Below are 144179 nucleotides of genomic sequence, written 5' to 3'. Positions count from 1 at the left end.
AGAATAACTCATTCTCAGCTCTACTAAACTTTAGCTTACTGGTGTACTCGATTGTTGTCATTCTTCCTTAGTTGAGCCTTAGTTACACCTTTCAAGTGCACAAGCTTGTGTACCCTTCAACTTTCAACAAAACCCAATGCTCTTGATCCCTTCAGCCCTTCTCTCTGTGTATTGGCAGTGTTGTCTACTACTCTCTACACTGCCATCATGATGGCATTGCTACCATTACTGCTGTGGACCAAAATTGTGAACTTCTTTCCTCATAAGAAACTCTTTCTATAGTCCTTTCTTTGCGTCAACAAGACTCGTTACATGAGCAAGCCTCCTCCTTGAGGTTTACACAACCATCAATATGGCTGTAATGAGCTTCCAAGTGAATGCCTCTCTTTGCCTCATCCATTTAACCTCCCTCTTGAGGTTTACATAGCCATTATCTCATGACTACCTTGAGCTCCCAAATGAACTCAGTAACCTTGCATGCTCCCTCTTTGCATGTTGAACCTTCAAGACTGCTTCTTCACAAGTTTCTCTCATCAAGAAACCAAGGTGCAAAATCAATTATGAAAGCCTTCAATGGCCTCCACTTAACTTCACCCATCTCCCATGAGTAAAAGACCAAGCTCCACCTCTTTCGGTGAGCTCTATGGACTACATTCTCAACCCATAACCACTTGTCCACCTCTTTGGTGAGCTCTATGGACTACATTCTCAACACATAACCACTTGTCCACCACTTGAACAAGTATGTGCACCTTCACATGTTCTTTGTCCATTTGCAAAGTACCATGAGATCCTCTCATCCCATACAACAACCCTTCTTTACATTGAGCATTCTCTCATGCTGAAACCAAAAACTTTGAGGCAAAATTGTAAACCAACTTTATCTTGAGACACCATTGTCTCCTTGTGGGCAGGTTCCTTGTTGATAATGTAGTCTCCAAAGGTCTTCATATTGTTGAAACTTCCATTTTCAGCTTTGTAGGCAGCTTCATGATCTCCCAATCACCAACAGCATAATCTCTCTCCAAATGCAATACTAATGATAATGAGTGTGCTTAAATTTTCTTGATAAAAGTGCTAAAACATACAATATGCTTAATCAAAAAACATAAACAAAAACATACATATTATACCATGATTAAGAGCCCAAGATAGCTCTAATACCATGTTAACACTAGTTCTGTAATTGGACACTAAAGTGTCCTGAGGACACTAAAGTGTCCTGAAAGTTAGCATTTTTCTTGAATTTTTGTGGGCAATCTATTAAGAGTTTTGAAATGCTTAACATCCACAAATGTTCCTCAAGACCCAAAAAAATTTTGAGATTTTTTAAATTACACTTTTCTTAGCTTTTGCAAGGCAATATTTTAATTTTCTTAGACACATGCTGATAAAACGTATGATTTTTGCTGTTTTCAAAATAGTAGTAATTTGTACATAACTTTTAGAAGGGACATAGTTTGATCATGAAACTTGGCTTGATGGAAAGCCCATGATGTAAACTAAATCTTGGAATCATCAAACGATAATTATTGGATAAATTTTTGACTCGCTAATATTGAAATGATGTTTTTTATACAGGTGGAGCATGAATTTTTCTCCTTCCATATGCAAGCTAATAATGTAAAACTTGAGGTGCACCCATGTTATATAGGGTAAATACTACTTTGTTTTGAATTTTCCAAAACTTTAGAGCCACTTTTTGGGCCTCTTCTCATACATGGCCTTTTGCGCAACCTGTTTTTAATATGTAAAATGTCTAATTATGAGCCTAATTTTGATTTTCATCAAAGGGAAAAGCTGTGTAAGTGCATTATTTGTTGTAACTATAGGTGTAGACTACTTGTGCAAGCATAGTTATGATTAGTTTTTGAAAAAAGATGATCAAATTTTGTATTTTTATTTTTTACAATTTTTTTAGAACTAGGCGATAAGAACCTACTTAAGTGGAGGCTAAGTTAGTGTCATACACATCAAATTATGGCTTATTTATCTCATCTCAAGCATGAAAACCAATAATCAACATTCTCATTGATAGGGCTACAATTTTTTTAGTGGCGTGATTGAGTTTTGATAATACGCGTTACTTTTGCTGATTTTATACAACTTTTTTGGAAAAAATTCTAGGAAAGAAAAATGATTTTTTTGGTGAACTTCTACCTCCTTGGACTGATGTATGCTATCAAAATATCTTGGGAAAAATGCTATTGATATCATTGGATTTTTTTTTTGAGAGAATAATGCTTGCATATTTGGAAAAATCTTGAAAAATCCTGAAAAATGTTCATTTTCAAGACATATGCTACTTTGTTGCTTATGTACTTCCAAATAAAAAGGCATTTTATATGTTTAGCATTTTTTACATAAGCATAGGGTTATGTTCTACATGCCCAATGAAGCATTTTGGTTTTTAAAGCCTACATTAGGAGTTTGATTTTTTTTCGCAACCCCCAAAAAAGGACACTCAAGTGTCCTGTTTTGGTACCAAACTAGTGTTAAGAATGTGCACTTGGGCTTAATCATGGTGATGTGGAAGAGATTAAGCATAATACTCAAGGTGGGTTAAACCACACTAAGAAAGTCATTGTTGGTAGAGAGAGAAAGAGAGAGTAGCACACTCAACAATACTCTATCACATATGCATGTCCATACAAATGAGGCTTCTATAATACATAGCTATTGACCCATCCAACTTTGCATGTGGCACTCTCTTTTCCACATGAGGGGCCACAACTCACACCACACAATTTCTAGCACTTTTAGAGGGCTTTCCTAGACACACATAAACTAAGTTTACATATTTTAACACCCCCTCTTAAGCGAGGTGTTCTCACTCACTCATACATTTAGCATTGCACGCATGCATTTAAATGCTATCTCATAACAAGGATAAGAACAAAGGAGTAGGCAGCATAACTGATATTACAAGTTATGTATATTGATGTGAAAACTATAATGGTGCATTTACTAAATAACAACAAGCCTAGTGAAATAACTCTCTCTTGCTTCTATCTCGTTGTCCCTCTTTAATGAGTAGAATTCAAAAATGCATGCGTTTCAAGAGGGAGGGAGGTCTCTCTTGCTCTTTCCTCCCCCTGCCCCCCCAAAATGAACATCTCGCTCTCTCATTTCCGACTGCCTATCAGAAAGACCTCTGTCCGACGATCAGAGAGAGACCTCTCTCTCGAGGATTGTGTCAATCTAAGAGGGTTTTTTCTTTCTGGTTCTAAAACACCCTATGGTGTCGAGTTGGATGGACGGGATCACAAGGGCATTAAGGCCCAGTAGGAGTGGATGGCAATCCAATCTTATTTTTTAAGGTTGGTGGACCTTAGCTCCGATTATTAATGCCACATCGATATGGCATTAATTAATACCACCTTTACAATACACCAAAGGAGAAATTTTGAGCTAACCTACTCAAATATGCTCCCATAGATGTTCACAATGCTAAAGATGTTTTAGTACAAATTTTTTTCCTTAGGATTTTTCCTTGTGAAATTTAAAAAATATTTACGGAGACACTTTTCTCATAGATGCAATAAATTGAGAGCTTTGAATTTTTAGAGGTAGAAGAGGCAAAGAATCAGGGTATAGCCTAGAATCGCCAGGCCCTTGGTTTTGAAGGGTAGACCTATTATTTCATTTGAAGGGCAAAAATTTGGCTAGCTTTTGAAGGGCAAATTTTTTGGTGCCCTTACCTCAAGGGTAAAAAGCCCTAAGAAGGGTTTCACGGTCTTCAAAACTATAGGCGAAATTATTATCGCCTTGCAAATGCTAAGAAGAACCATGATAGAGTCGCCTTGGTAATATGCTAAGACATAGATAATCTTACATAATAGGGACCTACAACCTTTATCCAAAGAAAAACAAATCTCTCTTTATAATTGAATATAGAGATTTAAATGGTTCTTTGAGATGAGGATGTGAAGACATGTGCATTCGATACATAAGCTCTAAATGTCTCAGAGGAGGATTGTTTGAGTCGCCTCTTAGTGAATAGCTCGCCTTAGATTGATGGCAATTAGATTTAGCTAGTGACTCTTACCTTACATATATAGTAAGAGTTTGAACTGGCTTGGATGGAAGAAATGGAATTACAGTTTTTAACCTTTCACCAACTAGTCATCATTTTCTTTTTTATTTTTTATTTTTTTGGGATCTTTGTGCTCGTGTACGTGTGTACTTTTTCATGCCGCATCAACAACCAACAGGTTTTGAACCCAGCACCTCATGCATGGGACTTCAACACCTTACCACTAGGTTATGTCTCCATTGGCACTAGTCATCATTTTAGTGGATTGTAAAAAGTGCAAAACAAGTTTTATTGTATAAACTTCATGGTTGGTTCTTGCCAATGAACCGACGTCCTTAAACTTTGACGTAATCACCATTGGACATGCCAATCTCAACCGACGTTCTTAAACTTTGACGTAATCACCATTGTGTCCAACGCTCCATTAAAAAATCAAGATTGAATCTTGAAGTGTGTTAAAAGAGCCTTGTGTTCAATTTATTATCAAAATTAACCGCAAAGACGCTCAAAGCCTTTTAAGATTTTGCAACCACTTTTTTCTCTTGTAGTGGGGGAAGGCCACCTCAGGCACCGTTTGCCATCACCAAATGCACCATTTGCCATTACCTAATGTGGGGAAGACTATCTTATCACAGGGTTGTCTTTGAAACAATTCATTCCTGCGTGGTTTATCATCCTTACGACTTGAAGAAGCAATGAGGGATCGCTTTACTCATTAACGATGGGGGGGACCAACTGACAACTGACTATGTGCCCAGCTTCTGCTCATGAAGAGCGTCCAATAGTTGAGAGTCGTGTGGATGGTTTGAGACCATCTCGTTGCACGCGGATGTTTGTGCACATGAACCCCGTGATCTCTCTTGTTCCGTTATGTGGATGGTTTGAAACCAACCTTGCGGGCGGATGTTTGTGCACATCAATCCCGTAAATGCGGTTCGGCTCTATCCATATCCACAAGCCAATTGATGTAAAACAAAGATTGAATAGGTTGTTCACTCTCCTGGTAATATCCCTCCCACTAGGTGAAAATTTGAGACTTGCTACTATTAACAAAAGTCATAGATTTTCCCTGGTAATATCCCTCCCACTAGGTGAAAGTTTGAGATTAAACCAACTAGCTATTAACACGTGTCATGAATTTTCCTTCACCATTCACTTTCAAGAATAATTTACATAATCAATGCACACACAAGAATCTCAAAATAACCAGCGAGTTCCAACTTTCCAATGGTAGGAGGGATACCTTGGGCCGACTCTAAGCCTCGCTACCGTTGCCGCGCCTGACTACACAAGCATAGGAAGGGGGTCAACATCAAGGTAGGGAGAAGATATACCTGTAATTTAACTTAATCAAGATAGCAATACAATTGTTTAACTAAATCATAGAATACAAGAAACCACATTATCTTCTCGAGAAAGTGACAACTTTACAAGAAATTTGGTAAATTCGAAACAAGAAAAAGTAGCACCCTCTTTCTTACTTAATTAATGCTAACATTAAAGATCAATCAAAAAACCTCTTTTTAAACAATTATCAAGCTAACTTGGCCATTAGCTCCATGTGGGACTCCCACCACGAGAAGAGCTTGGACTACGTCTGGGGTATTCCATCTAGGATTGTTGTTATGCATGCTTCTCGAGGTAGCATTTTGGCATCTTCGAGGAAGAGCCATACTATCCACCTTCTCATAGCTCGCGTCATTGCCGCGAACCCATAACACATCAATCGGATTGCGATTCAGAGTTCATTTGCTCACTTTATGAGCATAAAATTCACTCGTGAACCACCTCTAAGAGCCAAAGTGTGATTGCTTAAGTATCTTTACATGGGGGGCAAAAAGTAGAGTGTCCTTAAGCTGGGGGCTAAGCTGGGGGCAAGGCTGGAAGCTGAACCAAGGGGGGGAGAAGGAGAGTTCCCCCTTAAGCCTATTAACACGGGGGGAGAGCAGTGTAGGACACCTCCTCCACAAGAGAAGGGTTGGCTCTTGGAAGAAATTTTACAGAGCCTACTTGGAGATGGGCTGAAAAGGGCTTGCTGGGAGACAAGCTATAGAGAGCGATCGAGTACAGGTTGTCGAGTACACTCTCCGCTCAGAATGTCAGGTGTGCTGGCCATGGAGGGGGTACTGAGGGTTTATATAGGGGCTGGGTATGGGTACAAGTACATGGAAAGAGAGAGCAAAGCGAGGTGCAAAGAACAGTGTACAGTGAAAGTACAGCGATCTGAGGCTCCATGAGTCTGGGGAAAGAGGTGGTGCCTATACGCAAGCCAAAAGTGGGGTACACATGTACATTCCAGGCTAGTGGTTGCATGGATGTCCACGTGGCGGCCAGTGGGGACCATACGCTAGGGCGAACGGCCCTTTGGTCCTTACGCGGATGTTGTATGGGCACTCGAGTATGTGGACGGCATCTTTTTGGGGCGAAGACCCCTTTTTAAGACACCGGCCTTAATATGCGTGTCGGCACATCCGATGGCTGTGAAAAAAAAAATCGATGAAATTATCCGAGGTGTTTCCCTAGTCATAGGGGTGCAACTCAAAATTTTAAGATTCCAAGTGTAAATAGCTCAATTATTAAAATTGATGATTTTTACACTATAAAAAAGACCATAAAATTATCTATTAAATGAACATATATTATTATTGAAGATGACAATGTTACATAATCACAAAGTGTCTAGCCAACCACCTAGCCACCTAGCTGGGATATCTAGTCAGAACTTACCCACCCATAATTGAAATCACTTTTACTTCCACACACGTAGCCCACCACAATGCACACGCACACACCTTTTAAAGATAGACCTTTAAATTCAAACAATCAGGCTTTCAAAAAATCACTTATGATTACCATACCTTGGGAGCTTAATCCATGTCCAACCAATATATCATGGGCACTAAATCCACATTCAACCAATATATCCCAGGCACTTTATCCAAGTTCAACCTCTATATCATCGCGGCACTTCATCCAAGTTCAACCTCTATATCATCGCGGCACTTCATCCAAGTTCAAATTTTATATTATGGGCACTTCATCTTGAAGAACTCCCTTTCGATGACTACCAAGGGGGTTATGACCTCAATAGTAGGCAATTGCTATGGCCACCATTCTAGGTGCACATGTAATAGGACAATAAATCATTTTTACATTAAGTTTGTTCCAAAAAAAATGTGAAACATAAGGATAATATTTTTAATAGCTTATATGACTTCAAAATAACTCTGAGCAGTCCATGTAGGGGTTTGGACTATTTGGTGACTCTCGTTACAAACTTAGGTGTCTCTTCTACAATCTAATTGTCTTTTTGAGTTCCTATGGCAAGAAAGAAACTTTCTCTCTAAGTACTTTTCAAGTCATAACCCTCTCTCTCTAAGATGATTTTCTTTCACTAGGAATTTTAACTAGTAACAAAGGGTTTCAGTTATACCTATTGAGGGATCAGGGAGGGAGGAATCTTACACACATCGTTGGCAACATGGTTAGAACACGGCAGGTGATGTTACAACCAGGTCTCCAAGTGTGTGTCACATTATTGCTATATTTTGTGATGTGCTCCCTCTCCTTGATGGGATTGATGAGTAGAAGTATGGTGCTGGCACTTCTTTTGCACAGTTTGAGATCAAATTTCCCTTCATGTTGGATCCACCTAGACACTTGACGTGGCTATTCATTGGAGTTCTTTTAATGGCCCAGAATGTCTTATGAATATCTTGCTCTTGAACATATATATTGGATTTTCTGGGAGTTCAGCTTGCCCATTTGCATCTTCCTATGGAGTTGCCTTGGTCTCCCCTTTGGATGTCGATTTACATGGCCTGTATTATAATCTTGGTGGTGGCTAGCATCATCTTCCACTACATCCTTTTGAGTAGATTTTCTATTGCATCTCTTTGTTTCCTTGTCTCGGTCTAGTGTCCTTGATGCACAGAGCATAGGCATCCCTATTGTTGTTGATGCATTGTTTGCACCACTTTGCAAGGGTGAAGATGTCAGACATGCCATGACCCTCTTCATCAAGTTCTCCAAGGTTGAGCCCTTGAATCCATGTTTAGGATGTCTGTAGACAGAACAGCTCCACTCCACCCACACCATAATCGAATCCTTTGACTTTGGGTGAGTTCTTCTTTCTTACTTGTTACCTTCCTCCACTCCTCGCACTGCCTTGTGTGTTGCTTGGTCTTTTCTTGTAACATAATTTGTTATCCTATGATTGAGAATCTGTGCAAAGTGGAAATGATAAGAACACTCACTGTCCTAGCGTCTGCTTGCCACCATTGAACACTCATGAAACTTCATTCTAATTGGCTTGGGCCCTTCATCATCTGCCCATAAAGCCTTCAAAATCGACTACTCAAAACCCATTTCTCATTAGCACTTCATTGAGGAACTGCCATAATTTCACTTGTGTAGCTGCATCTTCAACTTTCATCTCACAAGTGGTAAAGGATCTCTTACAAGCTATGGCATGTACCAATGCAATGACCAATAGTTTGTTACATCTATGCACCAATGGTAATGACCAATGATTTACTACATCTATCTTACCTAAAGGTGGAGTATAGAGCTTGTTTTGCTATGTACCTGGTATTATTCAAATGGCAGGCCAATGTCACAAAATCTTTGACTCAATGAGTGTGGTCAAAATGAATCCATGGATGACAAAGGTCTTTACAATCACCTATGCGTCACATCCTATTAACAAGATCTACTCTAAAGGCGGGTCCCTTCATTGACATTTTTGAATATATAGCAAGTGTGTTTATCTGACCCCTACCCAAGAAAGAGGCATGCCATGGAAGAATTGATAAGTGTTATCTATTTAATATTAGGATCATATCCAAAAGAGGAGCTATTAGGTCCCTCATGTGAGCAAGAAACCATCCCAGATAGTCTGCACATGTAAAAGCCCAACAATTAAGCAATGGGTTTGAATCTATATCCAATTCTTAGGAAAGGGAGTCATGGCATCATTGCTAGTACCACATCCCATCCAAGGGATAGAAATCAAAATATGGATTAATGCATAAGGTCCATGAAAATGGGATAGTGTACATACCCTTTTCTTTGGATGAGGGGAAATATCTCCTCAAGGTAGTCCCCCAACTCCACCTCACCCCGACCATCTAGGTTTTCTAGCCTATGTGGAAGATCATGGAGTTCATCCAGTTCTGTGGTGGCAACCAACATGTGAACCTTTTTAGCAACATCATTCCTATCCACACCATGGCTATAGTAGTCCATTCTATCAACACCTTTGATGTGCTTGGCTACACCTCATGGTGGTGGATTCCAAGGTGAATCATTAGGCATATGACATCATGAGGCATAATATAGTAGATGTATGCCTAGGCTCGAGAAGATCTTTAGCATCGAAGTTTAGCTCTACGGATGACAGATCATCAGATTGGGCTTTTTCAATAAGATAAAACACTTATATATTCCTCTTTTTCACTTCTTTTAGTGGGGTCTTTATCCTCTACGGGATGCTAACTTGGCGTGACTCCAATTTCGGAGATGGACCATCATGGTCACTTCTTTTTTGCACAAAAAGACATAGTCAATTCCCCAATCATGGATCATTCTAAGTTGTCTTATAAATGGTCTTCTTAGGATCAAATCATATGTCATAGGCTTTTTAAAGTCCATGACAGCAAGACATGATCAAAGGTCAATCTACATAAGCCCAACTTGTTGATCCTAACCACACCCATGGGCAAGGCAAGATTTCCATTAGCTAGCTTGATTTTGAGGTTAGTGGAGGCAAGGGTTAGTGATCCCCAATTCTCCCACTATCTTTTCATACTATCTTGACTCCTACACCACTATCTAGGATAGATGTGGATGTTCATGTTCCTAATCTCGAATGGCAAGTAGCGTTGAGCTCTTCACTCTTAACATATTTGCCCAACTTATTTACATGCATGTCCTTAAAGACCTTCCTAAGATTATCTATTTCATTTCTCTCCTCAGATTCATTGTCAAGATTTGAAACAAACCTTGCATCCATCCATTCTCCTCATACCTAGCCAAAGACCATGGTATCTCGCTCTAGGAATTCTTCCAAGGTGAGTGTGCTTGCAGCCAAAAGAATAGCACTCATCCCTATTGTATTTAGGATGGCCAAAGATAGATGCTTTGATGGATTGAAGTGATTTCACCTTCTAATCCCAAATAGGAAGAAAGGGTTTTTTAAGTATTAGGTCCAGATTCTTGTGGTCTAATGGATGGCATAGAGCTATAGGTCTTGCCTAGGATAGTGAAGATGGTGTTCAATCAACTAATTTTTTGTATATCTAGGTTGAATGCTACAAAGTTTTACTAACCCTCATCTTTGAGAATATCTGGACTATGTTGGGATGATATTGAGTAATACGATTGGACAAGTTATCTAGCTTGCAATAGATAAGCTACCAAATTTTCTACTATAAATGCTTTCTTCTACTTTAGTGAAGCCATGCTATTGTTGATTTGTATGAAATGTGGCATTACTCTACTACTAGAATGTCTTTGTGGAGATATTGACTGAGGTAGTTGTGGAATAAGTGGTATTTCACTTTCCCCTATTGGGGGTTGCTCTTCTTATTTGAGAGAAGCCCAATAGGGCACATTGGTACTTCACTTTCCCCTATTGGGGGTTGCTCTTCTTATTTGAGAGAAGCCCAATAGGGCACATTGGTACTTCACTTTCCCCTATTAGGTTGCTCTTCTTCTTAAGAGAAGCCCGACAGGGCCCATTAGTACTTCACTCTACCCTATGGTATATGGGATGCTCTTGTTTTTGAGAGCTTTAGAACACACTAGTCTTCTACTAATGAGTTGCTCACAAGTTACACTGTGCATAGCATCTATTTCTTCCTTTATTACTCTATTATTCACACAGAATAGAGACTTTGTTCTTTCATGGATGTTATGGGCACTAGCAAAAAGGACTAAAGAGTGATTACAAGCATTTTTATTATGGGGGATGCATAGTCTTTAGTGCATTATAGTCACAAGAAATAATTTCCTAGAGTACACTGATGTTGCGAATGAGCCAATAATAGGCCTTTCATTGTTTCCACTAATGGCATACTATTACAACCAACATTGTCAAAGGTTTCTCTAGCATAGCATCCTTAGATCTAGGCATGAAAATTCAAACTTAGACAATTGAAGCTAGGTTTGAGGAGGGTTTTAGTTGCCAGAATTAATTGTTGGAAACATACTTATTAACATATACAACATATGTGGTTGCCTTAGGGATGCATGTGCAACACTTAATAATAAACTATGTGAGTGACATGGTTCCAGGAATGTGTTAATTAATGGCTACACTCAACATGGGTTGGGTAAGATAGCTCATTATCTCTTCTAGTAAATGCATCAAGAAAGCATGTAACCAAACTTGGTCATTGATTTCACATTGAAAGCTTGTTCTGGCATGATTGATAGAGAGTAGGGAATGTAAATTGACACTTAGTTTACTATTAATAGGTTGAAATAAATCCAATCAATAACAAAACCCTTCTTCATACATGAAACAAATTGACACTTAGTTTACTATTAATAGGTTGAAATAAATCCAATCAATAACAAAACCCTTCTTCATACATGAAACAAATGTGGGAGTCTTTAAAATACACATTTTTTGTTTGATGTGCACTATCCAAGTGCATTCTTGTAGCATAAAACAAATTGATTGTTGCAGAATATGCCTTGCATGAGTGTGGCCATGCAATACTTAAGTTATCCTAGCAATTACAATAAGATTTCATGGAGCTAGACCATAGGACTTTTGTTTGCATGTTTAAGCTTATTTGATATAAAGGAAGGCAAGCAATGCAATCTCACATTGTCAAAAGTGCCTGAGACATGGAAATATGTGTATCCTTATTAGCATGTGTAGAAATTAAGGAAGCATCAAGGATGTACACAAAGTGTTTAATGGCATGCAAGTGAGAGATGTGGTAACTTGGTGGTCTAGGTAACTTGGTGGTCTAGGTACCCCCTCAAAGCAAACATATGACACATGCCCAATCTTGGTATTTATTAGGGAAGAGAAATCTAATTAGGGAAGAAAAATATAATTAGCACTTTAGGTTTGCATAAAGGAGTTAATTCACCTAGTTAATATAGAAGAAGGAAAACTACTTCAATGAGTTTTTATTTCTCACTTTTATCATATATAGAGATTCTTGTAACATGACCATTAATTGTTAGCTTAGATGTGATGTTGAAGTATGTATAGGATTTCAAGCATTTATAAAATTGTAAAAGATTAACCTAGCATGATAGCAAGGCTATGAACCACAGCATCAACATTGATGTTTCAAAGATTGGAATACGAAAAAGTAAAGTGATACAATAAATGTTTAAGCCAAGCACGTTGTTGTAAGTTCAACATTCTCTGTTATGCAACCTAAAAAGAAGAAGAACCCATTAACTAAATGAGGAAATGTTATGCTCCCCTATGTTTATAAATTCAAGGGGATACTTGGGCCACTTCTCCACCATGTCTTTTCCTTTCTTTTTTCCATGCACATTAGAAAGAGAGCACATAACTTTTGTATGCTAATAATAGCTGATGCCGATTAGATAATATTCTTAACATGTAACTTATTTCCATGCAAGCATTAATCAACAACAATCTCCATCATTATTTTCATGCAATCATTCATCAATAAAAATCTCCATCATTATTTTCATGCAATCATTCATCAACAAAAATCTCCATCATTATTTGATTAGAGAATACAAATGTTTCCTGCATGGGCATCCCTTCATGAGAATGCATAAGTTTTTTCATAGGTGCAACTTTGAAGCGATATTCAATGAAATTTGTCAATTCCATGAATTAACTTAAGGGAATAAATTGTGCACAACACACTTATGAAGAAATCCACACATTTGTTTCATGGTGGTTGGATGATCGACATTGTAGTTATCCATTCGACCTAGGAGGATTAGCTAGTCAAATCACTGACATAGGCTTTCTTTATTCTCTATTTGATCTAGGCATTTTGAGAGCCATTTCTTTGGATTCTACATGGCTTGGATTTACATTTCTTCCATGCGGTTGGATTTACATTTCTTCCATGCGGTCGGATTTACATTTCTTCCATGCGATCGGATCTACATTTCTTCCATGCAATTGCAGTTGTATGGATTACCTCATCTTCGAGATGATATTCATAGCTTTTCCATTTGATCCAGGAGGACACATACTTAGCCTCACCTCTGATGATGATTTCTGACATTGGTGATACGCATTATATGGGCTTTTATGACTCCTATAATGGAAGATGTGCATTTTGGAATTTTCTGGATAGATTTGGAAGAGGCACTTTTTGGAGTCTTTTGGTGATCTCAATGAGCTCTAATGGTGACTATGATAGTATTTTATGATATGTAGATGCTTTGGCATCATGCACATGTCATTTGGGGCTCATTTTGAAGTATTTTCATGAGAGATTTGCAAGTGGTTTCAACATTGACACAAGCTGCATAACAATCCACTATGCTTCAAGAGCACTTCTTTCATGATTGGAGGGTCTAGTTCCACATTGCTCATGGATAAGGCTACTTTGACATTGACACAGGCTGCATAACAGTCCACTATGCTTCAAGAGCACTTCTTTCATGATTGGAGGGTCTAGTTCCACATTGCTCATGGATGAGGCTACTTGGAAATCTTTGGAGTATTATCAACAATATGGCATAATTGAGGAAGGTGTTGTTCACTCCGTGCTCTAAGTGGCCAATCATAGTTCATTGCAACGATATCAGAGATTCTTATTGATCCAATTTTTCCCAAATTTAATCAAGGAAAGCTACAAAAATTTCCATCCCTTTGTGCTTCAAGGGAAACCCTAGTTTCATCATCTCTCTTTCTTGAATCACTTCATCTTTGTTAACCATAAATTAGGCAATAGTATGGGTGGATTATTGAGCACATTATGCACCTAATTTAGGGCGGCCATTTTCTACACCAAGGTGGAAATTTCACTAATTTGGACTCCATACAAGTGTTTCTACAAGCTTAAATGCTTTCTTATGCTTATCAATGGTGTCTTCTACAAGTTTCAACCATCCAAGAGCTTTATTTCATGAGGTATGAGGGCCATGGACTCTTCCAAAGACTTCAAACAAAGTCCCATGTTTTTCACCAAGGCAAGGGTATCTCTCCACCAACATTCAAGATTGAGGCTTCTTGGTAACATTTGAACAATTGCCAAGCATTTTCTTACATCAATTGGTTGATTCCTTGAGTTCTATCTTCTTCTCTTCTCTACAACCATATATCTTAAAGATAAGAGTACATACATAAAGGGAAAGTACTCTCCTCTAACAACATACAAAAATGGTTGGTCTATGGTGTGAAGTTGACTATATGAGATGGTGCTATAACTATGCCATAACTCTAGTACTCCAAAGTGGCTGTCACACAGCCAGTCATCCACTGGCGGCATATCGACCATAATCTCACCAACCATGCCAATGGCATAAGTGCGAAAGCTGTCACCTAGGCAGGTCATCAATGTCCACTGTAGCACTAGTTCAACTCGATATCTCAACACTCCCCCTTGAGCTCAACTCCATACAATGTACTCTAAGTAAGCTCCTAAACCTGTGGAGCTTCTCTGTGCCCAATGCCTTCATAAAGATGTCAGCCACTTGATCCTCTATGCTTACATATACCAGATCTACATCACCTACTACCTTCTCCCTCACAAAGTGATAGTGCACCTCAATGTTCTAACATGGTATACTAGGTTACTAGCCAACTGTATGCTACTCATGTTGTCACAATAAATGACAAATGCCCTACCACAAGCTCACTCATATAACCAAGGAGCTTTTGAAACCAAGCTACCTCACAAGCTGCCACCATAACAGCACCCCTGTACTCTACCTCTATACTCGACATAGAAACTGTTGGCTACTTCTTATTGCTCCAACTCACAAACAGCACTCCCAAATGAGAACATAAAACCACTAGTAGATCTCTTGTCTGTAACACTTCCAGCCCAATCAACATCTATGTACCCATGTAACTATATCTCTATTATACCAGCCTCATAGAAAAGTCCATAATCAACTGTGGACTTTATGTGCTCGAGAATCCATCTAGTTGCATCCAAGTGTGGTGTTATGTACACATTATTTGTGCATATACTAGGAGGCTAACCCACATTAGGCTTGTGAGCATGGGAGCATGGGATTAAGCTCTAGTGGAGCATGGGTTAGGACTAACCTTAAGGGTTAAGGTTAGGGTCAGGCATCCAAGGGTCACACATGGGAAATGGAGAGTCAAGAGTCACTTGAGGGCCCTCCTATATAATAGGGGCATGGGGCACACTCAAGGAAGGTTCTCTTGTGTAGAGGATTGTATCTACATTCTTGCCATTTCACTATAGAGCTGAGTGCTGCTGTATTGGAGTTATACCTCTTGGTGGTATGGGACACTAAGGTGAAGGTATGTGGTACTCCATTATATTTCATGTGTGCAACCCTTGGGCTCGGGGGTGGTTGGGTGGTAGAGTTTATGCCTGATTTATGCATGTTTATGCATGATAATTATCTAGAGAGATCTTAGGGTTTTAACAGTGGTATCAGAGCAATCTCTAGTTAATTGTTGTTGTTTCTACTTTCTTATTCCAATTTTTGGCATTTTTTTTAAAAGTAAATTTTTATATTTACTAAATAAAATGTTATTTTATTGGTTTGTTTTGGTGATTTTGCTCGTGGATCGTCGATATGGCGATTGGAATGCATGTTACTTCTACTCAATGGACGAATCGACGTTGCGGGGGAATCCCGTGAGTTTAATGCTATTTCTTTCCTATTTTTTATGGTTAAAATAAGCATTCATGGAAATTCTTACCAAACTTCACATATTTTATTGTGAATATTGTTGGTAGAATGGATTCCCTAAATTTCTAAAATTTTTAGGAAATTTTTTCTAATTTTTTAGAGATTTTTTGAGCATTTTTTTTGGTAAAAATGTATTTTTAATACATTTTGCGGGTTTTCCGCGGGCATGTTTTCAATTTTTTGCCAATTTTTCTTGCTGAAAAGCAATGTGGGGCAGTCAATTGATGCGTGAGTTCTCTACCGTGTGCGTAAAGATCTTCTCTTCCTCAAAATCTGGATTTTTTTACCTCCATTTCTCTCTCATATGTGGAATTTATTTTAAATAAGATAATTTAATTAAATATTAATCATAATTAAACACTAATTATGATTAAGAAGTAATTAAGCATCTCTCTAATCTCTAAACAGAGAAGAGAAGAGAAGAGATGGGTGGGTATGAAAAGAATAGAGAGAAGAGAAGAGAAGAGAGAGGAGAGGATTGCTTCCTCCTCTCTGCTATTTCCACGCACAAGCGCAGGGCGGGGGGCTGCGCAAAAATCGCCCCCCCCCCCCCCTTAAAAATTTTTTTTAAAGCTTTTAATTAAAAGCTTATAAGTTTTTTTTGAAAAAAAAATCTTTTTTTTAGAAAAAAGTATATTTTTTCAAGATACCTTCATTTGGAAAAGCTTGGAAAAAGAAAAAAATCCTGAAAAAATACATTATTTCTCTAAAAATTGTATTCTTTATTCTGGAATTTTTTTTCTCTTCATTGAACCTTTTGGCTTTCCGCATTCTCGGGAAACCTTTTTCTCTTCATTGAACCTTTTGGCTTTCCGCATTCTCGGGAAACCTTTTGGCTTTCCGAATTCCGGAAAAACTATTGACCTTCCGTATTCCGAAAACTTTTGACCTTTCACATTCCGATTTTTTTTCTCTTTTCATTTTCCCAAAACTTTTGGCTTTCCGTATTCCGGAAAAACCATTGGAATTCCGAAATTTTTTGACCGTTCGTATTCTAATGCGTTCGGGGTTGATTAAAAATTTCAAAAAATTCTTTAAAATTAGTGGAAAATGAGAGAAAGGTTATTTTAAATTTCGGAAAAAATGTGGGATTGCTGTTTGGCATGTGGTGTGTCCTTTCGGGCGCCTGTGACCATTCAAATTCCTTTAAAAATATATTTTTGACCCAAAAAATTAGAAAATCCATTAAAATTGTAAATTTTCATTGGATTTGAGAATTGTCGGGCGGAATTGGAAATTTCATGAACGATGGGATTCTCAGAAAAACTTAGGAAATTTCTAGAAATTATTTTTAGAAATCCTAGAAATTGGTATTTTTTTTAAAATATCAATGGTATTCTGGCAAATTTCTTTGCTAAAAATTTTCTGGAAAATTATAAGTTTGGAATGCCATAAGATGGATTTTGGTGGTTTTCAAAATTAACATATTTTGAGACCCTATGAAATTCGAAAAAATTAGAAAAAAATCATGGTAATTCTATTTTCTCGAGAATTTTTTATTTTTGAGGGATATTTGGTGTTATAGTACGTTTTTTATGTACTCACACTAAACAAATGCGGGTTATTCGTATTTTATTAATACGAGCATGCCTTGTATTAATATTTTAGTCGTTTGGATTGATTCTAGACGATGTTTTCATGATTTTTTAGCCAATGTCTAGCCACCAAATGCTAATTAAAGCATTTTTCTTATGTGCAGTTATCTCTAGTGAATTAATTTGCTAGAACTTTTGGTCAAGTGGGGTCAAGAAAAAGGTGAAGAAAAGTTTAACCCAGATTCAAAGAGAACTCATTTACCATGGCTCATATTGACTTCTCAGTCAATGATAATGTCGATGACATGAGTGATCATCCCAACCTTAGAAGGGAAGATCATAAGTTCCATGAAGAAGAAGAGGAGGCAGTAGCAAAGAGCGAATTTTTGGAGGTGACACAACGTCTCGAGGCTACTATGACAAAGTGCCATGATGAGATGGAATCACTTAAGGTGCAGATTTTAACTGTGCAGAAAGCTCTTCTGGCCACCTCACCTATAGCTACCAAAGCAGTTGCTCCGTCTTTTGCACCAAAGGTGTATGGCGGCGGAGAGAAGAAAGAAAAGACACAAGAATGTGTGGATGCCTGGCTTAACAGGTGGAATACACACTTTGCTTTTCACCCTTTCACTGATGTGCAGAAATTGCAAATGGCACAGGGTTTATTAAAGTGGAAGGATCTAAAAGAGGATTCTATTCCCACTACTTGGCTAGATTTTGAAGTTGCATTCAAAAAAGAATTTGTCCAACCAGAGGATGAATTCGAAGTTATTGCCAAGTTGGTTAAAAATAGCACAGCTAATCAGTCTTTTCATAACTATGTGCAAAAGTTTAGACAGTTGGCTGCTAAAGCCAAGTCTGATGATCATACTTTGTGTGGTATTTTCATCAATGGATTATCTCGTGATTATCAATACGAGGTAAAGAAGTGCAAAGTTAAAACGGCTGAAGATGCTATTCATGCTGCTCAGGTTTTTCATAAGACAATGGCTGGCGCCAATTCATCAAAACCAGCGTCAAATGAAAAGAAATCCACGTTCACTTATTCAAACAGTGGACAAAAAAGGAAACTGGTTTTCACACCAAAACCCAAAAATGGTGACAATGCCAGCAAAAAACCGAAGTTTGTGAGTAGGGAAAAACTCACATGCTTTAAATGCAAAGAGAAAGGGCATACAAAGAAATTTTGTCCTTTGAATGAAGCTACAACAACTTCGGCGCCTGTTCAAAAGGCAGCACCGAAAAAGTTTATTCCAAGGAAATCTGTTCACATTACAGAACTTCAAGGTAAATTCTCTGAAGTTAATGTTTCACATCTTGAAGGAACCCAATGTTCAGATTGTACTTTCAATAAAGACGTTTATGGTCCAAACGAATTATTTCGTGTTTATGGATCGGTAAAAGGACATCAGGTTCATATCTTGTTTGATCCTGGTGTAGTACTCACAATTTTATTGACAATATTGTGGTACAGAAGATGAAGCTGGAAACCATGCAGAATGATCACATGTACAAGGAGATGATCTTATTGATAGGTTGCATGGAGCTAAGTATTTTACTAAGCTTGACTTGCGAACAGGTTATCATGAGATCCGTATAGCAAAGGAAGATGTTCCTACAACTGCTTTTAGGACAAGATATGGCCATTATGAATTTTTAGTGTTACCCTTTGGTCTCACTAATGCACCAGCAACTTTCCAACAGATGATGAATGATATATTCCGAGATCTGTTAGGAAAATGTGTGGTGGTTTTCTTAGATGATATTTTGATATACAGCAAAACTTTGGATGAGCATGAGAGTCATCTTAAAGAGGTTCTAGGAAGGCTCAGGAAGAAAAAGCTGTATTGTAAATTATCTAAGTGTGATTTCTTTCAAAAGGAATTGTTATATTTAGGTCATAAGATCTCTCGAGATGGCTTAAGTATAGACTTGGATCGGATCCAAAAGGTTTTGGAATGGCCAGCTCCGCGTACGGTCAAACAGCTAAGATCTTTCTTAGGTTTTGTGGTATTTTTTCGAAAATCTGTTAAAGATTATTCGAAGTTGACTATACCTTTTACCAATCTTCTTAAAGGTAAAAATAAGCTACATGAGGCTTTTGAAATTTTGAAAAATAAAGTTCGAGATGCTCCTGTGTTAGCTTTGCCAGATCCTAGCAAACCTTACATTGTTGAGACTGATGCTAGTGATTTTGCGGTAGGCGCAGCTTTGTTCCAGGATGGGAAGCCTGTGGCCTTCGAGAGTAAGAAACTCAATGATGCACAGACTAGGTACCCAGTTCAGGAGAAAGAGTTGTATGCAATCATTTATGCTTTAAAGGCATGGAGACAGTATCTTTACGGGTCTCAGTTTATGGTCTTAACATATCATCAATCTTTACAGTATATTTGTGATCAACCGGACTTGAAGGGTAGAAAAGCAAGATGGGCTGAGTTGATGCAAGATTTCGATTTTATGATTAAATACAGAAAGGGTAGCTTAAATCGCATTGCTGATGCATTGAGTCGAATCGGTGAAGTTAATGAGCTTTGCTTCACTGAGATTACTTCTAACTTGTACGATTCACTCAGGGAAAAATGCAGCACAGATATTTTCTTTGGAAAATATTGGAATTTGGCAAAATCAGGGTCCAACTCTGAAGTAGATCAAAACCTGGTGAAAGGAAAAGCCAACCAATTTTTTCTTCGGAATGGTCTTTTATTCCGAAATGATAAGGTTTGCGTGCCGGATGTGCCGAAAATTAAGTTAAGGATCCTATTTGAGTGCCATGATACACCATCGGGCAGGACATCCTGGCATACAGGGTACCTTGGCTTTAGTTAGAAGGACATTTTATTGGCCAAAAATGAAAGATTTTATTTAGAGTTATGTGGTCCAATGTCATCAATGTCAAATAAACAAGGCTGAACGCCTTAAATCTGCTGGGTTATTACATCCTTTGGACATTCCGTCTAGAAAGTGGGAAAGTATTTCCATGGATTTCATCACGGGACTTCCACATACTAGCAGCAGTCACGATGCCATTTGGGTAGTCGTGGATAGATTGACAAAGATGGCTAGGTTTTTACCCACAAAAACAACAGTTAAAGCTTCGGAATTGGCGTACCAATTTGTCGAACAACTGTTTAGACTATATGGTCTACCTTCTGATATTGTGAGCGATCGGGACTCTAAGTTCACAGCTAATTTTTGGTAGGAAGTTTTCAAGAAATTGGAAACAACTTTAAGTATGAGTTCCTCTGATCATCCGCAGTCTGATGGGCAAACAGAGCGGGTGAATCAGGTTCTAGAGGATATGCTTCGTGCATATGTCTCTGGAAAACCATCAAATTGGGAAAAGTATCTTCCACTGATGGAATTTGCCTATAACAGTTCTAAACATACGGCTACAGGTTTTAGTCCGTTTATGCTTATGTATGGATATCAACCCAAAGCACCTATTGATGTTGGTCTTAAGGACATCGAGCTTGATGCATCGAGGGATTTCTTGCGTGATATGCAGGAAATGCTGATCGAAGCTCGGGATTCTATCAGGAGTGCTCAGGATAGAGCACGGTTTTATTCTGATAGAGGACGCTCATCTCGGTCTTTTGAACCAGGAGCGTTGGTTTATTTAAAAGTTCCTAAAGACTCTCAAACTTTATCAACGAGAAAATGCTCGAAATTATCTCCTAGATATTGTGGTCCATTTCGAGTTATTCGTCGAATTGGCACGGTTGCGTATGAGTTAAAACTGCCTCCACATGTTAGAGTTCATCCAGTCTTTCATGTCAATAGATTGAAAGAGAAGCTGGGAGATGAGGATAACATAGTTACTCCTCAAGAACTCGTTGAAGTCGAAGATTTATCTTATGTTCCACATGAACCTGAAAGGGTACTTGAATTCAGGGAAAGGAAACTTCGTAGTCGACTAATTCCTGAAGTTAAAATTTTGTGGAAAGATAGGGAAATAGAGGATTCGACTTGGGAGTCGGTTGAGAATATTCAGCGCAAATTTTCTTCTTTTCATTGCAAGAGTGCAATGTTTTGAGAGAGGGGAAGTATGTTATGTACACACTATTTGTGCATATACTAGGAGGCTAACCCACATTAGGCTTGTGAGCATGGGAGCATGGGAACAAGCTCTAGTGGAGCATGGGTTAGGACTAACCTTAAGGGTTAAGGTTAGGGTCAGGCATCCAAGGGTCACACATGGGAAATGGAGAGTCAAGAGTCACTTGAGGGCCCTCCTATATAATAGGGGCATGGGGCACACTCAAGGAAGGTTCTCTTGTGTAGAGGATTGTATCTACATTCTTGCCATTTCACTATAGAGCTGAGTGCTGCTGTATTGGAGTTATACCTCTTGGTGGTATGGGACACTAAGGTGAAGGTATGTGGTACTCCATTATATTTCATGTGTGCAACCCTTGGGCTCGGGGGTGGTTGGGTGGTAGAGTTTATGCCTGATTTATGCATGTTTATGCATGATAATTATCTAGAGAGATCTTAGGGTTTTAACATGTGGCTTCCTAGGAGCCTGCATAAACTAACTCACAAGTCCAACAGCATAACTCAAGTCTGGCCTAGTAATGGTCATGTAGATCAAGCTACCCACTATGTGCATGTATGTAGTGGATCCTTCAAAAGCTCACCTATATCTATGGAAAGCTTTGTGTTCTACTCCAATAGCACTAAAATAGACTTACAGTTTGTCATACCATACTTGGACAACATGTCTAAACCATATTTCCTCTGCAATAACAAAATGCCATGAGGTGATCTCACCACCTCTATGCCCAAGAAATACCGCAGCAGCTCAACCAAATCCTTCATCTTAAACGTTTGCTTCAAAAGCCTCCTGACATCATGTATATCAGCATCACTATCACTAGTGATAATCAAGTCATCCACATAGATAACTAATAGCATGATCCCTCTATCTACCTTTTTCACATAAAGTGAAAAATCTGAATTGGATATTTGAAATCCAATGGTAATAAGATACTCCCGATCTTGTTTGACCATGCTCTAGGTACTTGCTTCAAGCTATATAAGGCTTTGTGTAACCTGTACACAAAATATGGGTGTGCATCACTCTCATAACCTGTACACAAAATATGGGTGTGTATCACTCTCATAACCTGGTGTGAGGACTACATCATGTAAACTTCTTCTTGCAAATCACCATGCAAGAAGGCATTCTTTACATCCATCTAATGTAACCCTTTGTTGCAACAATAACAATGACAGCTCTCACAATTGCCATTCTTGTAACCGGGCTAAATATCTCTTAGACAAAGGCACTAACTCCCATGTTGCATTTGTATCCAATGCTACCATCTCCTCATTCATGGCATCTTCCCATTTCTTATTTCCAAGTGCCTGCTCAAAACAAGTGGACTCTAATTCCTATATTGCTTTAACCATGTAAGCATAATGTAGGCTATATATCCATCATATCTTAACCTGTCACAACAGGGTACCTAACCCTCATAGACTTGCGTACACTTGGATCACTACCAAGTGTCCTCAAAACAGCCCTTGTTCTCCTTACACCAGGAGTAACCAAAAATGGAATGCCAAGCTCCTCATCAAGGTTTTGCTCAGAGTTGCTAGAGTCACCATCCATATATGAGTGACCTGCTGACAAACATTGGAGCCACTACTAAAGGACTCTCCAAGTCCACTAAGCATCTATGATTGCTACTCTACATGTGGTGCAGCATTAGCACTTCTTACATTTGCATCTTCTATTACCTTCACTGTTGGTGCATACCAACTACTCATCTCATCAAAAACATCTCTGCTTACTCGCATCTTACGCGAGTGGTAGCGTTATAACATCTATAACCTTTCTGCTCCATAGCATAACCAATAAAGATGCATTTCTCTACCTTTGGATCCAACTTTGGTCTCACTTCATCAAGAACACACACATATGTAATACACCAAAACACTTCCAAGTGAGACACACCGGTCTTATGTCTATAAACTTCTATTCAGACATCATACTATGAACAGTTGCAGTGGGTGTCCTATTCATAATGTACACAATAATTGCTACTGCTTCTGTCCAAAAATAATGTGGCATATTCTTTTCAATCATCATCAAGGCATGTGCCACTTCTATAATGTGCATATTTTTTCTTTCTACAACACCATTCTATTGTGGAGTGTACCTACATGTAAACTCTCTTGATTCCCTACTTCCTCAAGAAATCGTTGAACTCATTAGAGAAATATTATTCCCCACCATCTGATCTCAGGCATTTTATTTACGTCCCTTTTTTCTTCTTAACCAAGGCTTTAAATCTCTAAAAGTTAGAAAACACCTCACTTTTCTCCTTCATGAAGGAAACCCACACTTTCCGAATGTGGTCATCAATGAAGGAAACCCACACTTTCCTAATGTGGTCATCAATGAATATAACATAATAACTGCAACCTGCAATTGTCCGATCCCCATACATCTAAATGTATCACATTTAATGGCCTTGCAGTGATATGTTTTTCATGTGGGAAAGTATGTTTAGCCTACTTACCAAGCTAGCGTGCTTCACATACTTTGCGCATACCATCAACCTTAAACTTTGGCAAACCCACAACAATATTTTGGGCCTACATAAACTTCAGTCTCGCTGCACATTCACATTACCAATGCGCTTGTGCCATATATCAATATCTACAATAATACCTGTTCCATGCGTAAGCATGGCTGCCTTTACTTCAAGCATGTTCACATCTAAGGTAAACATCCTACCATTTCTATTACCTTTTGCAACCAAGCAAAACTGATTTTTGAAGTCTTCCACCTCACTTGCAGACCCAGCTCAACCATATGTCCACAACATTTGTCCAACATTTGTGGAAGACTTCAAAAATTCTCAAGGTTCTTTGTAATATTTGGAACATGAAGTAAATTTGTCAAGTACTTCATTTTGCCATTCTACAAAGACAATGGCACTTTACCAACATGCGCAATGGGATACACAGTATCATCACCTATTTCTACATAACCTAGTTTTTTCAATTTCTACATGTCTCTAAACCACTTAGCATGACTGGTCATGTGGTTATTAGAGGCACTAGAATCCACATACCATATGTATCTTGAGATCCTGAAACATCTCATATTATGGAATTAAGCATGTGTTACATCACAAACAACTGCTCACTTCTGTCATCACCTCCCTGTTTACTAAACGATGCATGGTTGCCTTGCTGCATGCAACACACACACACACAAGAGAGTGCAAGACACAAGAGAGATGGATGGCCGAATTTTCTTCTATCTTCTTCTCTTCTCTACAACCATATATCTTAAAGATAAGAGTACATACATAAAGGGAAAGTACTCTCCTACAACAACATACAAAAATGGTCGGTCTATAATGTGAACTCAACTATATAAGCTGGCACTATAACTATGCCATAACTCTAGTACTCCAAAGTGGTTGTGTCATATAGCCTGTCATCCCCACTGGCAGCATATCGACCATAATCTCACCAACCATGCCAGTGGCATAAGTGCAGAAGTTGTCACCTAAGCGGATCATCAATGTCCGCCGCCGTAGCACTAGTTAAGCTCGAGATATCTCAATAAGATATAGGGCTATTTGATATGGTTTTGGGGTGTGATTGGCTATTAACTCTTGGAACCTTCTCTATGAATTTGCAAAACAAGGCTTTTTAAGGTTTATGCATGGGCCATTACATTGCATGGTTTTAGCACCTCAATGTTAACCTTGATCAATAGCACACAACTCAATAGGGAATTCAAAAAGAGTGGCTATATGTATGTTCTATAGCTTTGTAAAGATGAGGACGAATAAAAAGAGAGCAAAGTTACACATGTGGGCATGGAGAAGCTACTTAAAGAGTATGAAGATGTGTTCCATATGCCCAAGTGCTTGCCACACGATGAGGGAGGTAGATCATGCCATTGAGTTAGAGTCAAATGCAAGGCCAGTCAATAAACCTCCGTATAGATTATCAAAAGTGGAGAAAGACAAAGTGACACTGCAAGTTAAAGAGCTCATAGATATAGGGTGGGTGAAACTGAGTCAATCACCATTTGCATCGCATGTTTTATTGATGAAGAAGAAGGATGGGACTTTTAGAATGTGCATAGGTTACTGGGATGTGAATAAAATCACCATCAAGAATAGGTACCCAATCCCAAGAATTGATGATCTCTTAGATGAATTAAAGGGTGCCAAGTTTTTCACCAAGATTGACTTACAATCCGATTACCGCGCCCAAATAAGATTGAAAAGTGGGGATGAGCACAAGATGGCATTTTGTACCAAAAGAGGTCTCTATCATTGCATGGTACTGCCGTTTGGGGTATGTAATGCACCCGTCACTTTTCAAGCATTGACAAATAAAGTGCTACAACCATTCCTCTTTAAGTTTGTGTTAGTGTTTTTCGATAACATATTGGTGTATAGCTAGTGTGAAGAGGAGCACTTGGTTCATGTAAAGGAAGTATTTGATGCATTGAGAGCCAACCAATTGTATGCCAAAGAAACCAAGTGTATATTCATGGAAAAAGAGGTGGAATACTTTGGTCACATTATGAGTGTTGATGGCATAAAGGTGGATCGAAGGTGGAACGTGTGAAAAATTGGCTTACTCCCACCAATCTTACTCAAGTGGGGATTATTAGGTCTCTCATTATTTTATCGTCGGTTCATTGAGAAGTATGCACATATAACAGCTCCTTTGACGGATAAGTTGAAGAAGGAGGCATTACTTTGGGATGTAACGACACAAAAGAGTTTTGATGAGGTGAAAAGGATGCTTACTTTGGCACCTATCTTGGTATGCCCGTATTTCTCCAAGCCTTTCACTATTACAGCGGATGCATGTGGAAGAGACATTGGTGTCGTGTTATATCAAGACCATGGATGTTTATAAAAGCCGTAAACTTGATGACAAGGAGATAGAGATGCATGTGTATGACCAAGAGATGATTGCTATCTTGCATGCAAACAAGAAATGGCATCACTGTCTTTATGGAAGCAAGTTGTATGTGCAAAGTGACCATAGGGTTCTTCAATTCTTCCTATCACAATCTTTTCACCTAAGCAAAGAAGATGGTTGGCTACCCTTCAACAATATGATTTTGAGATCACATAATATGAAGGGAAAGGAAAATGTGGTGCCAAATTCACTTTCTAGAATGTCAGCATGTTCATTATTAGCCATCAGGGAAGTGCATAACAATAGAATTGAAGAGATTCTCAAGAGAAATACATGCTTGATGTGATGAGGCTTCACAAATAGTGCAAAAATTATAGCATGGTGTTTTTGATGATTGACCTCCTTTTTCCGGTTACAAAATGGTCTCCTCTATCACAAGGAAAGGGTGTATCTTGTACCCCACTCATCCTTCAGGAAAAAGGTCATGGATGAGATACATTCTACTCCCATGGTGGGAAATTTGGGTTTGTTCAAAACCTATGATGCCAAGGAAGAGCTTTCATTGGAAAGGACCCCACACACAAGCTCGATGGTTTGCTTCAGCCCTTACCTATTCCGGAGGATAAATGGACGCATATTGCTATGGATTTCCTTACTGGCTTGCCTTCTACCAAGACGGGATGGGATAACATCTATGTGGTGGTTAACCAATTAACAAAAGCTGCTCATTTCGTACCAACTATGGTGGCACACCTATTCATGGAAAATGTGTTCAAGTTGCATGGTATGCCGTAACAAATAGTGAGTGATCGAGATGTGAAGTTCATGGGCACATTTTGGCGTACATTGTTTGATAGCATGGGTACCAAGCTGACTCCTAGCACGGCCTATCACCCGGAAATCGATGAGAAAACCAAGTTGACTCCTAGCACGACCTATCACCCAAAAATCGATGGGCAAACCAAGTTGACTCCTAGCACAACCTATCACCTAGAAACCGATGGTCAAACCGAGAAGCTTCAGCCCTCACTTATTCCGAAGGATAAATGGACGCATATTGCTATGGATTTCCTTACTGGCTTGCCTTCTACCAAGACGGGATGGGATAACATCTATGTGGTGGTTAACCAATTAACAAAAGCTGCTCATTTCGTACCAACTATGGTGGCACACCTATTCATGGAAAATGTGTTCAAGTTGCATGGTATGTCGTAAACAAATAGTGAGTGATCGAGATGTGAAGTTCATGGGCACATTTTGGCGTACATTGTTTGATAGCATGGGTACCAAGTTGACTCCTAGCACGGCCTATCACCCGGAAATCGATGAGAAAACCAAAGTTGACTCCTAGCACCACGACCTATCACCCAGAAATCGATGGGCAAACCAAGTTGACTCCTAGCACAACCTATCACCTAGAAATCGATGGTCAAACCGAGAGGGTCAATAAGTGGCTTGAGACTTACTTGAGGTATTATTGCTATGAAACACAACATGCATGGGATGATTGGTTACATTTGGTAGAGTTCGCCTACAATAGCACCTATCATAGTAGCATTGGAATGTCACCTTTTTGAGGCTATGTATGACTACAAGGTGCATTATTGGAATGTTGCCTTTTGAGGCTATGTATGACTCTACAAGATGCATGTACTGATTGTAGCATTCAAGCAAGAAAATGCAAATCCACATGCGAGGGAGGAAGCGAAAAGAATACAAACTCTTTTGCAAACATGCAAAGAGAACATCAAGAAGTCTCAAGAGAAGATGAAGCATTATGAAGATGCACATTAAAGGCCATTGGAATTCAAAGGTAGTATCAACACAAAGCTTGCACACACCGTTATTATGGGCCATACAAAGTCTTTAGAAAGGGTTAGTGGCTAACCCACGGGACTGGATGGGGTTAGGCTGGACTGATGGATCCCTAAAATAAGACTCAATTCTGTTATGGTACGATAGATCCCGAGAAGGTGTTGGGAGAAAGAGAGTGGAATGGTTTACCTCAAGATGAAGCAACATGGCAGCCCGCCTCTATGTTGGAGGGGATGGAACACCTTTTTGTTACATCCAAGATGGATTTTTGAGTCAAAACAATGAAAAACAACTTGCTATAATTTATTGCTATGAGACATAAGAGAGGCTCAAACGGATGCAATTGACATATACACTTCTTAGCCACCATGATTAACAATGAGTTGGGGAGCATTACATGAAGTTTTGGAGGTCTCAAAGGCTCAAATCATGCACTCTTGGACAGCTTTGGCAAAGAAGTGTGAAGTGGTTCATTTTGATGCTTATGCAAACCATCCATACTATGGTTTTACTTTATGCATGTTTCGAGAACAAATATATTGGGTGGGGATGGTTTGTAATGAAGAGGTGCACACATGAGTTTGGACACAAATTGTACATAGGAGGCCAAGGGCGAAGCATAAGTTGGATTAGGCCAAGGGGCCAAGTGTAAGAGTGAGGGATGTAGGCTTACGGGCTGAAGGCCAAGTAGGGTGAACATTAATAAGTGTGTGTGAAAAGGGAGCCATGGTATATAGGCCAATGTGAATTACTAATCACAATTAACTCATACTAATCAAGAATTACAAGCTAACAAGATTTCATGGCAATCTTGCCCTTCTTCTTATATAAGAATATGGCACAGCGGAAAGAGAGATAGCAAGACAAAGCACAATAGACAATGCAATAGATACACAATGGAGAGAATTAAAAATTCTGATTATACCAAAGAGGTATAAGTGATGGTGCTATCCACTCGTGCGCTCTCAAAAGTAGAGCTTAAATGGCAATCTAGATAGACTCCGGATGGAGGATGTACTAAGTGTATAAGGGGGTGGATACTCAAGAGCATTGGATACCTTATCTCACAGCGACCATGTCCATATGTAGTATTGTAGGCGGTGTGGTAGACGTGTATACAATGAGGGTGGTTACACTACATAGACACGGTCATCGCCCGCGTATCAAGAACGCGGCCCACCGACCATCGCCCACTAATGATGGACATGGTATCTAAGGGAATACTCTTCATACAGTCACCTTGGGGGCGAGAGCCCCCAAGGCCCTAGCTAACACTCATACCCCTAACTATCTCCTAACCATCATCAATGGTCACAATAATGACCCCATCAGTGTCTAAGCCGGGGTTCCCACTAAAGACATATGCACCATGGCTACTCCTCATAATAGAGACCTAACAAATGTGCATTATACATCAAAGTGAGATACATGCTGAGAGGTAGGCATTGAGTGTATACTAACACCCCCTTCAATGTCCACCTGAAGATGAACTAGATTTTTGGCCCAACGCCAAGTCAATGAAGATGCTGAGTGAGCTGGTCCTTTCTAAGAGCCTTAGTAAAGATGTTGGCACAATTTTGCTCTGTAGAGCAATACTCCAGCTCTACTATCTCATCCTCTATCAGCTCCCGCACATAATGATACTAAATCTTAATGTGCTTTGTACGAGCATGAAACATAGGGTTCTTAGAGATAGCCATGCAACTCTGATTGTTGCACCGCAAGATTATAGCCTCCCTGATCTGAACTCTTATGTCAACTGAGATTCTCCTCAACCATACTACCTCACACACAATAAAGCAAGCTGCTTTGTACTCAATCTCTATGGAAGAAAGTGCCAATGTAGGTTGCTTATTTTTGGTCCAAGAGAAAGCACCGAAACCAAGCGAAAAATAATATCCAAAAATTAATTTCCTAGAATCACGATCTGCTACCGAATCTGAGTCACAATAACCTATTAGAGTGTCAACCATGCTGTAAGTGATGCCATACTCAAGAGTACCTCTGATGTACCTAAGTATCCTCATCCCTTCCTTCCCCAATGACTCTCTCATGGCTTGTTGGAAAACTTGCTCAACACACCAACTATGAAGCTATCAGGTCTAGTGTTAGTGACAAAAATTAAACTCCCCACCAACTTCCTGTACTTCTCGATGTCAACAAGTGATGAAGAATCCACTGTAGAAAGCTACACGTTCACTTCCATTGGCATAAACATAGGCTTCCAGTTTGTCATCCCGAATGCTTTAAGAATCTCCCAAGCATACTTTTGTTGTTGTGAAATGAAGATTTTACCTGACTCTTGCCAGACCTCAATCCCCAAACAGAAATGCATAAGACCCAAGTCTGTCTCAAACTCATGGCTCAACATATTCATTGTCTTTTTTGGATCATCTCGTCATTGTCACTTGAAATGTTTAAGTCATCTACTTACAAGACAACCAAAACAATCTTCCCATGCCTTTTTATTAGAACATACAAATTAGCATCAAAACCACTTCTTATAAACCCAATCTTTTTGAAAAATTGGTCTATCCTGTGATACCATGTCCTTGGGGCCTATTTCAGCCTGTACAATGCCTTCTTCAGCTGTAAACTTTGTTTTTTGACCCGAGCATTTCAAAACCTGGTGGTTAAGCTACATATACCTCCTCCTTGAGATGGCCGTTCAAAAATGTTGATTTGACATCCATGTGAAAGACTGTCCACTTTTTGTGAGCAGCAAAGGCAAGTACTGCCTTGATAATTGTCATACAAGCTGTGGGAGCAAAGGTTTCATCAAAGTCAAAACCCTCTACCTGTGCAACCAACCTAGCTTTGTATTTTTCAAGTGAGCCATCAATGTACTTAGCTTTCCAAACCCATTTGGTACCGATTACCTTTTTGTTTCGTGGTCGGTCAACTAGCTCCCAGGTGTTGTTCTTTATGATGTTGTCGTGCTTAGACTGCATCGCGGATGCTGTCCACTTTGTGCTGACTACTTTAGTCCAAAATATATTGGGCAAACCCTTTTCTTTCAACATCCATCGAGCCATCTCCATGACAGTTCGATAGCGGTGTTCTACAACATTTTGCTGAGGTGTGTAAGCAATGGTGAGTTAGCGCTTGACGCCCTTGCAGTAGTTGTCAAATTCCGTTTTGAAAGGAATTCTCCTCCTGATCTGTACAAAACTTTTGCACCTTCTTTCTTGTCTCGTTTTCCACAAGCTTATGCCACTATTTGAACTTGCCAAAAGCTTCAGCCTTATCTCGAAGGAAATAAACCCACATCTTCCTACTATAATCGTCGACTAACATCATAAAGTAAGAAGATATCCCTAATGCAATAATTGATATTTTACCACAAAATCAGCATGCACCAACTCTAGAGGAATCTTTGCCCGATTATTGCTTTCTTGTGAAAATGCCTTGTGTTGTTGCTTGCCCCTCATGCAAGCTTTACATGGTTCCTGCTATTCTAAAAATGCAGGCAAATTAGCTACCATACCCTTTTTTTGCATCTCCTTTAGCACTGCAAATCCAATGTGACCAAATTGCTTATGCCAAAGCTTGTTTGTGCTCTTATCTACAGACATTGTAAGGGCACTCAACTTGTAGAGATTGTTGCGCCTTACTTCTTTGTCGACTACCTTGCCAACAACATCTAGAATTTCTACTTCAATTTTATTGAAGGACCATTATTTTCATGTTTTGGACCTTAGCTTATGCTTCATTACAAAAGCTTAGCTTTCATCAAATTGGCACAAACTACTTTGTAACGTAGGATGAAAAAACTGCCATGAGCTGTTGGTGGAGAGAAAAGGACAATCTTGATAATTTTGATGAAGTTTGGGTGGTTTCAAAGCCTTCAATGTTTGCTATCCACATCCATGCCTCGTGATTAAGAATGAGAAAGATGGCTTTGAGATCTTGGGTGGTTTTGAGTAGACCACTTATGGTTTTCCACTCAATTTGGACCTTTGGGCACTATCCAATGGGTAAAATTACCTCTACTTCTCAAACCTTTGATTTTGCCTTAATTCTTAAACCTATATGAGGGTTTTAACTTTTTTTTTTCATTGTTTAAGTCCATAAATCTTGAGAAAGATGTTGTACTCTTTATGGATAGGTTTGTACGCTTTTGAAGGTTTTCTCAATTTTTACATCTTTAATGAGTTAAACCAACAAGAGTCGAGCATTTCAGGCTTACCTTGTTCTTTTTATTCTAACTTTTTTTTTATAAAGGAACTCAAGCTTTCAAGGACTTGTCCTCTTGTGGTTGGCCTATGCTCTAATACCACTAAGACATGAATCTTTTCTCCAAATACTTGCTTGAGCTTGCATTCAGATACATAAGAGTTGCACACCTTAAATCAACACACCACACCATAGCATTCTTTTTTTCTTACACAAATAGAGAATTGTGCCTTTGCAAAGCTGTGAGTTCTTCTAACAATAAGGATTTGTTACACTAAGTTTTTTACACCCTGAAATATTTCATCGTTAATCTAACCACGTTGATAACCTTGGAGATATGGATTTGCCAATGGTCACCCTTTAGAAATATTTCTCTTTTTTCTCATCATTGTAGCGAAGGTGGAGAGTATTGGCGATGGTGGGCAGGGTTGACAAAGAGATGGTGGTAGGACAGGAGGATGAGGTGGAGATGAGCGTAGTACAGGAGCTGGAAGGGCACAGCGACCGGGTGTGGAGCGTGGCGTGGAACCCAGCCAGCGGCTCTGCAGGCAGGCCTGCCATGCTGGCGTCCTGCAGCGGTGACAAGACTGTGAGGGTGTGGCAGCACGGTCCCTCACACGACCCCTGCTCGCCGTCCTGGTCCTGCGTGGTATTCGAAACTTGGCTCTGTCAGTCGGAATGTAGTTTGAGCTTTACCATGTGGGGATCTGTGTGCGTGTGTGTGAAAGTCCGTTAGTGAATATGCGCGTATGTTTGGCTCTAGGCGATTTTAGAGGAGATGCATAAGCGCACGGTCAGGTTTTGCGATTGGTCACCAGATGGGAGGCTGCTTGCCACTGCCAGTTTTGATGGCACGACAGCTGTTTGGGAAAATGTTGGAGGAGAATTCGAATGTGTTGCCTCCCTCGAGGTGAGTTTCAAAAATCATACTTGACTAGACATCGATGATGTTTTCGATTTCTCTCAGGGGTTTGCTTTGACGCCATTCTTTTTTCCAGGGTCATGAAAATGAAGTTAAAAGTGTATCTTGGAACTCGTCTGGAACCTTATTGGCCACATGCGGACGAGACAAATCTGTATGGATCTGGGAGTTACAGCCAGGGAACGAGTTTGAGTGTGCATCCGTGTTGCATGGCCATTCCCAGGATGTAAAGATGGTGTTGTGGCACCCATTTCAGGACATTTTGGTTTCTGCCAGTTATGATAATTGTTTAAAGGTCTGCTCTTAAACTTGGTTTGCAGTCTAAGATTTTTTATGCTTTTACATGAAGTTGTATGAGACAGGGTATATTGACAAACTTGTAGTTTGTATTTTTTCAATTCAAACAGTATCACAAGACGCTTAACAAGTTCGTTTGTGTAAAGCAATTATATGCACATCCTTGTGGACATTCCGCACTTGTAGTTTCTGCCATGTTGATGGTAGAAAATATGGTAGATCACTGCATTATTCATACTCTGATCTACTTTGAGGGTGCACTCTCAACTGCCGACTTTCTAGGCTATGCACATGCAAAAGCTCCCAACTTTACTGGCTCCTGGTCCTCCGCAGCAAAGTGGTGGGCCAAGCTCTCAACACATGTACTATACGGGGAGATCTTTATGTGACATGCGGAAGAACTGCCTGAATTAAGAACTGCACAAAAACGCAAAGATGAATGGAGAGAGGAGAGAGATACGTTGTTGAAACAGCATTTTCTGTAAGATGTACATAGATCCTAGCCAATCATGGCCTCCAAAAGGTAACATCTATGCCTATGACCTGTCTATCAAGGATCAGATGAAAACACAATGAACTGCACTTGTGTATTTATAGGCTCATGGAATTGCCCCTACCTTTACCCGGCTGCTGTTGGCCAGGTCCTTGGACAACAAAATGCCCAAAATCCCATACATAGACTGGTTAATGTAGGAATGTGCAGAAAGAACTGAGAGCAGAAAATGCAGAAGTGCAAGAGCGGAGAAGTGCTGTAAAACTCTGCTATATACACAGTAGATCCGGTACAAATGACTGGCTGCCCCTTGCCCATGTATATATTGCAAGGGGCAGCCAGTCGGCCTGTATAAACAGGGCCGACAGTCCCAATATGGGCCCACTAACTAGTGCTTCGGAAAAGACTCCCTATGCTGCTCCTACTAATGCAAGAACTTCAATGTCCCTGCCTACTGCCAACATTTGGTTCCAGAAAGCCCGCCGCAGTGTGTTCACATTCAAGTGGCCAAAACGAAAATGCCACAAATTACCGAGCTAAGTACTTGTAAGAGAAGAGAGTGCTGCGAGTTTGTAAATCCCATTCTCCACTCTGCCTTCCCACACAACCTAGCCCGTTGCTTTGTCTCGGATAGCAACTAAATGCTCATCAAACTCCACCCGCATGCCAGTCTTGCAAACCTCATGCATTGACAAGAGATGGGACATAAAGAATCAGGGAGGAATGCTTCCCCCCTCTGCCATTGGGAACGATCTCCAACCTGCCCTCACTGTGAATCGTGATAGTGGACTTGTCACCAATAAAGATGTGACCTGTTTGCCTCCGAAGCATAGTCACCAGGGAACGGGAACGGATATGGGAACGAGGGGCCAATCCGGAACGGAACGGGACCCCTTGCAATCCGGAACGACACGTTATCATATTTCAATACACATGAGTAGACAAATATACAATTAAAAGCAGGTAAAAAGAGACAAATATACAATTGAAAGTAGACAAAAAAAGACAAGAATTTGATAGCAAACTCAATGACCTTGTTCATATTTAGAAAACCAGAAGTACAATAGCTTGTACTTGGCTTTGAGAGAGAGATTGTACTTGGCTATGAGAGAGAGAAAGCTGTCTTGGTTCCCTTATGAGAGAGAGAGAGAGAGAGAGAGATTGTACAATGTACTTGGCTATGAATAATGAGAGAGAGAGATTGTACTTGGCTATGCACACTGTACTTGCAGCTGCACTCTGGAGTCTGCAGGTTTTTATAAGTTCTCAGAGAGGTACGTTTTTTTTTAAACGTTGATATTGACGTTTTTTTTTTGAACGTTGCAGGGCAGCCTGGCAGGTAGTCTTTCAACGTTAAAAAAAAACGTTGCATAATCTTTTTTTTTTTCCATGTTTTTTTTTTAGGGGTCGGCGGCGGCGCTACTTGCAGGTATCCGTTTTTTTTAAAAATACAAAGGGTGCCCAAAACGTTTTGGGCACCCTTTAAAAAAGGCCCAAAATTTGGGTCTTTTTTAAAGGGTGCCCAAAACGTTTTGGGCACCCGTAACCCTTCTACTCAAAAAAAAAAAAGAACGATACGCTATTACGCTGCCGGCGCCGGGCGGCCAGAACGTGGAAAAAAAAAACGTTAAGGGTGCCGTTTCGCGAATTCAGGGAAAAAAAAATAGAAAAAGCGTTCCTCCACGTTCCGCCGTTCCCAAGTTCCATTCCTCCACGTTCCCCCGTTCCACACCAATGGAACGGCGTTCCCATGTGACTATGCTCCGAAGGTCCTGTAACAGCTCTTGGGAAGGAGTTGTGTGCCTGGACGCACCACTTTCCAGAATCCACTCCCAAGTATCCCCAACGGTGAGACCAACCGCCTCCCTGCTCGAAGAAGATGAAGCGTCGGTGTCCATAATCTCCAAGTGTACAAAAGCTGGAGTCTTCGCGGCTGCAGCTGAGGAATCGGCACCTTTCTTGGTGCTTTGCTGAGGACATTTCCTCCGGTAGTGACCCTTTTGGCCACAATGGTTACAGGTCCGCTCGGCCTTCAAGGCATCACGATCCAAGTCGGGCTTCTTCTTAGAAGACTTCGATTGTGAAGAATTCTCTTTGCCCTTGTTGTTGTTGCGGCCTTTTGATCGCCCTCGGAACCTCCACCTTGTGGAGGGTTCAGAAACCACTCCTCTTGGTCCAAGATCATCGGCACAAGCTCCTCCCAAGTAATGGTGCGAAGCCTCTCGCTGGTGATCAAAGAGGAATAGAAAGCTAAGTACTGAGAGGACAGATGAGACAAGAGGGTGATGGGCATGTCCTCTGATGATATCTCCTTCCCAGCTTGAAGAACATCTTGCTGAAGAGCTTGGAGTTTGTTGATGTGCTCTCACATCGTCAAAAGACATTGCAGGATTCATCACTCGCATCTGCACTTCCAAGGAGACTCGTCATGGGTGATACCCGATTGTACAGAGAGGCCAAGTGCTGCCAAATCCCTCGAGCTAGCATCATGTGTTTGATATGATTGATCACTTGGGGTGTGCAGTTGTGGAAGATGAAAGAGCGCGCACAGGCATTGACATGATCCCACAACTGTGCCTGGGCCTCCCGGCAGTGAAATTTCCTCCTCCTTCGGATCTGGCCTTGGAACTCCAACCGTGATGAAGTTAGCCAAATCATAAGATTCCAAAATAGACTCCATCACCTTCCAAATGCCATTGTTGTTCCCGTCCAATTGTCGGTCCACCGGGAATGTCGGGAGAGTGGGGATCTTCACAGGTTTATTCTGCCATCTCGTGCAAATCTGCCATCTCGGGGGTTCACATGGTCTTGTGAAGGGAGGGTAGGTGGGAGAAGAGGCTGCACTTTCTTGCAAGGTGGCTGTCCAGCAGTGATGCCTGCCTTCTACCCGCTTCTCCATGTCCCGTACAGCCCGAACACTCTCCAATTAGCACGAAGCACAGCGGCCCTGCAAGCTCTCACTGTCTCCAAAGCTTCAAGCCACCTTTGGAATGTGCAGCAGAAATGAAATCAAGAACTGAGCAGAAAATGCAGAAGTGCAAGAGAGGGCAAGTGTTGTAAAACTCTGCTATATACACAGTAGATCTGGTACAAATGAGTTGGGGGGGGGGGGGGGGGGGGGGGGGGGGGGGCAAGTGCCCATATATATATATGGCAAGGGGCAGCCAGTCAGCCTGTATAAACAGGGCCGACAGCCTCAACATGGGCCCATTGACTAGGCATGGCTCGGTCGGCCAGCCCCTAGTCGGGGTCCTAGCCAGCCAACTCCCACAGGCTGACCAGAGAAAGCAATAAATAGCCCCCCACTACACGACTACAGAATTGGGAAAATTGGACAAAATCGGGGACTCCTCCCGCGGGCGGGCACACCCACATCACAGGCCCTCAGTCCCTACAGTATAGTATGGTATAGACAGGAGATGAATGCTAATAGTTAATGCCTAAAACAGGCTCCTAATTCATAGCCAAAATAGAGGGTTAAGTATGTCCACATCTGGGCATGTGACATTCCCTCCTGCTAAGCTTGATGACGGGAATCTAACTCATCTTGGATGACGGATATCATCCCTTTACTCCATGTGGACTCTATCCTTGGCATCTTGATTCCAAAACTTGAGGCACTCTTGACCACTTGGATCTTGTCTTGAAAACCTTCTGCTAGGACCTTGGATTGCTCCAATCTCTAATGCTTTGTTTTGCATTGAGAAGTGTGCAAATGTTCTTCTTGTCCCCTTCTTGGGCTGAAAACTTGTACCTTTCTTGGGCTAAGAGCTATATCCCTTCTTGGAAACCTGCAACCCCTTGTTCCACCCCTCATTCTTATAAGTTATACCATGGCTGCTTTACACATCCCTTATCAAGTTCGTACACACGCTCCCGAGTCCCCCCCCCCCCCTGGGGCGCCCGCTGCCTGTTCGCTTCTCTACCCCGTTTCAGCACAGTCTTCCCCCCTTTTCGCTCTTTTTCCGCTTCCCCCTCCTCGGTGCCCGCTCCCCCTTCCCCTCTCCTCACTGCACAGGGCCTCCCCCCGTCTACTGCCTCCCCCCCTCTCTCTTTTCTTTCCTTTCTCTCTTCGTTTCCTTGCCCCTGTCCTCTCTCCTCTCCCGTGCAGGTTGATGCTTCCAGGCTTCTGGGGTTTTCAGTTTTATTCGGCAAGCTTTTGTTGGATTATATATCATCTCTAGAGGGTCTATTGTATCATTTTCATGCCTATACTGGCCATTTATGAGGCCTTGCATGTGCATATTTATTTAGGTATTTTTTTCCTTTTTTTTAATGCTTTTATAGCATTTTTATGCTATTGTGGAGATGTCGGCCTGCTACAACTGGCCGACCAGCTCTCCTGGGGAGTATATAAGGGTTGCCCCCCTTTCCCCCATTTTATCTCATTCTCTTGCATCTTGTTGAAGTCATTAGCAATTGCTTCTGCTTCTTATCATTGTACAACTCCTACGGGCTTCCCTCGTGCTCAGTTTTCAGCAATAAACATCAGTTTCTAGCATTTACAGGTCTTGTACCTGGGCCTACATTTGTGTTTTCTATTTGCTTCACTTTCTTTCTTGCATAGCTTGAGAGGAGGATTTGCTGATTTTTTCAGCCCTTTTCTTAAGAGAAGGTTTCTTGTCAGAGGACATGGCTTCACGAGGTTTCTCTACTGCTGCTCCTTCTCCTGTTGATTCTCAAGCACCATCACATCCTGGATCCCTTGCTCCCGCTCCACAGGTGGTTCCTATTCCCAATCTTTCCTCTATGAGTTTCTCTCATCCAGGTCTTGCTCCCACCCCTTCCCATATACCATCCTACAATCCTCCCCAAGTCAGTGACTCCATGAAGCTTACAGCAACCAACTATCATGCTTGGTTCTGGATTAGTTTCTTGGAAGTCTCAAAAGTAGAGGACTGGTATTGCTTCTTCCATCGAGGCTGAGTATAAATCCTACCTTGTCTCCTCCACTGAGGCACTTTGGATTCATCAGATTCTGGAGCATTTGTGTTGTGCTGACACTTCCCTACTCACCATCTTCTCGGATTCTCAGAGTGCTATTGCTCTAGCTTAGAATCCTGTGATACGGGGACGATCCAAGCATATTGAAGTGCATTATCATTTTGTACGCAACTGGATTGAGTTGGGACTTCTTCGGCTGGCCTACTGTTCTATCAAGGACAATGTGGCTGATCTCTTTACCAAACCACTAGAGTTTGCCCTCGGCAGCAATCCAGGAGACCGCCTCCGGTGGTTTCTCCCCCGGTTCTCATGCTGACCCTCACTAGGGGGTAGAGAGAGGGGCAGGCCCTCAGGTAGCAGAGGACCAAGCCCCGACTTTGGGTGACCTTGCGGACGGTGAGTGGCGGACAGTTGGACCAAGCTCGGGCCTCCAACCGAGCGCCGTCGACGAGTGTGCCAGGGTGGCAAATCTCAAGAGTATTCGGTTCTATCAGAGAACCGTTACGAGCATTTATCTCAGTACTTTCCCATTGGTGACGCACCCTCTCCAGTCTTGGAGCGGGCCCTTCGGCCCCACCAGTAAGTCGGCCGATCCCTCGTCGAGTCCCCCCCCCCCGCCCCTCAGTGTTATGAGAGGCTAGCCGGCCTCTCTGAGCCCTCGGCGGGCCCCTCCCCTTAGCTTTCCTCTTTGATGGATCCTCCACAGTAGCACCCTTCCCCGACATCTCCACCCCTCCACCCTCTCTCGCCGCCGCCTCCCCCACCTCCTCTCCCAATTTTGCCACCGACTTTACCTGTCGTAGCGCACTCCGCCCCGCCTTTATCAGCCGAGCCCTTCCTCCCCCCTCCTTTCAATCTCTCCAGAGCACTCTCGTCGCCCCCCAGCAGCCCTTGACCCGGTGCAGATGCAGCTGATGGGATCAATCCGTTGCTTGATTCACGGATTCTCCAATCCGATAGAGATGACCATCGTTGCCTCGTCGATGAGGGCCATCTTGCCAGAGTCCCCAGGTGGAGCCCTGAGGATCCTGGGACAGTCTGTGGACTGCAGTTTCTTTCGGTGTCTGTCGACGGAAGGGACCGACATGATTGAGGAGACAATAGCCCCTGTTCGTGTATGTGTGGTTTTTCACCATTGTAGGCCCTCTACGCCAGATAATGGCGTGATGATCTTCTCTTTCCCCTTCAGTGTAGCCTCCTCGGGGGGACAGTGCGATCCTGAGTTAGTGGCAATTGCCATCGAGGATCAGGCAGTTGAGCTCTCCCACCATCTCCACAATCTCCGCATCATCGACATTCTCACCCATTTTTGGCCTTTGGCTAGGATGGAGCTTGGAGGTTCAACCCATCGAGGTCAAGACGGGGAGATGGTAGTCTCCAGTTTGGAGGTGCTGCTCTTTGTGTTCATGCATACCTCTGCTGCGGTACCTCTCCCCCCCTCTTACATATACCTCTACTGTGATTGATGGAGTCCGGAGCATGCATATGCGCGTGCTTGCATAGAGTGGTGCCACATGGAGGACAGGATTAGTGCCCACCTGGGGCGCTTTCCCCTCCGCACGGATTGTGATTATTCCCCATCTAAACCCTCGCCCAAGACTCTTCGAGTGGAGGGCAGTTCCGCTAGTGCCGCATCACACCGAGATTGATATGCAGATTGTTTCATGGAACATTCAAGGTTTAGGGGAGCCTCGGTGCTTTCATAGATGAGGTGTCCTAGGAGAGGCAAGCTTCAAAGGGCCACAGTGGGGGGACCCATAGACATTCTTTTCCTCTAGGAGCATCATCTCTCAGAGGGACGCACCCGTAGACACGGGAAGATTCTTCCAGGTAGGAGTCATACTTTTTGGTCCCCATCCTTCGGCGCCTTGGGGATGCAGGGAGGGGGGTGTATTTTTGTCAGTGAGCAGTTGTTGCAGGCAGTGACTGGTTGAGGAGTCATTGTCCTGGGGCAGATTGTCCTGGGGCAGGCACAGTGGATTACCATTACTATTGGAGAGGATAGCGTTGGCTTCCTCAACATCTATGCTCCGAACGCATTGCAGGTAGAGCCCTCTTTTGGAGCTCAGTATGGCAGGCCCTCTCTTAGGCTGACTTTTGGTGCTTGGGCGGTGACTCTAACATGATTGAGGGAGCAGAGGATAGGCTTGGAGGTGGCACGTCACAGTTTCAAGAGCAGAGTACTCAGCCTGGGAGGAGATGATTCTTGCAGTCAGGGGATAGGACCCTTGGCATCTTCCAGAGTGTGGGTGTAGCCCTGGGAGCCTTTGCTTCTCGAGATCGAATAGGAGCACCGGCCCCAACCTCTCTAGACTTGACAGGTTTTATGTTGATGAGTGGGCTTGCAGCCGAGGGGGTATGGTTGGTATTTTGGTAGGTACTCTCTCTCTCTCTCGCAGCATGTTGAGAGACAGCCCCGCCTCTGGCAGGACACCTCACAAAGAGTCATCACAGATTTCTTTGTGGTACACACATCCACATTAGAATCCACTGTCCACAACAGTTCCTCTACTACGACATCAGAGTCCACCACCTGTATCCAAAGTGAGATCTTTACAAAAGAACTCACACTTAGAGAGTTTAGCATAGAGCCGTTCCCGTCTCAAAATCCCCAAGACTACCCTAAGATGCTCAATATCCTCCTCCAGGATAAGACTATACACCAAAATATCATCTAAGAATACTACAACGAAATTTCCGAAATAATCTTGAAAGAGATCATTCCATCATTTGCTGAAAAGTAGTAGGAGCATTCACGAGCTGGAAAGGTAATACGAGAAACTCGTAATGGTCATATCATGCACGAAAACCTATCTTAAAGACATCTTCCTCGGATATCCCATATCTGGTGACAGCCAATACAAAGGTCAATCTTTGTAAAATAGGCAGCTCCTTGCATCCTATCTATCAAATCATCAGCTCTGGGAAGAGGATACCTATTCTTAATCGTCACTTTATTCAAATTTTTATACTTCACACATCCACCAAGTACTGTCCTTGTGCTTCAAAAGCACTAGGGATCCCCACGGAGATTTACTCATATGTATCTGCCCCATCTTAAGATATTCCAACAACTATCGGGCAATCTCATCCTCCTCCATTCGGCTCATCCTTTAAAGTGCAATACTCTCGGGCTAAGACCTCGGAAGCAAATCAATCTTATGATCTACCAAACTATGGGGTAATTCAACAGGAAGGACATTTGCGAATTCCAACTTGATGTCCCCTAAAGCATGTCTCCCCCAAGCATCTAACTTAAATGTACTTTAAAGTACAATTAACATCAGACGAAAGGGGATCAAGAACACACTGAAACACCTCATAATCTAAATTTTCAATTATATTATGAAGTTTTGCTGAATTTACAAGAGTAGAGGGTGGGACCACACAATCACCCTTAAGATAAACCGGGAAGACCCTCCATTACAAAGGACAAAGTATGATCTCTCCAATCAATATGAACATCATGGTTGAAAAACCATTCCTTTCCTAGAATAACATTTACCTTGTCTAGATTCATAATGAGAAAATCTGAGGGCTCTCTATAATCTTGGATAGAGATCGACCAGTTTTGCATTTACGAAGTTGTGAGTACTACCAGGGTCAAAAAGGATGTGTAGTGCAAAGTCTTCCCCAATACCAATCCATACATCCGTATAAGATCATTGGGACTTAAGACTGACATGTTGAAATGACATACCGTGCAAGAACTATGATCCAAAACTGTAGTATCAACGGAAGAAATTTTAGGGTTACCTTTTGCTACAACCACATGAGCTATCTTGGGCGCTTTCTTTACTCATGGGCAACTTTCCCTTCTTGCCACAACAAATGAAACACCCCCGTCACGAAAAGTCCGAAGGCCCTAGGTTTTTTTTTTCCGAGAAAAGATCCTTTCATTAGTTATAAAAAAAAAGCCCGCTGGGCTACAAAAAAAAAACTCTCGTGCTCATAAGAAGGCAGAGCAGAGATCCAATCAAGGCAGCTAGGGAGACTCTCCCTAGGTGCAAAAAGGTACAAAGATCAGTACAAATAACTGAGAGCTATATCATACAATAGGAGGGGGGAAAAGCCAAACAGGTGGCCTGTAATGCCAGCGGGGGGTACCCGCGTGTAGTGTATAGAAGGGGCCGCTGCGCCAAGTGGTGTGGAAGGCTTGGCGCCGCAAGATCGCCGCATCCGAGTCGCCCCGAATGCGGTCATACTTTCCTCGCAGGGGATCAACTCCTGCCAAATCCCCCGAACAGTCTCTGTCGGTGGCTCCAGTCTCCCCTCAAAGGCCCTGAAACACCGGGCTCTCCAGGTGAAGCAGATGGTGAGGCTGTTGAGGAGCTCCCATCGTAAATCCCTCTCCTGTGTCCAGACGGTGGACGAGAAATCCGGTGAAGGAACAAGGCGAGGCTGGCCCCTAATGAATCTGATGGCCTGGCTATCATGCTCCGTCTCGTATCCCAGAGCAGGCCTTGACGATGTCGACCAAGCAGCGGCAGCCCACGTATACATGCCCTTTGGAGAGAGGGGGCCAAAATACGCAGCATCCATAGCCAAATCTACTGCGCCTGTGGACAGTCCCATAGGCAGTGTCTCTGTGTCTCCAATGGGTGGCCGCATCGGACGCAGGCCGTCGGAAGACCACTATAGACAAGCCAGGTGCCAACTCCAGAGTCCCTCTGGGCAACCAGCCACTGAAAAGTCGAGATCCTGCGTGCCTGTCGACTAGCCTAGAGCCTGGCCCAAAAATCCTCCAGGAACTCCTGTGAGAGTCCCTGTAGCCGCCAATGCTCCAATGCGGCTGTGGAGAGACCATCCTCCTCGCAGTCAAAATATGCCTCCCCAACCGAACAGTGTACTGGAAAAAGGTAATCTCTGTGGCCTCGGGGGACACATAAAGATCACGCCACTCGTACTCGCCAGGGTTCCATTGGAGCCGGGCCAAGGGGCGCGCAGCATATGCCCAAATGCGCCAATCAGAGTCCTCATCTGCAGGGTCTGGATCAATATGCCACTTCCGGGAAGCGGCGGCCACTACCCGTATCCTCTGAAAGATGCACTCTGCAACCAAAGGCGACTCCGCCTCCACTCTCTGAAGTCTGCCCATCTCATAGTAGAGGCATTTACAATCCTCAGTGCAAGCTCTGACAGCAATCAGGATCTCCATCTGTGTAAAGGCTCCCATCCACCGTGGTGCCGCTGGCTCGAAAGGCGTGAACCACTCCTCAGTGAGTGCCTCCTAAATGTCATCCCTCATAATCAGCCCCCCTCTGAAGTGACTCAGCCTCTCCACTTAGACCTCCTTTGGGAGACTGCAGAAGGCCTGCCAGTCTCCAAAATTGCATGCTGGGCCTGCCGCCAATGGTCCCCAGGTTAGACGAGGTCGAGAACCCAGCATATGACCCTGCTTAGTGCGTACCGCGGGGCTCCAGATGAGCGGCTGTCTGGCCCGCTCCTCATCACAAGTAGGAGGTATCTGAGAAAGCCTCGGTCTCAGCAGCTCCCAAGCTCGCAGGATGCTCAAGGCAAATCTGTCCTCCCATCCTCTACTGAGGCCTGTCCTCCTCATCTCTATGAAGATCCATCGTATCTCTGGTGCCCAAGTGCCCCCTGTTGGAGAAGCCCTAGCCTGGAGTCGCTGAAAAAGAAGCTCCTTCCAAGGCTCAGCGCTTGGAAGCAGCCCCCGAACAATAAGCTTCCCCAATAAGGCTCTACTCTAGTCAACTGGATCTATAATGCCCAAGCCTTCCTGGGCCAGCGAAAGAGTAATAATTGCCCAAGCAACCTTAGCCCGGGCTGGCTGACCGTCCCGCCCAGACCAAAGAAAGTTCCTGATCAGCCTCTGTACCTGATTGATGCAAGAGCTCGAGAAGATCCAGCAAGATGTGATGTACCACATGGTCGCTAAAAGCACCTGATTTGTCACCACCACCCTCCGAGCCAAGGATGCCGAGCTGTACTCCAATACAAAAGCTTCTTTCGAATGCTCAGAATAAGCGGGGCAATCTGCTGCTCAGGTGACAAATCAAGTCCAATCTGGCATCCCAAATACCGCACTGCTGTGCCAGGAGGAATCCATCTAAAACCCGGGTTTGGGCTCCATGCCGGAGTGGGAGCGCTACTGATCCAAAAGGCCACTGTCTTGCGCCAATTGATCAATGCTCCCGAAGCTGCACCAAAAACCTGTAGCGACTGCTCTGCCCTTTGAAGATTGGCCTCCTAGCCATGCAAAAATAATCCCGTGTCATCAGCAAACTCAGAATCGAGCAGGTCCTCACCTCGGACTGGGAGCTGGAGTCCTCTCAAACCAACCTCCTCTGCTGTCAGATACATGCTCATAGCCTCAGCAAAGAAGAGAGAAAGAAATGGGTCGAGAGGGCACCCTTGACGGACTGATCTGGTTAACTCAAAACTCGGTCCCCGTCCTCCTGCCATCAGCACCTAGCTACGAGCTGTGGAATATATAGAGCCGCCACCCCTTGAATCCAAACTGGCTCAAAACCCAGGCGAAGCATAGTGCCCTTTAGGAAACCCCAATCGACTCTATCGTATGCCTTCTCAAAATCGAGAAGCATAACGACCAGGTCCGCCAAGACTCATGTGAAAGAGCCTCGTCTACAGAAGTGGGATCAGAAGGACCATTAATGATTGTAGACATAAGAGCATAATTAACAAACATGTTGCCCTCATGAATTTGTTTCCTTGTAACTCTGGAAGAACGCCGAAGAGAACCAGGCGGAGGAGCAGAGGGAAGCTCACGTAATCCAGAGTCACGAACTGTCTGATAATACCAATCAAGTACAGATCTGCTCGAACTCGCCGGAGGAGGAGCAGGGTCATCATCATCTGACTGAGTATCCTCAATAGAGGTGTAATAGTAACAACGGGAGCAGGAGGAGGAGGAGGTGCAGGAAGAAGAAGCTCACCACCCCCCTCTGAAGATGTAGGAGTCTCGTCGAATACCACATCACGGCTCACAACTACTTTACCGGCCTGAGGATCATAAAGACGATATGCCTTGGACACAGTGCTGTATCCGAGAAAAGTCATGCGCTGAGACTTCGAGTCCACCAACTTGGAGCGGTGCTCCTTAGGCATATGAACATACGCCGTACGTCCAAATATCCGGAAATGAACAACGGAGGGCTTCTCACCATGGAAAGCCTCATATGGAGTTTTGTCGGGAAGAGCAGCAGTAGGAGACCTATTCTGAATGTAGACAGCAGTGGAAGCCACCTCAGCCTAGAAACGTCGAGGTAATGAAGAATGGTCAAGCATAGCACGTGCCATCTCCATAATGGTCCTATTCTTCCTCTCGGCAACTCCATTCTGTGATGGAGTATATGCTGTAGTAAGCTGTCTCCGAATGCCATGTGTCTTGCAATATTACTGAAACTCCTGGGATGTGAACTCACCCCCTCCATAGGTCCTGAGAGCCTTGACCGAGTGACTGGTCTCTTTTTCCACCTCGGCTTTCCAATCACAGAAGTGATGAAAAGTCTCATCCTTGGTCTTCAGAAAGAAAACCCAAGTATATCTGGTAAAATCATCCACCATCACGAGCATGTACAACGCCTTACTCAAAGACGCGGTACTCATAGGACCACATAAGTCTGCATGAATGAGAGCAAGTGATGTCGAAGATCTGTGTGCTGCCTCCTTCGGAAAGGCGGCTCGGTGTTGCTTTCCCTGTAAACAAGAGGAACAAGCAGAAGACGGAGCCTTGATGGTCAGTAATCCATCAACCAACCCATCCTTCGAAGCTCGCTGTAGAAGTTGATAGCTCAAATGGCCAAACTGAGCATGCCAAGCAGAAGAAGCACCAGAAGAAAGCAGAGCGGTCAATTTGTAGAGGCCACTATTTTGGACTTCCTGAGCCATGATGCTACCAGTCGCCTTATCACGAATGGTAATCGCCTTATCACGAATGGTAATCTCATAACGAGAAAAGATCACCTCCGCACCCTAAGCTGTAAGAGCACTCACTGACAAAAGGTTAAAAGCCAAATCTGGAATATACAGAACGTCAGAGAAAACGGAAGATGGGGATAGTGCCATGACCATGCATTGGCACAGAAGAAGAATCACCCAGAGTGATCTCGCCTGATCTGGCAGTGAAGTCCTCGAACCAATCTCGATGTCAGATGAGCAGTAGCACCGCTATCAACAATCCAAGACCGTGACTGAGAAGTCACAAGAGCAAGTATATGCCGAGTACTTGCTAAGAGAAGAATTTGAACATCCTTCTTGGGTTGAGACACCGTCGTTGAGGAAGATTTCTTTGCTGCTTCATCACGCTTCTTCTTGTGACATTGGGGTGACTTGTGACCCTTCTTGCCACAATAATGACATTCAATGTCCTTATTCTTTGAAGATTTGTTGTCTTTATCCTTATCGGAATCCTTGGAGTTCTTGTCAGAACCCCCTTTTCCTTTCTTTTGTTGAGTCTTCCCTTTATCTCGTGCTGCCAAAGCTCCATCAGGGCCATTGGAGGTGCCAGTCCGCTCCTCAAAGCGAGACTCAATTTGCATAACGGAGGGGAGAACTTCCTCCCAAGTAACTGGAACAGGACGAGGAGAAGAAACCAGAGACTGAAAGTATGCATCAAACCTCTTTGGAAGTTTGGAGAGCAGCCGAATAGCCATATCCTCTGTGGAGATGTCCTTGCCACAAACAGCAAGCTCGTCCCGGAGATCTTTCATCTTCGAGATGAAAGCAGATAAAGATGGAAATGCAGAAACTGATAAGTTCTTCCAATGCCAAAATCCGACCCGGAGACTTAATCTCATAGAGATCTGCAAAAGCCTTCCAAACTTCATGTGTAGCATCTGCTGTACGCACATGAGAGAGAACAGCATCCTGACAGTTCAACATTAGGAAGGAGAAAACACGTTGATCATTCGACTGCCAAATATCAATCTGTGCCCGAGTCACACCACCGGAAGCAAGGGTGGGAGGGGTGGCATTGGCCAGTGTAACAAGCCAATCCCAGAGATCCACGCCACGCAAGGCCGATTTCACCTTCACCTTCCATAGGGTGTAGTTGGAACCATCCAACTTGGCAGACTCAACAAACATATGAAGAGAAGTGGGAGCAGCCATCACAAAAGCTTGGGCTCAATCTCAAGAAATGCACAAACTCTAAAGAAAAGGTGTCCTCCACAGGTACCAAGAGTGCCACCAAAGCTTGCAACACCACAAGCCCCCTCTGCAAAGGGAAAGGGCCACTGGAGAGGAAAACGCAGCAGTGAACAAGTGCTGTCCTGTAGAAAATAGGCTGCCTGCAGTCCACCAATCTCCAAGTGGGCAATGAAACGCTGATCAACAAGAGCCAGATGGCTGAATTGGTGAAGCCAATCTGAAGGAGATGCGACCAGCAGGGTGCTGTCCAGAAAACGCAGCAGCAAAAGCTATGAATCTGGAAGAAAACGCAGAGGAGTAGGTGCTGAAAACAGGGCTAAATCTGGGGCAGCAGAATGGTTGCTAAACCGGGAGCGATGATACCATGAAAAAGTGCACAGAGCGGAAGCAGAGTGGCACTAGAATGTGCTGAACAGAGAGTTCAAGAGAGAGAGAGAGAGAGATATGGAGCAAACTATGCTGAATATACTGAACCAAAACAGTCCCAAGCAAGAGACAGTGTTAGTCTCATAAGTGAGGGAGCAAAATATGTACAAGACTGAATTGAGAAATGAGAGGCCAGCACCCACTATTTATAGTGGGGAAGTGCTGGCCGACTGGAGCTCATAGACATGCCGATTGGAGCTGTTGGACATGGCCGATTGGAAAAATGCCAGAATGGCTGGGAAAAATCCTAGAAAAATAGTAAAAAAGGGGTGGCCAGCCCACAAGCAAGGGCCATACAAAAGGGGACCAAATGGGCACCGTAAAAGAACAGAAACTGGGGATGAAAGTGCTAACACTGTGGTGGCGTGGGCGAGGGCGAGGGCGAGGGCGAGGGGGTCTGGGGCGTCAAGCTCTGCATAACTCAATGGCTTTATCGAGTGTCACACCTCTCGGCCGAGCTCTTGCACTAGTTGCTAGCATGTGGTCCGGGTATGGTGGGTGGATCGGCCCTCGGAGTGCTGGTATGGAAGAAGTCGGTGAGAGCTCTCTGTGCTGGTTATCGAGCAAGTACAACTGATCTAGATCTCACCAAGGACTCCTTGTGTTTGCGGAGCTCTAGAAGAAAAAATCCCAGGCATCTCTAATCCGGGAAATCCATGATCCTAGAAAGTGGTCCGAACCCAGCGCGGAAGAGACAGTGGAACCTCCCTCGAATCTCATAGTATATAGGGGATCAACACATGTAATGATCCTTTGTCTTGGGCTCTGTGTGACAGAGTTGGCATATCCTGTCCTCTGGTGCGGCCGCCCTGGGCCCATATCTGGCAATATCCACTCTCAGATCTGGTGGGACCAAATGCGGATCTGGCCGATCGCACGTCTCACCCCAAAAGATAGGTGTGTGTCCATGTAGCGTGGGTGGATGATCCTCTGTTAGGCATAGGAGGTGATCTCTGTAGAAGGCCATCTTCATCCCCAGTGGACGACTAGCCGAACTCCATGTCCTCTGAATATCCAATATGACAATGTCCTTCCTGATAACCCTATTCCGCTTTGTGCGGCTGAGAGCAAATGACGGGGCCTTTATGCTGTACTGGAACGGGGGTGATAGAATGTGCAGCGGAAGAAGGGAAAGTGGAAACACAGGAGGGAGAGAGAGAGAGAGAAAGATGGAGAGGAAACACAGGTGAGAACCTGCTCTCAATATCATCATCAAAAGGAATACATGTCCCGAGCAAGAGGGGAGAACCTCGTAAGTGAGGGACTGCAGCTAGACATGCTAGGCAAGCAATGCAAGCAGTAAAATATGAGGGAGGCATGCCGGCTATATATACCTCTACATGAAGCAGCCGACTAGGGATAAATACCTCCACGACTGGGGAAAATCCCAAGACCATAAAATGGGGAATAAATATGGGTAAAATATGAGTGAGGGGTGACCAGCCCCTCTGACTAACATGGTCAGCCCTAGAGGCTAAAATAGGACACCAAATAGGAAGCTAGCAAGTAGGGGATGATGTCTAACACCCCCTCTCAGCACCGGATGCTGAGCAAACTCCAAGAAGCTAGAGACGCCGTCCTCGATCAAAGATGAAAGACTGTAGAAACAGGTACCAAGAAAGCTCCACAAGCAATCTCCTCAGCAACTCAGCTACAAAAGCAACAGAACAAGCTGCCAGGTACACCGTTTCTCTGGAAGAAAACAACCATATAGGCTACGACGTGCCACTCCAAATAATGGTTCCAAACCCAAGTGTAAGAACACTCCCGGAAGTCGAATGTCGTGTATCCAGCCTGGAGAAGGTATGAAAAACCTCAAAACCAACCAAGATCAGATCCTGTATATAACCAATCCTGGGAGAAGCAAACTGCTCCTCACTGGAACCCTCAAAAGAAATAGAGTCAATCTGCTCCAACTCTGTACCAAGAGTAGCCAAATGCTGTATAAAAGCATCCTTTGAAAAGGTCGGCATCGCAAGATGTAAAGACTCTGTAGAAAATATGGGGTCCATCTGCCCAAACTCCATAACATGAGTTGCCCAATGCTGTACATAAGTACACGCCACTGAGGTGGGCATCGCAAGATGAAAGGACTCCACATCCCCCTCTGAAAAACGATATCGTCGGACTGGTACAAGCCCAACCTAATTCTGATCCAAATCCAAAAAACTCTGGAAGTACCACTGTGCCCCAGGCACGGTTAGCAACCACAGATCCAAAGCATCCCACTGGGTCCAAAAAACCATCCTCCAAAACAACAAGCCATCAAAACTAGCAGGGGAAGGGGCATCCTCAGAAGCATCACAAAGAGAGGCAGAGGTAGACTCCTCACAATGAGAAGGGAAGCAGGAATATAAACTGCAGTGGCAACAAAGTCCTCAAAAGCATCACAGATAGCAGAAGACTGTTCCAGAAGTAGAACCAGATCCCAAGAATCAACAACAGATAAAAGATCCATGTGCAAGGATCACACCGCAAAAGGGCAAACCACAAAGGGCAAAACACCCTCCTTGTTCTGCAAATACTGCAAAGAACACAAGCTCGGACAAAATAAACTCTGCTAAGGATCTCTGAAAAGATCACTGCTCTCCTCCAAATAACTGTAAACTCCTGTCAAAGAAGAATGTCTCCACAGGTACAGCACAGCTCCAGAAACTGATCCTCAAGTGAAGTAGCTGGAGAAAGGCTCCCTCTGAGTGTAGAAAACTCCTATGGGAAGCAAAACGCAGCCAAAACACTGCTACCCAGCAAAAATAGCACTCCACCGCGAACAGAAGGCAAGGAACATGTAGAAACCGGGAAACCGTGTAGGCCAAGAACAAAACACAGGTATAGATGCTCCAAAATCAGCAAAACGCTGACTGAAATCTGAAATTCAGAATCCTCCTCAAGTACCAAACTGCCTCCAAAGCCACAATCCAATCAAGAAACCCCCTCTGCAAGTGATCTGTGTCCACTGGAGAAGAAAACGCAGCCAAACAAGGGCTACAAACCTGAAAATTCAGGCCAACCAGTGTCCACACCTCCTATGAGGAAAAACGCTGAAGAGAAGGTACCTTCGGGTCCAACAGATGAAGCCCAGTTGAAGGTAGAGCTACCAGCAAGATCGGTTCAAAAAAACACAGCAACCATAGCTGCATATCTGAAAAACGCAGAGGTATAAGGGGCTGTAGAACGGGCTGAATCTGGAAACGCAGAAGAAATAGGTACACCCAAGCCTCAGATTAGCAAATCAGCATCAGAAACCTGTAGAAGAAAAAAACGCAGCAAATATGCTGCTGTTGGCCTGTACAAAACAGGCGACCAGCACTACAGGGGGGGTATGAACGCTGAGAACTGCTGCAAACTGTTGTAGACAGCCACCTGAAGAAAAACGCAGCAACCTATGTGGTGCTGTCCTTGCTGAAAACGCAAAAACGCAGGTCTGTCCAGGGGCCAAAAAAAAAACGCAGATATGAAGAGGTATAGGAGGGAGCATCCAACGCTGAAAATCACCGGCGCTCTGATACCATGATAGAATGTGCAGCGGAAGAAGGGAAAGTGGAAACACAGGAGGGAGAGAGAGAGAGAGAAAGATGGAGAGGAAACACAGGTGAGAACCTGCTCTCAATATCATCATCAAAAGGAATACATGTCCCGAGCAAGAGGGGAGAACCTCGTAAGTGAGGGACTGCAGCTAGACATGCTAGGCAAGCAATGCAAGCAGTAAAATATGAGGGAGGCATGCCGGCTATATATACCTCTACATGAAGCAGCCGACTAGGGATAAATACCTCCACGACTGGGGAAAATCCCAAGACCATAAAATGGGGAATAAATATGGGTAAAATATGAGTGAGGGGTGACCAGCCCCTCTGACTAACATGGTCAGCCCTAGAGGCTAAAATAGGACACCAAATAGGAAGCTAGCAAGTAGGGGATGATGTCTAACAGGGGGGAGTGCCTCCATCTACATACCGTGCATGCCAAACCAAGTGCCTACTTCTTGTGCATACTAGCACTCTGTATCTCCCTCGAGTGTCAACTATCTCGAGGACTCCAGGGCTAGCCAGGGGTATCTATCTAGTGGAAGCTCCATAGCTTGTGCCAGCATGTCACTGTCTGGAATAGAGCCTTTGTCACTATCGGTGCAGCCTCCATCAGTGCCCGTACGATCTCACGTGGCATCGATGGCTTACTCCTAATCATGCGCGAGATCATTGCCACTAGGGGCCTCTCCATCGGCTTCCACCCATCATATACCTCCTCTGTATTTGTCTCGGCTGGCTCTCTCCTCTGTATTTGTCTCGGCTGGCTCTCTCCTCTGTGTCCTCTTGTGGTATAAGCTGGGACCCCAGATGGGGGCACCATACAATAGTGTAGGTGTAACTAGAGTATCAAATAGCCAAAGCTTTATCCTTGGTTCTTGAAACTGTATCTGTGAGCATTGCCTCTCTAGCGAGCCAAGGGTTGCATATCCCCTCATCAATCTAGCTTCGGCCGACTTCCGCATCGAGAACTAAGGTCCAACAAAAGTGATCCCAAGGTATACATATGAGGTAACATACTCCACAGGCTCTCCACTGTATGTAAACTGTATTGCAGATCTACTTATCCACTATGAGGAGGTGTTAAAGATCATGACCTTGGTCTTTCCAAGGTTCACAGTGAGGTCCCGGTCCTCGCAAAAGGCCCGTAATGCATCCAAATGCCTCTGCAGCCCCTCTGGTGAATTAGAAATAAGAACAATATCATCTGCATACAAGAGGATCGGTATTAGAACTCGTGCTAAATGTGCTTGGTCCTCCTTGTTTGTCTATGTAATCCGAGATCTCGTCAATGTATAGACCCAATAGAGTAGGAGACAAGGGGCAACCCTGCTTCACCCCGATAGTGCTGTGTATGATATATGAGTCACCTCCTGGAGCCTGTACTCTGCCTGTGATGACTGACTCATAGAGTGTAATGATTCCCCAAAGCATCACTGCTGGCACTCCCATATCTTGTAGTCTCCTCATCAGTCTGGCCTGTGGGACAGTATCAAAAGCTTTGCGGAAATCCACAAAGTAGCAATATATCCGATGCCCATCAGCTCTCCCGTCCTCAATGATCCCCCATAGTGTAAAGATATGATCTAGTGTGGAGCACCCTCTCCTGAAGCCTGCCTGCCCCGGTGCTCTGAGTCTACTCCTCGGACCATCTACTAAGCTCATGCTCCAAAATTGAACCATAAATCTTGGCCAAGGTGTGACCAATCATGATAGCCGTGTAGTTGTTGGGGTACATGGGGTCACCTGCTTTCAAGATAGGTACAATAGTATTCGATGACCAGCTGGCGGGGAAGCCCTCACATAGAGCCCTGTTAAACATGTGAACCAGTAAAGGGACTAGTGTGTCCCTAGCATGAGAGAAATGCTTGGTGAGGAGTCTATCATGATCCTGTGCTCTCCGAGTCTGCATCCTGTCATAGCATCTCTCACCATGCTCAAGTGAAAGAAGGAAGAGTGGGGGGACCAAGGTTCGGGTGGATGGGGGAGAGGTGGCTTCTCGGGGGCATGGTAGAGAGAGGTGGCATGTGTGCCAAGTGCCGGGTGAAGTAATCAGAGTCGGCAGGCGATGATCTTGGAAGATCCTCCAGGTCTCCTTACAGTCCCTCCCAAGAAATAGCATGTATAGCTCTTGCTCAAGCTTGGCTAGATAGGCTCTCTTCTTCCTCCATGTGAGACGTCGGAAGATCACTCTTACCTGCTAGTAAGTGATGGATCCTAGCGCCACCTCCCGCTGTAGATGGGCTTGGGTATCACGACATTCCTCGTCGTACCAGCTATTCTGTGGGACAGTCCCTCTTGGTGATGTAGGGGTGGCTGCGAGTTGTGTGGTAAGCTCATCAAGTGGGATGTGGCAGTTGAGGTTGGAGAGGATGTGGTAGACATGATCAGAATAGATGAAAGAGGTCTCTCTGGTGAAGTGGTATCTCGGGCGGTGATGGGGCAAAGCAGGTGGTTGGGTGGTGTATCGGCATGTGAGGGAGAAGGCTAGGTATGCATGGTCGGCTGCAACACCGATGGGGCGAGGCGAGATGAGAGAGAGAGAGAGAGAGAGAGAGAGAGAGAGAGAGAGAGATTATATTAACGTCTATAAAAGACCCAAATATGCTCTTATGTGTGTGTGTGTGTGTGTGGAGTGTGTGTGTGTGAAAGCATATCTTGACATGGAGTTCTACACCCACTATTGGGCACTGATGACGTTAGTGGGGACGTCGTAGTATCTAGTCCATACTATGCATAATGGAGTTGATAGTTATATAGTCTTGTGGGTTGACTACCATGAGTATATAACATGCACGTTCCTAAAAGGTGAATTTGGGCATGTTCCTGGATTCATCTAGGTATATATATATAAAAGACCCAAAGGTTCTATGAAACCAAAAGATGTTACATATTTTCCATGATTAAACTATTTGTCGAGAACATGAAGAATCGTCAAAAGAAAGACAAGGTCGACACACTACGCTAACCTTGTGTGTACAACAGAGTCTGCATAAAAAGCCTCATGTATTATCCTCTCCTATGATTGTGTAGAGGGACCAATGTCCAACCAGGATCATGCGTCTCATCCAATAATAGTACCATTCTCCTCCATAACGGAGGGGAGGATAGGGGTGCCTGGCTCATTGAAGGGATCGTGCTCTCTCTAGTGATTCCATGGGTGCGTGTGGCCAAAGGGTCCTGTGCTTGGGATGGCCTATGTGATCGCTTTGGCCTTGTGGGGCCTGAGTGGCATACTCTGTTGTAGGTGGAGGTGGTCTAAAGAAGTGTGTAATGGAGGTCTAAGGAGCATCTTACTAGCTTTGACTCTCTAACCTTCTGATGACGGTGAAGCTCTAGTACGTACATACTTGAGCATTTCCTATCCTCACATTGGGTAGGTCCATTGCGTACCACGATGCAGTACCAACAGAGATCATTTCCTGAGACTCACAGTAGATGGTTTCATCCAGAGACCAAGTTATCTCGATGCCTTCATGTCCTATGCCATGAGGATAGCCATTGGCCAGCTTAGGGTATCATCCCATAGACTGAGGATAGAGACCGGCAGAGCTGAGCCGATACCCAGAGAGGACAGGACATGTAGACTCTGTCAGACGAGGGTTGAGTTGGAGGAGCACTATGGTTGCCAGTGCCCAATCTACTATTAGATCAGAGGGAGATTTCACTTTCTATTCAGAGAGGGCTTTGGACCCTTATCCCGGATGATGGATCATGAAGTACCCAGATCAGAGAAGCCCTCCTCTCAACTTATCATCACCAGTTTTTTCCAGCCTAGAGGGGTCGATAGGGAGGCACCAGAGCCCACCACAGTGGATACGGGAGCCTATACCACACTGCCCCCTCACACCAGCCCCATGAGAGTCACATCAGATTGGGCATGCACTCTCTAGAGACCTAGACGCCCCTTGTCCCGTGAGACCCGGACCACCCCCAGCTCATCAGCCCCGGATTCAGGAGATACTGGCCCACCATCGAGCAGCCTCATCCTCACAGTGGACTATCGACATTTATAGCCTTCTTGTATCACCCATGATGGACATCCTTGATGGGCCCTTGCCTGACAAACAAGGTTGATTGACTGTTTTTATTCAGCTCTCCCATATCCCATCACTTATTGTACCCCGTATACTTGGCATAGTAGGATCTACATTTTTCATCTTGTATAATCTCAGAGGTTTGAGATCTTACCTTTGAGTTTTCAGTTTTAGTTTACTGCTGCTTTACCTTATTTCATCCATGATGAGATTTCATGGACACTATGTACACATCATTTTGGTCTCATACTCCCTTTGGGTCTTTATCATTTTGTTGTCATAGACTTTTGAAGACGTTAATAGAACTTTCTTTCTTTCTCTCTTTCTCTCTCTCTTTCCGGAGGTGGGGTGCTTAAGTATATTCTGTTGGTGGAGAGCACTCATTGATCTTCTAAATAGTTGTCCATCTAGTTGTAGTACACCAAAAAAGGTGTTTTGAAAGGGACATAACTCTGTTTTAGAAAGAATATGATTGCTTTTGAAGTTTAAGAGTGCTGATCATGTTGAGCTATGCATTTTGGGCTTTCTGTGCAGAAGCTTGCTTGTTCAAATTCACCACAATGTCTTTGTATATTATGAATCTTTGAATATGTAATGCAGGCTCTTGTTTTTTTTCTTAGCTGATAAGTTTTCGAACAATATGAACAAAAAATTTCAGGCTTGGGCTGAGGATAGAGATACTGAAGATTGGATTTGTGTTCAAACACTTGGCAATCCTGGTAGGTAGGATATCAACTGTGTCCCTTTCCTTTTCGTAGAAACTCCTTTTAAACCTTTTAAAGCACTTTTCTATGTTCATTTGTTTTTCACTCTTGCTTTTCTTGTATTTCAATGTCCCTTTCCTTTTCTCAAAAACTCCTTTTAAGCCTTTTAAAGCACGTTTCTATGTTCATTTGTTTTCCACTCTCGGTTTTCTTGTAATTTTAATGTTCCTTCAAAATTATAAAATTATTGTCAGGATATTGTTTTGCAGTTTTTCCTTTTTTGTTATAAATATCTGTTAATGTGGATGATTAACCTAATGAGGTCACATCTTGACATTTATGTCTTCAGGACAAAAAAAATTCAGCTGAGTATATGGGGCATATAATTCCTAAGTTGTGCATTTCATGGTTTATTTGTCAAAGTTTTTACCTGGATGAATTCATATATGTTAACAATCATGATTTCCATGGTATGGTTTCAATGCGAACTTTGACCTTGGGTTTAAAGCCTGACAAGAAAAGGAGATTTAAAAGTGGAAAAATCTAGTGTAACATGCAGCGGAAAGTATTCGTATTGGAGGATCCTGTCACACATGCTCACATCGTCTTCTGTATCCTGAGTTCCGCGAGTTTAGCAATCCACTTTAAGACTTCAAACTTTAGAGAGATATGAGAGAGAGAGATGAGAACTGTACACCGTATGGGGTCCCGAATTACCCACTGAAGGGCTCCCTATCCTGTTACCGAGATAGAATTTGCTTTTTTTAACTTTAAAGAGACTGACAGTGTGACTGACGATAAGCCAAACGCAAGACCTCTGAAGATCAAGTGTTGGGCTGAACTGTACACTGTTGTAGAAACACCAAAGATGTCCAATCTCGAGCCTATGCACTCTTCCCAATGGTATGAGGGAGGGATGCAAAGCTAAGGCTGAGAGATGGGCTGTTTGGGACTGTTCTAGACTGAGTATGAATGCTGTAAATGAATATAAATGCTGCGTTTTACCTTGACCAAGAGGCTGGAGCAAAACGATGATATGATGAATGCTGAAAACTGTATGGATGTAGAAAACGTAAGGTTTACTGATGGCTGAATGCTGAGAACCGCTGCATTTGCTGATGGAGGGCTGAATGCACAAGCGTTGATGCTCCTCTTGTTGTAGGATGACACGCTTCTCCAAAACGCATGGGACTGAAGTGGATGCAAGGCTGAATATGATGCGCCTGAATGCTCTTTGCTGAATATGAATGAATGAATGAATGATTATGCAAGGGCTCTTTTTATATGGGTTGTATGAGCCATTCGACTGGCTAACAGAGCTGGCTGATTGCTCATGTCCATAAATAATGCATAAATGATGTGAAAAATGTTGAAAATGATGGGAAAAATCCTAGAAAAATCCTATTAAATATCCTGATAAATACTGGATGATTCCTCCAATGGTCTAGATGCTATGCATGAATGATGTGCAATATGCAGGATGCTTTCTGATGCAAACCCTAAGGTTTCTACTGACTGTATATGCATGAATTTATCTCTTTAAGTGGGTTAAGGGACTTAGACTGATTGACTGACTTGCTATAGTTGAGAATGACCTACGTAGCTCATGCTTGACTTATCTTGGACTGAGGATTACAATGGGGTCACGGCGTACGACAAATATCATCCTAAATGGAACTAATATTGTACAAATGCTGCACTGCTAATGATGAGCTTGTTTGTCACCATGCACTACAGTGCAGAGTGCATGTGACATTTCCTCCTGCTTAGCTTGGCGGCAAGTTCATGGCTTCCAAGTAGTCCGCCAACAACTAGGGGTACTCTTGAAAGAATTCCTTGTCTAGCCATATGGCTTCGTGGGTGCCTCGATCTCGGAATTTCGTATGGAACTGATGTATCCGTCGATTGGAACCATGCTTCCAACAATGAAGAAGGATCTGCTTGGGCTCGATGACTTCTACTTCGTCTCTCACGTCTGGTTGCTGTTCATTTGAAACATCAAACACTTTTGGTGCAACATATGGTTTTAGCCAAGAAACATGGAAAACATCATGCATTGTCCAACTGGTAGGCATTTTTAATTTCATGGAGACATCACTTAACTTCTTAACCATTGGGAAAGGTCCAAAACTAGAGAATGAAAGCTTGGGACAACATTTGTCCACTTGTTTCAATCTTTATTTCATGATACGCAGATAGACCCAATCTCCTTTCTTGAAGTGGACATCTCGTCTAGACTTATTCGCCTGTCTGCTATATGCTTCCTGTGCTTTGGTCAAGCGGTCCTTGAGTGACTCAATGATCTCGGAAAATGCTTCCGTGGTTTTATTAGCCTCTAGAGATGGAGACACCAATCTTGTCAAAAGAGAAGAGAAATGGCGACCAAAGGCTGCTTTATACGGAGTTCGTCCGACACTGGATGAATGAGTGTCGTTCAAGATAGCTTGGACCAATGGAAGATAATGTTCCCATTTGGACTGCTGGTCATGAATATGACTTGAGAACATCAAAGTCCAACTGGTTATAAATTTCTGTTTGGCCATCTGTCTGCGGATGGAATGCACTAGACAACTGCAACTTAGCTCCGAAGTTTTCAAATAATGCCCTCCAGAAATGCAAGGTAAACTTGGAATCTCTATCGGATGTAATGGTGCTAGGCAAACCACAAATTGGGTACCAATGCTTGAGAAACAAACGGGCTACGTCCTCGGCTGTGGCCGTATGTTTGCATGGGATGAGCATGCAGAATTTACTAAAGTGATCCACAATGGTGAAACACTGAGTGTTACGGGATCCGGTGGATGCTAGTAGCGGCCCTACAAAGTCCATAGATATGCCAATGAAAGGTCCGTCGGGAATGGGCAAAGGTTGAAGTAAACCAGCCTTCTTTGTATGTGGAACCTTTACTTTTTGACAAATCTTACAGACTTGAACGTTGATCCTGCGTTGGGCTTCCTCATAGTCCTGTCTTTCTGCTTTTTCTTGTTGCTTTCGAGCTTCTGCTTCTGCTTTTTCTTCTCTCCTTCGGGCCTCGTCTTCTCTCCTTTGTTGTTCCATCTGAAAGAAGAGGGAGATGTAGTTGGGGACTGTTGGAGGCGGAGGAGGACATGCTGCTGCTGCTGCTGCTGCCTTCAAGAGTTGGAGACGCTCCATGAGCAGCTGGTTCTGAGCTCTAAGAAGAGCTATGGTGTCTGCTGTAGTCGGAAGAGCAAGGTCTCCTTCGGGGGAGACTTCTTTCGGCTGATGGGTACTCTCCTCTGTAGACATGATGTTGAAGTCGGTGGTTGTGTTGGAACGCAATCTAACCATCCAAGGATGCCCTCACGCTAGGATACGGTGTGTGGGGACAATCTGAATCTGATACCAATGTAACATGTAGCGGAAAGTATTCGTATTGGAGGATCCTGTCACACAAATGCTCACACCGTCTTTTGTATCCTGAGTTTCGTGAGTTTAGCAATCCACTTTAAGACTTGAAACTTTAGAGAGATATGAGAACTGTACACCGTATGGGGTCCCGAATTACCCACTGAAGGGCTCCCTATCCCGTTACCGAGATAGAATTTGCTTTATTATCTTTAAAGAGACTGACGATAAACCAAATGCAAGACCTCTGAAGACCAAGTGTTGGGCTGAATTGTACACTGCTATAGAAACACCAAAGATGTCCAATCTCGAGCCTATGCACTCTTCCCAATGGTATGAGGGAGGGATGCAAAGCTAGGGTTGAGAGATGGGCTGTTTGGGACTGTTCTAGACTGAGTATGAATGCTGTAAATGAATATGAATGCTGCGTTTTACCTTCACTAGTAGGCTGGAGCAAAACGATGATATGATGAATGCTGAAAACTATATGGATGCAGAAAACGCAAGGTTTATTGATGGCTGAATGCTGAGAACTGCTGCGTTTGCTGATGGAGGGCTGAATGCACAAGCGTTGATGCTCCTCTTGTTGTAGGATGACACGCTTCTCCAAAACGCATGGGACTGAAGTGGATGCAAGGCTGAATATGATGCACTTGAATGCTCTTTGTTGCTGAATATGAATGAATGAATGAATGATTATGCAAGGGCTCTATTTATATGGGTTGCATGAGCCAGTCGGCTGGCTACAGAGCTGGCCAACTGCTCATGTCCATAAATAATGCATAAATGATGTGAAAAATGCTGAAAATGATGGGAAAAATCCCAGAAAAATCCTAGTAAATATCTTGATAAATACTGGATGATATCTGGGGTTCTTGCAATGGTCTAGATGCTATGCATGAATGATGTGCAATATGCAGGATGCTTTCTGATGCAAACCCTAAGGTTTCTACTGACTGTATATGCATAAATGCGTCTCTTTAAGTGGGTTAAGGAACTTAGACCGACCGACTGACTTGCTATGGCTGAGAATGACCTACGTAGCTCGTGCCTGACTTATCTTGGATTGAGGATTACAATGGGGTCACGACGTACGACAAATATCATCCTAAATGGAACTAATACTGTACAAATGCTGCATTGTTGATGATGAGCCAGTTTGTCACCATGCACTACAGTGCAGAGTGCATGTGACATCTAGGCCCATGCCATTCATGTGTCCACTCAGTTGTCACATTGGAATGCTGAAGGTAGAGCTCTCTATGCCTAGATGCAGGCAAAAAGGGATGGTCCTTCGCCATAGTTCTCTCACAAAAGGCGGGAGATGAAGAGGAAGCTAAAATGTACAACCAATCTTATCTAGCAAGCATACATCAAACATGCAAGATTCAATAGCATACATGCAAGCAAGAAGAGGGAAGAGGAGAGCTCACAAGTATTCTATTGCATGGGAATGATTGTGTATTGCTTATTGTAAAAAATGACTTACATACACGTGATTATTTTTCGTACTCGGCCGGCCAAACTTAAAAATGGTTCAGACTCTATTACAATTTACTAGTCTTAAGCAAGCATGTACATGGAGTCGGTAGACTTTCCCTATTTGACATTAAGCACAAGGTAAGGCTGCTTTATATGTGCATTACAAAGGATAAGTTCTCGTCTGAGCAGGTAAGGTGTTGAGATATCGAGCTCAACTAGTGCTACGGTGGACATTGATGACCCGCCTCGGTGATAGCTTCTGCACTTATGTCACTGGCATGGTTGGTGCGATTATGCTTGATATGCTGCGAGTGGATGACAGGCTGTGTGACAGCCACTTTGGAGTACTAGAGTTATGACATAGTTATAGCGCCAGCTCATATAGTTGGGTTTACACTATAGACCGACTAGTTTGTATGTTGTTGTAGGAGAGTGCTTTTCCTTTATGTATGTTCTCTTATCTTTTAGTTATATGGTTTTAGAGAAGAGAAGAAGATAGAAGAAAATTCAGCTATCCATCTCTCTCTTGTGTCTTGCACTCTTTTGTGTGTGTGTGTGTGTGTGTGTGTGTTTACTTTCAAGAAACTCAAGCTCTCTCTCCCCCACATTCTGTTTATGGTATCAGAGCTCCGGTTCGTGTGAGAGCTAAGGAGGCAAGCAAGAGGCAAGAACAAGCAAGCAAGGAAGCGGTACACGGATAAGACCATCATCATTTCTTGTCCTTCTTGGTTTAGGTACAACACCCCGTTGGTAGCTCCAAGAGCTACACATCTCCAATTGAAGAGCTGTCTTCGCATGCTTGGAGGTGCTTGAAGGTCTTAATCTTTGCATCCTAAAAGACGCTTAAAGGTTTAGCTGTGTTTCCGTCGGCAAGCTTGACCATGAGGCTCGTGCCCATGGGTGTTGGGCTTTCCTAGGCCTCCCAGAAATCCTTTGTGATTTTGTTGACACTAGCACCACCATCCAACATTGCGGAGACCGTCGCTCCTTTATAAACGACAGGTAACATGACAATCATTTCATCGCTTTCGAAATAGAGTTCCAGCTTGTTCATGGACACTCTTGGCTGTCCTTTTGTCTTTTGTCTTGGGTATGGAAGGAGAGTGCCTTCAGGATCAAGTGTGTGAGCTCTTAGATTCCAAGTCATCCAGTCTGATAAGTCTCTCCAAAGTTGAGTATTTCCTTGTAAAAGAGATTTTATTGGGACTTGGACTTCCAAAGATAAGAAGGCTGTGAGGCTTGCTATGTCCCTTGTGCAATATTCACGCTCACTTGGCTTGTACTCACTCGGAGGTGGGCGTGGACTTGTCAATGTTGGGGATGTGCATTAATCTTTCCCTAGGGAGCGGTGCCTCTGGTTGGGACGAAATGAAGTCGTCACCTATCACATTAGAGAAATTATTATGGTGACTATGATGACCCATGGAAGTCCAACGTGGTGATGACACAGGGGGCATTTGCAAGATTGTTGAGCCACTATAATTTATGTGTTTGTAGAATTATCTTTCTCTCCAATGAGGAATTAAGGCTATTGGAGATAAAAGAAAAGAACATTAGGGTCAGGCTTAACCCTAGTGTTGCAGGATATTTGTGCTGGTTGCCTTTTCGGGGGACTTAAACATCATCTCTAACTTGAAGCGTGCTCTTTGAAGGAACTTGGGTACCCATCTTGCAAGAGCCATGGTTGGCTTTGGATCTTGACTACTACTTGAACTCTTGGGGAGTTGCCTTTTGTCATTACCGGTTGATGATGAGATGATAGCTTGAATGGCTTTCTGTTGGGAATTCAAGGTTGTCAATCAGAGCACTCCCTACTAAGTCTTTCACTGCATCTAGCAATGCGGAATCTGGTTGGATTGGTTCTAGAGAGAGAGAGGCTCTAGAACTGGCTCTTTTTGCAGCTTCTTGAGAATGGTCATGGGTCCAGCTATGACCTTTGGTATGCTCTGAGGTTACCTTATTGGTTCTATGATTGACTCTGGAATAGGGTTTGGGATACGCTCAGGTGGGGTCGGTGGTTCATACTCAACCTCTTACTCAAGTACTGGCTCTAGTTCAGCGTGCACCTTCCTTAGAAGCGCTTGGGCTTGTTTCATTTGCTCCTTCAACAGGAGGTTGGGGTACTCTTTGAGTTTCTTTGGAAGGTTTGCATAGTCAATGGGTTTCTTCTCTTTGGGAAGAGCTGGTTTATTGTCCCTTGTCTTTGTGCAAGAGAGGCAGCTTCGGAGCTATTGTCCAAACCACTTTCAATGGGCACGACATCGTTGCCCTTGACAATTGATCGTGCATTATGTTTCTGCGTGCTGTTTGAGGTTTTCTTCTTTTGGACATGTGATTCTGGTCCTTTAGCCTTTTCAGGGGCTGTTGTAGCCTTTGGGCTTGCACTTCAGGCTCTTTGGCTGTTGGCTTCGAGGTTGAAGCCTGAGCTTTCTGCTTCTAAGGTCTTGGCAACTGTCCTCGTCTTTGGGGCCTTGTGATGGCATTAAGAGCATGTTTGAATCTACACTTTTAACATGTGCCTTTGTATGAAATAACATTGGGGTTTGGTCATAGTCACAAGAAAACATTTCGTGTGTTTCGTTGTTTCAAAAGTTTTCGTCTCGTCTTTTCGGAAGAAATGGATAGGTTTTGAAGTGACACTTGTTATATAAGCATGTTGGTTATTGATACACGTCACATTTAAGTCTATAAAATAGAAAGCGAAGCATTTAGGACACATTGTTCACAAAATGTGCAATCGATATATTTTATGCTAGAAGTCCCATACTTGCTAATCCTCCCAAATGTCATGTAAATTAGGGGATTTGTGGGAAGCATGATGGAGGAGTTGGGATTTGTAATAGAGGGGAAAATTTTGGGAAAAGTAAGAAATTGGGCTCCTAGTGAAAGATTTCAATAATTGGGTGTGCATATATCTACATCTATGTGTATATATGTATGTGTATGCAAGCTCCAAAACTAAGGTTTGGAAAAAGAAAAACCTTTAATTTTTTTTTTCAATAATTGGGTGTGCAAATATCTACATCTATGTATATATATATGTATGTGTATGCAAGCTCCAAACCTAAGATTTGGGAGAAGAAAAACCTAAAAAACCCCCCCCTAAAAAATGACCTTTGGGTGAAACATCATTTCGACCAAGAGTTTGTGTTGTTTCAAAACGTTTTGTCTTGTTTTGAAGAGACAACGTTTTCATGTGACTATGGGTTTGGCACTGGCAATAAGCACAATACTATTGCTGTCCGGGCCTCAGCAATGGACACTCTGTGCTTGTATGGTTGCGGCAATAAATTGCACTCCACAGCATATCTCTCCGTGGAAATAAATGTGGGTGTGAAATGGTTGGGGTTGGTCTTGAGGTTGCTCTTGGGCTTGGCTTGCCATTTCCGGCCTAATCAGTTGAGCAGATTTTTTGCTAACTCGTCCATGCTCATGTCCTTGACTTGGACTCTAGCTGGTGTTGGTTGGGCTCCCTCGGCTGATGAGGCTTTGGATGATGTATACCCTATCTCTTGGTTTGGGTGGACGACTTCTACAAACTTGTATTGCAGATTGTCTACGAGGTCTATTGCAAGGTTGGATCAAAACGTACGTACGGATCCAATCCGTACCGTACATCCGTACCGTACGGGGATCCGTACGTACGGATTGATCCGTACGCCGTTTTTTTTTTTTTTTTTTTTTTTTTTTTTTTGGGGTTGCTTTGCTCTGCTTTGCTTGCCTGCAAGATAACCGTTCGCTTGCTATAAACTTTTTTTTTTTTGGGTTTCGCCTGCGATAGCGTCTGGACTCCGTACGGCGCACACCTTCCGGTAAGGGCCTCTACAGTCGCACTCTCTCTCTCTCTCTCTCTCTCTCTCTCTCTCTCTCTCTTCGCTACTGTTGCCTCTTTCCCGTCGCCGCCGCCTTCCTTTCGCTTCGCCTCTTTCCCGGTGCGTTCCCCACCCACCCTTGCTCAGGCCCCCAAGGCAGCAACATAACTCTCTCTCTCTCTCTCTCTCTCTCTCTCTCATAGCCTTAGCCCACCCTCTGTGGACCGTGCATAGAGCTCTCAGCCTCTCTCTCCTTCAAGTGTCTCTCTCTCTCTCTCTCTCTCTCTCTCTCTCTCTCTCTCTCAGAGCTGAGCTGCCCACTAAATATTATGCATTGCATGATTGCTGAATCTTGATTGAAATTGTATGGCATTGTGCATTGAATTTGTCAGAGTAATCATGCATTGACTTGTGATTCTAATTTCTCACTTTTGAATTAGTAGGTTTTTGACCTTGTTGTGTCTCTATTTCGAAAGTTTTATATGTCAATGTGGACATGGATTGAAATTTTATGTAGGTGGCTGAAATTTCTGAGATTTTATGTATTTTTACCAATGGTACGTATTTTTACGTACCTTAAAATTTTTTTCCGTACCAAACAACGTACAGTACGTACGGATCCGTACAGTACATAACGTTTGGAACCACCTTGGTCTATTGCCTTGTAGCAACACTCATTAGATGTAATGTCTAGATCTATAGAGATGGCCATGAAGTCTCTTGCTCTCGAGACCGATCATAAATCGATCAAGGAGCGATAAGTCATCTAGTCTCTTGTGAGGGCTGCATCCCATGTGGTGATACTTGGTTCTAGCAATATAGTCCCGCATTGTTTCACTGTCCTCTTGTTTAAGGTTATAGATTTGTGTGATGGGGTTCCATTTGGCTCCACTCGGTCAGAATCCTACAGTGAATGTGACCTCATAGGTGGCCTTTTTATGTGGGTTTAGAGACCTAAACCACAATGAATCTGTATCTCAATATCTCGTAGGTGGCCTTTTCATGCGGCTTTAGAAACCTAAACAAGTGGCCTTCTTTTCCTTCAAGGTAAAGTCCATATGAACAAATCTTGGTGGGATTATTAATCCTTCCCATGGCCTCGCAAATTTGATCAAACTTCTCTAGATATTGAATGGAAACATGCCATGAGGATTGCCACCAATCAGTTGAGAGTGTTGTCACGTCGCCTTTGGATTGAGAAGATAGGGAGAGCAGAGGACATCTCACAAGATCGATGGATATGCAAGCTATGTAGTGAATCTTTGAACAAACCATAAATAGGTGAATCTTGATAACGAAGCCTTCTTGGACCTAAAGCATGCAACTTCTAGAATCTAGGAGTTGCTATTTTTGACAGTGATGGAAATTCTGAGCGCGTCAAAACCTCCGGATTTTCACAAGGATCAAGGGTTACTAAAGCATCTTTGTCGAATTCTTTACAAGTTCAGATATTTTTAGCATAGAAGATTATGGAAGAATCACCTCTTAAATTAATACATGTGGCAACTAGAATGGGACATGTGGCATCTAGAATGAGACAAGTGTCCTTACACTTGTCATTTCACTTTACACTTGTCAAGTTAGCTTAACACTTGTCAATTAAAGTAGCCACTTGTCATTTGGAGCTTACTCTTTTCATTCTAGAGCGCCTCAAACCTATAAATTGTAGCACTCCCTCTTCATTTGGAGAACACACTTCTCATCTATTGTAAAGATTTAGGCACTTTGTGCCTGTGGCTTGATTCAATAAATTCCTGCTAAGGGGGAGGGGCCTGTTCCCCTCTTAGTGAGGTCTCGTTTCTCTTTTCTCCGAATCCTACTTTCTTTCATTATTTGTGATTGTTGAATAAGTGGTCTTTTCCAGACTATGAGAAGCTTCAAAGGTACAAAGAGCTCTAAGCAAATCTAGAGACTCTAAGCAAATCCAGAGATTCAAGATTTGATGGAGAGAAGAGCTAAAGCTAGAGCTGAAGCTAAAGTCTTTGAAGACTTTCTTACTGAGAAGGCTACTGCGATTGATGGTGTTGCTGCAGTGAAAGCCTACCTCAACATGAAAGGAGTCTGTACTTCAAAAAAGTCAAAGACCATGAAATTTACTTCACCCATCATCATCATTAGAGGTAGTCAAGCTGTAACCTCGAAGTCCCACCATACCCAAGCGGCCTCATCGTGTCCTGAAAATCTTCATAGGGACAAGGAGAAAGCCAAAGAACCACAAATGTCCATGGTGGCTGGTTCGCCTAAGGTTGTTATGGCGAAAGGAGTAGCTTTTAATGAAGTAAATTCACAAGAAGCTGCCAAGCGGGAGTTCAAGCTTGGAGAAAAGAGCGTCAAGCTTGATGCTTTTTAGGGTAAGAGAGATTCTCAAAAAGCTGTTTCTTTCATTAGGCAATTCGATGTTACTTTTGGTGGTGAAGATTATTTAGAAAAGTCCAAGATCAAGATGGCGAGAATGCACTTGAAGGATGCTGCCTTGAATTGGTGGCTCAAGATTGTCCATGAAGAGAAGAACCGAAGACATGGAAGGACTTCGAGGAGATGTTCAATAAGAAGTTTTTGCCTTCATCCTTTGAAGCTGATATGCAATAGGAATGGGATGAATTGAAGTAGAAGCAAGGGGAGAATGTTGAAACTTATATCAATAAGTTTGCTACAACCTCTCTCAAAGCAATGAAATTCCCTCAAATATGGAGATGAGGATGTTTATCCATGGCTTACATCCAACGCTTATCCAAAGTGTTCAGTAGGATAGACTTGAAGAGTGGCTATCATCAAATACGGATTGCTCCAGAGGATATGCACAAAACAATGTTTAGGACTACCTCTGGGCTATACGAGTTTCTTCTGTTACCCTTTGGCCTCACCAATGCCCCTTGCCACATTTTACAGGATGATGCTGTCCCACAGTCTCTTCTAGAAATCTGAAAGGAAATGTTGTGAGAGGCCCTGAGAATGCCAATGTGCTGTTGTTTTTGCTGGTGTGCCGTCTATCTCAGGCATCTGGATCTTGCGGCCTAGCCGCGCAGTATATGCAAAGAAGGGGGCATCCATAGTCTCCTCCCGATCCGCTGGATCATGCCAAGTCCACTCTCTCGGGTCCCACTGAAGGTGTGTGAGAGGTCGGCACTCTCATATCCATAGCCACCATAATCTCTCCCTGGCCACCTTGGCTGGTGCTGGATCAATGTGCCATTCTTATTCCCGTGCCCGAAAACCAATCATCCTCACCCTTTGCAAGGTGCAGCCACTAAAATCCTCCAAGGGACGCTCTGATCTCTCTAGTCTGCCATGGGATCCAATAGTGAAAGTGAGCATACCACTGTCCTCATTTGCTTTGTGGACCGCCACGAGGATATCGTGTTTCGTAAACACACTTAGCCACACTGGGGGAGTCGGGTCTTGGGGAGTCAGCCACTCTAGAGGGATTGCTCAGTCGATGTCGATGCTGAGCCTATCTCTACCCCGGATCCCTGCCAGGCCTCTCTCCTGCATCTCCGGGGATAACTATCTGTGGGCGATCCAATCTACAAGAGACTTGGTTGGTCTCATGCTCAAGGCGCCCCAAGAAACATGCGGTTGGCCCCCTAGTATGTGGCCACTAGGTAAACGGATCAGGGGTTCCAAACCAAAGGTTGCTGAAGCCGCTCGTCTGAGGCAACTGGAGCTATCTATCTGAGGGCAGGCCTAAGGTGTTCCCAAGCACGAAGTAAACTGGCTACAAATCTGTCCGCAAAAGCCAGGCTAAAACCACGTGCTCGCATCCCTGTGAAGATCCATCTGGTACTCTGCGGCCAAGGGCCCCCAAGACTTGGAGTGCGGGCTGAAATCTGGGCCAATAGGAAATCCTTCCAAGATCACCAATCACCATTGGGAAGGAGGCCTCTAACAATCAGCTTGCCAAACAGGGCACGTCTCTGAATAGCGAGGTCGATGAGGCATAGCCCCCCATTGCGATGTGGTTGAATAATCACTCTCCATGCCACCTTGGCCCTGGCTGGCCTCCCATCACTTCCGGCCCATAAGAAGTTCCGGATCAATCGCCGTACCTGGCCAATACATGCCCGAGAAAAAGTCCAGCACGAAGTGATGTACCACATGGTGGCAAGAAGTACCTGGTTCGCCACCACCACCTTGCTTGCTAGGGAGAGTCTTGCTGAGCTCCAATATAGAAGCTTCTTTCAAATACTCGAAGAAGTGGGGCAAGCTGCTGCCCGGGAGAGATATCAATGCCAACCTGGCAATCGAGATATCAAAGTTGAGTGCCCCTCTGGATCCACTGGAAATCCTCAATTGGTCGCCTAGTCGCGGTAGGTGCCGAGCCTACCCAAAAACCACACGACTTGTGCCAGTTGATCTATGCTCCTGATGCACGGCGTAAAACCTCGATCGCCTCTGCAAATCTCTGTAGATTCCCCACATCTCCTGCAAGGAAAGCTGCTATGTCATCCGCAAACTCTAAGTCCAACAGCTCCTCTTGCGTGCGGAGGTGAAGACACAATCCTTGAAGCCCGGTCTCGTAGGCAGAGATAACTTCTCATGGCCTAGGCAACGAATAGGAAGGGGTAAGGTGCCAAAGCCTCAAGGACAGCCCTGTCTAATCGAGTGGGAGAGGGGGAATCTGTCGCCACGGGCTCCTTGAATGAGAACCTGGCTGTGTGAGGCTGAGTAAAGTCTTGAGACTCCAGGAATCCACTCAATGGGGAATCCCATCCAGCTCATAGTGCTCTCCAGAAAGCTCCAATCCACCCTATCATAAGCTTTCTCAAAGTCTAGGAGCCGCATCCTGGCCGAAGTCGTCGCCTCCCAGAAGGTAAAGATGTTGTCCAGAATGCTCCGATCCTGAACAAAGGCGGTCTGAGTGTCGTGGATCAAGTTTGGGAGAAAAGGTTGAAGTCTCCTGCTGATGGACTTGGCCAAGATCTTATAGGCTGTCCCTAGAAGAGTGATGGGTCTCCACTGTCGGATCTCCAATCTATCACCACCCTCCTTGGTGATGAAGTGAATCAAGCCCTTTGAGAGCCTATCTGGCGTGGCACCTGTGATCATAATCTCATTGAAGGTAGCTCAAAGGCCACCTTCCATGAGGTCCCAATGGCGAAGAGAGAAGTAGACTGGAAGCTTGTCCGCTTCGCTCGTGTGAAGTGCCGTCAATGCCTCCGCCAACTCCCCAGCAGTAAATGGTGTCAGCATGAATTGTGATTTGTATATCTTTTGTGAGTAGCTAATTAAGCAAGAATGCTCATTTGTATTTACGGGTGGCCATTGGCCAGAATGCCCAAAGTTTTCAGCCGGACGGTCATAGACCAGATGCCGAGATGATTGGTTTAGCACTCGGGTGGTCAAATTGACTAGAATGCCTAGATGAGTGGTTTCGAAGGCAAAACGAGATGCTCAAATCATTTGAAGAAACCATGAATTGGTGAATCTTTACAACGAAGCCTTCTTGGACCTAAAGCATGCAACTCCTAGAATCTAGGAGAGTTGCTATTTTTGGTAGAGTCTGATGGAAGTTCTGTTCGCGTCAAAACCTGCGGATTTTGGCAAGGACCAAGAGTTACGAAAGCATCTTTGTCAAATTCTTTACAAGTTGAGATATTTTTAGCATAGAAGGTAATGTAAGAATCACCTCTTAAATTAAGACACGGGGCATCTAGAATGGGACGTGGCATCTAGAACGAGACAAGTGTCCTTACACTTGTCATTTCACCTTACACTTGCCAATTTAGCTTAACACTTGTCAATTTAAGTAGCCACTTGTCATTTGGAGCTTTTTTTTTCCATTCTAGAGTATTGAAGCCTCAAACCTATAAATTGGAGCACTCCCTCTTCATTTGGAGAACACACTTCTCATCTATTATAAAGATTCAAGCATTTTTTGCTTGTGGTTTGATTCAATAAATTCTTGCAAAGGGGGAGGGGCATGTTCCCCTCTTAGTGAGGTCTCATTTCTCTTTTTTTTTAATCCTACTTTCTTTCATTATTTGTGATTGTTGATTAAGTGGGTTTGTTACAAATAGTTCATCAATTTTGTCACTTTCACGTGCCCTGCGTTACACATTACAGAGATGAGAGATGTCTTAGACTATGTCTACTAGAGCTAAGACATGATAGAGACAGACTTATGCTTGTTAGACATCATCCCCTTCCTGCTGGCTTCCTATTTGGTGTCCTATTTTAGCCTCTAGGGCTGACCATGTTAGTCTGAGGAGCTGGTCACCAATCACATATATTTTCCCATATTTTTTCCCATTTTATGGAGTCCTGGGTATTTTCCCAGTCGTGTAGGTATTTTAGCTCCAGTCGGCTGCCTTCATGTAGAGGGATATATAGCCGGCATGCCTCCCTCATATTTCACTGCTTAGCGTTGCTTGTCTAGCTTGTCTAGCTGCAGTCCCTCACTTACGAGGTTCTCCCCTCTTGCTTGGGATATGTATTCCTTTTGGTGATGATATTGAGAGCAGGTTCTCACCTGTGTTTCCTCTCCATCTCTCTCTCTCACTCTCTCTCCTGTGTTTCCACTTTCCCTTCTTTCACTGCACATTCTATCATGGTGTTAGAGCGCCGGTGATTGTCAGCGTTGGATGCTCCCTCCTCTACCACTTCAGATCTGCGTTATTCTACCCATGGACAGATCTGCGTTTTTCTACCCATGGACAGATCTGCGTTTTTTCACCAAATGAAGCTTGCATTTCAGATTTTCAAGGGCTGATTCATCCCTCTTTCAGTGGGCTGCAGTTCCTCCTCTTCAGGGTGTTAGTCTTTAGCCTTTAGGCAGGCTGACAGGGGTGTTTTTTTTGGACAGCATACCTGTCCTTCTTGGCGGCACCTTCCAAGGTTCTCAGGCGTTTTTTTTTCAGGTCTGGACAGCAACATAGTTGTCCCAAACAGGCTGCGCTTTCCCTAGCCCTGATCTTGGAGCTCTCTGGGCTTCCTTTTGCCTGTCCCTTCTGGTTATCTTGTGCCATCCCTCCCTCCCTCCCTCCCCCCCCCCCTTGATTGTTCTCTGCAGCAGTTTTGGTACTTGAGGAGAATTCTGAATTTCAGATTTCAGTCAGTGTTTTGCTGATTTTGGAGCATCTGTACCTGTGTTTTTCCTGGCCTCGGTTTCTACATGTTCCTTGCCTTTGTGTTGGCAGTGGAATGATATTTTTGCTGGATAGCAGTGTTTTGGCTGTGTTTTTGCTTCCCATAGGAGTTTTCTACACTCAGAGGGGGCCTTTCTCCTGCTACTTCACTTGAGGATCAGTTTCGGGAGCTGTGTTGTATATGTGGAGACTTTCTTCCTCGACAGGAGTTTATAGTTATTTGGAGGAGAGCAGTGATCTTTTCAGAGATCCTGTGAGTTTGAGCAGATGGACCCCATCTTTTCTACAGAGTCTTTACATCTTGTGATGCCGACTTTTTCAGAGGATGCTTCTGTACAACATTTGGCTACTCTTTGTACAGAGTTGGAGCAGATTGACTCTTACTTTTAAGGGTTGCAGTGAGGAGCAGTTTGCTTCTCCCAGGATTGATTATATACAGGATCTGATCTTGGTTGGTTATGAGGTTTTTCATACCATCTCCAGGCTGGATACATGACATTCGACTTCGGGGAGTGTTCTTACACTTGGGTTTGGAACCATTATTTGAAGCAGCATGTCGTAGCCTACTTGGTTGTTTTCTTCCAGAGGAGCGGCGTACCTGGCAGCTTGTTCTGTTACTTTTGTAGCTAGGTTGCTGAGGAGATTGCTTGTGGAGCTTTCTTGGTACCTGTTTCTGCAGTCTTTCATCTTTGATCGAGGACGGCGTCTTTGGCTTCTTGGAGTTCGCTCAGCATCCGGTGCTGAGAGGGGGTGTTAGACATCATCCCCTTCTTGTTGGCTTCCTATTTGGTGTCCTATTTTAGCCTCTAGGGCTGACCATGTTAGTCTGAGAGACTGGTCACCCCTCACATATATTTTCCCATATTTTTTTCCATTTTATGGAGTCATGGGTATTTTCCCAGTTGTGTAGGTATTTTAGCTCTAGTCGGCTGCCTTCATGTAGCGGTATATATAGCCAGCATGCCTCCCTCATATTTCATTGCTTAGCATTGCTTGTCTAGCTTGTCTAGCTACAGTACCTCACTTATGGAGGTTCTCCCCTCTTGCTCGGGACATGTATTCCTTTTGGTGATGATATTGAGAGCAGGTTCTCACTTGTGTTTCCTCTCCATCTCTCTCTCTCACTCTCTCTCTTGTGTTTCCACTTTCCCTTCTTCCGTTGCACATTCTTACATTGCTAGCTAACACCCCTGTGCAAGACCCACCGGGATAGATAGCCCTAGATAGAGCCATGCGACCCCATTGAGTGAGCACACTGGCACCTCGCACTCACAAGGTACTTTGTGAGAGAGCACATGCACTCTGGCGATTGGATAGCTTCATATCTTGGATCTGCTTTAGCAACACAGAGAGGCACCACCGGAGGTGGTGGATATTGAGTCCAGGTACATGGTTCATGAGGAGGATGACACATTATGAGTCTTGTCACATGAGGTTCTTCTGCTGCCTACTTTATTGAATACAAAGTCTACGGAGTATGTTGGCCCTATTGTTAGAAGTCATCTCTTGTCTAGATTTATACAACAGGGCCTTTGTTGTTGGTGTGCCCGCCCTTATGAGGTGTTTTTCCCATTTTTCCCCACTCTCCGCATTTTTCCCCTATTTTTTTCCATTTTTCTGAGGCTTGGGAGGGTTGCCAGATGATGCCAGGAGCACCCCAGTGCTGGCCGACTGGATGTTCATCAGTCGTGGGCTTCAGGGCTGCTGGCCGACTGGTTTTCATCAGTCGTGGGCATCTGGATGCTGGCCGACTGCATTTATGCAGTCGGCCAGCATCTATGCATTTATGCAGTCGTGGGTTTTTTTTTTATTAGTCGTGGGCACTCTTACTGCTGGCCGACTGCCCTCCAGGGAGGTATATATAGGACCCCAGCCCCCATACCTTATTTGTATCATTTCTCGGGATCTTCTTGTGTATATCAGAGCAGAGTTACACACCTACATCTCTCTCTTTCTTGTGCTGTTTTTCTGCCTGCGTTTTTGCTCTTGTGTTCCCAGATCTGGTCATCATCTCCGCTGCGTATTCTGACATGGTATCAGAGCCTAGGCTCTAGATAGTTCTTGGGATTTGTGTGAGCAAGAGGGGGACTGTTTTGTGGCTGATTGGTGGACTGTTTTGGGCTGATCGGGAAGAGGAGAAGCAAGAGGAAGGCGGGCTGATTTGCTAGACAGCCACTTGCAGGTTTTAGTTCTTCTTTGTTCCCACCCACCCACCCTTTTCAGAGTACATCCCCGCTATGGCACATCTGTTTGAGATGGCCGAGAGACATGTGAAGATCCCTCCCCACGTTCCCGGTGGACCGTCAGTTGGACGGGAGGAACTACGGCATATGGAAGGTGATGATGGAATTTGTTCTGGAGTCTTACGATCTCGCTGATTTCGTCGTTGTTGGTGTTCCACGGCCGGAAGTAGAGGAAGGGGAGTTACCGTCAACCCGAAAGGACCGGGAGGCCCAGACACAGATGTGGGATCGTGTCAACGCCAGGGTCCGTTCGTTTATTTTCCTCAACTGCACACCACAGGTAATCAATCATATAAAGCATATGACGCTGGCCAGAGGTATTTGGCAGCATTTGGCCTCACTTTACAACAGGGTATCGCCCATGAAGAGGATTTCCTTGGAAGTACAGATGCGGGTTATGAGCCCTGTAAAGTCGTCGACGATGCGGGAGCATATTAACAACCTGCAGGCTCTTCAGCAGGAAGTTCTTCAGGCTGGAAAGGAGATATCGTCAGAGGACATGGCCATCACGTTGCTGTCACATTTGCCCTCTTCGTACTCAGCATTTTACTCCTCTTTGATTACCAGTGGCAGGCTCAGTACCATCACGTGGGAGGAGCTTGTGCCCATGGTCCTGGACCAGGAGGAACGATTCACGAACCCTCCTCAGGGTGGAGGTTCGGAGGCCTTAACTGGCCAACGGTCGAAAGGCCGTAACTTGGGCAAAGGGAAGGCTTCATCGGAGAAGTCTTCTGAGAAGAAGTCCGACGCTGACCGCGAGAAACTGGAGGCAGAGAGGACCTGTAATGATTGTGGCAAGAAAGGCCACTACTGGAGACAGTGTCCCAAGCGGAAGACCGAGAAGGGTGAAGACTCCTCAGCAGCAATCATGAAGACTTTGGCTTTTGTGCACCTGGAGGTGATGGATACCGATGCTTCATTTTCTTCAGGCAGGGAGGAGATTGGAGGACTCTCCGCAACGGATACTCGGGAGTGGATTCTCGATAGTGGTGCTTCTAGGCACATGACTCCTTCCCGTTCCGGTTTACAGGATCTCTGTAGGTGTTTTGGTCATATTCTTACTGGGGATACGTCCACGATCCCAGTTCACAGTGAGGGCAGGATGGAGATAGTTCCCGATGGCAGAGTGGGGAAGCATTCCTCCCAGGTGTTGTATGTTCCGGCACTTGGTGTTCATCTGTTGTCAGTGCATCAGGTTTGCAAGACTGGCGTACGGGTGGAGTTTGATGAGCATTTTGTTGCTCTCTGGGAAAAAGCAACATGCCAAGTGGTTTGGGAAGGCGGAGTGGAGAATGGAGTTTACAGGCTTTCAGCACTCTCTCTCCCAGGTCCTCAGGATTGTGATGAGTGGCAATCTGGTAATGGCTACTCAAGTGTGGATACGTTGCAGGTGCGGGCTTTCCGAGACCAGGTGGTGGATAGCTTGCCAGTAGATGGCAGCAGTTGGCAGGAACTTTCCAGTACTGATGTTGGTAGTTCTTGTGTTTGTGAGTCAGAGGAAGCTGAACAGGTCACTTATGCTCTGATGTCTCGTAGTGTTCGGGACGTAGAACTTCCAGTAGTTGAGGATGTTCTTTCCACGGGGACCTTTCGGAAAGCCATGCAGGTGACAGGTGCTTACTTGCAGAAGGAGGTGGTTTCTCCAGGCTTTGTGGTTCCGGATTCACAGGGGGTGGTTGACAGGTTTCATCAGGCTTCCAGGACTTGTTTGTGCACCGTAACAGGTGTTGATCCTTGTGAGCAGTGTGATGTCTCTGTGACTCAAAAGCTGTATGGTTCATTGATCTGGTTGATGGACACCGGATTGGACGGGAGCTTCCTGATGAGGCAGGTGAGCTCATGGTTGCAGATGTCTCTTTGGGAGACAGGATTGCGTTTCCTGTGGTTTCTGCGGCATGCGAAGGATGAGGGACTCTTGTACACAGGAGGGGGATTGTTGGATGGAGTCCGACTCCGCGGTTGGAGTGACTCAGTTTGGGGAGGAGATTCGGACACGAGGGGATCTACTTATGGCCCAGGAGCAGTTTTACGGAGCAGCAGGAGGCTACATTGCAGGTTTCGGCTTCCACTGGAGGAACCCATGGTCATCCAGAGGCACTTTGTTCGTGAACAGATCGTTGTTGATGACATCCTGCTAGAGTTCTGTTCGACGGAGGACAGTACTGTGGACCTCTCCACGAAGTCGCTCTCTCAGGATTTGCTCAGGCGGCACCCCAGCTCCCTGTGGTTGGTTACACAGCCAGGAGCTGAGAGGGGGTGTTAGAAGTCATCTCCTGTCTAGATTTATACACCAGGGCCTTTGTTGTGGGTGTGCCCGCCCTTATGAGGTGTTTTTCCCATTTTTCCCCACTCTCCGCATTTTCCCCCTATTTTTTCCCATTTTTTTGAGGCTTGGGAGGGTTGCCAGATGATGCCAGGAGCACCCCAGTGCTGGCCGACTGGATGTTCATCAGTCGTGGGCTTCAGGGCTGCTGGCCGACTGGTTTTCATCAGTCGTGGGCATCTGGATGCTGGCCGACTGCATGCAGTCGTGGGTTTTTTTTTAATCAGTCGTGGGCACTCTTACTGCTGGCCGACTGCCCTCCAGGGAGGTATATATAGGACCCCAGCCCCCATACCTTATTTGTATCATTTCTCGAGATCTTCTTGTGTATATCAGAGCAGAGTTACACGCCTACATCTCTCTCTCTCTTGTGCTGTTTTTCTGCCTGCGTTTTTGCTCTTGTGTTCCCAGATCTGGTCATCATCTCCGCTGCGTATTCTGACACCTGTCTATTCCCTTCAGCAGCTAGTTGTCTTACTTTTTTCATGTTGTCTCGACATCCTCTTTACTCATGGATCACATATAAGAGCTTTTTGGTCTCATAGACCCTTGGGGTCTTTCGTAGACGTTAATATCATCTTTTCTTTCTAGATTCTCAAGCTCTATGTGTGTGTGCGCGTGTGGGTGGGTACATGTCACATGCCCATTATCTTTCTTTCTCTCTCTCTCAAAAAAAAAAGAAACTCCAAACAACCCCTAAAACCATTAGAAACGTGAAAAAATAAAAAATGCGCCATGTTCTTTTTGTTGAAGAAACTTAAAAAAAAAGGTATTTTAATTTGACATTTTAAAATGTGTGACAATACTATGTCCTTCTGACCTGATCATCTAAAATTAGGGCTTTATAAAACTGCAAAAAATCTTTGTTGTAGACGTTAGCCTTATAAGAACATTCATTGCCACTCTTTTCTTTGTGCTTCTTTTTTGATGCACACTTGCTGAGCAATGTCTTGTTTCATTGGTGTTGGCATATTTGTCTCCTATTTGGTGTTTGCGTATTCATCTCAACTATCCATCAAGCTCCATTTTGGTGTTTTGAACTTATCAGAAGAGGTTTTATTGAGCAACTTTTGACGTCACTCACAGGCTGTGGCTGTGGCTTATTGATACGTCTAAAATTTTGGCTTCTTGACTAATAAAATTATTGAATGTTTTTTTTTTGGGGGGGGGAGGGGGGGTTGTTTTCTGGTAGGGGTCACACGTCAACTGTGTGGGCAATATCATTCAATTCTTCGGGTGATCGCCTTGTTTCATGCAGGTGCCAAATAAAGTTTTGAATTAGAACAAGCAAGTCATACTTTGCCAAAGTCTTGATGTTTCAGAGCAGTTCTTCGAATGGTTCTAACTTTCTTTTTTGGCCTTGTTGTTAATTATGTTAAACTAAGTGGCATTAGTCTAACATTTTGTATTCTTTGTACTTCGATTTTACAGTGATGATTTGACTTTGATGGTATGGGACACAAGTGGCCATCCCTTGGCAAGCGGTGACTCTTGGTATGCTGTTAGTTCAATCACACAATAGCTAAGGCAGTTTGATTCTAGTAAGAGCTATCTCACCATTAAGTGAATGCTATTTGACGGGGGAATCTGTCAGGAAAGCTGTAGGGCGGAGGAGCATTTGCGATCATTATCTTGCCAGTGGCAATATTTAACACAAAGAGCAACACTTGCTCTAAATATCAGCTTTGGAACCAAGGCTGTGAGACACCTCACCCTAGGTGGGCAGCCCCTGTCACAAACGGGCTGTCTAAGGTTGACACTGGGACATTGGGACACTCTTGGACATCCAATGTTGGGTTGAGAGAATTCAGCAGCATCGTAGGGAAAAGTGGTGCAACTGGGCCAGAAGGTGCTAGAAAAGTTCTTCCACTCTCCCATATGGTTGGGCTGAGATAGAGCCTAAAAAGGAGCTTAAGAGGGCGGCTTCTTTTTTTTTTCCCCCCAAGAAATAGATCCTTCTATTACTTATTGAGAAAAACAGCCATAATGGCTAAGTACAAACTCAGCTCCATAAAGAGGAGCGAGCATCAAGAAACTGTAAAGGAGGAGAATGCTTTTATTCTCAGGCTGGCTGCTCTGGGAGGAGAAGGCTAACTCATACAATGTGTATTTGGGGAGAGGGGGGGGGGTGTGGGGGACAACCACACCGGTGGTCTATAGTACCGAGTGGGCTCACCACCATTGTCAGTGAGAAAGGGACCATGATGCCAAATCCTCAAGAAGGCCTCGTGGTGCTTCCTCGTACGGCTAGAACCACCCTGAAGCTTCCCCGCGGGGGGTACGAATGATATCAAGCTAGATGCTCTAGATGGACTTTGCTGGTGGGGTGAGAGTGCCCAGTGCCCTCAATGCAGCAGTGGGCTCGCCAAATGTGCCACGTAGCAATACCGCTGCAAATCTCCCATCTCTAGCTGAAGCCGGGAGTCCAATGCTTGCTGGCTGGAGTTGGAACTGGCACTGCAAAAATACAACGATGAGAGACTTGTAGGACAGTCCCCCACTCTCCTCCTCATATGCCATGGCGCGGCCTCGGCCTCAGCGGCCCAAGGAACTCTGCCTCGAGTAACTGTGTGGGAGGGGGCCCGGTCCATTGTGAAAATGCAAAGAATTAGTTGCCAAACCTGCTGAGCCTTCAGGCAATTCCAACGGTAGTCCACTAGGACTCTTGAAGATGGCCACACCTCGAACAGCCAGCTGGCCTACCAGTGCCAAGCGCTAGGCTCCAATGCACCATGCCTAAGTGCTTTTTCCTTTAAAAAAACATTTGGCCCGTACGCTATAAAAGCCCCCCCCCCCCCCCCCCCCCACACGGCCCCCTTTTTGTGTTTTTATAAAAACAGTCCCATGCTTTTTTTAATAACAAAAATAGCATAGCTTTTTTTAAAAATGCCATCCTTTTATAGATGGCTTTAAGCGTGCTTTTTCAAACAGCCGCCGCCATCCTCTCTCTCTCTCTCTCTCTCTCTCTCTCTCTCTCTCATATGGGAGCTTAGATATCCCGATTGGCGCTGGAATCCTCAAGAGGAGTGGTGACACAGTGCTGGTACGCACAGGCAACTACTTGGCTTGGGCTACATGGGATACAGATGGATGCACTCCCTCCTTTGCAATACAGCATAGAGGTCCCCTCCTTTGACCTCAACTGCATAGAGCTGAATAAGGTCATTAGGAAGGATATTGTTAGACTAGTTACTCAGAGGACATGGAGCTCACCTACACAGCCTTTGGGGATGAAGATGGCTTTCTACAGAGATCATTCCCTCCGCTGGAACGGGGACGGATTTATCATATGCTTGAGGTATATGGATATATCATTCGGAGTCAATTGTGCCATTAGTCAGATTCTCACTTCCTCCCATGAGTTGAGGATTGAGACAACCAGATATGGCCAGTGAGGATACCCCAGAGGATCGCACTTGCCAGTTGTGCCACATAGAATCAGAGACAGAGGAGCATTACATATGTAGATGTCCATTATATTATGAAATGAGGGGGAGATTTCACAGCCTCTTTCGTGAGGGATTTGGGCCACTCTGTAGGATCATGGACTTCCCAGGCCAGAGATGTTTTGGGCTCTTTCTCTTGGAGCTACGCAAACACAGGGAGTCTCTACTACAGACCATTCAATAGCAGGAGTCAGTGGACCAGCACAGAGGCCACTCAGTGATTTCTTCCACATTAGAGCCTCGAGAGCTGACTACACACTTGGGCACCAGGCAGGAGCCAGGCTGAGAGTGTTGGTCATGTCCACTCCCGGCTAGTTCAAGTGTGAACCTAGCTTACTCACGGGCACTTTTTCCCTGTGACTGGACACAGGTTTTTTCCCCGTGTGAACACACTTATGTGTGTTGGGCACTTTGCCCTAGGCCTTTTAGTACTCACTTGTACTTTCATTTCATATCATTATTGAGTACATCTTTTCCAGCACTCTCACGTTTCTCTATGCTGCTTGAGGTCGTGTGTGTGTGTGCAGGCTAGCTTCCCTCCTACCCAACATTGGTATCAGAGCCTAGTTAGGGTTCGGGTTAGGGTTACACCATGTTGCTCCCAAACATTAGGGTTAGGGTTTGCCCCTTGCTGCAGCCTATTGCACACTTTAGACACCACACTCTCTCTCTCTAGATCTGCGTGTATTCTTTGCTCCGTATACAGGTGTGCCCACGACCGTACGCCCTCTACGTGCGCTGCCGCCGCCGCTCAGATCTGCGCCGCCTTGTGTGCGCCGCCGCTGCCGCCGCTCTGCACCGTCGTCGTCGACTATACGAGCGCCGCTCTGTGCCGCCTTGTGTGTGCCGTCGCCGTCAATTGTACAAGCGCCACCCGTCGCACTCGCTGCCGTCGACTGTACGAGCGCCGTCGCACTCGTTGCCGCCCGGCACTTGACTGTGTGCGTCGTCGACTGTCTGAGCGTCACCCGTCGCACTCGCTGCCCTGTGCCGCCTTGTACCAGAGCCGTCGCTGTCGACTGTACAAGCGCCGCCCGTCGATTGTACCAGTGCTGACCACTGACTTGCGTTGCGCGATCGTACAAGCGCCGCCGCCGTTGTACTGCGCTGCCTTGCCTCTGCCTTTTGTACCTATTGCCCGAGTGTAGCCACTTGACTGTACCTGCCCGACCTGTACCTACCCAACATTGGCTGTACATGCCCGATTTGTACCTACCCAACATCTCCACCCACCTGCACGCTACAAAATTCGGGGCATTTGAAGTTTTTCGAAAATTTCAGCCCACAGGTTTACAGATCTGCAAGGTTTGAGGGATTTACAAATTTTTGACTTGAATTTGCACATTTTACCTGTTGAAATTTGGGGCTTTTCACCATTGAGCCTGCAATTGCAACATTGGCACACATTGGCATTGATTTCAGCAGATTTGGTGCATAATTGCACTAGAGATTTGGGGATTTTGTAGAAATTGGCACTATTTTGGAGCAATTGACTCGATTTTGCAGAAATTGGCACTATTTGCAGGCAATTTTGGGTATTGCAGGCACATCTGGTTGGCATTGGGGCATTTCCCGCACATTTGGTTGGCATTGGGGCATTTTTCCCAATTTTTGGGCATTGCAGCACTTGGTACAGGAGACAATCGCATTAGCAGATTTACAGTATAGATCCGGTTCAGATGTGGTCTAATTGGTTGCCTAAAAATTAGGGCTTTTCTACATTGAGTCCATTTTTGGAGCATTCGACCAATTTACATTTGATTTGCCAGGATTTGAGCACTTGCAGCTTTATAGGTGTTAGCTGATTGTGTTTTTCACGGCACATGTATACATTTGTGGTTTGTTGCAGTATATGTATGCCATTGTGGACACTTTGACAGATTTGCATCATCGTGCAGTACACTTGCAGATTTGGGACATGCATATGTATTTCTCCTAGTGATGGAGTTCCCTTTCAGTCCATTGGTTATCCTGCTATTTATCTCCTGCATTCTTACGGTTTTGTTGGACATTACATACTCGTGGTGACTTGTGACAGATTTGCTGTCCTATCATGGCCAATAGTAATAATGACCTCTTTGGAATGCTATCTCAAGAGGACAAGCTCAATGGGGACAACTACCCTATGTGGGCTTATATGATGCGTCATGTTTTGGTTGCCAAAAATGTATGGTTGTATGTGGATGGCACTGAGGAGCGTCCTCTTACACCTGCGCCAGCGGAAGGTGAAGTGATTCCCGCTCATCCTTCTGCAGGTCCACCTCCTCGTCTTCCTCCTACTCAGCAGCAGCGTACTGGGGATGCTAGGGATGCTCAGGCCCATGCATTGATTGCTCTCTCGTGCCGTAGGCATATCATACCGCACATTCGATCTTGCACCACTGCAAAGGGTGCTTGGGATACCTTGGCGGCATTGTATTCAGGTCGCAATGAGGCTCGTGTAGCTTACCTTCGGGGCAAGCTTGAGACTGACCGCATGCTTGAAGGTGACTCTATCGATCAGTACCTTACGCATGTGAAGGACCTACGAGAGCAGCTCATTAACATTGATGAGGTTTTGACAGATAGCTATCTTGTTCAAACAGTTTTGCGCACTTGCCTGACTCTTGTCAGACATTTGGCACCACTTTGCGGTTGTTGGCTGGCAATGCACCTAATGCGGTCACTTTTGACAACCTTGTGACTCTCTTGCTCAGTGAAGAGCAATCTCGTTCCAACAGGAACAACATGATGTATGTTGAGTCAGCAATGGGTGCTTCTTTTCGTGGGAATAGATCTGGGCCTTAACCTAGCCCATCGAATCCTCCCAAGACAGAGAACAAACCTGAAAAGAAAAAGCGGTGTAACTATTGCAGGAAAACAGGGCACACCATAGAGGAATGTAGGAAGCGTATTGAGAGTGAAGAAAAGAAGAAGCTGGCACCTTCTTCCAAGGTGCAGATCAAGCCAATTTGGCTACACATGTCAGCCTTGACACTTACATCTTCATTGCTTGCAGAGATGTCTTCTGATGCGATGACTATGCTTTATAGTTTGTACTCCATGGTATGCATTGTCTGGCAGATGCATTTCAGGGGGGGATTCTACTTGCCCACATGCAGTTGGTGATGCCTCATGGTCGCTTATGCTTGTTGACCCCTATGCTAGTCTATGCTAGACGCTTTCTCTTATGTGATGTCTACTGGAGATGCCGTTTATGCTGTTTTCCCTTGCAGAGGGATTGTTTCTACAGTGTTGACATTGTCACTTTCTCACGTGTGATGTTTACTGGGAGTGCCTTTTACTCACTTGGCCAGTGTTGGCTTGCTCTCATGGTTTTGACATGTCACATGTATATTATTCATTGTGGGATTATGCATCTTTACATTTGCCATACATGCCACTGATCATGGCATCGCTGAGAGTTTACCTATCCTCTCATAGCATTGGCTGATGCCCGCCTCGAGCCCCCACTTTTTCTCCCCATTTTCAGCTTTTCCCATTGTTGATCTTTCCTCATCAGATCCTCCATTGATGAGTTTCACTTTTGCAGCTTACATTGCATGTCTCACAGGCATGACTTCTGGATCCTGTTGCCTTTACACATGCGTATATCTGCTACCTCTTCTTATGCTTATCAGTGGTGTAGTTACAGAGCATTGATGTGGATTACATGCAGTTCAGCTTGGCATTTGGTACTTGCCTTCAGGGGGTATTATGCGATGCCTCTTGATTCGATGCAGTTGATGTCCACATGATCTTTGCCATGCATTTCTGGTGATGCATTTATGTACTACTATGCTCTAGCATTAGTACTATGACATTGGGGATTCTCCTTTTTCCCGTCATATAGTGCTTGCTTTTTCCATTGGCACTGCAGTTCACTCTTACTGTGGAGCATAGTGCAGGGCAGCATTCACATTTTTATCACCCTGTTACTACTCGTTCACACCATTCACTTGAGGGGGGTTTGTTGGTCGTGCACTCCCGGCTAGTTGAGGTGTGAACCGAGCTTACACACGGGCACTTTTTCCCTGTGACTGGACATAGGTTTTTTCCTCGTGTGAACGCAACTTACGTGTGTTGGGCACTTTGTCTTAGGCCTTTTAGTACTCACTTGTACTTTCATTTCATATCATTATTGAGTACATCTTTTCCAGCATTCTCAGGCTTCTCTGTTCTTGAGGTCGTGTGTGTGTGTGTGTGCAGGCTAGCTTCCCTCCTACCCAACAGAGAGGAGTGACTCTAAAGCATAGTAACATAAAAACCCGTTTTGCCCTCTCGAAGCGGCACGAAAAGTTTCTGGCACAAAACGTTTCGAAACAAAATGAAACCTGCCCATCGATTTCGCCCAAATGTAAAGTGAGGTCAAAAAGACGGGCGGGAGGTTTTTTTTTGCAAATGCGATTTTTGCCGTCGTTTCCGTCTTTGTTTGCTGCCCATTTGCCACTTCACGCATCCGACGCTTCTTTTCGGCCGCAACTTGTTGCTCCGCCTCTTCTCCTCGTCCACTCCTCCTTTTCGCTCCTTCACTTCTTCTCCTCCACGCCTCCACGCCTCCACTACCTCTTCCCTTTCCCTCTTTCTCTCTTCTCCTCCACGGTCCACCCTCCTCTTCCCTCCTCCTTTTTCTCTCCTTTTCTTGTCTTCCAACTTTCTCTTCTTTTCTTCTCACCTCCTTCCCTTTTCTTCTCACCTCCCTCTTCCCTTCCAACTTGTTTCTTTCACCTCCCTCTTCCCTTCCAATTTGTTTCTTTCCTCCTCTCTTTCTCTCCTTTTCTTGCCCAAATTTCAAAAATACCAAAAAATCTACTCCCAAAATCATGAATTTCATACCCACTAGTCCCAAAAAATGCATCTTCATCTTTCTGTTAGCTATGTTTTAAATTTGGTGTGTGTATATAAGAAGTGTTATTTCGAAACCTTTGTGTTTCGTCCAAAACAGACGAAACAAAACGACGAAACGACGAAACGTTTCATGTTACTATGCTCTAAAGAGAGCCACCGAGCTTTGCAGGACCAGATGCCCTAGGCCATGAGGACCTCGACCACGCCCGCGCCATCATAGGAGGATCATTTCCCACCACTGACGGGCCTTACCACGCCAACTTAGTCTCACTACCATGACTTGCATGCTACAGTGCCCTGTGTGGTAGATTCAAGGATGAGGATGCTCCCCGCCCCCGCCCCCGCCCCCCCCCCCCCCCACAAGACCCCGCGGGCCTTGTATTAGCTTTACTTTGCTTTGCATTTGGATCAGGGCCCCCCTCTTTTATATGTATAATTGGATCAGCCCTGTACTGTATTGGAACTGCTCTAGCCTCAGCTAATAGATCATAGATCATGGATCATAGATCCTAGTTAGCTCTAGCCCTGCAATGTAATGCTTAGCTCCATGCTCAGTTCTTTTGGTCTCATAGGTCATTTTGGCCTTCTGCAGACGCATGGTTGTCACGGTACGAAAATACGATACCGTACGGGAATTTTTGGTACGATATGAAATTTTCGGATACCGTACGATAAAATACGGTTTTTATTTTTTACACTTACAACCTATGGAGCTTCAAGCTTGAATGTGAGGGAAGGTTGGGAGGGGAGGAGTCTACAGTGCTTGAGGAACCAGAACATGGATATGTGTCTCTCCCGGTTGGATCTCCCGATTGTCTCCAAAAAAGAACCTGGATGGGTAATGCAATACCAAAGGTCTCCCAGTGTAGCGTTTATGACTAAGGGACCGTCCTTGCACAAATACGAGGAGTGCATCAAGGGTGATAAGTTTAGGGACTCCTCTCTAGATCAAAATGGCCATGTCCAAATCTTCTCCCTCGTGCATAACTTGAGAATCTAATTGTCTAGCCTACCTATACCAGGGATCCCTAAGTGATGTAGCAAGATTCTCTCATCCTACCAATCAGGTGTACACTACCAGTCTACCTCGCCAGATTTTTTAGGTCTCTCAACAACCCCATATGGAATATTGAGTGGACACGAAAGTTGCGAAGTATTGCGAGTATTTGGCATCTTCGTAAAGCAGGGTTTCTATATTTTTTTTAGCATTTGGAATTTTTTTTTCCAAGGAAAAATTTTTTTGAAAAAAAAACCTCGTACCGTACGATATCGTACGGTATCGTACCGTACCGTAGAACCTGTAGTTGTTTCTCGTACGCGTACGAGAAACAACTATGTGCAGACGTTAATATAACTTTCTTTCTCCCTCCACTACTTCTGTGCCAGGCTGTCAGGCTGCCACTTGACCTGTATGGCCTATCCACGCACTGGCCTTACAGGGCTGCTCTTCTGGGCAACTTCTGGGCAACTTCTAGTTGCTTATACCAGCGCATCTCCTGTCTGCTGTTGGCACCCCAGTTCAGAGCACAACCAGCACTTAGACAGTGACTTGCCACACCTCATGGAAGCTGCACATGATCACCCTTCTACCACACCTGGCTGCAAGCATTATGGCCCATGATAGTGACCACATACACCTTGAAAAATAACTCAGACACAATCTGTAGTGTTGATCAAACAGAGAGAAGCTAGGGTTTTTCCTTCCAAACAAGGATTCCCAAGGAAATTTCACCCACAAACATGCATACCTTTCTCTCCCTTCTCTCAGAATCCTCAAAAATCCTTTCCTGCCAACAAAACCTAAAAAAGCACCTAGTTCTTGCAGATCAAAACACAAATATGGTGACCAAGAGATACCTACATGGCTTAGGCGACCTTGAAAAACATAAATGACACGCAAACCTTGCTTTTTTCCTCCTTAGTGATTAGGTTAGTTGATACCAAGTGTGACGGACTCCTCCCAAGGATCACCTAATACATAGGCATAAACAAGATTAGAGAAACCAAAATAAGGGGCGCAGGCAAGCTCACCACCCAACCGTAGGTTTGCGTTCGGACTCCGCAAACTTCCCCCAAGCGAGGGGCTAAGGTTCCACTCCGATGAGTCCATGCTAGTTAGCCTTGGCGTCCCATACCACCAGTGCCTGCCCATAGGGTCCCTTGGCAAGACTACCCGTGATTCGCAATGTTCCATGGTAGGAATAAGCCTCTTGGTCTAGGTCCAGTCCACGATGAATCAATAAAAACCCAAGACTCACTTACATAGTGCTTATTCAATAGAACCATCAGGCTTAACGTTTAATCTTATACAACCACTTAGTGCCAATAGCATGCTTGCTAGCAGGCAAGTCACATAACTCCCAAGTACCATTCTTTTCAATGCAGTCCAACTCCGAGCGCATGGTTGCAATTCAATGCTCTTCCTCCAAAGCATCAACATAATAAATAGTTTCCTCATTGCATGCAGTGGCAACAAGAGCAGCCTCAACAAAATGTGAAGATGTATGACAAGATGCAGCACGAGCATACTGTATGACCATGCATAAGAGTAGGTTGTTTGCTATCACACAAAGTGTCAAATCAGCCAACGAGGTACATTCCTGGTCTCACAAATAACTGCATGTTCATTGTCCAATGCCATCATCCAAGGTCTCCCGATCAACATGTGGGACATTAGGACCAATTTGAGTAGTGTTGGGTGGATGAATTTCAGCATGATGTGATGGTTGTAAACGAGCCAAAGAGGGCTCTACATCATCAGAATGTGATCCAAATAAAGGCAACAATGTATCAAAGACATCTTTTGGTTCAATTGATGGCTGTTTTTAACATGAAAGCAATGGCTGAGATGCAAACTCATCAAAGATAACATCGCGAGACACAATGATTTCGCATGTAGCGGGCACATAAAGTCTATACTCTTTGCTTTCAGTGCTGTAGCCTGTAATGATACATTTAATGGCCTTTGCGTCAAGTTTATGTCTTTGTTGTGCTGTTACATGCACATAAGCCAGACAACCAAAGACTCATATGAGTAATCACTGGGATTCTACCATTCCATGCCTCATAAGCTATCATAGATTTCAAGGCTTTAATGGGATAGTGGTTTAGCACATAGTTGGCACACATACTCGCAAGCCAGACAACCAAAGACTCTCATATGAGTAATCACTGGGATTCTACCATTCCAAGCCTCATGAGCTATCATAGATTTCAAGGCTTTAATGGGATAGTGGTTTAGCACATAGTTGGCACATAGTTGGCACACATGCTCGCCTCATGCTTTAATGGGATAGTGGTTTAGCACATAGTTGGCACACATGCTCGCCTCAAGCCAAAATGTGCCTGATAAATCCTTGCTTTTAAGCATACACCTCGCCATCTCCATTAGAGTACGATTACATCTCTCAACAACACCGTTTTGTTGAGGAGTATAAGGTGTAGTACATTGATGAGATATGCCACAAGACTGCATAAAAGCTATGAACTCATTGGATAAAATCCCCCCCCCCCCCCTCTCAATATGTACGCAAAGCAACAAGCTTATGGCCATAAGCTTTTTTCAGACAAGGGTAAAAAAGCACGGAAGGATGCAAATGCATCTGATTTGGCTTTCAAGCCATACACCCAAATGATCTAAGTGTAGTCATCAATGAAAGTGAAAAAATATAGATGTCCCCCAAGAGATGGAGCTTGCATCAGGCCACGAATATCACTATGTACATGGTGCAATGATCGAGTAGCTTGCACAGTGCCATCTTTGGGAAAATATTGTTGATGCATCTTCCCAAGTAAACAACCCTCGCATACATGCTTAATAGGGAGCTGCGAAGGAGGCAACTCATGAACCATGTCATGCTTTTGCAATCGCATAAGAGATGAGAAATTAAGGTGACCAAACAGAACATGCCACAACTCAATGTCATGTAAAACTGTAGGGGTAGAGACAACCATAGCATTAGTAGACTCTTGTATCCTGTCTTACATATCCACCTTGTACAAACCATTGCATGATGTACCGGACATGACAATAGAAGCTACATCTCAACGGTCATGAACTGAGCAATAGTGATTAGAAAACTGAACTTTAAACCCAGTTTTAGCAAGAGCAGATATAGAGATGAGATTCTTACAAATTCCAAGCACATGCAATGTGTCATGTAAAGTAAAAATGTCAGCGTTGCATGCTATCAAATCTACATTCCCAATGCCTTAAATGGCATACAATGCATTATCAGCACACAACACTGTATCACCTTTAGGTGCATCTTGCAAAGTAGCAAACAACTTCTTGCATGAAGTGATGTGCTTTGTAGCACTGCTATCAAAGTAACAATCAGCATCAAGAACTGACATACAAGAAGAAGGCATACACGGAGTACTACATGTGACAAGCTATGCATAACCATCATGAGCCAAGCTGGCCTCTGTCTTAGTTTAAACCTTGCTGCTTTTTCTTTTGCTCACTCGTAATACGCTTTCTGCATTCTTCAATGACATGTCTAGGTTTTTTGCAATAGTTACACCGCTTCTTTGTGTCCCAACCCTCTTTTGATGTAGAAGGATTTGAACAAGAAGGTGTCTTGTCCTTAGGCTTAGCACTAGAAGATGTCCCAGATTTTCCTTTGCCATGAAAAGAGGCTGCAAAGGCATGATTTGCAGCAATCATAGTATTCTGGTTGGACTAGGATTGCTCTTCTTGTACCAAGCGAGCTACCAAATCATCAAATGTGTACAAATCTGACTTTCTCTTCGTCAAGAGCTGAAGAGTGGTAGTAAATCCTTGATAGGACTTAGACAAACCATTGAGAACTATAGAAACAAGTGAACTATCAGGTATCACTTCATCAATATTGATTAATTGCTCTCGCAAATCCTTAACACGCGTGAGAAATCCATCCATAGAATCACCCTCATATACTCCGTGTCAAGCTTTTCTAGAGATAAGCTACACGAGCTTCATTGCGGATCTAATACAAAGAGGCAAGTATATCCTATGCACCCTTGGTATAGTACATGAACGGGTATGAGGAATGACTTGTTGTCTACGTGAGAGAACAATCAATTCATGAGCATGCGCATCTTTAGCATCCTGTCTAAGTTGTTCGTGTGTAGAAGGGATAGGTGCAGGCAGTCCACTTCCATTGGAACTAGAATCACTAGTTTCAACAATGGATCCACCAGAGGTGCTAGTTGCAAGTGCAGGACCAACAGGTCTTAACTCAGCACCAGATACACATACCCATAAATTCTTTGCAACCAGTACATGCTTCATTATATATGCCCACATGGGATAGCTAGTCCCGTCAAGCTTGTCCTTGGCAGAGAGCATCCCAAATACATCATTATTAGCCATGACTCCAAGCAAACTAACAATTTTCCGGAAGCAAATGTTGCTGCACAATGCATTGCAAACCCTCAATGTCCACTGAAAGGCAGCCTTCTGAGATGCCTAACAAGGACCTGGAAAGTGTATTGAGATGACAGAGTGTAGGGAAAGAAAAGTTATCTGAATAGAGGCTTGATGACCAAAAAAGACCCCAATCGATGGGTGTCATTTGTCGATGCTGAGTGCAAAAGAGAGCACGAGGAATGCCAGATTCAACGAAAGGCTCAATTCAGCTTTGTTTTTGAAAAAGCTGAAATTTTGCAAAAGGGTTTTGATAGCGTGATCAGGCTCCAATTTTGGAGTTCTACAGCTTGGGAGACTCCGAAAATGATGAGGAATACAAGTGTGCAAAAATATTGAAAAAATTTTCACTCTGAAAATCGGGCTCGACAATGGTGGCGCGGCCGTCTGCTCAGCTGGCGGAGGGGGTGCTGCTAGGGCGGTGGAGGTGGAATGCCCAAATCAAAAATTGATTTGGGGCTTCATTAATTAGTACCTGGGCGAGTCCTTTGGTGTAGGCGGTGCTACGGAATAGTGGGCGGAGCAGGCAGCAACGACAAAGGTTGGGTAGCGCAGGTGGCGGTGGCTGTAGGGCAGCAGGAGCTGCGTGGCGCTAGACAGCTAGTGCAGCTGGGCTATGTAGAGCAGCAACTGGAGCTGGGCGGCGTCGGACAACAGGTTGTGCTCGGTGATGCAAGGCAAGTGCTGGGCTGCATAGGACAACAGGTTCAGGTCACCACACCAACGTTGGGTAGTATGGGCAGCGCAAACGGAAAAATGATGAATCAACTAGGGGACGGAGTTGGCCGGTTGTCGCTTCTCCGGATCTGGCACAACCAGAGGGTGGTAGGAGTGCTTTGGAGAGGCAGGGAGGGTGGGGGATCTGGTACAGCTGGAGTAGAGGGAGCTGGAGGGGGGAGAGTCGAAAGGGACGGCGGGGGAGGGGGAGGGATGGGGGGAGAAGGGTTCTCTTGGGGGGGGAGGTGATGGCTGCGAGGCCGGGCCCACTGCAAGCACTAAATGGTCAGCGATCTCCAAGCTGAAAACATGGATGGGGTCCCGACCAGGTAACGATCTCCAAAAGGGGGGGCGGGTTCCTCCAGGGACTTGTGGGGGGCCCATCACCTCCAAGGAGTGCTGAAATAATTGCTCAAAACGGTTCTCAAACAAAACCGTATTCTCCTGGATCTTGCCAGCCTGTTGTGTCTGCTGATGCGCTTGGCTCTCGACGCAGCCAGTGGTCCCACCTTAGGCAACCAGTTTGCCACTCTTTTGTGTTGGCCTCAGTTGAGGCATGTGTAACTTGGTTGAACACAATGCTAATCAATACACTTAAATACACTAAGATTTGATGAACACTTGCTCAAATACAAGAAGTAAATTGCTGAATTGACAAGAGACACTGTCATGTGCACAGTGTGTATCTACCGTGTGCTACACGCACGCAAGACTAGCTTCGAGGTTTGGGGAAGCTTGGAGCTAGGCAGGCTGATTCACGAGTTGAGTTAGGGATAAACTAACGGGCGGGCACCCAAGTATGGACGAGCGGGCGCCCAAGTGTGGACGCCCGATGACCGGCCAAGAGCCTATAAAAGGGTGGCCAAGGTTAGTTATTGGGATATAGAGAGTCTCGCGAGTTTGTGAGAGCTCTATGGTCTTGGAGCGCGGATCTAGTGCAGACGTGCACCTGCTTTATGCAGCCGAGGCCGGCAGCAATCTCGAGGCCCACGAGGGTAGCTTCGTGGCGGTATGGGACGTCGCGAGGAGGAGATTGGTCGGTACGTCAACCTAGTTACCTCAGCTCGTGGCTCGGTGGGGACAACCAAGACTGTGGGCTTGCCCACGGCTGTCATGGTTGGGAGGTGAGTTAGGCCTACACCCCCTTTTTGTTTGTTTGTTTGTTTGCAGGATTCGAGTCTAGTACCAGGAACGATCATTTTCTGTGCATACCGTTGTTTTCAGAATAGTATGTGTTTTTTTTCATCAAACAAACCCATGTTGATGGGGAAGGTAGATGGTAGGGTCGTTTGCTTTGCAAAGAAGAGGAAAGATTCGTTTGTGCAGTCGCACGAACTGCTGAGAGAGAAAATAGAAAAAAAGCAGGTTTGCTTTTCGTTGAAGGAGCGAGAGAAAGAGAGCAAGCGTGTGAGAGGTGGGCACGCTGGCGGGTATTGGCGTTTGGCTATTCGAGGTTAGCAGCCGGCCAGGCCTCTGTAGGCGACCCTGCAGGCGGGCGCATAGGCTTGCGTAGCCAGGCGGGCGCATAGCCAAGCCTACGCGCTTATGCACAGACAGGCGCCGGCAGGACATCAAGCGCCGGCAGCAGTTGACGACAGCAACAACAGGCCGGCGATGTTAATCCAGGAGGAAGAGAAAAAAAAAAACCAAGGAAAGCACTCGCCAATTTGGGCCTGCTTTCGTTTTTTTTTAAAGATTATTTTTTTTAAAAAAGTTTAAAACTCCCCCCTTCAAGGTTAAAGCTGTTTTATTTTTTTTAAGAGGATAGAATGTATGTATGTATGTATATATATATATATATATATATATATACAAAAGCAAAAGCTAAAGATAGCTTTTGGGGATTTTTAGCTTTTGGGGAAACCTTAATAAACCCCTTAAGTGGGCTTCTTGCCACACATCTCTCAAGTTTTCAAGCTCTCAAGTTCGCTCGCACTTTTTTTGTGCAACGATCAAATTTTCTCTCCACTTGTCCTCTTCAGGATGTCGACCCAAGAATCAGAGTTGGAGCCCCTTGTTGAACGCGAAGGCTTGCCGGCTACGGAAGATACCGATGCCGATCTTTTTGACGATTATGTGTCAAAATCAGATTTCCAAGAGTTCAAAGTAGCTCTTGAAGCTTCTTCGTCGGAACGTCAGGCACAAATCGCAGCCCAGATGCAAGCTTTGCAAAACTCCATCGCTCTTTTGACCACTACCCTCTCTACTCTATCGGGTATGGATACCTTGGCTTCTGCTTTGGGTCCCAACATTACTCTGGAACCGTTCGGGGGCGAGCAAAAGCAGCGCACCAAGGAGATCGTGGACACTTGGCTACATAAGTGGCAAGTTCACTTTCAGTTTCATCCATATGATGATGGAAAAAAGATCTAGTTAGCAGCAGGTTTTCTGTCCGGCAAAGCTTTGCTTTGGTGGAAGGAACTCAACCCTAAGCCAACAAGTTGGGCACAATTCGAAGACGTCTTCAAGAAGGAATTCCTCAAGAAAGAGGATGATTATGATGTTGTTGCCCGGTTTTCAGCTTTGACCATGACCTCGCAGCACCTCACTTATGAGGTCTACCTCCAGAAGTTTAGGGACTTGCAGATGAAAGCTACAAAGATGGATCCCACTACTCTTTTGGGGTTTTTCGTAGCTAGTTTACCAGACTCATACCGTTTACAGGTTAAAAATAAGAAATGTAAAACATTGGACGAGGCCATTCATTCAGCTCATATCTATGATGATACAATGGTCTCTTCCAAGTCGAAACCCGTTACCGAGCAGGGGAACAAGCATAAACGAAAGTTCTCCGCACCTATGGCTAACACGATAGAAGGAAAGTCTTCAGACCAACCTTCGAAGAATTCAAGTTCGACACCAGCGAAGAAGAAACGACTCCTTAGGGCTTTAAAGCTCAAGAAGGAAGGACGTTGTTGTATCTGCGAAGAAAAAGGATACATGCGTAACGAGTGCCCAAAGCAAAAGGGTGCCAAGACAAACGCAAGACCCAAGCCAAAGGCAGCTAACCAGTTGTCTTTGACAGGTACGCCAATTACTGTACTTTCTCGCCCTAGTACTTGTTCTGATTGTCTGTTCAATTCTAAAGTATTTGGCCTGCATGATCTTCTTCGAGTTTATGGAGAAGTGAATGGCCATAAGATTCACATTTTTTTAGACCCTGGCAGCTCACACAACTTTGTTAACTACAAACTCGTGCAGAAATTGAGTCTTGATATGACACCCAGCGATCATACCTATGAGGTACGCCTACCTGCGGGAAGGCAAGTATGGGATCGAAAGGTGGAGATGTTTTCAATCCAGATTCTGCCAATGACTAGGTAATGCCAATCTGAAAGCCACTTCATTGATCTTCTCGATCACTCGAAAAGGCCCATAGTACCTGGTTGCAACCTTAGGATATGCACCCTCTTTGCCAGGCCTTTTTGCAAGTCTTGCTTTCTCAAATTTCAGCAATACCCAGTCATTCTCTTTAACATCCAATTGCCTTCTATGCTTGTCGGCAGCCTTTTTATGCTTGTCTTGTGACCTTGCAATGGCTGTCCGCACCTGAGCAAAAGCAATATCCAAGTCTCTTACATACTCATCAGTTGCAAATATCTCATCCTTTGTGCAAAGGATGGGTTGCAAAACCACCTTACCATAAACAATCTCAAACGGGGCCTTTCCCATAGATGCATGCACCGTGTTGTTGTATGCAAATTCCACAAGCGGTAAGTACTTCTCCCATGAAGACTTCTGATCCGCCACATAACATTTCAAGAGATCCAACACGGCTGAATTTGCAGCCTCACTTTGCCCATCCGTTTGAGGGTGATAAGTTGATGAGAAGTCCAATTTGGTGTGCATATTATTAAATAAGGCCCGCCAAAAGAGACTTGTAGTCTTGGGATCTCTATCTTCCACAATGGACTTCGGTATATTTTGATGTTTGAACATTTTAGCAAGCAAGCTCATTTCTTGTTGGCCTTTTGATGCCAATGTAACTTGGTTGAACACAATGCTAATCAATACACTTAAATACACTAAGATTTGATGGATACTTGCTCAAATACAAGAAGTAAATTGCTGAATTGACAAGAGACACACAATGAGCCGGAACGGCCGACCCCTCTCTCAAATAAATTATATTGATCTTGGGAGAATCAAGTACATAGTGTCGTGGGCATTTCTAACCAAATTTCCATACCAATGCATATGAATACGATATTGCAAACAAGTGGTTGTCGATGTAGACTTGCAATTCACACTACCCTCTCAAGTGCCTATGTTCCCTACCATCTGCTCTCTATTGTTCCACCAACACATGGTAGCAACAATCTGCAAGAGAGCACGTAGGACAAGAGAACACTACACAGGGTATGTGATCTTGTAATCCTGTTCCTCCCTCCTGCTACTTGCTTCCATATTTAAGCATTAAATCTTTTCAATTGCAAGTAGAGTCGATGACAGCGGAAGTCTTTGCAATGGAAGTCCTTGGAGTGAAGAGATCTTCGATTTGTCGCATTTCTTCGTGACAAAAGTCTTCAAGAGGATGAAGGGAACCTTGGGAAAGCTTCCCCTATGGTTCAACTTGAGAAAGGAGGGCTGAAATTAGGGTTTTCAGCAAAAAGAACAAAAATTACAGCAATAATGAGAGCTGTTTTGCTGAATTTCAATCATTGGGAGTGTCTAGGAGAGTGATTAGCATCCGGAAACACTCTTGGAAGCTTGAGAAACACCTTAGCAAGCTTGGAAATGGAGTTGGGAAGGAGTGTAGAAAATGCAGCCCAATAGCCCTCATGAAAAGAGAGAGAAAGGGGATAAGGTTTGGGCGGTGGACATTGGGTTATGTCCACCTCGGGACATCAGTGTGTGTGAACACTGGGCTGGTCATAATTTATAAGTGAGTTTTGGTCGCCCAAAACTTAATGAAGTGTGTACACACTCACTTATAAATTAGTGCTAACTCCTAAGGCTAGGTTTATGACCAATACTTACCACCTGTCACATGCCACATAACCATGTCAGCAGATAGTTTCACATGCACGGTTCGCGGGCGGGCGTCCCCTTACTCGGAACTACACATTGGTCAAGCAAGCATGAAAACAGCATGCAATTTCAATTGCAAGTAAGCACAGAAAGATGCTATGCAATGCAGCATCGGTATGGACAATCCCCGTTTATGAGACTATACCAAAATAGACGTGCTCCAGGCAAGTACACGAGGTACCAGACCCAATGGAACACCAATCCACCGAGCATTTCCGGGCATGTACACGGAGGCACAAGTCCCAACGGAAAAAGCCAAGTCCATAGTATCGCATGAGTGGCATCAATCTCCGGCATATACAACTGCCATGGACACCAGTCCAATGTACATACATGATGAGAAAGCACGGGTGGACCAATTGGGTGGCCAAATGGTGACAGCATGGTGTGCCGAGACACAGTGGGGACTTGTGTCATGCCCCCCCTTGTGGAGGGTCTGATTTGGGCCCCGGGGGGGGCAGTCTAGGGAGCGAAATGATGGGGAGGCGATGCAGATACGAAGGGATGGAATCCCAAACGTCCATGCAAGAACCGAAGTAGCGGTGTGCGGGGGGGATTCCATCACCCTCCCGATAGCACCACCTATCTCACCGGGATGAGAAGAAGGTATTCCTAGTCACATAGAAACGCATTTCTGGGCTGAGAAACTTTGAAATCCCGAAATGGCCGAAATGCGAGAAACATGTTTCAGAAACAGGGATTTCTTTTCGTTTCTTAAAAAAAAAACAAATTGTAACCGCTCCCTACAAGAGGCCTACAAATCGGAAGACAAAATAGACATTTTTAGATCACGTAATTAATACCAATAATGGACATTATTAGCAACATGAAAATTGAAAAAATGACCAAGAACACTTGACACCATCACTGGGGCCGGCCTCCCCCTCAATACAGTTCGTATTTCTTGGAGTATTTATATATACAAGTATTCACGGGCTGCATGCCAGATTACTCCATAACATGGAGTGAGAGCAACTGAAATACTATAAGATTTTGTCGATGAAGAATCAGCTGTCAGAGTAGACCAAATCACAGGCAGTCTCCCACCTTCACTAGGTGTACACCTGCCCTCACTGGTCTTCCGGGACCGTGCACCAATAGGCAACGCCTGGCAAGGTGAAGCACCGCAGAGGGAGATACTTGGTGCTCCCAAGTTAGCTTTGCTCCTTGTTTTTCCTCATACCCACATGACCTTCACTGGCTCCTCTAAAGGTGAGGGCGCAGTCAGGGCAATCATGGGAAAAATCACTATCCCAGTGGCCTTTCATGGTGAAGGCACCTGGGAGTGATGCTTGCCTACACAACATTTAACTTTAATTTTATCTGAATTTGAAAGAAAATATAGAAACAAATACCTGGCGAAGATTTTAATTCAAATCTCAGCAGAGAAGATCATTCCCTTTCTATTGTACTCCTATGGGTGCAAACAGCAGGTACAAGATAGGGCAGCCAAGCGGTACAAAGATGACAAATCAACAAGTACAGTCGTGGTAATTGGAGATAGTAATAATCATGTGTTGTAGGGCTGTAAACAGGTAATCAGCAGGCGGGTACAGGAGCTATAGACAGGTACAGATGCTGGCAGTCAGGTACAGGTGCTGGTAGGCAGGTACAGTGCTGGCAGTTAGGTGCAGTGCTGTAGTCAAGTAAAGGTGCTCGCAGCCGGGTACAGGTGCTAGCAGCCAGGTACTGATGCTGTAGCTAGGTACAAGAACAACAGGCGAGTACAAGGACAGCAGGCGGGTGTAAAAAACAACAGGCAAATCAACCCTTTTTCTCAGCCATCAAATCAGCATCCAAATGATATAAATCGCGCATGGCAGATAAGTCCCCATGAGAGGCCATTGAAACTGCAGTTGTATAAGGCTCTGCCTGAACAAAGCATCTGCCACCAAATTCTTCTTTCCCAGAGTGTGCACAATCTGAAAATGAAACATGGAAAGAAAGTTTGCCATTCTCATTGGCTTCTCCGAAAGCTTTGTTTGGGATAGAAAATATCTCAAGCTTTGGTTTTCTGTCTTGACTACAAATTCAGCCCCAAGGAGATAATGCTTCCATATTTTTAAGGCATGAATTACAGCCAAGAGCTCTTTTTCATAAATGTCCATATGGATCTCGGCATTATGCAATCGACAGCTTTCATAAGCAACTGCATGACCCTCTTGATTTTGGACAACTCCTATACAATTCCCACATGCATCACATTCCACCGTGAATGGCTTTTGCAAGTCAGGAACAATCAACACGGGCCCACAAATGATAGCATTTTTGAGTTGCAAGAAGGCATCTTGCTCATTCGAAGTCCATTTGAAGGTGGCTTTCTTCTTTGTAAGATCATGCAATGGCGAGGCAATCTTGGCAAAATGCTTGATGAATCGCCTATAGTGTGAACATAATCCAAGAAAGCTTACGCACTTGATGTATATTTTGCAACTCTGGCCAATTTCGAATGGTTTCAATTTTAGTACCAAAAAAGCTAACACCTTAGAGGCATCATACTCTCCATGAAAGGCATCAAATTTTTGTTCGTGACAAAATTGAACAAAGTAATGTGAATGTGGATGTATTGACTCAAGATAGGCTGAATTTTCTTAATGCATATAAAGATTGTTTTGCCGATGCATTGCCAGGAGAACTACCACCTTAGAGGCCCGAGGATCATCGCATAGATCTTGTGCCAGGTAGTTCACCACCTAACAAACCCGCATATCGTGTGAGAGCCGCACAACAAGAGGAGATTATGAAGTAGATTAATGATCTCTTGGAAAAGGTTTTGGGTCAACCAAGCTCCTCACCCTTTTATTCTCCCGTACTTCTTGTGCAAAAGAAGAATGGATCTTTCCACATGTCCGTGGATTATCGAGCTCTAAACAAGCTCAACATCAAGAACAGGTTCCCAATCCCACACATAGATGACATCTTGGATAAGCTTGATGGTTCGGCTTGTTTCAGCCATATAGATTTGAAGACTAGTTACCACCACATTCGTGTGGTACCGTAGGATGTCCATAAGACTGCATTCAGGACAGCTTTTGGAATGTATGAATTCTTGGTAATTCCTTTTGGCCTTACCAATGCCCCGACAACATTCAACCGTATGATGGACAAGATATTTCGACCCCATCGTAAGTTCACAGGTGTATTCTTTGATGATATCTTGGTTTTCTCCAAGAATGAGGAGGAGCATAAGACTCATTTGGCTACAGTGTTTGAAGAGTTGCGAAAGCATAAACTCTTCATAAATACTAAGAAAAGTGAGTTCTTCCTCTCAGAGATGCACAATTTGGGGCACATCGTATCCAAAGAGGGTGTAAGAATGGATCCTACTAGAGACAGCTACCCATTGATGGATCACTAAAAAGACCACCAAAGATCCCATTTGCACTTGGAAAGAGTTCAAGGACAGATTTTATGCACAATTTTTACCTCCTAATGCGGAGCAAACTCTCACCCAAAAGTGGGATAGACTTAAGCAAAAAGACAATGAAAGTGTGCAGCAGTATGTCAATAAGTTTTGGAAAGTGTTGCTTGAGGTAACTCCCTTTATGCAACTCTCCGAAGATGAAAGGAAGAGGAAGTTTCGCTCCGGAATGCAACCAGCTTATTGTTCGGGCATTGAATTGCACCCGAAACACACTCTTCAACAGCTCATAGCATCTGCTCTTGCTACGGAGCAATTGGTGATTAAAATTAAGCAGGATCATGGAGGTTCTAAGGGCAAAGAGAGGCTGTCCCAAACCTGCAAAAAGGTTCATGGGCTTCATGGGCAACCAAAGATGTTTCAAAAGACACGGTGGCATGTGCATTATGAATCTGTGGCCCAAATGCATGTGATCTCCCCAAATGATGCAATGTCTCACCACGAGACAACTCAATGGGCAGAGTCTTTCGGCTTGCATGCCGACCACTCTCTCCATGATATACATTCTTTCTATCCACAAGGCCATCATGTCGCCCACTAACTCCAACATGCACATACTTGTTGCCTCCTGTCCCATGAGGAGTAGATGCATGGCGAGAAGTGATTGATACCTCTTCCTTGTGTATAAAAGACCTCACCCATTGAGATGCTGGGTCTCCCTGCTTCAAACGAGGTGGATTCTTGAATACTAACTCTCCATCCTCTCCTTCCTTGAGATCACCCTTGCGGATTAGATAGGAGAGTGCCAACTCCCTTGGCTTCTTGCCCACTTCACGAGCCATGGACTCAAAGGTCATATCCACCATAGCATCAGCTTTCCTTGCTCCAATGACACTTTGTACATAAGGATTTTCATGCAAAAATTTCAGCTCTTGCTTCTTTGCATGCAAAAGCTTCTTCATGTGCTCCAATTCAGTCCTCAATGCATTGGGCTCATCCTCATGCATAGGCTTTTTTCCACGGAATGGCTGTCCCATGAATGCACTGTCATAACCTCTCTCAATTGGCTTGTGCCTTCCAAGCAATGCATCGGAATCGCGAGAAGCACTTGGTTGACCTCTTGAATTTGGCACCTCCAAAGGATTGCCTTGGTTGTCCATTGAGTCGAGTGTCTGTGTATGCTTCCAATCTCAAAACACTGTGTCTCCTCTTGAGAAAGAGAGACGACTGGGCTTTGATACCAATGTAATCGCTCCCTACAGGAGGCCTACAAATTAGAAGACAAAATACACATTTTTGGATCACTTAACCAATATCAACAATGTACATTATTAGCAACATTAAAACTGAAAAAATGACCAAGAACACTTGACACCATCACTGGGGCCGGAAAGGGCTGCCCCCCCCCCCCCCTCAATACTGTTGTATTTCTTGGAGTATTTAGATGTACGAGTGTTTAAACTTCACGGGCCTCATAGCCAGATTCCTCTATAACATGGAGTGAGAGCAATTGAAATACAATAAGATTTTGTCGATGAATAATCAGCTGTCGGAGTAGACCAAATCACAGGCAGTCTCCCACCTTCACTTGGTGAACACTTGCCCTCACTGGTCTTCCAGGACCGTGCACCAACAGGCATGCCCGTACTAATGCATGGCAAGGTGAAGCACCACGGAGGGAGAAATACGTGGTGCTCCCAAGTTAGCTTTGCTCCCTGTTTTTCCTTATACCCACATGACCTTCACTTGCTCCTCTAAAGGTGAGGGCGTGGTCAGGGCAATCATGGGAAAAATCACTATCCCGGTGGCCTTCCATGGTGAAGGCAACTGGGGGCGATGCTTGCCTACACAAAGCTTGTAAAAACAACATTTAACTTTAATTTTATCTGAATTTGAAAGAAAACATAGAAACAAATACTTAGCAAAGATTTTAATTCAAATCTCAGCAGAGAAGATGATTTTCTTTTTATTGTACTCCTAATGGGTGCAAACAAGTACAAACAGGGCAGCCAACCGGTACAAAGATGACAATCAACAGGTATAGTTGTGGTAATTGCAGATAGTAATAATCATGTGATGTAGGACTATAAACAGGTAATCAGCAGGCAGGTACAGGTGCTGTAGACAGGTACAGATGTTGGCAGTTGGGTACAGGTGCTAGCAGGCAGGTATAGTGCTGCAGCCAGATACAGTGTGCTGGTAGCCGGGTACAGTGCTGGCAGGTAGGTACAGTGCTGGTAGCCGGGTACAGGTGCTGGCAAGCAGGTATAGGTGCTGGTAGCCGGGTACAGGTGCTGCAGCCGGGTACAAGATTAGCAGGCAAGTACACGGACAATAGGCGGGTACAAAAAACAACCACCAAATCAACCCTTTTTCCTCAATTTGGTAGTCGCCTCCTTTTCATCAACCACTCTTCTCCTCCCCCCCCCACTTACCTTCCACGTGTGGGGAAAGAAAAGTTTCCCATGCAATACATGCTTTAAATATTATTAAATCTTATTCAAAGGTTAGCTCTTGGGCACCTACACTAGAAAGTGTCCGGTCATTATTTTAAATGTGTGTGAACATCCAACCCTATAAACATTAAAGTTTACATTACTTCATGGATTTTACGTTTGAAAAGGCCAAAAAGAGCAATCCTTACCACCTGTTCACACATCACAACTCCTCGTCAACAGACAGCACACCCACGGTACACTGGGGGCATCCCCGTCCAGTGTACTGGCACATCATAGTAGGCAAACACACGAAAACAAGTTTATGCATATAAACATAAATGCATGTGCACATGTAATGGACGAAATCTCCCTTTTATGAAACTTGTCCAAGGATTTCTTGTCGGGCACAAACCTAGGCAAAACACACATCCTGGCACAGAAATGTGAATTCCTGGTTTTTCTATGGAGTGACAGTCCCATAGGCAAAACACACATCCTGGCACGGCCCTTCCTATGGAGTGACAATCCCATAGACAAGGTCGGCACAAATATCAGTCCTACCATGGAGTGACAATCCCATGGATAAGACGCAATCCTGGTCATACACGGGTGGTAGCAAACAGGCCTCCCGTCCATATGGGACAATACTGGTCACACACGGGTGGCACAAAACTGGTTCTCGTCCATGTGACACAAGATAACTGACCCTTTCACATGGGGCACTGGCTTGGCCACATGTGAACATGGTACAAATTTGGTCGTTCTATGGAGTGACAATCCCATAGAAATGGCTCCAGAAATGGAGATGGACCAAATGGTGACACAAAGTGTTTTTTTTAAGTTTGTTGGACTCTCTCTCTCTCTCTCTCTCTCTCTCTCCACGTGCTCGACCTGCAGCCCAAACATCATCTCTCTCTCTCTCTCTCTCTCTCTCTCTCTTGCACGCGATCCGCAGTCACTTCTTCTTCTCCTCCTCCTCCTCCTCCTTCTCTCTCCCCCAATTTCTCACAAATTCCGCAATATTCCCAATTTGCTAAATTCTCGATTGCCCAATCTCTCATAAATCCCCAATTTCTCACAATTGCCCAATTTCTCACGAGTCACAATTCCATAACTCCCCAATTGCCCAATTGTGAGCACAATTGCCTAATCTTTTACCATATTTTAAGTGCCTAGCTAGCACTAGGTAGGCCTACAAATAATTCTACAAGCTACGAGTTCTAAACCATTTTATTGTATTTATATAGAAAAAACTACGAAACCTCTTTGTTTCTTAGTCGGAAGACAAAACATTTTGTCCCGAAACCTCAAAAACTCCGAAACGTTTCTGGTGACTATGGTCGCAAGCGAATCGAAATCAACCCGGTAGTAGCCACGCCTCAGAGGATGAATGTTTGTGATCTTTCCAGGCACACCAAGAAGGCTTGCGTGTAATATACCCCCGAACTGTCCGCGCGCCTGGGAGCTACTTACAATCTTGCATACCAAGGTGGAGGCCTCCAAAGATGCAATTGTCGAAGCGAGAAGCTCGAGATCGTCTTCGGAAAAAGAGAGGCAAGGGGCGGTGGCCTCGGTTGGGGATGACGGAGCGGCTGCCATGGAGTCCTTCAGGGGGTACAAGACCAAAGGATGCCAAAACTTGCCAAGCATAAAAAACCCCAAAAAATAAACACTTGAGGCGGAGGAAGGCAGGGAGGTGGCGCTAATTAGGACTCGGAAGGCGGTAGGCGGTAGGCGGAGGAAGGCTAGGCATCAACGCAAATAATGGCAGGGCAAAGGCAGAGGCAGAGGGGAGATGGAAGAGCGAGGGGGGGGGAGGCGAGAGAGAGAGAGAGAGAGAGAGAGAGAGAGAGAGAGAGAGAGAGCTGACCAGTTGGGGGGCGCACAACAAACGTGCACCAGGTGCATGGCAGACAGCGAGTAGGAAGGGGGGGAGGCGGAAGAGGGTTAGGCGATGCAAAGGCAGAGGTAGCCAAGAGGGGGAGGCGGCGAAGGAGGGGGAGGCAATTGGGAAGGATGCGATGAAGGAGGGGAGGTGGGAGACAATGGGGCAATAGGCGGGAAAGTAGGCAGGGGCCTGCACACAGTGGACAAGGGGGGCACTGGAGAGATGGTGACGGCAAGAGGCTAGGCATTGGGGACCTGCCAAGAGGGGGGGGGTGGTGACTGTAGGTGCACGAACATGGGGGAGCTCTAGCTTCACGCTCGATTCCGCACATTATATTTTGAGTTATAAGTTGGATTTACCACCTTCATGGGGAAATTCATCCGACTTTTTACATGTCATGGATTCTTTTGTTCCAGACATTTCAGATTATGTTCTAGAGATCGAAGATGAATATATGATTTTGATTTTTTAAAAAATTCTTGATGTTCGACAGGAAGAAACTTGTCAGAAAACTATTAGAGAATTCTTGGTACAATTGAAAGATTTGGATGATTCAGATTCAACTTGTGAAAGTGATGAAGATCTACAGTAGTACTTGAATTACTTCAAGTGTTCTTAAAAGTATTCTTAAACTCTCTTTTGCATTGTGGCAAAAAAAAAATCTCTTAACAGCGTGTACCCACGGTGCCTCTATGTCCCAACGTATGCAGAAGCATTACGTTCGTTTAACGAATTCCTTTCTGAGAGGGGCCACATCATGAGACCTGGTCGCTGTGATAAGACCCTTTTGAACAGATAGGACTGATATGCAGCCCTTCCGCATGGCTGTCCATGTAGATGCAAAGGCCTTGTTCAAGTGTTAGAACTTCCTTCCATTTGGCGAGCCTTGCTAATAGATACATGTGCCTTTGGCTACCTTGAGAGTGCATCTATAGCTATAATCTTTCTAGGTGTATGACAAATCTGAAAATTTGGACATGTATAAGAAATTTGCTTGTTTCTTGTGCTTATCTGGTAGCTTAGTTTGTGTACGAAAATATGGCAAACTTTGATTGTGTCTTTAATGTAAATTCAGTCCCTAAAAGACAACGTTTCATTATCTTAAGAGCATCATGTTTTCTAAGTGCCCAGAAAGAATACTTAATTTTATTTACTGATTACCCGTTGTTTAATGAAGGTCAGCATCCCATATACAATTTAACTGAAGTGCAATTTTTCAGGAAACATCTTTGTACAATCTCCGGTTATCATGACAGAACAATCTTTTCAGTTGATTGGTCCAAGTAAGTGCTGTGTGTGCTTATGTTTAACTTGGTAGCTCTTTTTTTGGTGTAGAATGTAATATTTTGACAAGACGCTGACACAAGCTTTGATGCTAGAGCTACCCCAGGTCTACAGGGATAATTGCTAGTGCATCTGGTGATGACTGCATTCGACTGTTTTCCGAAAATTTGTACGACGGACTAACACTAGTAAGTTCAATGCTTAAGGATTGAACTGCTAATTTTCAAGCTTAGCATGCTTTGTTTGTCCTGATAATAACTGCGGTCACTTTTAATTACAACAATTAATTTGCCTTTGCTTAGTTTGTGAATTTATTTGAAAATCTTTCGCATTATTTATTTAATTTACTTTTATGTAAGGAAGCGCCTTGCTTATCTAATCAAGAGTTTCAATGGAGTTCATTAAATGGCTCCTTGACGTTCTGTGAGCTGGTAGTACAATCATAGATGTCAAGAAATGGTTCTTGCAATCAAATAGGTGAGTAGATTATGCTTGTCAACGGCATCCATTGACACCACACACTTGCTTGTGTGTTTCCATCTGATAGCAGCATTAGCAAACTGTACAGGCGTGCTATCTGTTTTATCTAAGTGCATAAAAGCCACTATAAACAAAGGTCCTCATCATTCGAAGTAGCCATGCAAACATTCTTTCTGTTTGCATTTGTCTAAAATATGTAAAAATGTTTTCTTGTAATTGGAGTAGATGGATGCCTCATGCTTACCTCCGAGCTCTTTAGTAGCCTCCTAGTATAGCAATGCAAAGAGCAAAGCTTGTCCGGCAGCAACTAGGCATTGCATCAGCTACTTCCCTTGGAGAGAATCCTATTATTCAGGCAGTGAAGGTCACTGTATCTTGCATTGCAGACGAAGTCTGCATGCAGCCGGAGGCATTGCTTTTGGGAGATGATAATCGGAGAAATTTGGGCTAGATCTTCAAGAAGCATCATTTTTTTCCGTACCACCATAATAACTCCAACGTTCGGAACTGCAAGTACCCAATATCTATTTTAGTAAAGATGTGGACAGCCCAAGGATTATGTGCCATTTCTGCTTTCATACCTGCAAGTTCCTATAGGAGTTCTTCTCGATTTTTTTCAAAGATGTTTTAGATGTAAGTTCAAACTTCAGCTCAAATTTCAGAGCGTAGTGCTGCTGTGGATGAGAATACATCCCACATTGGGCTGCCGTACAGCACCCTGATGACATGGGAGCTATGTCAGATCCAGACACTGCCTGCAGCTTCCAAACAAATGACATGGCAGTTCTGCATACAGGCTGCATAGTCTGCTATGCTGCTGCCGTACAGTTTCTAACTTATGCTGCTGCTGTTATTGCTGCCTATACAGCCCACACAGGTGGTTCAGGTGCAGCTGTAGCTGTTCGTACACCTTACTACCGGTCGTGTAGTCAATGCAGCTCTTGGCCGTACAGTTAGTTCAGTTGCTGTGCAGCTACTCCTCTCCGCTCTGGGATCAGTGCAGGTTGATGAGGGATCTTGAAAGGACAGCACTTAACCTCATAAGGTTTTAGCCCACATAATAACCCGAATTTGCTTTTTCATAAAGGCCATGTTTGGTTTTCCCCAAGGTACTGCAGGCACCAAGTGAACACATCACTCAAAGTCTTGGTTTAAATCATGTGACAACAACTTCAGCAATCAGCCCGAAATTGATGGTAAATCCTTTGTAACTTTGCATATCCTGTAGTCACAAACAATGCCTCCCACTTGTAGCTCTAAGGACTTGACAAAGACCTTCGTAATCTCTCTTTCCTTGTAGCCCAAGGGTTGCCTCCTGCTCGCAACCCCAGGTACTAAGCTAAGGCCTTTCTGTTGGCAAAATCTGTTTTTTTTTTGCATGGAGGAGTCTGATAGCAGCCAATCCTGTCACGTATCTTTTTGAACAGCTCCCGGTACTATCAATGACATGGCAAATCCTCGAACGCATTTACAGATGAAATGCTGATGTGTCACCACCATGCAACTTGTGATGTGGCACTATTGTTGATGACTGTACATCAGCACCCCGATGACATGGTGGCCATGTCAGATGTTTGTTCAGGTGACATGACAGTTTTGCAGCAGGCCGTATAGTCTGCTCTGCTGCTGTCGTTCAGTTTTTACCTTCTGTTGTTTCTGTTATTGCTGCCTGTACAGCCCCACACATGTTGCTGCAGGCCGTACAGATGGTTCAGCTGCAGCAATAGCTGTTCATTTACCTTACTGCCGGTCGTACAGCCCATGCAGCTCCTGGCCGTATAGTTGTGCTCTGGGTGGTACAGTTGATTCAGAATGCTCACACTCACAGGATTATGAATCCTCTATGTTTCTACCCATATAGATACCGAGGTTTTCTTTTCCGTAAAAGACACATTGCTTTTCCAATGCTTTCCAAATATCTAGATATTTAGCTTCATGTGTAGTTGCATCTTTCAACTTGAGGAATGCATTCCTCTCTACATCAATCCATTTGAATATAGCCTTCTTCTTTGTTAAATCATGCAAAGGAGAAGCAATCCATGTAAAGTTGCAAATGAACCTACGGTAGTAAGAGCATAATCCAAGAAAACTATGGATCTCATGCACTAATTTCAATTTTGGCCGATTTTGAATTGCATCAATTTGCAGGATCCATCCGCACTTCATCTTTGGACACAATATGTCCAAGATAGTGTATCTTTGACAAGAAGAACTCACTTTTCTTTGCATTTATGAAGAGTTTATGTTCTTCAAAAACAATAGCCAAATGAGCTCTATGCTCTTCTTCGGTCTTCAAGAAGACTAAGATGTCATCAAATAAGACACCTATAAATTTTCTGTACCCACGGAACATGTGATTCATGGTTCTATTTAATGTAGCTGGGGCATTTGTAAGACAAAAGGCATAACAAGATACTCATAAAGCCCAAATGCTATCTGGAAAGCAGTTTTATGTACATCCTCAAGCACCACATGCACTTGATGATACCCACTCTTGAGATTAATTTGGCTAAAGCATGCCGATCCATCGAACTTGTCAAGGATGTCATCTATGCGTGGAATTGAAAACTGATTCTTGATGGTGAGTTTATTCAAAGGTCTATAATCCACACACATACGAAAAGATCTATTCTTCTTTTGAACCAAGAGGACGGGTGAACAATATGGGGAAGAGACCCTTCTCAAGAAGCTTATTTACCTGCTTCATGATCTCCTCTCTTTGGGGTGCACTGACACGATAGGCTACCTATTAGGTGGTGAGCTACGTGGCACAAGATCAATGCGATGATCTTCCGGTCGTATAGGTGGCAACTCATTTGGTAACCCATCAGCAAAACAATCATTGTACTGTTGCAAGAATTTCAACCTATCATCACTAAGAGTGTTTACATGCACATTAGTTTCTTCAACATGATCCCGTACAAAAATCAAGTACGCAAAAACACTCTTTTTCATCACTTTCTTAATTTGTACATGAGATACAAGAGGAATGGTATCACCCTCTTCACGAACATCAATGACATGCTCTTGGTCTTTATGCATGAAGGTGATCCTGTTAGTCTTGTAAGCCTTGCGTGGATCAATGCATATGTGCCAAGGCTTTCCAACCAATACATTACAATCATTTAAAGGTGCTACAAGAAAGTCCTCATGATCTACATAGCCTTGAATGTGTATGCGCAACTTGCCAATAATAGACATAACCTACACTTCTCTAGCAACAAAGGCAGTCCCTATGTCAATTTGAGGACCCATGTCCACGTTAATACCCAAAGTAGCTGCCATCTGTGTAGATATGAAGTTCTCAGTTAGTTGCACAGTCAAACATGAACAAAGCGGGCTGATCCTTAAGCTGTCCCCAAGCTTTACATACAACTGTCACCAATTGGCCGACCATTTGGTCCATTCCTAGCTTTTGCGTCTCGTTCACTTGAGGCCAGGCCAGTGTCTCATGTGAAGAGGCCAGTATTTTGCTGACATGGACGGGAGCCAGACTGGTTCCACCCGTGTGTTAGCAGGATGGTGTCGTATGGACGGGAGCCAGATCAGTGCCACCCGTGTATGACCTGGACTGTGTTCGATCCATGGGACTGTCACGCCATGGAAGAGCCAGTATTCGTGCCGTGTTTTACCTATGGGACTGTCACACCTAGGGAAACTCGTGCCTGGAACTGTGTCTTACCTATGGGACTGTCACTCCATAGGAAGACCAGGTTTTTATGTTTTTATGTCGTGCCAGTTTTGTGCCGACAGATATTTTGTACATGTTCCATGAACGGGAGATATGTCCATGTTACTTTTTGCACATGCATACATATTTTGCATGTTTGAAACTGTTTTCGCATGACATGTATTCGTGTGTTTGCCTGCTTGACGTGTTACTTACTGAGCGGGGACGCCTGCCAGTGAGTCGTGAAGTCTGCCCTGTATTCTGACAAGTTTCAGTGCATGTGAACAGGTGGTAAGTATATGGTACATGTCGTTTAATGTTATTAAATTCTAACCCTTTGATTTATAAGGTTAGGGGTTCACACTTATTTAAAAGTGGGCACCTCCTTTGGGCACCCACTTTGGGGCCAAGGTGGGGAGCCTCACTTTTAAGTGAGTGTGGGGGTGGGCATGGTCACCAACCCCCACTAGTCCCCTTTCATGCAAGCGTGGAAGTCTTGAGTTGTACCTTCACATTAATTTTATTAAAAAAGGGCCTTCCTTCAAGCGTGGGACATGATCGCTTCTTCCTGGCGTTGCTTCATCACCTTTCGTAACTTCCTGGCGGCTGGAGATTGCTACGCTTGCTGCTGTACGGCTGCTCATCCATGAGGCGACTGCCTGCCCTGCACAAAGACGGCAGCACCTACTATTCTGCCAGCTGCGCCTGCCCCTCTACAGGCGACTGAACCGGCTGTCTGCCATCTTTTCCCTGTACTGCTGCGCCTACTGCTCCTGTCCCCAGGCGGCTGGCTGCGAACTACACAGCAGGCGGCTACTCTTCCCAAGGGCTGCAACTACAGGCGGCTGCTCTTCTCCTTGCGCCTGTTTTCCTGCAGGCTGTGGTACCTTCCACACAGGCGGCTGCCCCCACTCCAGGTCGCATGCTGCTGCTCTTCACAGACGGCTGACTACCTTAAGGCGACTGCACTTCTGTACCCTCTGCTACGACTATACTCCCTGGCTGTACCTTCTTGTGGCAGGCTGTGCATTCTATAAGGTGGCTGTGGTTTTCTTTTACGGAGGTATCTGCTTTGGTGGTTCACCACGAGGCAACTGCTACTTCATCACCTGGAAGACTTCATCATTCCACAAGTCTTGGTCTTTTATCAACCAACTACAAGTAAGTGATTTTCAGATTTGAGTAAAGCATTTAATGTTTAAAATCTGGTAAAAGATTCGTCCCGCTCGGCCTACACCCGTTCGGTGCCGGGTTGTCCAAGCTATATGGGCGAACCTCGGTCCAAAGGTGCTGAGATCGGGAGAGCCAGGCGTTAGTACGAGAGCGCCTGTCTGTGCGTGGTCTCGGAACACCAGTGTGGTGCTCTCCGCGGAGTCCAGTGAAAGCACAGGACCGTAGCGATTGGACCACACTAGTGGTCAATCTGCTTCATCGAAATTCGAGCTATTTGTTTAGTACTGTTTTCATATGTACATGGACATTATCTGGTTCTCAGAACCCATGGAGCATTGTATTCTTTAAATACTCCCAATAAATATATCATATATTGAGGGGGGGGTCGGCCCGTTCCGGCCCCAGTGCTGGTGTCCATCTTTCCATTTCTGTTCATTTAAATTTCAAGTTGTTTTAAGTTGTCCATTTCATATTTGTGGTTTTAAAAGTTGTGCTATTAAACGTGTAGGTGTCCAACTGAGTCTTTCCCACTTGACGGGATCGGTTTCAACAACCCTGTCTTTGCTATCATGTGAAGTGTTGCCCTACACATCCGGAACCATATGCACATTGGGCTTTGATGTATTATCATTATCACGCTTTTTCTTATTTAGGCATGCATTTGCAATATGCTCTGTGCTACCACAAGTAAAGCATTTCCCCTCGCTCATATATTGCTTTTTTTGCTCTGGAGTGAAACCATAGTCTTTCGCTTGGAAAGAACGCTTCTTGGTAGACTTATTTTCAGCCTTTGGACCATTTTATCTTGGTTTTGGTCCTTTTTAGATGGCTGTCCATTATTTTGCAGGTTTTGGACAACCCTCTCTTTGCCTTGGAATGAGAGTTTAGCCTTATTGGATCGACTCAACTTGAGTTCCAATTGCTCAGTGGTAGTGGCGGCTGCGATTAGTTGGTGTATGGTGTGACCAGGATACATTTGTAGTCCCACTTTGTACACAAGTTGCAATCCCAATTGAAACCTTCTCTTCCTTTCCGCCTATGTGAGATGCATAAATGGAGACACCTCCAAAAGCTCTATCCAAAACTTTTGCACGTATGCATTCACCGTTTCCCTCTCATTCTGCTTCACCCACTCCCATTCCCATTTCATTGTTTTCTCATTCAATGCATTGGGAGGCAAGAATTGGGCATAGAACCTCTCCTTAAACTCTTCCCATGATCTAACAGGATTCAATGAGAGCTTCTCCGTGAGAGTCACCAATGAGCAGTAGTACCTTTCATAAACATGCTTGCATGCCGGATCATGGATTTCTAAGTGAAATCCTCATGACTAAAAGCAATATCAAACTGGGCAATAAAAGCAAGTGCCTTTGATGCATCATATTCTCCATGATATGCATTAAACTTCACAGATTTGTCTGCGGCTTTGAAGTCACAAGACTTGGATGCATTAACTGGCATTTCAACATGTTTTCCTGCATGTATGTCCATTGGGAAAGTCCTTGTGATTGGCATCATTTTAGGAACAAAAAGTGATACATTAGGCATGGATACATGTGCCTTGTAAGCATGAGGCAGGGCTGGCCTAACACATATTGGTGCATTTTCACCCATAGCTTCTCCCTCACGAGCACGCTCGAGGGCATGAGTAGCATGAGAAGCATGGGAGATACGCAAAATACCTGCACCAATAGAAAATTGCAGCCCATATTGCATGTATCGTGCATGCACATTTCAAGCCGACAATGGCATGTGACATACATTTTGACCACCACTGCCATAAACATTGCATCTTGCACGGGCTACATAAGGGACACCTGCTTGTGATTGGCGCGAAGTCGTCGATGGTTTCTCTCCAATAGCATTAGGATTCATCCTCTTAGATATATGTTCTTGTTCAAACATTTGTGGGGATACCGAGACATGTGGGATGGGTGTCTTTCCTGCATAGGCATCCTCAGTACAAGCCAAGTATACACATACTGCATGTGCAACTCTTGAGCAATCATTGCCATGGCATCATCCATAAAAGATTCAGCTTTCTTGGCCTTCAAACAACCATGTACCAATAGATCCTCGTGGTGGTAGAGCTTCAATTCTTCTTGTTGTGCATAAAGAAGAGTCTGCATGCGAGTAATGACAGCCCTTAAGGCTATGAACTCTTTTTTCTGCATTTTCTCTCTGTCAAGGGATGGTTGTCCCACATGTTCTTGTTCCCTAGTGTGCACCACATGAGTTTGCTCTTCCTGTAAAGTATTGGAAGCATGCCTTTCATTGTCCTCGCCCCTTGTGTTGGCATCTTCAACTTTCACTCTATGGCTGTCCATAGTGTTCTAAGTGTAGAGATAGCTAGTGTTCGCACTGATCGTCTTTCACAATAGAAGTGAAGGAGAACCCTATACTCTAATACCAATGTAACTTGGTTGAACACAATGCTAATCAATATACTGAAATATACCAACATTTAATGGACAACATGCTCAATGCAAGAAGTAATTTGCTGAATTGACAAGAGACGCACAATGAGCCGGAACGGCCGGCCCCTCCCTCAAATCATGTATATTGATCTCGGGAGAGTCAAGTATATAGTGTCATGGGCATTGCTGACAAGATTTCCGTATCAATGCATATGAATACAGTATTTCAAATAATATGGTTGTTGATGTAGATCTACAACTCACACTACTCTCTCAAGTGCCCATGTTTTCTACCATCTGCTCTATATTGGTCCATTAACACATGGTAGCAACAATCTGCAAGAGAACATGTAGGATAAGAGAACAAAACATAGGGTATGTGAACATAGAGTCCTGCTTCTCTCTCGTGCTACCAATTGCGATTAGAGTCGATGACAACAGAAGTCTTCGCATGGAAGCATTCGGAGTGTTGAAATCTTCAATCTGTCGCAATTCTTCGCGACAAAAATCTTCAAGAGGGTGAAGGGAAAGCTTCCCCTATGGTTCAACTTAAGAAAGGGAGGGTGAAATTAGGGTTCTTAGCAAAAAGACTAGTAATTATAGCAAATATAAGAGCTGTTTGGTTAAATTTCAGTCATTGGGAGTGTGGGAGACAGTGAACACCACCTAGAAACACTCTTGGAAGCTTGAAAAACACACTAGCAAGCTTGGATATGGAGTTGGGAAGGAGAAAGTGTAGAAAATATAGCCAAAGAGGCTCATGAAGAGGGGCACCTACTTCTAGAGAGAGAAGAAAGAGAGATGATGAGATGTTCACCCTAGGTGTCAGGTAGAGAGAACAAGTGACTTGTGGTGCAAGTTGGGAAGGACACATGGTTGGTTGCTCCCTTTGTACAAAGGGGATAAGGTTTCGGCGATGGACATTGAGCTTTGTCCGCCTCGGGACATCAGTGTGTGCGAACACAAGGCTGGTCATAATTTATAAGTGAGTTTTGGTTGCCCAAAACTTAATGAAGTGTGTACACACTCACTTATAAATTAATGCTAATTTCTAAGGCTAGGTTTTGACCATACTTACCACCTGTCACATGTCATATAACCATGTCAGAAGACAATTTCACATGTACGGTTCACGGGCGGGCGTTCCCTTACCCGAAACTACACATTGGTCAGGCAAGCATGAAAACAACATGCAAATTCAATTGCAAGCAAGTACATAAAGATGCTATGCAATGCAGCATTGGTATGGACAATCCATGTTCATGAGATTACACCAAAATAGATGTGCTCCAGGCAAATACACGAGGTACCAGACCCAATGGAACACCAATCCTCTAGGCATTTCCGAGCATGTAGTCACATGCACAAGTCCTAGTAGAAAGCCAAGTCCACAGTATCACATGAGTGGCATCAATCCTCGGCATATGCAACTGCCATGGACACCAGTCCAATGTACATACATAATGAGAAAGCACAGGTGGATCAATTGGGTGGCCAAATGGTGACACATACGCACAACAACTCTATCATGTACCCAACTCTTCACCCCTTGCCTCCCCACTTGAATCCCAACCCAACTGGTCAACCTTCTTCACTACTACTAATGTCACTACGGCCATACACAAGCTGCGAAATGGACATGCCCACGACCATGAGGGATTATTGGCAGAGCACATTGCACATGCAAATGACACCCTTGCCCCCCTCTTGGTACACATTTAATAGAGCTTTATGTCTTGGTTTCCCACCCTCCTAGACTACCAACACCATCACTTTCATCCTCAAAGCTGGGTACCCATCAGGTCTAGAAAACTACAAGACTATCATTATGCTACCCATCAGGTCCAGAAAACTACAAGACTATCATTATGCCAGTTGATATTGTGCTTATTCTTTCTACCTTTGGTGGTGCATTTGCCCTATCAACTACTTATTTGCTGAACTAATTCTTTCTATTTTCTACTTCCCTTAGTGCTAGGCTTCATTATGGCTGAGTCTGCCCTGCATTTCCGGAGGTTTGACAGAAGCTCAGTACGAAGGCCTTTGTGTGAATATATGCTCTTATGTGTGTGTGTGTGTGTGTGTGTTGGAGAGCATATCTTGATACAGAGTTCTACACCCACTATTGGGCACTGATGACGTTAGTGGGGATGTCGTAGTATCTAGTCCATACTATGCATAATGGAGTTGATAGTTATATAGTTTGTGGGTTGACTACCATGAGTATATAACATGCATGTTCCTAAAAGGTGAATTTGGGCATGCTCTTGGATTCATCTAGGTATATATACAAGATTATCATAATTGGCCACACATTGGCCAAGCTGTATGAACATGTGCTAGAGTCAGAGCTTCACATTTTGGCGGAGATATGTCACGTGCATACTGACAAGCTAGGTTTTTAGCTGGGCGGTGTGCAGGCCACAGATGTAAAGGCAGCCAGCATGGGCACTTTCACTCGCACCTTCACAAGTGACTGCATATCCACTGGCCAACGTGTACATAGGACAACATATACCCGCTGAAATGTAGCTAGAGGCACTTCTTTCGTTGCTAGCGCTTCATCTCTTTAACTCCCTAGAGTTGTGCCATCTATGAAGTTCCCAATGTTTTGGGTAGCACAACTATCATCTCCACTGTCCAGTTTCTTGTGTGCAGATTTTGCGGGTTATTTCCTTACCCAAATGCTTCTCCTCCTTCCATTTGGATACTGGTGCACTTACTAGGATGCCACGGGGACATTCTACTTGGTCAATACACTTAGGACACCGTTTTGATGGGCACTGTGCATGTTCATTGTTGTAAGCCCTTGTCTAGGGACATGTCACCAGGCACCATGTAGGACTAGGATCTGTTCAAGTCATGCAAAGTCAGATGTGACCCACTTGCAAGCTTTATAATGATGTACAGGTGGCCCAGCCACATATTAGACCCGTGGTCGGGTGCTGGAACACTGGTCAAATCAGTTAGGAACATTAGCATCTACCAGTGCGAAAGCCTTTTCCGTCCGAAGTCACTAGCAAACTAACAAGATGGCCAATTAGACTTAAATGGATCGTGGGCATTGCTGTGGTCAGCCCTTGGGGACTATCAAGTCCAGTGGGCAGTGCCCAAGCAGGAAAAGGGCGCCCATGTGAAAGAGGGAAAAACAATTAGTTGGTTTTTTTGTCCTCATTTCCTAGTCGGCCTGTACCTATTGGCCAACCAGTACATTAAGACCCTATATATGCTGCGATTTAGGCCGCCTGTGTCATTCAACACCCCCATTAGCAAAGGGACCCTCTCCTATGCAGTGTAGGAGCATAAATTCAAGGAAACAAGGGTGTAGAAGCAGCGTGTTTCCAGTCCTCAGTGAGGAGAGGAAAACACAGGTCATCTTCATCTCTACAGGGTGCCTATGTACAGGAGCTGTATTCCTCTGCCCGGGCACCCAATGCATCATCTAGAAGAGGGTTATCTCTATGGGAATTCCCTAAATGAGGTCAGTCTCAGTTGGGACAGCATTCAGCCTTTCCATTGTACTCATTATCTTGGAGCAATCAAAACAAATATTTTTATCAAAGTGGACCCCCTTTAGTGGGTGGTTGGGACCCCATCGGGTGTATTGTGTACTCTCCTCTCTCTCCTATCCACTTTTCCATAATAAGCAATTAACACTCACCTAACCATGATTAAGAAGACTTCTGCTGCACCGTATGTAACAAGATACATGGCCATAGGACAAGCAAGCTTCTGTCGTACCTACTCCACATTGGACCACATTTTCACATTGAGCTGTAATTGAGGAGGCCAGGATCTCCTAAGTCCAGTAAATGAACCTGATGGCTCTCCTTCCTTGCATTGAACTCCCCTAACAACAAAATGTCACCAACTTTGGAGTACCTTATGATGTCCTCATTGAGAGGCATGTACGGCGATTGCCCACTAGGCTGACCATGTGGACGGATCAGGTGGAAAGTAGCAAGGTGCAATGTGTACAAGCTTCTCTATTAGGACATCATGAGGTACTCCACACACACACACACACACACACACACACGCACACACAGTTTTCTAGACACATCTAATTGTTTTGGTCTTTTGACAGAGGCCCATAGCTGATGCTGTTTTTTTTTTTGGTCATTCATGGACACTGTTTTTGTATGCAGTGGTCAATGTGGTGCTAGAAATCTTCGATTATTTGTGGCTTTATGCCAGGGGCCTGTTGTGGATGCCTTGTTTTACGTTAATGGAAAAATAGCATTCCTGCTCTCAGACATTGTGCTTCTCTGTTTAGAGGTTAATGGCATGTAGCATAGGTTGTGTGAGTTTACAAATAAAGAAATACATTGAATGTTTAGGCTTGAGGGTGGTTGCCATGAATCAATGGTTTTGTATTGTTTTTAAACTATCTTGCTATTATCAACAAATTTATAACTTATCTTATTCCTATTATTTTTTCTCGGGTGTCTCTATTAAGCCTTTTTTAAATTTTGTTTGTTTTGGTGATTCTCTTCTTTTTTTTAAAACTATTCATAAGTTCAGATTCATGACGGTATATATTCCATTCAATGGCTTATTGTTGCAATAGGTGTTGCTTTCTTTGCAGGCAGTTGTGATCCCCTTCCCTTTTTAGAATTTCATTTATTCTAAACATTCTCTCTCTCAAAGTGTTCTAACCTTGAGATTTTTCAGGCAGCTGTGATCCCCTATGGATTTCATTTATTGTAAACATTGTCTCTCTCAAAGTGTTCTAACTTTGCATGATTTGTAGATGATGCAAGGCTGAATCATGATGTGTTGCTGCTTGATCTGGTTACAGGGTGAGGCCCCATCGTACAGGATGCTTTTAAAAAAAGAGAAGGCTCATACTACCGATGTTAATTGTGTAAGATGGCATCCACAGGTATAGCAACTATGCTTAAGAATGGTGGAAAGAAGATGAAATAAATCTGAATTAAATACTCCACTTGCTTCTCATTTGATGTCCTTTAATACCTATGGAGGAAATAACATTGTAGTCCAACTTTTTCTGCACATTTAGGAACAAGTAACATCGCCTAGTGTCTAACTGCATGAGGCATATGTACACGCATAGGCACATTGTATAGGTGTGAACGTTCCTGGATAAAAGGACTGATATGCGCATGGATTTGAAAACAACTTTATTTTTCCAAATGAAAGGCTTACTAATAGATAGCATGTCAACACTTAATCAATGGACAGTGCATCAAAGTAAATAACAAAGCTTAAAGTAGAACTGCACAATGACACCACTACTGGGGCTGTGAATGGGCTGACCCCCCCTTAAGACTGAGTATATTATTGGAGGATTTTAATTTTGAAAAGGACTGATATGCGCATGGATTTGAAAACAACTTTATTTTTCCAAATGAAAGGCTTACTAATAGATAGCATGTCAACACTTAATCAATGGACAGTGCATCAAAGTAAATAACAAAGCTTAAAGTAGAACTGCACAATGACACCACTACTGGGGCTGTGAATGGGCTGACCCCCCCTTAAGACTGAGTATATTATTGGAGGATTTTAATTTTGCACAAAGTTCCAAGGGCTTGCTTGCCAGATAATCCAATGCAATGTAAACATGAAGACAAGTTACCCAGACAAAAGTATGTCGGAGTCGACTGTCGATGCGGGGCTCGTGGAATAGTTAAAGTAACCTGGCTACAAATCTCATACAATTGGAGGGGAGTGAATGCAAAAACTGTCGTTCCGAGACCACGCACAAACATGTGCTCTAGTACTACACAGTTATGGGTTCAACAGGTACTTGCACAGGTACAATTAGGGTTTCAGCATTTACACAAGCAGGTACAGGAGGCAGCTACATCAGGTACACAACAAGTACACAGCAGGTACAACAGGTTCACAATAGGTACAACAGGTACAGTAGGCAACTACAGGAGGTACACATCAGGTGCACATTAGGTGTAGTAGGCACAAAAAGCAGATGCATAGCAGGTACAACAGGATAGTCGACTTGCAGATATGGGTAAAGGAAAGATGTGCCAGCCCCGTGTGTGTGTGTGTGTGTGTGTGAGAGAGAGAGAGAGAGAGAGAAAAGTAGTCGTGGGAGAGGTTGGTGGAAGGGAGTGAAGGATCCATTGTTTTTAGGACACATGGCACCCCCCTTTAATGAAGGTGGGGACCTCTATGAGGTGCTCCCTCATTAAAAAGTCCCACAAATGGGGTTTAATGGGATAAAAGGGTGCCCAAGGCTTGGACATGCCATACCTTGGTCCTTGGGCCCCGGGCACTGGCCAATGGCTGGTGCCCAACTCAAAAGAATGTGAATTGCTAAGGTTATAAAGTCTAGAAACAAAGGTTTAAATGGGTACTTACCACTTGTTCACATGCCACAAACCATGTCAAAATACAGGGCATTCGCATGGTTCATAGGTGGGTGTTCTGTGCCCGTGAACTGGACACGTCATAGCAGGTAGTCACACGAAAACCACTCACGCGAAAACAATTTCAAGCAGGTAGGGATGCATGCATATGCATTATGCAATGGATATATCTCATGTTCCTAGAACCTGTAAATAGTAGGTTTTCTTGAGCACAGAATTGGCTCAGTGGGAAGCCTAAACTGGGATCCTTGACAGTGGGTTCCGCGTCCTAGCCACACTATGGGTGACACGAGGCCTATCCTTCCGTAGGTGACGTGAGTCCTGTCCTCTGTACAGGCGACACAAAGCTCCTTGGACTCTCGTACCTTGGCACAAAATAGGGGAAGACCACTTCGGCGGCCAAATGGTGACATCTTCCCCGGCTTCTAAACAATTGACCTCAATTGAAAAGCCTCCAAATATGCCTGAAAAAGTTATGGGTAATCTTTGTTGTAGTCTTCATCAACCCATTTTGCGTCAAAAGGCAAATAGTTCTTAAACTTCACAAGGTATCTCTTGGAAAGCTTACCGGCAAGTAGCTTTTTCTCCTCGTGAAACACAATCTGTTCGGGTTGAAGAGCTTCCTCTAGCTCATCAACCTCTGGTAGCTCTTTTGTGACAGGCTCTTCTGGCTATGGCATCCACATACTTGCATAATAGACTTGGCATCCACATACTTGCATAATAGACTTACATGAAAGGCATTGTGAGTCCTCCAATGATCAAGCAATGCAAGCCGGAAAGCAACCTCATTGATTTGATCCTCATGCAATGCAACAATATCAGCTCTGCTTCTTTGGCATACAATTGCCTCTTGACATGCTCAATCTCCGTCCTTAAAACATTAGCGTCTTGTTCAGACATTTTCTCTTTCCCGCGAGAGTGTTGTCCCACGTGTATAAGCCACTTCATGGGCTGAAGGCATGTATCTATTTTGCAAAGCATCTTATGCATGGGTACCACTTGAATGGCCATGAGAATTTGGCACTTCCTTGCTGTCCATTGTGTATGACGACAATTTTACATGGTATCCCAAATACCAAACGATCGTTTCCCCACTAAGGAGAGGGAAACAACCGTGTCTGATACCACTGTAATACACTTGGCTAGCTGTGAACGTTCTTGGATACTATCTAATGAAATGGATAGCATGTCAACACTTAAGAAAGGGACACTGCATCAAAGTAAATAACAAAGCTGAAAGTAGAACTGCACGATGACACCAATACTGGGGCCGCGAATGGGCCAACCCTCCCCCCTCAATTCTAAGTATTAATTTTGCACAAAGTTCCAAAGGTTTGCTTGCCAAAGAATCCAATGCAATGCAAGCATGAAGACAAGTTACCCAAACAAAAGTATGTTGGAGTAGACTATCAATGCCGGGCTCGTCGAATGAGTCAAAATAGCCTGGCCACCAATCTTATACACGTGGAGGGGAGTGAATGCGAAAACCGTCGTTTCGAGACCACGCACAAACAGGTGCTCACGTATCAGAGCCTAGCTCACACCCTCGCAAAGACCATGGTTCAAGCCTCTCTGGTGCAAGTACATGCACATGAACAGTTGAAGTAAACAAGCATGTACTGGTACACCATGTCAATAGTAGGTACTCAAATAGGTACACATGGTGCTGTTCATAGCACATACATTGAGTTTTGTAGATGTAGGATGATATTTAGTAGGTACTTGCAGGTACAGTTAGGGTTTTGGCATAAACTTACAGGTACAGTTAGGGAGTTAGGGTTTCGGCGAGTGCACAATCAGGTACATGAGGTACAATAGGTGGCTACAACAAGTACACAGTTACCGTAGGTGCACAATAGGTACAGCAGGTACAATAGGCGCACAACTGGTACAGCAGGATAGCCGACTTGCAGATATGGGTTAAGGAAAGACCTGGTGAGAGAGAGAAATGAAATGAAATGAAATGTTATATTAACGTCTTCAAAACGCCATAATGACCTATGAGACCAAAAGTTACATCATGGTGGATCTGATACAATGTCTGGATAAAAAAACCCAGAAAATGAAAAATAAGAGAGAGAGAGAGAGAGAGAAAGAGAGAGAGAGAGAGAGAGAGTAGTCGTGGGAGAGTTTGGTGGAAGGGGGGGGGAGGGGGGGTTCCCTGCCCCCCGTGAATTGGACATGTCATAGCAAGCAATCACATGAAAACAAGTCACGCGAAAATAGATTCAAGGAGGTAGAGATGCGTGCATATGCATTATGCAATGGATATATCTCCCGTTCTTGGAACTTGTAAATAGGAGGTCGAGCACGGAATTGGCTCAGTGGGAAACCTAAACGGGGATCCATGATAGTGGGTTCCACATCCTGACCACACTACGGGTTATACGAGGTTAGGCCTCCCGTAGGTGACACAAATCCTAGCCTCAGTACATGCGACAAAGCTCCCTGGCCTCCCATACCTGGCATGAAATAGGGAAGGCCACTTCGGTGGCCAAATGGTGACACACTTGCACACACAAAAGAAATAAGATCAAAGTAGGGAAGGTTCTTGGGTGTTTCAAAAGGTTCCATTCGCCATTAATGTTCCGTATAGATAGTTCATAATGTTCTATTCTCACAAAATTCCTGTACAGCTTCTAGACCTCTTAAGTTTGAAGTTTTCTGAACTGTATCTTATCAAGGCTCTTGGGAGACCTTGCACCTTTACTTGTTGATCCCTACCACTTAGCCTCAAGAAAATTGCATGTACACATTTAGAGGTGTTCAGCACTTCCCACCTTGGGGATAGAAACATCCTCTCTCTCTCTCTCTCTCTCTCTCTCTCTCCCCCCCCCCCCCCCCGCCACACACCCCCCTCTCTCTCTCTCTTTCTCTCTCCTCTTCTTGTTGATCCCTACCACATGGCCTCAAGAAAATCTCATGTACACCTGTAAAAGTGTTCAGAACTACCCCCCCCCCCCCTTTTCTTCTTTCTCTTTTGTCCTTAAATACTATGGAGGAGATAGCATTGTAATCTATTAATTTTTTTGTAGATTTGGGATCAGAATTAGGGTTTTAGGCATGTGTACACACACAAAAGAAGAAAATTAAAGTAGAGGATAGTTGCAGTCATAGTTCAAACGTTTGGAAGACTGAAAAGTATGTACGGTATCTCAAAGCCTGCCAATCATACTCGGGTTATCGTATTTCCTGCTTTGTGTGGTGCCTGAAGACCACCTTTTCCCACGCATTTTCATAAATTCTATTCATAAACGAAAGGAAAAAAACTCTGGAGACTGAAACCTAGAAAAAATCTACATTTTCAGAGTTCGGACAATATTTCAAACTTAAAAGTTTACAGATTGTATACAGTCCATGTCTTCACATCATGGTTGATTTCAGCTTCCAAGTTTCCTAACTTACAAGTTACAACTTCAAACAAGTTGCAAGTTACAATCGGATAGAAAGTTGCTACTCGCAGCAATGACACAGCTTAGAAATAGCCAGACTATGGCTGCCTTAAACGTTAAGGGCCAACCTAAATATCAATCGTCTTTTCCCTTGCATCCATCAACCATGACTCCTGCAATTTTTCTGTTCGGCACCACACAAAGGTTTCTTAGTTTTAGAGGAATGCTCCATGCTTTGAGTCTCACTTTGCACATTGTCTTCACCTGGGGACAAGTGCATGGACTCTGCATCATTGGGCTTGGCTTCCTATACTTGATGGTCTTTTGAATGCCATACAAACTTCTTTGTATCAGTTGGTGCTCTTGTACGCAAATTTAGTCGAGCGCCCTCCATCCCATTTATGACTGCAAAATTTGCACTCACATTTCTTCATGCCAGATTTTCCCTCTATGCAAATAACATTGACAAAGTCCCATTCTGCAACCTTTTTTCTGCCCATCACCTCTACATGCAAAAAGTAGTATATTGTATAGTGCATTGAAATTATTTGAGGTTGGTATGCTGTAGCAGCTGACTGTGAGCTGAATGTCCCACAAGCCTTAAGAGAGAGCATTTCTTCTGATATGTGATATCATCTGTGGTTATGATCTTTGCAGGAACCCGAGCTGCTGGCTTCAGCCAGTGATGATGGTATTGTAAAAATGTGGAAATTATCACGCAGAAGGGTATCATGAATGTACAATCTGTTTTTTCGTGTTTCTAGTATTTGTGACATGAAGTCCTGGTCACATCCCTTGTAATGCCAGCCTTCGTGCTAACTGTCATCATATTTCTCAGGGAAAACTCTGTAAATTTGAAGAAAAGCTTGTCCTTGAGTGTTTAGTTTTCTGGTTTAATGTAGCAAAAGGCCTTCAATTGGAACATCCCACACCTGTAGTTGTGGCATTTAAGGGTCATATTAGTTACATTTTTGTGTGCTTGAAATCAGCGTCATGTATGGTATGTAGACAAAAGGTTGCACGAAACTATCAGTAGTATGGAAAAAAAAAATGGCTTGCCTAAATAGAAGTGCTAAAATATTTGATATTTAAGTGGCATGCTTTTGGAAAATGAAGGCCATAGCAACATTCCAGAAATTCACTAACTGGAACTCTTGGTTTTAAAAAAATGGAAAATCAATAATATCTAGTCCATTGAATGCATATGATATTTTCGCAAGGATAACTTTTTTTTGTGAAAAATCAATAATATCGAGTTCATTGAATGCATTTAGTATTTTCGCAAGGATCACTTTTTTGTGATTTGACTAGTGTTTTAATTTTAAAAATAGCATATCTTTCACGTCTCTCTTTCGTAAAGCCTTTGTGTGTGTGTGTGTGAGAGAGAGAGAGTACACACGCACACACACAGCATTGTTTTTTTTATTACCATGAGTTTTATGTATTTAGAAATATTAAGGTTGGCAGTACAAGATTTGTTAAGAGTGACAAATTAAATTACTCATCTTGGTTTAAAGGGAGACTTTTGGATTGCTTGTTTCTTGTGAAGGCCGTGTTTTACATGGCATGTGAACGCTAGACGCCTTCCAGTATACAGCAACAAGAAGAACCACATTGGCAGGTTTGAGGGTTGTACAGTAATTAGCACACGCACTAACTGGATGTGTGTCGCATCTGGCTCTCAAGAAAAATATAATTTGTTTTGGACGTCTTCGTTTATATTCTAGTCAATATATATTCTCATTATAGATGAATAAATGTTCTTTGAATTTGAATGTTTATATTTCATAATTTCTCGTTACACTATCGTAGGATTACTTGTTGGTTGTGTTGGGTTCTACATAGTTTGGCGTTGGGTTTGCCGCTCAAACAAAAAGCTCTAAAATCACTTAATGGCACCTTGAAATTGTAGCTTACACAAATGTCTCAAACAGTAAAAAAACTCGCCGCCTCCTTTTTGGAAATGACGGTGGGTGCACAAAATTAAGATACAGGATGAAGTTTGATGTCCTTTTGTATTCTATGTGGAATCCTTGCAAAGGAAGCCAATATGATGTGTAGAGAATTGACCCTTCCAAGGCATATATGAGGAGATTTCCTCGTTGTAAATCTCTGTCTTTTTGTGAATGCATCATCTCTTTTGTTTATAAGATATTGACACAAAAGTAAGAGAGTGTATCCAACTAAATTAGACATGCGAGAAAGCTTTAACACATTATGGAAATCGTGGATGGCTTTGAAGCATATTTGTGAATTGAAATGGCTACTCCATGTTACTTAACAATTGTTGGAATATAGTGAGCAAGGTGGTGCATAAGTCCATTTGGTTGGTTTGTATGTAAACTCAATGCTGTATTGATCCTAAGAGTAGCTTGAGTAACGCAATGGAGGTTGGAAATGTGTGAGTCTCATTATGTTTCCTTGGTTCACAGAACATCCATTGCCAATAAATTCTAACCAGGCAACTAGATAAAAGGCCATCCAATGCCTTGCTAAACAGGAAGTAGAAGTTGATAAATGCAAATGATCTTGCAAACTTCTTTAAAATCATCCCAGCCAAGTGAAAAGAATACATTATGAATGTACTCAATAATTTTACATTATCAAAGAAACATCAATTTATAGGTGGTAAATAGGTTTACCACCTGATGTGGCCATTGCACTTGAATACCCTCTTATGAATCTACCAATAAAAAATAGAATATGTGAATTTACAGAGATAATATGGCCACCTAACCTAAATCTCTCTTATACAACTAAAGCTACAGCAAAGACTATTTTCCATTGAACCTGCGACCATTAGATTAAAAGCCCAATGCTCTACCTACCATAGATGTTTGCTTACCACCCATTATGTGTGGTACATGAATAGTCCAAGATTATGAATGTTGCCAACCTTCACAACAGTGACAAAATCAAGCATGCCATTTTGGGGGGAATGAGACTCAATTTTTAAGGAGGATGAAACGAGGTGATGTGAGGAAAAATTATTGCTCGTTGACGGCTCAACTTTTCGACGAGAATGGAGCTAGTAGAAAATGAGATCGTCTTCTCTTTTGTACTTTTTGTCAAGCACATCAACAAAGGCCTTAGCCTAAAATAAGGCCCCAGTAGTCGCAAGCCCCAGGGCGAATGTCCCCGCATAGATAGAGGTCGTCAACAATCTCGCAGAAGAGCCCCTCGATCATCCAACCCCCCAATGTAAGTAGCTGGGGTTCCTCTCCTCCAAAAGGTACGGTTGGGACGGTGGCCGACCAAGCTCCAAGGTTGGCAAAGGTCACATACATTCTCCCACCATGGCAGGCTTTGGAGCAGGAATGGTTCCAGAGGATGGACGAAGGAGACTTGTTGGCTCATAGTTGTTGGTGGCAGCTCCCTCGGTCTTTCCCACCCACTTCTCGAGTGAATCTGGCCGCCCTCACTCCTGTTTTCCTTTACTTCTGCAAAAATCTTCCCTCTCCTCCCCACTTGCCTTCTCAACCCTGCAGCAAGAGTTCCAAGAGCCCCTCAGGAGCTATGGCAAGCAACACGACATGCCCTTCACATGGAACCAAGAGCAAAGTCCCATCGCAGAAGCGCATGAAAACGAGGGGAGACGACAAGGCGAAACTCCCCAACATGGCCAAAGGGGAGAGATCGTCCCCAACATTTGCCTTGGCAAATGCAGTCAATTTGGTGGAGGTCCTCAGCAGACATGGTAAGCACTATATGTTTCTCTCTCGGTGCATGTTGTGCAAGACTGGCAAAAAACGTATCCTTGATATGGACCTTGCCCCCCAGCCGAGCAAGGATCCGGAAGAACTGGGGCATGAGAGGTTTGGTGGCGGAACACATGCAATACCTACCTAACAACTATTTCGGCTTCCTCTTCAAAGAGGAAGGCATGGCTGTTTGCTGTTAATACCTTCGGTGTAGAGGGCAATGGCTTTTGAGAAATTCTCCTCTCTCCCCCTTCAAGTGGACACTGGATTTCTCCCCAACTGGCCCGAAACCCACTCTGCTCGGTGTGGGTTGAATTCCCAAGCATCTGTACTTGTTGCTAAAGCTTCTAGTGGGGGTAGGCTTGCCATGCTGACATCTGATCTGAATCCGAGATTGCACCCGCAGGTGCTGGTATAAATTGACATAAACAAGGATCTTCCCTGCTGTCTTTGCATCAATGCAAGTGATGGGTACTCAATAGAGCAACCGATCATCTTTAAGAATTTCCCCAACAGCTTCCCCCTCCCTAGTTGGATATGATGAACCACCCAACGGATAATCAAGGCTTCTAGCAGGTAGGAAGGAAACCCCGTAGTAGTAGTATAAGAAACACTTCTAGAAATATAAACACTAACAGATACACCCCCCCTGCTAATGGACCTATCAATCCCCACATAGCCTAATGACTCACTAAGCAACGTGTGAAGGAGAAGAGGAATTCGTGTCTGGCACCCAGTTGCAAGATAACATGCTAGAAAAAGAGGTAGAGGAGATAGGATGCCGCTCTATAGCTAAACTCGAGGGAGCGAATCTCTCCAAGGGGGAAAAAAATCTCCATTTTTTGCGCTAAAGAATGACGTCAGAAACACCCTCGTTAACATTCCAGAATCTACAGCTTACAAATGGAGACAAATCACAAGTTAGGGGAATGTCCTCACCTACTTTTACTACCCACTTTAGGGGAATGTCCTCACCTACTGACCACTAACAGGAGGCCCCAAGATAGTCTAACCCCTTCCCCCCTTTCCACTTTAGGGGAATGTCCTCACCTATTGACCACTAACAGGAGGCCCCAAGATAGTCTAACCCCTTCCCCCCTTTCCAAAAAAAAAAATCTCTCTCCATCATTTCTTATATAACCAAAGGTCTCACAAACAATAACCGTCCTTACATTAGAGTGCTCTTAGTCCGACTTTGTTTGCCTGCAAGAAGTCAAAGCAACAAGACCCCTCTTTAGAAGAATCTTGAGAAGATATCAAGTAAACACACATGGTTTAATACAAAACATGCCCAAGGGAGGAAATAGATGGATTGCAATATCGATTGACACAGGGTCGAAAAGGATGGTCGTGGTGTTAGTGTATGCTTCGGGTCCTAGCTATTCAAATCGAGCTTATGGGCTTCCCTTCTACAGTTTGATGGCCCTATGGTATTGCTAGGTGACTTCAACATGGTGGAGTCTCCCATGGATAGATATAAGAATTTAGGCCTGCTTGTTGCCAGAGAGCAAGAAAAGAAGCAGTGGCTCAAATGGAAAGGACTCCACTCACTTCAAGACATGCCTTCGACCGATGCTACATGTCCTCATCCCTATGTAATGTTTTGCTAAACTCCAAGGTAAAGGTGATAAGATCTATAGTGCTCTCTGATAACTTTCCTATTTTATGTCTTCTTTAAAAAACCAACCAAAAAAACCAAGCGGGGTGGTTCCACACAAACTCTTAGCTCTACCAACCCCCTATAGTTAAGAAGGGAATAAAACGATATGGGAGGATAGCTTCCAAGATGTCAATTCCCTAACAAAATCTTAGGTCTCATGCTGTGAAGGATACTCAAATGCTATTGATAAATGTTCAAAGAGAAGTAGGAAATATAAGAACCCTCTGAAGAGAAAAAAAAATATGCTAGAAAAATATGTGATGCAGGAGTTGAAGAGAATGAGGGGAACGAAGACCTTCAAGAGGACCTATTAAGCAAAAAGGTAGACCTAAAGAGAGAAGAAGAGAGTAGCTACCAACATATGAAGCTCTTCATGAGAGAGTAGGCAAGGAAGGTAGATCAGCCCTCTAAGGAAATAATCAAGTTGTTTAAGAAAAAGATAGAGAAGGATCACATTCTCCTCCTACTCGATAACATGGGCAAGAAGGGATCATCCATAGTCAAAAATCTAGTTATAGTGCAAGATCATTTTTCAAGCATGTTTTGTACCCCCTTAGCTTACCCGGAGGAGAGAAATGTAGCAAGTGAACTGATTTCAGAATGTAGGAAAAGAACTGTGCCTAAAGGTCTAGCAGAGTAACCTTAGAGCATGAAATTACGTTGGAAGAACCGAGAGAGACTAGAGATTCTCTAAAACCAAGGAAAGGCCCTAGGATTGATGGGTCTTTCCAAAGAATTCTTCCAAAAATTTACGCCCCTCCTAGTTGGTTCGTGGTCCCCTTCTGCAAGTTTGGCAAGATTCAGTAGGTTTTTGTGCCCTACCATTCTCGATCAACAAGGGGGTGACAAAACTTATCCACAAAAAGGGGATCAAGGAGCTAACCACTAACACGAGACCCATAATCATGCTTACCACCATCTATAAAATATATGCAAAAACTTTAGCAAGGAGATTAGCTGCTAGTAGTCAAAATGATTGGGTCAAAAAGGAACACAAAGGTTTCATCAAAGGAAGATTTATTCTCAATGCCTTCATTGCTCCTTGGAGACGGGATAGAACATGCACATCAAACTAACTAGGACTTTATGTTCTTTAAGATAGACTTTAACAAGGCCTGTGATGATAGATTGGAATGGGACTTCATACTGCAATCCCTAAGGGACATGGGGATGGGGGACCCCTTTGTCAGCTGGGTCAGCATCCTATTTGTTCATGCTAGAGAAAGAGTTGCTCTTAATGGGAAGCTAATGGAAGTCTTTGAAAAGATCCATAAGAAACAAACACGGATGTCATCTTTCTCTAGTCATGTTTGTAATAGTTATCAATGCTCTTAGCTAGCTTATCCAGGACGCCATGGAGAAAGGAACCTTGAAAGAGATCAGTTTGCCAAGGGCTAAGGGTCAACAAATGTGTCTCTAGCAGTTTACAGATGATAAGGGCTCAACTAAAACATTTTGGAGATGCCTGTGTCTCTTTTACTTGGTACTAGGATTGAAGATCAATCATATACCTTTATACTTCCTCTCCTACTGAAGGCCTTGAGTAAGGGAAATAAAAGGGTTGAATACCATGTGTATGAATTTCCTATGGTAAGGGGATTCTAATTTATACAAAATCTCAAAAATTGTGTGGCATGCTTTCGATGAATAAACCTAGGAGCTCCGAACATTAAAGATGTTGCAGAGAGAATGGTTTTGAAATGGGTCATAAAGAAGCCTGCAAAACAAGGAGAACGATTGAGCCATTCTTCTAATCAAGCAATCTAATAGATTCAGAGTGGCAAATTTTCCAAGATGGATGGACATTTCACAAATGGCACTCTTCTGTAGTCTGATCATAATTAAGACGTATGGCACTCTTCTGTAGTCTAATCATAATTAAGATGTATGGCAACCCCCTAGTGAAAGCATTGTGGAAAGCCTAGAACAGATTCAAAAAAGAACTAACCTACGTTTGGTTAAATTCTCCACCTAGACTCAATATGGTTCTCCTTAGCCCTAAATAATTGTATTCATAGAGAGGAGGAAGATGTCCATGCCCACAAACTATCTAAAAAGGGTATTAAATGCGAGTAAAACTTATGGTGTAGGGAAAAGCAACTGTCTCCAAGTGGGAAATTAAACAGTAAATTCAAATTGGACAATTGCGATGTGCAACTGATTTAGAGCTAGATTGAGATGTGTAATGCTGTTGGACCATGGGCCCTTTTTAATTAAAGCTTTCTTGTGGAAACCAAAGCAACCTACTACTTGTTAACCACATTAGCTAATATTACTCCATGCACAGCAACTTCTTCAATCCATATTTTTGTACTATGTAATTTACTTCATGTAAAACGATTGTGGAAAATCTTTGAGCGTACGAGTTATGTAATGCCAGAAGATAGTTAAACACTGAGCTTACAACTTGTGTAATGATGGTGATGTACACTTAGGCTAGGAAATTAGCCTACAGTAGCTTATTGGGCCCCCAGACATTCGTTGGGGACTAGGATACCTTTCTTCATTAATGAGATCTTTATCTTTGTGTGATTACCATGTGTGAAAGTTATTTCCTTCAAATTTATTTATTTTGATTTGATCAGCCACCATCAGGGAAGGTCTTACCTTTGAAAAGGTAGTGTCTAAACCCTTTACAAAGTAATTTTACTTACTTAATCCACTAGAAGTCACCCTCACCATACATATGCATGCTATGACATAAAAATTTTAATAATGCAAATCCCTTAGGATAAGCAAAATAATATGGTTTAGAGATTGCTTTGGATTTTGTTTTCTTGATTTTCTTTTGGGCTTCGATTTGATTTTTGTTGGTCACATGAGGAGGTCATTGTAAATATAAACCCTATATTGATGGCGTTGCAGAACATTTGTTGATGATGAACCAGATACGCAAGCTGCCTGATACATGGAGCCCATGATCACACTCCTTTTATACACCATGTGAACGCTTAAGCCCTTAATATAAAGGCTTTAAACTTTAATTAAAGGGTTTTAATCCTTATCCTTGTTTATGGGGGTGGTGATGTGGTGTTGAAGCTGGCAAAACTAAGGGTGGCTCTAGCAGTGCACTGATCGAAAGGTGGTGATGTGGCATTGGAGTTGGCAAAACTAAAGGCTTCTAGCAGCACACGGATCGAAAGGGAAGGTGGCGCAGCTGAAGCAGACAGTGGAGGAGCACTCAGTGTGGCGGCTGGTTACATTCGAGGAGGTGTAGTAAAACGAGGCTGAGCAAGGCAACAGTTGGTAGACGGAGACACACATTTGAGGGCGAACGAGCAAATGGCCACGTACCAGCTTTGTGAGGCGGAGTTGCACATCTACAAGGCGTCTGTAAGGTGAGGTGGATGTTGTGAACGCAGCATCTGCAGTGAAGATAACCACTTGAAGAGCGTCGGGCATGTGTGAGCTATAAGGCTTTAATATGCCTTAATATATAAGGTTTATAAGCTAGACAGTGGAGGTCGTCTCGTTGTAGTAAAAGCAGCGTGGAGGTAGCCTAGGCGATGTTGAAGCACAGGAGCTCTAGAGCTCTGATACCAAATGAAAGCATTCTATGGTGGATTAAACACAAGGATTAGCATGGTGGATTAAGCTTTTCACATGTAATTAGTATAATGATAACATAATGATATGAAATGAGATTGATATGCTTGCGTTAGGTGAGTGTCTCTTAAATAGCCTAGAGTATGTAACACATTGAGTCTCTTGAATAATCCATGATTAGGCGTGGAATAAAGTAGCTACAATCGCTCCTCTAATGTAGCACCATAAAGTGATCCACCATCTCCTATAATCAAGCCCCTTTATCTCTCAACCTACAAGATGCTTCAAGAGTTGCTTTCACCTTACTAGGATGAAACCCTTTTTCTTATTAACTGACTGGTGATATTAGATTTTGACCTTTGAACTGAGTGATCCTTAGCTTTTTCTCTTAATTTATCATTCCCCCTAAAATCAATTTGTTCAACAAAACTGTGTCGAAGAGGTGGCATTTGGTCAAGTGTTTGGTGCTGCACATTACCTACAATACAACGATTCCAAGGGGAATATAAGTAGTGCTTGCCTTGGCGGTGAAATCGCAATAGGCATCGTTTAATCGTATGCCAACCGTGTGTATGCATCCACTCATTGCCCGGCTCTAATGATGTCAGTGGAGCAGGGTATGGGCATAACTCATGGGACAAAGAGTTCGTGAAATCTCCCTCGTCCAGGAATCAGAGAAGTTGCAAACATGGCACTAGGATTGGAGGTTTAGGCAAAGGACATGGTGAGGGAAGTAGAAGACGGTGGAGAGCAAAATGAGAGAGAGATGAAGTTTTGAAAGAAGAGCATGACGTGGGTGGTGTGGGAGGCATAGAGACCTTGGAGAGGATGGTGGAGAAAGTGTGGTGAGGATCTCCTTGTCGAGGAAAATTTTGTGTTGGAGGAGGTTGAGCTAGAGGGTGTAGTGTTGACGCTCGAGGAGGCCTGAGGTTGGTTGGGGAGGAATGGTGAGTCGGTACTACGTCCATTAAGCAGTCCACCTTCCTCTCGCTAGCCCCATCATGATTTGCTCGGATTGGGGTCTAGCTCTGATAAAAGTTACTCGAGCTGAGCAATGGTGGCATCCTTGGCATCTAGTGCCCTCCGGAAGTCCTTACAGTGTTTGGACATCTATACTTCATCCATGAGCTGTTGACGGTTGCGGGCCATGGTTTCAGCTCTCTGAAGTGTGGTGGTGGCACAGGTGAGCTCTTCCTAGGGCTTGGTTCATGTGGTTCGCGACCCTTTGACCTCCGTGTGGACTTCCAGTTAACACTACAAGTAGGCAATCTTGGAGTAGTCTGCCTCTAGGGCCTAGACCTATAATCTATTGTTGGGGCAGTTGGCTGCAATCTTCTAGGTCTCTAGTGGGGCAAGTTTGGCTACCAAGTTTTGGAGAAAGGAGGAGAAGGCAACTAGGAAGCCCTGTGAGTGAAAAGGGCTTGTGATTTGAAGAGCTTTTGGCCAACACTAGGTTGCCTTCTTGGATCCAACAGTGTACCTCTGTGATGTTTTGTACGGCATGAGAGGTGAAAAAGGGTCCGCTTTTAACGTTGACTACTCTCCTGGCACTTTTGGGGACGTTGGGGTGATAAGCCATTGACAACGGGGCGTGATTGGTCCTTAGGCATGTCAGTTGTTGTAGTAAGTAGTTCACGAGTCCTAGTCTATTTAGAATCGAATATGCTCCCTCCATCCTCATCCAAGGAGTGCTTCTTCATGCATGGTACCTGCAAGCATGACATAGAAATTCCCTTCCAAGGGGCTATTCCCAATGTAAAACATAGTAGTGACCCATCTTATGCATGAGGTTTTAAATGTGTCTACTCATTTAACTTACGCATTTATGGGTGTCACCAACAGTCGCAACGGTTGTTTGCAGTGCACACTGAGTTGCGTGGGACGTTAGGTTATGGCTGTTGGCAACCATGTTGATAAAAGCAAGCTTGGGAGGTGAAGCCTACCAGACTCGCTTCACCTCCCAATGCTCCTCTTCTAGGTTGACAACTTGGGCCATGTTAATTGAAATGTAATGGTTGCGTGATTTTTCTTGGCGAGCCTTAGCTTCTCACTAGGCATTTTAGTGCAGCTTCTCTTCTTTTTTCTGATGAATGGCCCTTAAGGCATTTTCAATTAATGGGCTATAGTAGTGTCTAAGTGTTCTACTGTTAAAGAAGCCTTGCATTTCAACACTGCTAAGGGTTTCAATGCGTGTGGATCCTTGTGGAGTGAGTTCGCAAAAATAAGGAATGGTCCCAACCCTTTATACTTGAGCTTGCTTTTTTGGTTTTTGGTACAAGAGAACCATTTCCCCGACTTTATATGTGAGCTTTTCATCAAACCATTCCTTGTGTCTTAGCTTTTCAAATATCGTGCCATAGACGGTGTGCAATCGGGCTTCATCCAAGCGTTCAAGTTCAAATAGTCAGGCTTCAGGCTTCCATAGTATTGGTCATGATGGCACAAATAATCTTATTGGTGCTTTTTGCCTGACCCTTGGCTTGTTGGAGATAGCTAGGTGAGGATTTACAATTTATGATGTGTATGACCATGAATTCAACGAAAAGGAACTTGATTACATCATTGATGAAGTGGGTTCCCCTATCGCTTCTAGTTCGAGCGACCATCCAAATCTTGTAATTATGTTTTCGTCATAAAGGAATTTGGATGTTGCCCTAGCATCAGCCTTTTGGGTTGCAAGGGCCCCTACTCAACCCAAGTGGGGTAGCGTGATGAATCGCACTTAAGTACCTCGACCCACTAGACTAATTGGTCCAACAAAGTCAATGCCCCACTTTTCAAATGGTTGAAGAGACACTATAGGATGTAGGGGCATTTTATCATGGTTGTGAACACCAACAAATTGTTGACATTCATCACATCCTTTTACAAATTTGATCGCACTTCTAAACAAAGTGGGCCACCACCACCAGAAGCCTGCCATTATAGCTTCTTTGGCAATGGTGTCTACGAAGAACCTCTAGCTACCCTGAGTGGGCTTGCTCAAAGATGTCGACATATTCAAAGTCTTGACGACAATGCCTCATGATTCTGTCTTGGCCCAACTTGCATAGTTGTCTTGTAATTATTTGGTAAGGGTTTGCCTTCTTAATAAGGTATGGTGCTATGTCACAAAACGATCGAGGGGTCTCTCTTGGGGAGGAAGACCATTAGCCAAATAATGGGCAATCTCTTTGGCCCATTTTGGAATAATGCAGAGTTTGAAGAGCAGGGCATAAGAAAGTTTGACCTCTACTTCGACTGGTTTTCCATTGGAGACAGGCAACAAGTGATTGGCATGCACATCTTGCGAGCCTTTCTACATGGTCTCACCATGAAATCAGGATTAAGAGCCATCGTCCCCTGGTACAAGGCTTATTGATTAGGAAGAGAAGTGTGTGATGGTCTACGAGAAGAATATGAATTTGTTGGCCAACAAATAATGGTGGTGCTTCTTTATGGCATAGACCATCGAAAGTCCTTCTCTTTCTATGGTGGTGTAGTTTTGTTTCGCATCATTCATCTACCGCCGTAATTAGCAAAGCTAAATGGGGAATCCATGTTGTGCTCTCCAAGTTGTGCCAAAAATATAGCCAATTACGAAAGCTAAGGAATCTATGTGCACATGGAAAATAATATCCTGGTTGAGGGATCTTAGAATTGGTACACTTTCTAGGGCTTTCTTGAGAGTGTCATAGGCCTTTTGGCACTTGTCCATCCACTCAAAGATGACAAGAAGTCCATACAAGGATCTCTTTATGTCGATGTACAGGGTTATAAATCGTCTATAGTATTTGACATGTCCCATGAAAGCTGGACACCCTTGAAGTTTGTGGGTGGTGGAAGCTCAAGAATTAGCTTCACCTTGTTGTCATCAGTGGGGGAGATTCCATGTTTAGAAACAATGTGGCCTAGTATTACTTCGTACCTCACCATCTGTATTTTTTTAGGACCTTTTAAAGGCACGAGAGATGTGCTTTCCATTTGGAATTGACACAAAGGTTATCCATGAAAACCTCAAGGAACTCACTAAAGTATTCCTTGTATGTTGTGTACATAAGCCTTTGGAAAGTGCTAGGCATTAGGTAAGCCAAATGGCATAACTCTGTATACATAAGTGCCCCACTCTAATGGCAAATATAGTTTTATGTTGATCATTCAAGTCTATTTTCACTTGGTTAAACCCATCAAGGAAGTTGTAGACTCCTTACCTGCTACTTGCTCCAACACATGCTCTCGATGAATGCTAGCGGGTAATATGGTTCTTTACCATGACTGCATTAACCTTTTTGAGGTTAATGTAAACATGGATCTTCCCATTTTTCTTAGTTACTATGACTATTGGGGATAGCCATTTCATGTGCTCTATCTCATAAATGAATCCGTCTTTGGACGAGTTTCTCAATCTCATCCTTGACCATTCTATGATACTTTGGATTCATTTGGTAGGTTCTATGCCTTGATGGCCGTGCTCCTTCCATAATGGGAATTGTGTTCTTGACCACCTCCAGGGGTACACCCTTCATGTCTGTATATTTTCAAGCAAAGCATGTCTTTTTCTTCTTCAGGAGATAGGTCCACAATGTATATAAGTTTGGGATCCTCATCAGGTCCTACTAGATTGACCTCTTTAACCTTAGGCTGGTTCATCTCATAAGATGTCCTACGCTTCTCGTCAGGGGTTCTCTTTGCCTTTTGAAAGTGTACAAAGTAGTCACCCACATTGTATGTTTTGAAATGATCAAGCACCTGTCTAAGGTCTTTCTCATAGGCGCTCTCTTATAGGGTGCACTTAGCTTCTTTTTCAACTTTTGCTAAGGCTTTGTTCTTTGCCCTTCTTGTGGAGAAAGAAAGTTTTATGGACTCACTCGATCCTATGAGGTCATCTTTCTCTGGGGCCATTAACTTGATCGTAATTTTAGAATGATTGACCTCTTTCTGCAGCACTAATGGACTCACTCGATCATGTGTGTCATCTCTCTTTGTGGCCATTAACATGACCAAAATTTCACAAAGATTAAGCTCTTTCTTCCATTGATGGTGGCAGAAGCCAATGGTCTTCTTTCCCTCCTTGGAAAAGTTATAGGTCATCCCTTTTTGATCTTTTGTTCTCAAATTGGTTGTTCTTCCATTCCTACTTTTAATTTCAATTCCATCCAATCCTTTATCCTTTCATAGGCTTTGGACTTCCTTGGAGTAATTTGCACTTGGAAGGAAAGGAAGGTAGAGAGTCCAACTATGTCTCTAGGTCCCTATCCATTATCACCACTTACATCGCTTTCAAGATCGGTAACGGTGTATGGAATGTGTATAGCCCCCATTGAGTGTGATACTCTTTAGTCATTATCCAAGAGTTTGGAGGCCATGGCCTCAAAGCTTTTGTCCTTATCCCCTAATTGCTATTCCAAGTTTCCTTGGGTTATGGGATAGATTGCTTCTTTCCTTGGTCTTCTCCTAAGCGAGATGAAACTAGTTTCTACATTGAAGTTCTCTCTAATGGTTGGGACCCCTAGAGGTTCAACCTCCATTTGAGATTGGCATGCTTTTACCAGCTTGTGGGCTTCTTTGAGTTTTCTTTTTTGTAAGCAAGTGTGTCCTCATACCTGATCCCTCTTGAACTATCCCCCTTGTCCTATCTTCTTGGTTCTTCATCTTCTTGTGTCTTAGGGACAACCCTAGCCTATTTCAAAACTTCGTCGTTGGCTAGTAGGACTCGGGCCGACTTACATGCCCTTTGGATATTGGGATCTAAATCTTGTCCAGCTTCGTGAGCAGTGACTCTCCTCCTATTATGCATTCATATGTGGTTGGCCTATGTTATCTTTTCTTACCCCGACCTTCTATTGCTCACTCATTTGTTGTATGAGCATAGTCGCTAAGTCTTCTATCGTTGGTGCGAACTGTGGCTCTTTCCGTATGATGCCTATGAAGGTACTATGCCAAATGATGCTTTAGAAGGGGAGATCCCTTGAAGAAGTTCTCATGAAGTTATTGTCAAAGTCATTGCACTTTTATAGCATGGCTCAAAGTTCTTATGTTTTTTGGGGGTAGAAAGCATTGTGCAAGGTTGAATTAAGGATTCCTTCCAAGAATCTCCCAGCTAACTCTCTATCAGAGAACTTGTCTCTTTGATGGATTTTTCCTCTTGCTATTTGACATGGTAAATTTGATCGACTGGGTTCCATTAGGTTTCCTGTGGTGGCGGGAGTACCCAATTATGAAAGTAGTCTTTAGGGAGTCAAAGTCAGTCTTGTCTTCTGGTTTTAGTGATCAAAACCACTCTCCTGCCTTTTCTTCCATGATAAGGCCGAAGGCACTTACCTGTACAAGGTCATCAACAAGCCGTCCACATGTGGCACACATTTAATCAAACACTTCTAGGTGTGCAATGGGGTCTCCTGTGTCCCATTGAACTTGGACATCAGTTTAATAATTTGCATGTGTTTGATAGTAGTTTGATGCCTAGGGTTCAACCTTGCTATTATTGCTACTATAGCCAGTGGAGGTGTTATTGCTAGCCCTGTTGCTACCCCCTCCCTATTCGGACTATATTTCGTGGTTAGAGTCGAGGGTAGTGGTGTAGGTGGTGGTTAAGGCAGTGGTTATGGGTGGTAGTATGGGTCTGGGTAGATAGGTGGAGGCATGGTATATATTGGGTGTTACCCTTGCTCCCGAGGAGGCAAGTTTGGATTCTATGGAGGAGGATAGTCGTGCAAGGCTGGTTCGTATTGTGGCATGTATGCTCCTTCTAGAGAAGCTCCTTGCTCTGTGCCACATCACTCCCATGGTTGTGCATTCGATAGCTTGGATGGACAACCCTAGTGGCTTGAGTGGTTGCTAGAGAGAAAGAACTATGGAAGGCTTAACCTCTACTTCCATGCCATGATGAGTGAAATCATGTGAGAGAAGACAAGAGAAGGAGAGAGAGAGAGAGAGAGAGAGAGAGAGAGAGAGAGAGAGAGAGAATCGGAGCATACATCAACACCATCACTCACCCACACAATCTCTAAGCATGCATGCCACAAAGAAGAAGAGAAAATCCTACAAGTAACTCAATGACAAGAGCAACAAGAAGACTCAAACTCAATTATGAGAGAATGTGATTATGTGTTTTCTCATTAGTCAAAATGTCTTATATACAATACTCATTTATATAATGCTTGACCCAATAAGCTAGTCTAGTATCGTACTCTTATGCTCCATAGTGTCTCAAGATTATCCCACTTTACTTTCCAAACAAATGCAGATGGGCCTAGGACCTTTTTGAGAAAGAGCTAGAGAAGAATCCCAAGCTACAGTCTAACTTCCCATGGATCCCTTTACCTCAACCACCCCTTGTCCTCAATAAAGAATGGATGCTTTACACTATACACAAGTTCATCCAGGATTATGATGGTGTGCGAGACCCAAATATGGTGGCCACCATCTTCTTTTTTAGGTTCATCATTGTACTTTTGGTGGAATTCCTAGAATGGCATGCATTGGACATCGACAGGGCATGGCTTTCGACATCAAGAAGGGTCCCACACTTCACCAAATACTCAGGTACTACAAGCAAGTATATTGGATGCAAGGTTGGCGCATGTTCACTTTCAAGGATATGTTCGAGATTGCCTTCTGGGACATCCTACAAAGCCTTCCATTGAACCACCCAATATACGAAGTCCTACTTCTACCACTAGCCTCCCATGGAGCTTCAATGGAGATTTTGAGGACACAACCATGATTAGGGAGGGGGGTATGTTAACCACATTGGCTAACATTACTCTACATGTAGAAGCTTCTTTAAGCCATATTTTTGTATTGTGCAATGCGCTTCATGTAAAACAATTATGGGAAATCTCCGAGCTTACGACATGTAATGTTGGAAGATAGGCAAACACTAAGTTGACGACTTGTGTAATGTCGGTGATATACATTTAGAGTAGGAAATTAGTCTAGACTAGCTTATTAGGCCCCTCATACATTAGTTGGGTGGTCGAGAATTGTACAAATGAGTATTGTATATAAGACATTTTGACTAATGAGAAAACACATAATCCCATTCTCCACAACTGAGTTTGAGTCTTCTTGCTCTTGTGCTTAAGTTTCTTGAATGTTTTTCTATTCTTCTTTGTTGCATGTATGCTTAGGGATTTTGTGGGTGACTGATGGTGTTGATGTATGCTATCTTCTCCCTCTCTCCTTCTCTTGTCTTCTCTCACATGCTTTCACTCAGTACCATGGCATAGAAGTAGAGGTTGAGATTTCCATAGCTCTCTATCTCTTTGCTCCCCACCCATTTACAAAGCTCCTTTTTGTGGTGACAACAAAGGAGGCAAGGTTGAGGACCATGTCTCTCCACCAGAGAGTTACTCTACCAAGAGTGGCTTAAGGTGCAGACTGGTATGACCCTTGCATTCTCCTCTTCTCTCTATCTTGTAAGGCTTGAGTGTTCCCCCTTGTAAACACTCCCCATTTTGCACAACAAACTGAATGACAAATGGCACAAATTGTGGGATCGTAGATAATGGGGCTATAAAATTTGGAGTCCAATCATTCCGTCCTATGGTTAATTATGCATAAAATTCTATGGACCAACTCAAGAGCTCTAAAAATGATCCTTGGAAGTGTCATGTTCCCTAGATGCAATAAGGAAGAGAAATTGATAGCATGCCCCATTAACTTGGAGGTGATGAAGCTCTTGCGAGAGTGCTTATGCCCTGTGATAGACATGGAGCTCACTTGGAAGGAGGAGTTGTTAGGAGTTACACACACAGCGGGTTGTTCCATGGCCATGTGGAATATCATTAGAGTTGGATACCTATGGACAGTGTGGTTTGGCAAGAATGAGTAGATTTTTAACAAATCAAAAACTAATATGGTTCATTGGCTAAGGAGAGACTTGTTTGTGCAGATAAAATTGATGATCAAAGTAGGCTTCAAGATGTGCAAAGCACAATACACAAGGCATGATGTGGATGAAATGATAAAAATATCAAGGGCTAAGGATGAATTTCAAGAATAATCATATCTATTTAGCAAGACCCCCTTAAAAAGGATAGCTTGGTATCTAATGAATGAATTTGAGCTAATGAGGTAGGACTCTAAATTGGCCAAATACATTCGAGCTGATGAGGTAGGACTATGATTCAGCAAGACCTCTTTGAAAAGGATAGCTTGGTATCTAATGAACGTATTCGAGCTGATGAGGTAGCACTTTGAACTAGCCAAATACGTTCATAGCCTTCTAGCCCTAAAAGAGTATCTTGAGTAGTGGTTTGACAATATCATGCAAAGTTATGCTTCCTCCTTCAAAATCATTGTGTTATATTTTGTACTTTCCTTCTTGGTTCTCTAATATAATATAAATGCCCCTTTTATTACCAAAAAAAAAACAAGTTGTTGGGTTCACAACGCCTACGGTATTTATCTGGTTGTGGACCCTAGCCACACAAGTAGAGGGAAGACCGTAAAGCTAATGATAAATGTTGAGGATTCCAAGAGGACTTGCACCCTTTGTTTACCAACCAAGAGAAATAGAATTTATTTACTCACTAATTTTGGATTATCAAACCACTATCAATTTACAAATTCACCACCTAACATGTCCAGTTAGCCTAGAAGAAATCCTTAGATACCCCTAGAAGGACCACAACACTCGAGCTTTCCCCCACGAAATGGTTATCGTACCTTGGCATGGTGATGGATGAGGACACCCCAAACCCATCAACATTCAAGGCCTTCTCACATCAAATTACAGACCATCACCTCAGGTAGCCCCTAACACTTAACACCCCTCTCGCCTCAATGCATCAACCACCCCCTCAAATCATTACGAAAATTTCAACCTCGCCAAACAGAGACAAAAGCCAAAGTTCAAGCACATGCACTAGCAAAACCAGTAGTGGTGGCATCAAAGCTTTCGTCATATATGGGCTTAAAAATGAACCCACCACGTAAGCCGGGACCCTAATACCCCATTTGTACATATGTGATGTAGCACCTCCTACTATCAATTATACACAGACACATATACTCGGAAATGGTTGAGAACTTACTTAAAAACCAACACAAACACACTCTTGTGCATGCACACATGCACCACACACTTGTATGTACACACATACATGCACGCGCATGTGCACACACACACACACACACACACACACACACACACATTTGGAAACAACCCCTAACCCCTTCTTTTTTTTTTAAATCAATACACACACACAACCTTTAAAAAAAAGTACCCCGCCCCCCTTTTTAAATTTTCACCCTTAAAATATATGAGAGGAGCATTGTGGATTAGCTCTTTTCGTCATGAGAGACCTAAATCTCAAAGTTTAGCCTTTTGGTAGCTTCCTCATGCTTCCTCTTTTATGGTTACATTTTTTTACCGTGTCGAGAAATGCTACATTGCTACATTCACTTTGGTTCTCATTTAAAGTATATTGGAGTCTTACATGTTCATGTGCTTAGTACACAAAGTTCAGGTGTTGGTTTGTGTTTTGCATTTTGTTTTGTTTTGTAGTCCCAAAATAATACGAAAAAAGAGATGGCTATCCAAGATCATGGTGAAGGGTCTCCTTGAGCTTATGAGTTTGGCTTTATAGCATCAGTTAAGCATGCATATCAATCTAAATCACAAGATGTGTGTGCATCCCCAAAAGCTTAGCCATCATGGTTAATGGTCTAGACATCCCTTGTCAACATTCAGAATAGTAGTACAATACATTTGTACATTCTTCGTAGTAAAGTTATGATGTATACATGAAGCTACTGTCAACCATGCTTCCTATTCTAATGTTCCTTGTGAAATGATTATGAAGGGTCTCTATATAATGAGATTGACTCACTAAAAGTAAAAAAACCAACTCCAAATATTGTGGAGCACATCAAGTTGTCTAACCATAGCCATTATAGTTGTGTGATTAACTATAATAGCTCGTAGCTTTTGGAGGAGAGAAGAAGAACAAATTGGGCAAGTAGTGTAGCGAAACAAGAGAGATTTTGTGCAATGATGTAATACTCCGGTTTGCGAACGCCAAACTCGCTACAACTCAACCTTGACCTTTGCACACGGACCCCTCACTGTTGTAAACTAAGAGAAAGCCCAGAGTCTTCTTGTGAGTGTGTTTCCTCATCATTGTCCATGGCGATAGGGTTTGCACGACTACCCAACTCTCCATTGTGTTGGTTTTCATGACTCCATGCTCTATCACCATCTTCACTTCTATTGGGCTAGGCTCCTACTAGATTGAAATATCCATGGGAGTGTCTGCGAAGTAGATTTCTTCTATGTCGATGCAATGGGTGAGGTGAGGAAGCTTCATAACTTTCCGGATAGCTGAAGATCTTCTCTTGCTCATACCAATTCCAATCTTTGGAATTATTCATGATGCTGCAAGGTAATATTTTTCTCTACCCACCATTTTCAAGAGTGTGCTTTCCAACGAAGCACCTAGCTTGTTAGCTATGTAATTATCCATAAATACATAAGCTCTCTCAAACATATTAACTAGCGACAAGCAAACTTTATTTTTCAAATCACCTTGGCCATAAAGCGCATACAGTTGACGTCCTTTGGTTATTTCCTCAATGGAGATTTTATGTGAGAACTTCTTAAAGTGCAATTTTTGCAAGTCTTTCATGCAATAGCCTACCATACCTTCAAATGTGTGCATTTTTATTTGCCTTAGACCTCTACGCATTACTATACCACCCTCTAGTTTGAAGAAATCCCAACCCAAATATCTTTTGATGGCTTTCCCAATACTTTTAAGAGATAGGAGTCACCACCATCTGAAAATGTAAATGGTTAAGAGTACCTCCCTTTTCTTTTGCAAACAAGCCTTTCAAGCAATCCATTCGTACAAATTCTTCTATTGGTTCCCAGCATGAAGATTAATGTCGACATTTCCGATGGCTACCGTGACTGATACTTCAAAAAGCTATATCTTCTTCTTTGGCAGAAAGTGAGGTATCTTGTGCACAAACGAGTCAACTTTCTTCTCGTTCATAGGTTCTTTACCTTTCCTTTCACGCTTGGATGAACCTTAGAAAAAAAAAAGCATTTTATTTACATTCAACAAGCTACACCAACATATGAAAGCAAGCATCAAGACTGTGTGAAAGAGGTAAGTTTCAGAAGCACACACACACCCAAAGACTGCGCTTTTTGCCTCACTGCATGTAGCTTGCAAACACTAGAAGGACCTTCGGGAGGAGTCACAATACGACAACATACATGATTGACTTCAACCCTCGAAACAATAGACGTTGGGTCTTGCTGTTAAA

At 43.7% G+C, this 144179-nt stretch overlaps 1 protein-coding gene across 4 annotated transcripts; it reads left to right on the top strand.

Annotated features, from left to right (window-relative positions):
• The first annotated feature begins 32620 nt into the window (after positions 1-32620).
• Positions 32621-123933, top strand: EMB1345 (Transducin/WD40 repeat-like superfamily protein). 4 transcript variants are annotated; one of them, XM_086813149.1, is made up of 10 exons: positions 32621-32980; positions 33095-33241; positions 33330-33548; positions 56768-56832; positions 78317-78382; positions 78556-78618; positions 105463-105525; positions 105633-105714; positions 118068-118151; positions 123672-123933. In XM_086813149.1, exons 1-10 carry the CDS (start codon positions 32747-32749, stop codon positions 123747-123749), a joined length of 1101 nt encoding a protein of 366 aa, XP_086669275.1. In that variant the 5' UTR covers positions 32621-32746; the 3' UTR covers positions 123750-123933. The 4 variants fall into 4 exon arrangements, 3 of the variants coding, with proteins under 3 accessions (XP_086669275.1, XP_086669276.1, XP_086669277.1); XR_015268057.1 differs by having other exon boundaries at positions 32622-32980; positions 105622-105714; XM_086813150.1 differs by lacking the exon at positions 78317-78382 and having other exon boundaries at positions 32626-32980.
• The last annotated feature ends 20246 nt before the right edge of the window (positions 123934-144179 follow it).

The sequence above is a fragment of the Cibotium barometz genome, chromosome 19 (assembly GCF_041138505.1).
Source record: "Cibotium barometz isolate CiBa-2024 chromosome 19, ASM4113850v1, whole genome shotgun sequence".
NCBI classification, from domain to species: Eukaryota; Viridiplantae; Streptophyta; class Polypodiopsida; order Cyatheales; family Cibotiaceae; genus Cibotium; species Cibotium barometz.
This window is presented reverse-complemented; position numbering and strand designations above follow the sequence as displayed.

Coding starts and splice junctions, on each gene's coding strand:
- EMB1345 (XM_086813149.1), top strand. CDS start 32,747: ATGGTGGGCAGGGTTGACAAAGAGATGGTGGTAGGACAGGAGGATGAG. Junction 32,981..33,094: donor CGCCGTCCTGGTCCTGCGTG/GTATTCGAAACT, acceptor GTTTGGCTCTAG/GCGATTTTAGAGGAGATGCA. Junction 105,526..105,632: donor TTTTCAGTTGATTGGTCCAA/GTAAGTGCTGTG, acceptor GAGCTACCCCAG/GTCTACAGGGATAATTGCTA.